A 129067-nucleotide genomic window follows, 5' to 3' on the forward strand; every position below is an offset into this window, starting at 1 on the left:
TGGGTTTCTCTCTTTTTTTTTTTCTTTTTTTTTTTTTTTTAAACATAAAACGAAAGTCAACAGTTTATTTAAATGGAGGAGATACTCAGACTCCCCAAATAAACTTAATTCAATTAACATCACTAGCAAAAATCAGTTAGAAACTGTACAAAAATAAAAAAGTTAACACATTTAATCCTGCAGGGATTTTGTAAGGACTGGAAGGCAGGCTTTAGGAGCAGCATTTGGGCATGGCTGGAGGCTTCTTTGGTTTGATCTAACACACATAAGAGATGTAACCTACTCCAGACAAAAATTTCAAAAACCCGCAGAGTTGAAGACAAGTAGAGGTCCGTATACAAACTGCAGGTGTGCCAGGGCTGTGCCCACCGTGGCTCCAGAGCGGGGCTGAGGCCGGGACAGGAGCGCCCGCCCCGCCCAAGCAGCGTCCGCTGGCATGGCAGAGCAAGGACACTTGAAGCATCACCAAGGAACAGCTTCCTCTCAAGTCTATGGTTTGGTTGTGTAACTCAGTTTACAGAACAGAGTTTTTAGGAACATTAGGCAAGAGAATGAGAAAAAAAGACCAACCCAACACTCTTCTTTAATGGAGTAAGGCAAACTGAGTTGTGCTCATAAAGGAAATCAGCGTTTCAACTTAACAAACAGTGAAATAAGCTACTTGGTTGTACCTTAATTTCTATGAAGTACCCCAAAAGAAAAACAAATCTGTAGTTAACCCCAGCAATACAGCTAAAAGTTACTAAATGTAACTACAAGGGAATGACATTTGTGAGATCAAGTGCTGATCAGCTTTAAGCAAACAGACCTATTCTGTGCCAGTGCATGTCACAGTGAGCTGCACTTTTGGTACAAAGAATCCCACAATTACAGAGAAACAATCTGCAGCAGTTCAGCACAGTGTGCTGAGGAGGTAGGTGCCCTAGAAACACTGTAGGTAGACTGATTATTCCAATCTTAAAAAACATAAAAACCATACAATCTGATTGACCACAGACTCTGTAACAGTTTTTTAATTAATGACACAAAACTCTGGTCCAGAAGGGTCTGGCATGAGCTCGGTTCAAAAGCACACCTTTAGTGTTTGTATAACACCCTTGAACTATGTTTTTAAGCAACAGCTACTAAGAGATAGACAAAAATGCATTGTGCATTATGCTGTATACAAAAAGGAGACAAAACTATCCTTTTCTCCCCCAAGCCATGGTGGGAAGTATTGCTGACCTTGTCCTTAAAATCCTGCAGGATTGTTTATGCATCAGTATATCATTATTACACTGGTAAGAAATTCTGTATAACATCTGCATATATCGAAGATTTCTTAAAAAATCTGATATGATTTTCGATCCGCATGACCAGTCACGTGACCTTCTTGAGGTTGATTAGCACCTTTTAATACATATATATATTTTTATATAATAGATCTTTTTAAAAAACTTCTAACAATGAGCTCATGCAGAAGCACGAGCGAGCTGGAACGAGATGACAGATAAAGATGGGGTTGGATGAGTTTTTTTCGCAGCAGAATGATTCAGTTTGTGCTCAGGTTCCCTATAAGGGCAAGAAAAAAAACCAACACAACTCTATCAGGTAGCCACTTGTTCAAATTTCCACTTGAAGACTAATTAATCTAAAAGTGTTCCCCAAGTTGAAACAAGACAATAGTATCATCCAAAATAGCCTCTGTATAAATATCTCATTTTTGCAGCTTCTGGTTGGCATCTCTTGGCTCCTGAAATTTCAGGCCCTCTGCTTAAAAATTAAGGCATCACAACTGAAAATGGTAATATTTGGACATTAATGCTGTGGATGATGGAATACCAAAAACCTTCTATAAGAATCTCCATAGAAATCAAGTGGCAGACCTAACCTCACATAAGGGATGAGCATAATTTTTCTTATCTGACTTTGAGACACTATTTAAAAACTTTTTCAGTAAATCCAATTTTTTTTTAAACAACTGAATTTTATCTATTTGATTTTTATATATCTATATATTTACAAACATTCATTATTCAGAGTTAATAGGAATTTCTGCTTACTGTGGTTTCCTCATGCAGATTAGGAAGGTCTTTTCTGTAACTGATGATCTGTGCTGCAACAGGCAGCAATGGGACTTCTGCAGGCACAGGGGGAAGGAGTAAGCTCCTGCCATTAACTGGCCTTGCAAATAGACCACACATACCTTTTACTAAATCCTATTTTTACAGCAGGAAAAAGTTCCAATTGGTTTTCTTTCTTCTACTGTGTGGAGGGGTATCAGAATTATTACACAGTACTTACAGCTGTCAAGCACTATTCCTGCAATAGATGAAAACATGTAACATTATGGCATGCTTGTCCTGGCTGTCTCATAACAGTCTTTTTTCTTCTATTGAACAAAAGTTAGCTTGATCCAACTATTCATGTCTTGATAAAAGTCAGTAAGTTCAGGATCAGGTGAAAGAACAAAAAAATAAATCACTTTAAAAAGAAAAAAAAAGGGTCCAAAACCCTGATGCAAGAGCAGCCTCAACAGGGTTTGCTAGAATGTCTGGAGTATACATTTTCTATTAATTTTATATATAAGTATATAATTATGTTATAGTCAAAGGCACAAAAATCTAAATATATTTTCTTCCTAATATGACTTCTGCTACTCACCAACCTCCTTTTGAGGACACAAATTTGAGTTACTCCTGATTTGAGTCATTAGAAAGGCAGAGTCTCATTATAAATGCATTCTCCTAACTACTCCTGACAGGCCTGGGCTGCCCATGATTCCCAGCACAGGATGGGGACACAAAGGGGTCCTGGACTGGATTGTGCCCTATCATTTATGCCACTTGATTCTGAAAATGCTGCCATGTTAACATCAGCTCTCACTGAACATAAGTTGCTTCTCTTCATCCCAAAAAACCATTCTGTATGCCAGCCTTGGTGTTCTGGCTGTCTGTGCTGCATCTGGAGATCCTGTACAGAGCTACATGGAATCTTCACTGTGAAAGTGAGATATTGTACACACAAAGTCATTAAGAATGTTCTGAAAATGAAATTAATTGTCTACTTCAATACCTGAATCTGATATGTTTCATTCCCTATCACACCCACTAATGCAAAAGCCATGAATTCTTTTTCGTTAAGCAAAGCATCCCTAACTGCAGTCCTTAAACTCTTCCTTCCATCCACAGTTACAGAAAGCCTTGATTGATACAATTCAATGTTAATGAAGTAGAAATTTAAATTTTCATAAAAAAACCTAAGGGTATATGCTGCAAAAAAATCTGCAGTGAATCAATATTAAAAAGGTATGGGATCTTTGTAGTAATGCAGTTTTCCCTCCCGTTGCCATGATGAGCTGAACCAACTAAGAAGCCTCAACATGGCAACGGAAATTATCATCATAAAATGGTACAGTAATAGAGATAGCTAGACCAAGAAGGGGCAGGGTCTCCTGGGAAGAGGTCTGCAGAGAGGTCCAGTGACTGGTCATGCGGCTCGGTGTCAGGAATAATGGTTGTATGCTGGAAGGGGGTGCCCAATGCCATTCTGGAAGTGATGATGCTGACGGTGGGCAAGGTACTCTGTGTAGCTCATCGTCATCTTCTCACTGCGGTACCTGGCAGAGAACAGAGAGGCCAATTCAGCAACTGTTACCAGGAAGCAGCAGAAATGCTGCACTGCTGGTTTGTTAAGTGAGAAGAGCTCTGTACTTCTGATGCTGGGAATAAGACTGACTTCAGCTGCACAAGGGAACTGCCACAATTGTCAGGGTCATTTCCTGAATCATATGACAAAACACAACATAACTGCTTATTAAAAAAATACTTTAAGCAAACAGAATTGTTAAAAATGGTTGCCTACTATGTTGGTTGAAGTAGAGGGAATAGAGAATGTCCTGTCTCTTCAGCCAACTCTACAAAAACCTAGTAGGAAAAACCATAAACAAGCACTACAGAATTTTAGGCTGTTTTCAAACAATCAGTATCAACTGTCTGCTAAATTCTGCTTTTAAAATTATCCCAGCTACATTGAATGTAGTTACATTCTTTTTAGACTAGAATCAGAGAGTATCTCCAGCTGGAAGGGTCCCATCAGGAAGACTGAGTCTAACTCCCTACTCCTAAAACTAAACCATATAGTTAAAAACATTGTTCAGACACCACCTGGCTTCCAAGAGGCTTGATGCCATGACCCTGGACAGCTTGTTTCATTGCCTGACTACCTTCTCAACAAAGAACACTTTCCTAATGTCTGTCTGAACTTCCCCTGAGGCAACTTCATTCCCTTTCCTCATGTTCTACAGCTGGTCATCTGAAAGAGGAGACAATCAGCTCCCTTCCACTGCCATGCAAAGGAACCTGTAAACCCCAATGAATCTTTCTCAGCCCTCTCCAAACTGAACAAAACATGTTACCTCAGCTGCTCCTTCTGAGTCTTGTGTTTGAGGCCTCTCACCATTTCTGATCACTTTCCTCTTGTCACATTCTATAGTATGAGGTACTCCTTATAAAGAGACACCTTTAATTTTACCAGGCATTTAAGTGAGACCAGCAGGCCTGTAATAACAAGGGTCTTCCTTCTTTCAAAAGGAACATTTGCCAGCTTCCACTCAATTGGGACCTCTCCTGACTCTCAAGTCAGTTGAAAAATAATGAAGAATGCTCCCAGAAGAACATTGCCAAGCTCTGTGTAACTAAAAGCAGAATGCAGGTCCTGAAAACACGTTCTGAAACCATCTGCATCAGTATTGTCTGACAATGAGGAATACAAGGAACCAGCAGCTGCCAGGCCTTGCTGAGAAAGCAGCAGTTCTCCTGGAATCCATGGGGATGGTACATGGTACCCAGCAAATGGAATTCCCACCCTATGGAAACACTGAGGGGCTCTGCAAGCACCAGTTGGCTGTGCAGAGCTGCTAACCCTCTGCATTCCAGATCCCTGGGACTGCTAGGAGTCCCTCAGTGCCACTACAGTTTAGCTCTCTTTTAAAACATGGCCACAACTGCTGGGTGTGAACCTGAAGGGAGTGACAGACTCATAATCACTATAAAGCTTTCTTCATACACAGGATGTTTACTTCAATTCAGAAGTCTTGAAAAAGAAGTTAAAAGCCCTTACTCACTCATCCAATAGATATTTTCATGTGTGACAATAAATTATTAAAATTAGCTTCTAAACCAGATTGTCTAATGCTGGAAAACAATTAGTATTTTAATAAGACTGTCTCTAATCTGCCAGCAGTATCTGAGATTTTAAGAAAGTAAAACAGGCAGTCATAAAACCCCTTTTTCTGAACATTAAAAAAATATTTCTCATTTAACTTATGAGACAATTCATTTTGGTAGCAGTTTCATTGTTGTGAACTTTCTTTCACTAAATATAAGGCTTCTTGTGCAATTTTTGGAGGGAGTGGTGATGAACTTCAGAACTTTTTTGTTTTGTGCTCCATGCCCTTGCTCCAAGCAAAATCATGCAGCAGGAAGAAAACAGATGCTATATAGAATTTTTGTTTTAATAGAAAAATATACTCCTTATTTGCTGAGGTATACAAAAATTACCTACAGCATTATCACTCTTGCCCTCAGCTATCTCCAGACACTCTTTTTGAATATTCTTTTTGAAAATAAGATACCAAGTGTACAGATGAAATACATTAAAGAGAGATTTGAGTTCTTCACTTGGAAATTCAGCTGGCTTCTACATCCTTCCTCCCTAATTTAACCTTCAGGATAAAATGTTTCCCTTACTTAGCTACTCCACAGCAATTAGGTTCTTATAAGAATCCAGAATTCCAAACACTCATTGAGACCCAAAATCATTATCGCCCTGAAGAAGATAAATGGTCAAAACTTCCATATAACCTAAAAAATCATTAAACATTTATACAGACCCCTCTCCTTTCACCACCATTATGGGCAGAGTATCTGCTGCAAATTCTGAAATACCCTTGGCTGCCACACACTAAGGACACCTTTCCAAGAACACTTTTTATTAAATTAGCAAAACCAAACTAAACTAGTATGAAATAAAATCCTAAATTCTTGTCACCACTTCTGGGAATACCCTGACATAGTTTCACTGGTAAACTGGCTGTTAAAGCAGTGCATGTCTCACACCTTAAGATTAGGGAAACTTGCACTCTTCAGGGCATAACCCAAAGCTTTCTCTGAGGATCCAGCAGATTAGGGATCTGAGTGGCCTCCACAGCAGTACAGCAGCAGCCCCACCACACACCATCTGCCCAAATAAATCTAACAAGAGCAAGTAATCCCTGTCCACAGGCCTGGACACCCACTCGAGCCAAAAAATCCTCGGTGAAAAGCCAGAGCTAAACCACTGCTGTGAACATGCAGAGTTATCAACCCAAATGTGCAGGTGCCCTGACATGTCCTGGTATTGAAGAGCTGCCTCTTGTTCCCACTTAGTGCCACTCATCTCTGTGCAAAGCTTCTCCTAAGTAGGTACTGCTCTTGTGGAAAGAAAGCAATCATGAATGATATACATCCAGGAGAGTTACCATCACCATCTGCAGGAGCACTTACCAGGAAGGAGCACCTCCCAGCAGTACAACAGGGCTATGTGCAGTATCCCAGTGCATACCTGGTTAGCTTTATTGTTTTCCTGAATTCATTAGTAATCGGAGCTTTGTAGCCTCCTTTCCTCAACAAGGAATCTATCGTTTGAATGTGGTCCCATCCTGTTGAATTTTACAGTAGCACAAATTAGTGAAAAATCAAACAATAGGAAGAGATGTTGCAAAAGCACAGTACAGTGTGTGATGCTGTTGAGAGTGCAAGGACTCTCCTGGCATTTGGGATAAACCAAAACATTCTTCCCTACTTCAGAGCAGCTGAAGGAAATACCACATTTAAAATTTCTTTACACACACAGCTCACTCTACAAACAACATATATTTTTCATCTCATAGTTGAAATATATTAAAAGTGAACCCATTCTACCCAAATGTCCTATCTACACTGGGTGTGTGATACAAAACTAATTTTTTCCAAAATATTCAGGTATGATAATGTATCACAGTCACTTTAGACATTATAGATGGTTATGACAATATGGAAAACTAAATTTCTGTATAACATTTAAAATAATTATTAATTGAATATATGCAGAGAACTTGCAATTAGACTCTTTCACAAATATCACTTCACTTTACAGAGATATGGCTGATTTTAGAACAACTATATATTATATGTGACTAGATAATGAAAGAAACAATGGATTAAAAATATAGATTAATTACTGCTCTCAAGAAAATCTTCATGCTATCCAAACCTCCTATTCATTTAAGAACTAGTATTTTAAATAGCTGTTAGACATGTTATTTCTTATAGATGCAGTAATTTAGTCACATTGTTACATTAAAAAAACCTGAAAAAACTACAGTCAATCTGGGCACATACAAAATACAAATGAGTAGTTCTGGAGACTTTAAAGAATCAGACTGCAATTCATGGTCTACTAAAACTTTTCATAAATTTAGACACATTCCCCCCCACAATTCCTGAATTCTAAAAAAAAGCCTGGAACGCTTCTAAACTTTTAGGAAACTATGTGGAAACAGAATTATCTATTTAAAAGAATTCTTAGTAAAGACATCAGCTGAACCCATTGTTGACAAACTTACATATAAAAGGTAAAAAAAAAAAAAAAAGGAACAGTAGCACAAACTGTAAAAGACTGATACAGACTGAGATACACTTGGAAATAAACATAGTGAGAGCTCAGACTCAGCTAAAGACTGTTCAACAAAATCTACTCTAGTTTTTTAAATGCACAAACTTAAGTCTGTGCCTCTATTAAAACAACATTATTTTGTACTTCCATATTGAAAATAATTTCCTTCCATCCATTAAAAACCCTGGGAAGTCAGTATTTGTAACAAGAATTGAGTACTAGAAGAAAGTACCTAACTGAAAAACAACTTGATCACCAGGAATTCAGGAATAAATCATGGTTAAGATAACTGCCCAGACATCCCAATGCTTAACAGGGCTTCTGCATCTCCCTTATATCCCAGCCCAGCAGCCACACAGAAATTGGCAGCTTTTAACAACTGTTAGCCTGGCTTACAGCACTGTACCACCCCTCCAAATTTATATTTTCCTATAGCTATGCTGCATTTATGACTAGCTTAAAAAACAGCTACATTTACTGAATCTGTCTAGGAGACTGACACAGGCATGTAACTGGCATTTTATATAAGAGTCTTCTTACAATGAAATACTGCTCCATCATCTGACATCAGTGCAAGGTCAAATATTGCATTTTGGATTTATAGGTATGTTTAAAGTCTTCACCAGATCATATGAAATAAAGTGCAATAATGACCTTGCTCCTTTGCAACCTCTGGTAAGTAGGTGGCCGTGCGCTTTGATCCTTTTTCGTTGATGAATTCTATTCTAATGCCATGTACACCCACCTGCAAGAGATTGGCAGCTTCATTAGTATACATTACCAGAGAAAAGATACAACAGCTTTCTGACATGGTAAAACCCAAAACATGAACCTTTCAGTGGTTAACAGCATTTCACATAGAGTTTCAGGAGGTGGCACTGCAGTAGGTGTCATCTTTTTGAGGTGTTCACTTACAGCCATGAAAGCTCAGCAGCAGCACAGGTACAGAGGATGTTCCTCTCCTCCCCACCACGGAGCTTCATTCCTGGGCTGGAGGAAATCCAGCTGAGAAGCTAAAGTTGTTCTGTCTCCTCTGACACTGTCACCATTGTTGTGGCTGATAAAATCACCTGGTCACCAGCTATAATCTGCAGGCAAAACAACTGCCAAATCTAATGAGGCTTCAATTAAGAGCATTAATTATGTTCAAAGCAGCAACTGAATGATCAAAGATTTGTCACACTATGGACTCAAGCCTGGAGCCTTCAAAATTTCTCCTCATTTATAAGGAAGAAACAGAATACTACAAAACTACCAGCCTCAAACTCCTGCTTCTGTGCTACTAAGAACTGTAAAGTAACAAAATGACAGCATGGAAACCAAGATTACTAATACGAAGGAGCTAGATGCAGATAAAAATCAAAATGCCAAAAATATTGGCAAAAAATTAACAAAGAGGCTGGACACCTTTCCATGGCATTATTAAAGCCTTCCTGTTTTCAGGTTACAGTAATTCTGTGGACAGTACCTGCACTGGATCAGGCCATAAAAGATATTCCATTGCCAGCAGGTTTTCAGCTGCTTTTGAATTCTGTGCACAAACTCAAAGCAATATTAGATGGACATTTTTATGCCCACATAACCAAGATGTTAATTTCCATTTGAATCCAAAGGTACCAACACTGCATTGTTTGGTGTGGCACATCCTTGTGGACACATATTTAATCAAAAATGCTGTAACAGTTTCTCCAGTGACAATTTACTTATTTTACCTACTTTAACTACAGGGTAGTCAAAAAACAAATAAGCAATACTGACAAGCTCACCACTTCTTCAATTAACATATTTTCTTATATTAAGACTTTTTATCTATGATATAAGCAGGGGAAATGGGAGGAACAGTCTCTTCTGGCTGGCCATGGCTACAACCATTTTCCCTATGAATCTAACATTGTTCGTAAATAGGAAAAATATAACTTTGTGACTAATGAATTTAATTCACTGCAACTTTTAACATGTTACTTCATTACCAAACACTCCTGAACCCCAACTTTCATTACACAGAAGCACATAATCACTAGAGATCAAATCTACATGCTCAGAAGATACAATTATGAGCCCAAAGGCCTGAAAGTAACATGAAATTGTATTAGAAGTTGAAAAAAGCCTACAGAGCTTATACCCAAACCAGTAAGTTTCTGCAGCTAGTGATTTTGTAACTATGTATTCAATACTAAGATTACATATTTCCAGGATTTGCACACCTTTAAATACTGCAGAATATGAGATTCTAAATGCTATACAAGTGTTTTGCATAATAGTGACAGGGTAATATTCATGAGCAACTACCCAGGAGCACTAGTGATGTATTTAGCATGATGCAATATTAAAGTTGCATCACTGCTCTGGATGTTTCCAATTAATCATTTTAATGGGCTTTCAGGCCCATGTCTGTAGAAAAAAGATATGTATGGCAAGGGAAAATTTCATAGCATCCCGTGGAGCATGAATTCAAACTGTGCAACTGATCAGGACAAACAGCATTTCATTGTTCAACTCCAGCTACTAGGCTTGAGTCAAATAAATGGAAGCCACACACAAGCAAAATAAAAACAATCCATACTAACACTGGCATAGGCACAGTTTGGAATTTATTTTGACTTCCTCAAGAGCCTAGTGTTCAACTGATGTGAACTTCTGTGAGATTTTACAAAACAGCCCTCTCCAAGATGGGAGATAAGGGCTGGGTCTGTGGAAGGCATTAATTGCCCTGTTGCCAGGACCAGCACACACTGTCCTACCCAGCCTCAGGTCTGCTTCTCAGACTAAAAATACTGATAGATTATAGGCAGCATTCTGTAGAATAACATCTGTCTGTGGTGCTCAGCAAAACAAACCAATCTTGTGCAGATGGACCTGGAGTTCTGTCTTGCCTATTACCATTTGTTAAGGAAACAACTCTCTACAGGTATCTTCTAGAGCTGAAAAGGGACCACACAACTGCTGCTTCAGCCTCCCACATGGATAAGAATCTACTTAAATTGTTGCTATTGGGAGAGGAAAGCAAGATAAGGAGAGAGACTTAGGCAAAAAACAATCACTGCCAATAGAAATATTTTTATGTGGTTATAGAGCATGAAATACTGTGTCTTATACAAGCAGTATGTGCAGATATAAACTTTCTGATCAGTTGTGTAAGTGGCCAGAGGTTACCTAAAATTAGATTCCATGACAATACTAATTAAATTAATAGACCTTACATTACATCTAAAGAGTGCATTAAACGACATTATTTTACTTCTGAAATTACTCTTACAAAACTTCAGACTTTGTTGTGCATTTAAATGCATTAATATTCATTTATACATACTATTTTTTAATTAATTCTTTATTCCCATACACCTTGGGATGAGAACAAGCCACATGAGAGCATGTCACATTTATTTTTTTGCCAAGTCATATGATACTTGCTGGATTACTGCCCACAATACCTCTCTTATATATCTAAGAAAAAATGGTTCCAAAGCCAAAGCAACTCTCCTAACTGACCGTTCGGCCCCAAGACTCCAAACACAGTTCATTAATTTGTTCCTCTTGGAATGACTCTTCAACCATACACAAGGAAGAAATTACATTATTCTTACTAGACTGTCCATGGGGAATTTGGATAAGCACCTAAACATCAGGCCCTGTTGACATTTATGTTTCTGTGCACTCCACTGTGCAGTAAATTATCATCCAATAATGTTTCTGTTCAGTTATATCTACTGCACTGAAATTTGCATGCAATCACCACTAATTAGTTTTAAGATTAATCAATTGTAAAACAGTTGTTGAGAAATACATTAAAGCAGGTAAGAAAGAGCCTATTACAGAGAATGCACATGGAATGCTCCAGAGCTGGAGCAGTGCAACACTCCCCTGGTGTCAGGAACAAGCATTCCTTATTTCCACTCACTTTGTGCCTTCTCCTGCACCCCAGACTCCATGCACAGCTCGTGCCCACATGCTAGTGGCACTGTGACACCCTGCTCTGGGTTAGGGACAGCCCTTCATTTGTCAGCTTGATCTCTGCAGCAACCTAGAAATGTTTTCCAACAAAAATGCTGGCCTAGAACTAGCACAGTATTCCTTATGCCACCACAGAACAGTAACTTTCCCCTCTGTTTACCTGACTAATCATGTGAGAACAGCTGTACACAAATGTTTCTGGAAATGGAAACCTTCATGTTAAGTGACTTTTGCTACTTTCTTAAAGCTTATCTCACTCCATATTAGCTGAATTCTACAGCTTTTTAGTTCCACATGTGCAGCAAATATGCTGGCTTCTTTCTTGCCATCTTTAGTAGTATCTAAATACTTCATATTGATTCAACAACAGATGCAAAAGACTCCTCATTTATGTCAAGCATAATCATTCATTTTCATACATGGAATCACTGAATATTGTCCAAAGAGAGTAACATATTAAGATCCAGACTTTCTTCTCAGTTCTACAGAATAGAAGCTGAGAGCCACTGGTGTCACTGCACTTGCAGGCAGGAAAGAACTTCCACAACTCTTAAATATACCCACTTTGTCAACAATGAAAACATGCCTTTCAGTCAACATTATTGGCTACAACTATTTAAGCTAATATTTAAACCAGTGCACACAGGCTAAAGGCCTTTTCTATCAAGACAGCATGTACAATTCTGCAGATTTTACTGAATGACAGCAACTTCGAGGCAAAGTTCTCTTTCAAGGTACTTTAAGGAAGGGCTACTGCTCAAGTCTAGCCAAAAGGTTCTTTGTTATAATTACATACAATTGCAATGCTTTAGGATCTTCTAGTAAAAAATGAGGAGAGGATCTGAATTAGCTGGTCTGAACTACTTTATGCAGGGAAAAAAATGATTGCTATCAACAGCACATGTGTTCAAAAATAAGTGGTCTTTATGACTTGTCTTGTAACTAGTCCTTTCCTATCTGATCTTTAATAAAAGAGTAGTAGTATCAACAAACAACTCCATATTTGAATTTTTCATGCTGTCCATTTCTTGAGGTGGAAAGGCTGTGCAACTCCAGCCCAGCAGAGTGGAGAGACCAGAGTGGTCTCTCATGGGTACTGTGAAGCAGAACTGGAGATGCAGGTCTTACAGTCCCAGTGCTCCTTTCAAAGCCCTACATCTGCTCAGCACTGCAATTCAGACAAAGTCACAGCTATGTAAGAATGCTAAGTTGTATTTTAGGAAACATCCTTGTGAACATGGCATTGACGTGGCCCTTAAAAGATTTATAAAAGGTGAAAATTCAGCCATTTGAGGACTAACAGTAGTGGGAACTAACAGCAGTGAATTCACACACATCTCCTGTTTACTTGATGGAAGTCTCTTCTGCAAAAGGATCTCACATTGTTTTTTAAAGTTGAAAAATTCATTTATTTAGTTTGGGAAGGTAATTCCTTAATGCCAGAAAACATCCACCACTCTGCTTCATGATAGAGAAGATGGTCCTGAGCAGTCTTCAAACAGCTTCACTCCTGACTTCAGACTCTAAGCCCTCAGAGCACTGAGCCGTCAGAATTGGCAATTTTGAAATATTGTGACCTGTGTCAGCAAATTGCTGACCTGGCTCCCATGAGATCATCAGCAGCACACCTACAAAAGCAAGGACTCCTAATTAGGCTGATGTTTTTTAGGATGATCTCAGCATGACAGGAGATAAATGATGCAGAATCACTCTTTACACCATACTCTAGACATCCTGGAATGTCTTTTTGCCATTAATACTGCATAACTGCAGCTCCCTTAAAAGACACATGGGTGACATAAACTATCTCACTACCAGGCACACACAGTGATGAATCATTCCTTTAAGGACTAACAATTACAACTTTTATAATCTCATATGTCACCCCCTCCCTCTGGGCCCTTTTGCATGGAAACCTAGTTTGTGATCACTTCTTAGAACTGTAGGAATTTACATTATCATTAGAAATAGAAGAGAGCAACTAAGCTACATAAGGCCTTTTAGATTTTTCACCCCTGCATTCTTCCCTTGTAAGTCAGGGCTTTCCAGTAAGAACAAATGTAAGAATCCATAAAATCAATCAGAATTGAGAAACACTAGAGTTCTGCATTACTTACTTCTGCATTGCTTACTTACACTGTTGTTACACTCTCACTAGTTCTGTAGCAAAATATAGAAAGGGCATAGAAAGTAAAAGCCTTATTTTTTCATACAATATTAGTTATGAATCAGCAGTCGCCCAAGGAACAAAGCTAAAACCATTCTTTCCAAGGAAAAGTGGACTTTTGAACTCAGACTTTGCTTTCAGCTTTTCCTTAGGGATGAATACTTGGGTCATCTTAGAAGTTTATTATTGAGACAAGAAAATAGCACCTTGTAATATTTATAGACTATGGCATACAAAGAGCTAAACGTTATTTCATTATGCACTTCACATTTTCTGAGTGTATTCACAGTCTGATTTTTAATAAATTATAATAAATGAAATTAAAAACATCACAGTAGTGGCTACCAGAAGCCAACCAAACAGAGGAAAAATATTCTACCATTTTGATTTTTAGCTTTAGTACCAATAGTCATTAGTTTGATTACTTGGAAACACTGTTTAAAGCATCAAATGGCTGAATGACAAGGCAGACTACTCTGTAAAAACTTCTTGTTGAGAATGCAGAGCAATTTTTGCTAAGATTTATTTTTGGTCTGACATTACATTAAAAAATTAGTATTTCTGATTATGGTGAAAATGTTCATAAACCTCAAAGAAAACCTGGATTCATCTCAATTCAGAATTACATATCAGAAGTTAAGAAGCCCTTGTTACTATGAGGTAAACAGTAATCACATCTTTGTCAGTTTTCAGATACTGTAAAAATTCATAATGCTGAGGTTACTGCTGATACCCTCCAGAGACAGCAGGACTTCTTACAGTTCTAGCAAGTGCAGTTTCTATTGAATATACATTTTTTAATGCGTAAATAAAACAGAAAGCCACTTTTTCTCTTAAGAAGTTCTAAATATTTAGTCAGGCTAAGTTATTATTAAAGGGAAACACTGTAGCTTTTGTGGTGTCTCTGGTATTATAACGTCTGCTATTCTATGCCAATTTCAAAATTTTTCTTATGTCCACTCAAAAATAGATTCAAAGAGAAATGAGGAATGTAACATCATGACTGAGATAAGGCATTCATCTTAAGTCCAGCACCTTGTTTTTTTGCAAGTGTCTAATGCCAAATAATTTGGGGAAAAGAACATTACAGACTAACACTTCCATCAGTGTCATACACACATCAGCATTTGTTTCCTAATCTTTTATGTTGCTGTTCCAAGATGATGCATGCAAGTTTCCTAGAACTTGGCAATTAGAACAGATTCAGTTCCATGCGTAAGCAGCATGATAGCAATGATTTACATGACCTCACTATATAAAGGCTTTGTGAGGTCTGTGCAGGACACTCACTCTGAAAGTAAACAAAGTTTGGGGGAAGATGAATGTCTCTAAAAGCCAAATGAAGCAGCTTCTTCTGGGATTGCAATTTTGCGCAGCGCTTGTTTCCAGAAGCATACATCAGACTGTTAACTTCCATACTGGAACATCCCTTCCCAGAACCAAAGGACTGACCTATCAGGTAGATACTGCAAATGAGGCCTCAGGATACTCTTGCTCAGAGACACCACCTTCCTTGATGGAGTCTTAGACATGAAGACAACTGTGCAGACCACTTGAGTGCCTTTGTGGGCAAAACCACAACTTTATTCCATTTGCATGGCTCAGACTGTTGAAGCGATGACAGTTCTAGCAAAAAGTGTCTTTTGAATCTAGGCACTAGAGTTCAAAACAGTGACAGGTATAATATATGCAAATCATTAAAGCAGTGTGACTTCAGCTATAGATGTTCATTTTCATGAAAAATATCTGACATTCTTACCTCCCAATCCATGTAGTCACACACATCTTCAAAGTTAGTGAGTAGAGACACTGAGCAGAAAAGCCGTGGCAGCTCATCCCTCGTCATTGGGGGGAAACGACTATCTTTAAGGGCACTGTTGGAGACAAAACAGAATTTCAAAGGATTTTTTTTTTTTAATTTCAAGGATCTAATCTGAAGAATATAAAGGATAAGAAAAAATCCTGCTGAAATTATGACCAGTTTGATAATCCAGTCACCAGTGTTACACTGATCAACATTCTCAATTTCTTCCTTAGACATTTGTTTTGGTTCTTGGCTGGCCAATCAGATGATGTTCTGAGGGTCATTCCTTCCTGAGCTGATTTTTCTATTGTGACAATCTTATTATTACAGCAGCAGAAAGCTTTTGATAAAGAGTTACAAAAGCAATAGCTCTTCCACTTGCAACTTGTAAACCCCTTTCAAAAAGGATTAAACTTCTCAGCACACTGTGGAGGGAGAAGTTCTATAGCCTGCAGTGATGGAACAATTGATACAGTAATCAAAGTGTAAAATTTAATTATTCAGTGGAAAAAAAAAATCCAAACAAGCAGAATATTCTCTAAAAAAGACTTAACAGTCATGCTTACTAGCAAAGGTGAATATAAAAAGGTGGAAACATCCAAGAGCTCTAGAGACCTACAAACCAACAGGACTTGAGCAGCTTCTGCAAAGCAGATGTCATGATTAGTAACAGGGAAGCTTGCAAACAGCTAATCCATGGATGACGTACCATTCTACAGACAAGCACACCTAGTGGGGTAAAATCCACACTGAGGGGAGCTACCTGTGCACAGGCCAGCACACCAGGAAACACACAGCAAGCAGTGCCATAAGAACATTTGTAAAAACCTACTTGCATAAGTTTGGTTAAGAACCCGTTAAATTGGCAAAGGGAAGGTTAAAGTGTGGGGGGGCATCTTAATCTTTTATTCTCTTAAGCTTTGAAATATAATGTGAATACAAACATGCTCATCTCCAACAAAAACAGAGCCACTAACTGAGCTTTTGAATGAGCAAAGAGAATTTAAGAGACTTACTGAAATACTACCAAGCTCTTCATGTCTCATTGTTTCATCTAACAATTAGACTGTTCTCAATAGTTTGACTTGGCCTGGAGCCAGTAGCTGCCCCTTAGCTGATATTATCACAGCCACGGCCATGGTGTTAGAATAATGGCTGCAGACTCCCCACAAGAATTCACCCTTTTTATACACAGACCACATAAGGACACATAAGAAAAAACCAAACCAAACCAAAAAACGGTGTAAAGTTTAACTAAATGAAAACATCATATATATAAATATGTATGAATAGTTTCCCATCAAGAATTAATACCATACACTGAAGAGATAAAACAGAACCTATGTTTTTCTGGGGTGGAGGGGAAGGCAAATTTTTTGTTGCAGATATTACAAAACACAATATAAAATTGAAATTCAGATTCCGAAATCCTTTTCTACACAGACGTGTGACGAACGGGGAGAAATCATTAAAGAGATTTAAAACGTAAGGCCTATGATAATTAACTAATGACTTCCAGTGAAGATGTATCTAAAGCAGGTAATGATGATGGGATTTTCCAGGCTAGCTATCAAACTGCTGGAACAAGGCATAGTTACCATCCTCTGCCCTCTGGTGTTCCAGAGCAACATCAGAGATAACTCCTATAGCCACAGCGTACCAACAACATCCCAAAATATTGACAACCTAATTCAGCTGTCAAATCTCCCCCCATGGTGGGAAAAATATATAAATACATGTATGTAAAGGGAGGACACTCAGAACACAGGGACAGCTCAAACCAAATGTCTATCCAGTTTTAAGTCTATCTAGTAGTAAGTCATTACCAACAGCAGTCAGCAAAATGAATGAATAAAAAGAACACCATCACAGCAAATGTCCAGGGTAACTTCCTAGAATAGTCTCCAGGAATCCAGTTATTTATAGCTTTGGTATTTTGAGTCAGAGATGGGATCACTGTACTTTAAAGCTCTTCTGAATTTTATTTTGTAAGTTCATGTATACACACAACATTTTCCACCCCTTTTTTAAAATAAAATATTATGCTTGGAAACCTTAATCCTCAAATACATTGATACTACAGGTTTGCTTATTTGCAGATGGCTCATTTCCCCAAGATCTCCTGCATCTCTGTCATATAATCAATGTGAACACTCTACTGAGAAGCACCCAGACAGACATGCATTATTTCATCAACAAACAACAAATTCAGTTATCTCTACAAATAATTGTATGCACAGATACTGCTAATATTACTTTAAATCTGTTTCTTGAAATTTATGCAACCATCCTACCAAGCAAAACACTTCCCATATTGCAAGAATTTAAAATGCTCAAAATGTTTTTTTCCCCCTTTTTTGCACAACTTGGTACCAGGAGTTTGCCTTTGAATTCCAATTCCTGTAGTTGCCAAAACCTACTGTAAATTTCAACTTTTTGAGGCAAAGGTTGTCTGTGTGCTGTGGATGTATGCCTGATCTCCACAAAGATACCAGTAGAAGTCTCTAGCAAATTCCCACTCACTGAAGATCTGCTGTACTGGCATTACTAGATGATAAACCATCTGTAATTTAACATTCTTCAAGCTGTGCAAAAACAAACTTCATCCCATGGTTGTGTAAGCCATGTCTCACAGAACTATAGAATATCTTAAGTTGAAAGGGACCCATCAGGATCATCAATTCCTGGCCCTGTGCAGGACACCTCAGCTCGGCTACCCCACTTAAACTCTGAGATAATAAATTGAAATGAGATGAGCAAATCATAATAAATTTAAATATTGATAAAAAGCTGAGATATGAAACCTTCAGGTGAACAGTGGGAGGAGGAAAGCTCACAAAGGTGTAAAAGCCTCAGGCACACAGAGGCAGCCAAATGGTACAGTTCCAGTGAAAGCAGTGCCATGCAGTAACCAGCACACACTGAGCAGCAAGCTCAGCTGACCTACTCCATTCTTCAGTAAGGACACTGGCACAGATACCTTGTCTTCATGTAACCACCTCACGAGAATTGAAATATTACCATCAAATGATAGAGCGATTTCAATTATAACTAACTCCTGCTGATCTGCCAGGTGCTATTCCATCTGTACAGCACACTGGAAAACCTCGACAGCTCCAAGGCTACAGACATTGGTGCATAAATCCTATCTCAAAACTCCTGCTGCTGGAGGTAAGTGAGAACACTGGCAGAATAGACCAGAGATTTGAGTAACAGCCTCTGACAGCATTGTGACTACTCTACACAGAGTATTTCTGTGATTTTATTCCTCCTTTTTCCTGTCTTCAGACCCTTTTGGTCTTTCAAAAGAGTTTTGCCCCTGTTGTTTCATAAGCAAAACCTATTTACCTGGAGAAATTTGTGTTCACAATCAGGAACTGGAATAAAACCTACTAAAGGGAAATACCAATAAGAGAGCATATAATGATTAGCTACACATGAAATACTGTCTCCTATCAAAATTCATGAAACAAAAATTGTATCAGGTGGCAGTTTTAGAAGAACTACCTTAAAATTTTATAACCTTTTCCTAATGAGTTTGGACATCACATTCTACTTCAAAAATCAAGATTTGTTTTATTGTGCCCTATATTAAAGTTAGAATATCAGTCATCTTCTCAGTCATTCAATGATTGCTACCATGGCCCAAACTCTACAGTAAGTTCCAGGTACCTTCGCAAAGCCTAAAAGCACACCAGCTTTGTAGAATCTCTTCACTGATGAACTGCTTTCATTTTTGCATTTCTCAATGCCTAGTTAGCAGAAGACATGGCATTAGAGATGCTTCTCTTCAGAACTCAGCCATTATCCTTGACTTTAAACTTCATCTCAGTGTAGTGAATAAATCATCATCTATGATTGTTCTGATGGTGCCAGTGGAACAAAGAGGATGGTGCCCAGTAGTTCCTCAATGGCAGCTTGCACTTTATACAAATCCCAGCTCTCAGTGCTTGATGGACTGGCATCACTCTCTGAAGGGTCAGCAGATGTCAACATTTAGTCATCAAGGATAAAAATCCTTGCATGAGCTTTTACTTTTGCCATTCCTGTTCTGGGAAGAAAGAGAAACAGTTTCTACAGGTAGCAGTTTAGCCCTTACCATACAATTCAAACACTCTACAAACATCCATGGATGGAAATTCAGACTGTGCCTCCCCTGACATGTCACTGCACTTGCCATGTGTTTTTTGTTAACCAACTCTCAGCAAGCAGAAAACACGACAAGGCAATGCTTTCTTTCCTTAAAAACTTGTCGCTGGTCTGAACTCAGAATAAAAAATCACCATGCAGCTGTGGGTCATCAACATTCTTAACTGGCACAGGAGAATTTGTATGTGTCTGCACTTAGAATTTGATTTTACAGTCTTATTCAATGCTGTACTTTTCTGTCAAATCTTCTGTTGGAAAAAGGAATGAAAATTGGTACATTGAATACCACATTTAAAAAATATTAACTCCACAATTTTTATGTTAAACTTAGAATTAAGGAAGGGTAAGTGGAAATAATCAGCAAAAGAAGTTGGAAAAATTAGGTGGAGTTCCAAACTACTTTTGAAGAAAAAGCCCAATAACTGCAAGTGCATTTCCTAGGCCATCTATTCTTTATTCCTTCATGCCCCAAAATAGATTCATATATTGCTGCTGACTCAATGGAAGCACATAGAACTGAAGAGTTGAAAAGAGGCAGTGCCAAGCAAGGGGAATTCTAGCTGGCCAATAAAATGGCATTAGTTTTTCCACACTGCATCTGCTCCATGTTAAAAGTGAAGCAAGTAAAGTCAGAATTGAATCCTGTTCAAGGAGAACTATTTTTAGATACTAAATGCATGCACACATAAGCAGGGCCTTTGTATTTAAATATTTATGCAGTCCTGGATGTCCCACTAAGATCAAATAATTGCTAGTTAGGAAAAAAGCCAAAACAAAGTGTTAATAAACTATCAGTTTTTCTTCAGCTGAGCCATACTATATGAATCTCAGCTTTTCTTCAAATTAAGTTCATTTAGCTATAGGAAATGTTTATCAGTAATTTCATTTGCCAAGGACCACTCCTCTTTGTATGCAGGATAGAGAAAAGCTTGCAAACACTTTAAAGACACTGAAGTATAAGAAAATTGTTTTAAGTATTTTGACAAACAACATACTGATTAAAAAAAATTATATTCCTTACATATTTGCATTCCTTAAGACTACATGTTGCTTTCTGTAAGAAACCACTAGAGAAGCTCATGGAACAACCTGAAACCACAGTATGTGCAAGTGAACCAAAATGAAATACATTTTGTTCTCCATCCATTAATTTCTGTAGGCAATAAAAATGCCTAAGAAAAGGATAAAAGTCTTTAAGAATCTAGGGCTCTTACACGTGATGTGGCAGACAGGTAACAAACAGTAGAACAAAACTGGGGAAATAAGAAATAGTAGTGGAGTTTAATTACTCTGTTTAGAATACCCTCAAAATCCTTGCAATTGAATTTAAAAGATCCTTTTAAAAAGTCTGATAGCATAGAAGCATCAAAAATAGTGAAGAAAGATTTTGAATGGCAGATGAATGGTGGCATTAAATGAATTAAATTCCTAGTATTTAACTCGTTATTTAACAACAAACACTAACACTGAAATTTCCCACTAAAGCTCTTTTTAGGGGATAGTCACATTTACAGACCTATACCAGACAGAGTTTAGATAAAACTGGATACAGTTCTGGATATTGCTGGAAATTACTTTGAAGGCTTCAACATGACATGGGAGCAGGAGATGCAAAAGATGCAGTCAAACACTGGGCATGATGTAAGTAATACCCACTTTTATAAAACTGTGAATGAGGCAGAGACATTATGTGACTCATGCAGTTTAGGAGGCTTACACAGTGAAACAGTGACAGAGTTGAGAACAGAATCCACGATCCCTGACTCCTAAAAATCATCTTTTTGTGACAGCCTCTTTTAGTCTACTCATCCTACCCTGTAGAAATGCAGCTCCCAAATAACCAAATGGAATTAATAAATTGAATCCAATTTAAAAATTAATTTTCCATTACTTTTTTAGTTCATTCCATTGTAATCAATTTTCTTTTAACCAGTTTCTGATACTGAGCACAGTTAAACCAAATCATAACTTTCTGGCATCTAAACAATTCTTCAAATATCATCAGTAGACATGTGAAATGTAGGGTAAATATCTTATTTACAAACTATTGCCCTCTTCTAATAAACAGTACCTTGGCACTTCTTTCAGATGGTAGGGAAGACTTAAATCCTACCATCTCTTCATCTAGCTCAGTAAGTGTAACCCCGAGATTCTGGAATTTTTTCACTGAGCAAACTAAGCTCAGTAGAATTACCTTTGAAGATGCATTTAACAAAGAAATGGCCTCAATGAACTCAGCCCAAAGTGCTCAGATATTGTATTTCAATTAATTCAAAACCTCCTTAAATTAATGAGAGCCAAATTCACTAGATTTAACAGTGAAGAAAAGACAACAGCAAGAGACACTTGGTGCCAGGGCTTCAGAATAGAAAAAAACAATATTTATTGTTAATTTGCTGGGTTACTGAGCAGTGAAGTTAGTTTAGATTTTTACTTTTTCATTCAGTAACTTCAAGAGGAAGAAATTAAGGAACACTTAAGCAGACCACCAGTGTTTTCCCAAAGAAAATCAACTCACATAGCTTGGTTTGGCAGAGACCAGAGAAAACTAACAGCTTCCAAGTCACAACATGCAATTTAATTTTTAAGCCAGAAAAGCAGACCAAAGTGCACTCTACTTCAGAAAGTAGAAATTATTATGAATACAATCCTCCTAGCTGTCACAGACAGCCCAACACAACCCACAGGTCAGCCTTTTACCAACTTTTATTTATAACCAGCAGAATTTTGTCAATTTAAATGGCAATTTCAAGGAGTAATTTAAATGCAACATCAAATCACTTGAATGCAAACAAAAAGCATTTATATATATATTGTTGTTCTTTTTTTTGGGTCAGACTGGAAAAATTTCCAGGAAACAAAATAACTGTGATGTGTTTTTCCTGAACCCTCCCTCACATTTAGGAGGCAGAAAGGGAAAGAACAACATTTATACTTCCTGCATATAATGTTGCTAAGTGGTAGTCACAGGATAAAAAAGAAATATACATTTGTTGTGCTGCACGGATGTACATCTTTGAAGTTCTCAGCTGATTTTATCAGCACTGTGCAGAAGGCAACAGCAAGAGTATTCCAGGTGGGACAAATAAAATAGTGATCTGGCAATTTGAGTCTTAAATCTATTTAATTATTTTTTTACTCCATGAAAGTGAAGTATGCCAGAAAGTCTCTTCTCTCAACCCGATTGAAATTAGACATGTAACTTAATAGGAAGAAGGAAAAACCTGCTACTCTATTTTAGACATTTATTTTAGCTTTGAAAAAATGCCACTCCTTCTAAGGCATGTCAGAGGACATATACAAATGAAGCATTTAGAAAAGCTCATCAGAAAAGGCAACCTATGTTGGCTGCATAAGACAAGTCCCTATTTTAGACAGCCAGTGGCTTCTAAAATAAGTTCTCTGTTTGTTCTCCTTATTTAATGGCTTCAACTATATGAAGAGTATTTTGATGTGCACACATGTATTGTGGAAACCATACTAGTATTGCTGGTAAGGTTCTGGGCCCTTATCTACATAAAACAGTCTATGAGTTGTTTAAATCAAAAGAAGCTTTTACAAAACATTTCTAGGAGTACTTAAAATTTCCAGACAAATCTTTATTTAATTTCTTATTCTGGCTACATGGTACAGATCATTCCAGAGCACACAGGAAGGACTGACAGCATGTGAGATGCTGCTCAGGGACTCTTAAGTCACTGTGAGTACCTGTTAAGACACAGAGCTAATGTGCACCTGCCCAGTCAGTGACCATGGGCTGAAACTCCTGGTGGTTTCACTACTGCTGCTTCTTCACTTGGGTCAGTCAGCCTTGCACACATAGCAGATGAAAACAAACTCCTCACAGACTCACCATTACAACATTTCTTTTAAGAAAAGAAAGCTCACAAGCATGAATCTCTAAAAGCCAACAGTCCCATAAATTCAGGGCTTTTTAGCAGAAAGAAACAAAGATGTTTCCAAGATCTTCCCATCACATAGGGCAGTGAGAGGGAGGGGCAGCTTGGAGCACACAACAGCCCAGAGTAAGCAGGTACTGTGTATTTGCCCAGGTACAGGTGGAGAGTTGCAACTGTTTGCTCCATCCACTCCATACTGCAGGAACTGAATCAAGGCAGTTTCTGACACCCACTGCCCCACAGCTGCCTGCACTGGGAATTGCTCAGCACAGACCCTGAACATCTTCTGACTGTAAGGGAACATCAGGTCAGCAGCTTTATACAGGAATTTCTTCATAGGGGGCAGCTTCTTTTCTGCCTCTTCCTGTATTGTCCCTCACTTGTCCCAGCATCATACATCCTGCTGGGATAAACAACAATGGAATTTAAAAACACGTGACAGCTTGTGTCAAACATTCAAGAAGCTGAAAGGTGTCAACTGCCACAGAAATGTCTTGGTTTGCCACATAAAACCTTAATCCACAGCACTTAAAACAACCTCCCAGCATAACACAGTAGGCTTGTCAGTGATTCAAAACGCTTGTTTAAAAACCGAGCAACAAAACTGACCAGGGTTTGGCGTGTAGGTTTTTGTTTGGTGAACACATGATACCAGACTAGTCAGAAAACTCTAACTGAGCTCCATGGACTAAATTTTAATGTCACTAAAACGCTTTCCAGCAGATGGCAAGGTTTAGATCATGAACAAAAATGAACTACTCAATTACACTCAGAACCACACAGCTTGAGTAACATTAACCACTCAAATCTCTAGCAACATAAAACAAGATCTCTAGAATTCTTTTCATCTCCACCACATCTCTCAATATCAACCTGAAATCATTATTTTACCCCAAAACAGATACTGAAGTCCAGGCAAAAATCTTTAAGGCCACATGATAGCTGAGTTCAACTTTCATTTAAGCAATTCACAAAATATTGTTCCCCCTCTAAAGTTGCATTCAAGAGATAATTTCATAAAAGAACAAATCAATCAGGTGGTTTTAATTTATTACAAACTTTGAAAAGACCTAATCTCAAGTACATTCAGAAAAACATTTCTAATGTGTCAGCAATATAGTTATATATGAATACAGGAAGATAATTTAAACATTTACATCTTCAAATTCTTGCAGCTTGCAAAAAAGAGGGTCTTTTTAAATTATGCCACTGAGATTCTAGAACAAAAGAGTGCTTCATTTTCTCAAAATTTCTTCTGTCATCAGAAGCACTGTATTTTTATATAAAAATATGATAGTCTAATTTTTATTGCTTAGTTTCAGTACTATTTGCCACAAACACTGAAACTGTTTTTCAATCAGGACTTTGAAATCACAGTGACGGACAAATTAAATACATATAAGCAGGTTAAATATAAGGAAAGTAAAAGGCATGGTAGATTATGCAGTAAATCAATTAAGAAGGACAAACATTGCAGAATCACAGAACAGTTCTGGAAGAGACCCTAAAGATCATTTAATTCCAACCCCCTGCTGTGGGCAGGGACACTTTCCACCAGGCCAGGTTGCTCAATCATATTTGCTTATGCAAGGTATTGCAGTAAATGGTTCATAGAAAAAGATTCAGACAAGAAAATATGCTGAAATATGAAGGTATTAGCAAATACAGACTGAGAAATGAAAGATGACAGAATCTAGTCTTGAAATTCTTCAACAAACACATAAACTGTGAATAACCCAAGGTCCACACTGCCTTACAGACTGGAATATGATAACTCAAAATAGAGAACACAGAATAGTATCCTGGCTTGTTCCCCAAGATGTGTTTCATCAATATCACAACTCAACTTGGATTATGTTCAAACCAACTGGTATTAACCTAAGCACAATGTCTTACACATTTTGTGAGGACACCTGCAGAGATGCAGATCTGAGCATTGTCAGTGTATAGGATAGCAAATGAGCTCATAGCATCTTACTAACTCTCAGTGTTTTTGTAAATACAGTGAAAGATAGGCACAAGATGAATCCCTTGTGGCACATCACATGTAACAAGACCTCAGGGAAAAAAATGGTCCCTCCTTACTTCATGAGACTTGGTTTCTAGGCACTTGTTCCTGCTATCATGAAACTATTCTAGAATGCAAGCATCAGAACTGCTGCATCAACAGAATTTAATTCCTATTTTAGGCAACAAAAAAGGCTGATTGTTTCTTCTGTTCATTTTGTACATGTGCAGGTTTTATTTTGTATACGAATCTCATTAACAGATCAAGCTATGATTGTTCATTACCTCTACAAATCTCCAAATAAAAAGTAAAGTACGTTTTAGGTACACAAACACATTCTATATATCTGGAAGCTTTGCTCCCTACATTTCCTTCCCTTTACCTTCCACACACAAAGAAGTTATCTGTAAGCCACCATCTTATTCTCCTTTTAGCAACTGTGCCACTTCTCTCTTGCTCATGAGAGGAGGTCACGATTTCATCCTTTCACTCCTTCCAGATTCCTGTCACAATTCTGTCTACTTGGAGTGGCACGTTCTGTACCACCTGCAACCTACTCACCTTACACTTGAAGTGCCTGGATGGGGCACTCACAAACCACTCTTATCTAAGGTCAAGATGCCCAAGCAACAGAACATTTGCAAACTCAGCTATACAGTACATTCAGTTCCAAGTCTGCCAGCTGTCACTCTGTGTATGTTTTTCATTCTAAACCAGGCTTTGAGTAGCAAATAGAAAGAGTTAAAGTGGAATGAAAAGGATGTTCTGAAATGAAGGAAAGGCAAAAGGTCCAGGTTAGGCTACATCTGTCCATAGCCTCAGAAACTATAAGTCAAGTATTGAAAGAATGCATCTAAATCAACAGCATTACAAATATTTGAAAAGTCTGCTTATGATTTAGGTACTTGAAATCACATAATCTTAGAGAAGCTTCAGGCCAAATTCTTCTACCTTTGAAGGTAGCAGAATTTTGCCATTCACTGCAGTAAAGCTTAAGCCAGCAAAGGACTGTTTTGTCCATGTGTCTGTTCAACTTTTAACTACCTGGGAACATCTTGCACTGCTACATATGTCTAACTAAGGGACTTGTATCAAGACTGACAGAAGCCCAACTATTCAATGCTAAATAAGGATACAGTGTGGACACACAAAAAAGTTGGTATAATCATAATCATACCATTAGAGATACAATTCAAAACATCTATCTGAAGTTATTAGTATTTAAATGGAAATAGATTTCACCACCTTTCTAAAAAGCGATTCACTAAATGTTTCACTTCCTGAATATCAGGAATGCTTTAGTCAAACACAGTCTTGTGAAATCATATGTAACAGTTCTTGGAAATATACATTTTTTTGGGAAAAAAAAAACAACCAACACAAATTGTAGACTTCCACAAACCTGAAGAGGGTTTTCTGAGCAACAAACCAGAAAGTCACCCTTTCAGTGACTGAAAAAGCTGAGCACACAAAGAGGGGTGGCTCTGGCAAATGAGGCTGCATGCAATGCAGAGACCTACACAGACAAAGCACAGCTGCTGCTCTTTGCAATGAGGGATTAGCAGTCTAGGTCAAAGGAAAAAAGCCTTTCTGTAGTTAAGCAAGCAAACTGCAGACTGCATCCTCAGCACAGATGAGAAAGGGCCAACTAACCAGCTTGCAAATTGTGCAGAAGCTTCTGGAACAGAAACAAAACCAGTGTTAATTTCTTGACAGAGCATGTAAAAATATTTCTGGTGAAATGCAGTGATGCCCTGCTGTAGAACTGAGGTCACAATGACCTCTCAACTACTTTAAAATTACATTTTTTCTTTCCCTTCTTTGTGTTCACTTATATAACCAGCCAAATGAATACATCACATGTGGGGCTTTAACAACAATACCTGGAAGTAACTGGCCTAGAGATAAAACAAGCAGCTCTTTTGACTCTAATTCAGTAAGAACTGAAGCTGTTAAATGCATAAACATATGCATGGAGAACATTTTTTCTTCCATAGAGACGTATCTCTTTCAACCTTTGTACAACTGAGTCATATTACATTTTGGCTTTACAGTGACATTCCAGTTAAATGGGATATAAGCCAATATTTGAAGAAAATAATTGTTTAACCTTTTATTACATACTAAATATATTTTTATTCTATATCATTCACTTTAGCAACATTAAATGAAAGAAATTAAGTGTCCTGAAGTAAGAACTACTGTTTGAATGTACCAGTGTGAATGCATTTCTAATCTGGCTTTTATTTATCAATAAAGCAGTGAGAATGTTACAATTAGGCTGGTGTGTAAAGTAGCAAATTAATTGCATGTTACAAGAAGTGCAACACCTATTTCAGTTTGTGGCATTATAGAAGTCATAGGATTACTTGAACCAGAACTACCAGAAAGTTGTACTGTTCAAAAAAAAAAACCCATGAGATTTTCTTCTTTTCCCCTGTAAAATCAAAACTAAGGGAATTCTAATGAACTGAAAAATACAGTAAAAAGAGTCACCTTTCCTTGCTAGTAAAAGTTTGCAAAACCTGATTTCATACACAGACTTAAACCCCAACTGTTAGTAATTGTCATGATCACAAAGGGCACTTTCACAGAAGCTGGGGTTGCAGAGATGGGAAGTTCACAGAAGCTGTGCCCAGGCTTAGCAGATCACTTCTTAACATCTGCACCAGATCCGCAGGCTCTTGTGGTAGTTATTTATATACTGTACTTCTCCAACCTGAGAGACTCCTTGCCTGACAACTGACCCTTTAATGTAAGTAATCTGCACTAAGAAATAAAGATTATACCACTGCACTGGAACAGTGAACCTAAATTTAAGCATGTGAGCTGACACTCTGTAGCCTACGTATTATATTTAAGACGCAGGCACATGTCACCATTCCCCCACAGAGAATATCCTTGCTTGAAGAACTGAGTGTTGCCAGTCCTATGGAAACTTGCACTGATGGCCAAAAAAAGCACTTCTCCACCATGATAAAAGGCTATTTTCCACATGTAAATTACAACTATATTTAGAAAAGTTCTAATTCAAAGTCTTGAAAACTCAAATAAAAGTAGGAATCTTTGAGATTATAGATTTTTTTTGGTTAAACAACAAATACTCCTAAGTAATGGTTTATCTACATACTTTCACAGCAGTAGATGCTTTGTGAACTGCATCAACACAATTATTTACAGAGCTAAAAAAAAAACCAATTAAAGTACATTCAGTTTGTTTCTAAAATAAAGGCTACCACAAATATGCACTCATTTTAGAGTGCTATCAGTCCATACATTTTTCTAAGGAGTACAGCTGAAAATGGCAGAATCTGAAAAATTCATCTGCAATTCAAAGAGAAGGGACAAACCTGCAGTGCCTCTGTTTCTAATACTATATTTTAAAATTCATGTTAGAAAAGGAAAACCTGGTTATCTTCAGGTAGGTATATATTCCCCCCTACAAGGAACTGGAATAAAACTCCAGTAATTTGTAAACAATGAAGTTCAAGAAGTCTTTCAAGACTTTCTGCATGTTGTTTCTTCCTCCCCACTCCAGGTAACTTGATCACAAATACACACATGATACGAGTTGAAACAGTGCAGAGTGATTGGGCCTCTAAAACTTTAGGACTACCTCAGAAGTATGCTTAACTTCAGAAGTCTTCAGACATTCTTCAGCATTTATATGGCTGCTTGTGTTCCAGCAGTGGATAGGCTATTTCTTCTTCTTCTTCCAAGAGCTTTTCCACCATCTTAACTGCACAGCTCTTGTAAAGGACATAACTTCTCCCTTCCTGGTGTCAACAGGAACAAATTTTAGAAACAGGTTATCTGTCAGTACTATTTTAAAATATCAGAAAACACTGCTAATGTTTACAAGAGGATTGTAACTCTCATTATTCTGATCTATGGAAAATGGTAAAAAAACAATTTCAAAAGCTTCAACACCTTTGTGTCTAAGTGAACAGGGATAACAAGGGCTTTTGGAGCCCAGTTCCCCACACTGTTTGTGCTATTTCATCTTTATAGTCTTAAAATGAAGCATCAGAAAACACTTAAATGGAAAAGGTGCTCACAGACTGAAAACTTTAATTGAGACTCCTTTCCCACAGTGCCACCCACACAAAGCTCCATAGTTTAAACTTTTTAACAGCTTGTAAGCAAGAGACAACTCTTTTTCCTGTGACCTTGCTCAATCTTTGTCAATTGGTATTAAAACATCAAATTTCAGTAAAAATCAGTTCCTTGAGCCAAAGTGTATTTCTATTGGACAAGGTATCTAATACACCACAGCTGCACCTCAATTGCCAGACTCTTACTTGAGGTGTCTCATATTTAGTGCATGTAAGCACTGGCCAGTCTGTGCAGTGGGATGTTTTACTCAAAAGAAAGTTCTGGAAAATATCCCTTGCTCTTTATTAAAAATTAACACCTACTGCTAAGCTGAGAACAGCCAGAGAGAAAAACTCTCACCCAGAAGCAGGTAACTTCTATGCCAACTTTTTCCATTCTGTCACGTGCCCAAATAGACAAATCCTTTCTTTACAACTTAGGACACACTTCACCTATGCCTCTGTCTGCTGTGAGCACAGTCCTATCTTGTATTCTGCAGCACTAGCTCATAGCCCACCACATTGCTGCAGCACTTCTGAAATCAGTAAGTCACCAAAAGTCTCAAAAGAAAGCAAATGTCATTATAAAGCATTTTTAGGCAACATTTTGATGATGTTTCCCTTAAGACTATCTATATAAAGAGATTAAAAAGTCGACTAAAACCCATCGAAGTACCAACACTAGTAACCTGTACTAGGTAAAGGAAAAGTAGGTTATGGAAATACAGAGCTTTGTTATGAAAGCCAGAATGGCCAGTTCCCCTGCCTCAACCCCCCCAAACACTTCTGTCAATATCCAAACACAAATATCTGACTTAGAACCAAACTAAGGTTTCAACTCAACCACAACTCTGTTTGAATTTACATGCACCATTTTGTTCATATAATAGGAGACTATGTGGGAATAAGATGAAATGCAAGGTCACCATGAGAAAAACAGGAGTCACAAAGGATATGGGCTCCTCCCTGAAACCCATCTGGAAAGTCTGAGTAACAGCTGCATAGCACCAGTTCAATTGAATTTCAGCAACATCTGATTTATTCCAAATACCACAAGTTACATCGACTAATGAAAGTTATCTTGCTTGAGCATGTTTTTTTCTAAGCATGCATTTTTTATCAGAAGTTCATTTTTAAATGTCTTTTAAATAAGATTGAGTATTTCAAATTTGGCCATTTCCTTAGTTACACCAAATTCTACTGTGATATGAAACTTATGACAGTAAGTTTAAGTCTCAGTAAAACTTCCTCTAAACTTTATTGAGCCATTTTATACAGATACAGCAATTTTGTGGTAATTTTTAATTATAAAATTTATTTTTTCTTGGTTTTCAGGTACCTTTCATAAACAGTCAACTCCCAGAGTAAGATTACTCTACAAAACACAGTCATGCATTCTCCTGTGCCAAAGCATTCATATTCTATAATTCAGTTTCCCCAGCAAAATAGTAAAATGGTTCTCAATATTTGACAACCCTGGATCTATTGAAAAAGCTTTGGGTGAGCATCATTATGCTCTCCTCTTTTCATAAAGATAATAATCTAAGGACTGTCCTTTCATTTGTGGCATTTTCCTTTGCTTTCTTTCAAGAAGTGTTGCTAAGGAAACAGACTCTCATCTACCATTAGGTCCAAGGGTCTAGCAAGGTTTTTCTCAGGAATAACAGAGTAACAATTACAAAACCGGGAGTTTTTTGATTGTAAAAATTCTGACTTTTTTTTTTCTTTATTTAAAAACAAACATTCTCAACACATGTAAATACATGCAAAAAACATGTATTCCCTAGGGCATGCTCCTCTCTTCTAACAATAAGATTTTCCTTCCCAACAAAATAAGTAGTGTCTAACCAAATAACTGAAACAAAAATTTGGTTGGGCTTTTTTTTTTTTTTTTCCACTTAAAGAGCAATTATGGTATTTAGCTTTGCCCTTTGAGAGAAGGCAGCAAACAGTTCTGTTAAGCAACAGTTCCCTGAAGTAACGACCTGGCACTGTGTGCACAAAATCATTACAGATCTATTTATTGAACTGACTCACATAGAATAACTATGCCAGGCTCAATACATTCAGAATTATATACTTCACTTGGACTTTCTGTTATTGTGGGTTTACACCACAAACCATTTTACTAATGAACATATATTCCACTAGAACAGACCCTAGGATTTACCTAAATTAAAAGTGCTTGTTATTTGTAAAGTCAGTGTCTACAAGCAGAGTCACAGCAACTATAGCTTTCATTGACTTGGATAAAATTTAGAAACATGAACAGCCCCAAGTTTCAGTAAAGTCACATCTATATACTGATGATACAGCAGGCAAAGCCATGAGCCTGTACAAAACACATTAAAATAATTTTGCCTTAGTTTCAATAGCAGAAATCAGTAAATACTTAAAAATCACACTGTTAATACCTTAATTTGACATTTTAACAAAAGCATTTTTGATAGCAAAAAAGGAATTCTAAGATACAGTATTATTAGTACCCCTGGAGGGCAACACCATCATAAATATATACATATCTATATATATATCTTCTAATTTGTAAAGTGAAGTTGAGTGCTGAACTGCCTCAATATACTTCAGCCCAATTCTGACTCAGAACACGTATATGCTATATATTATAAGCTATATGTTTGGTTTTTTTTTTTTTTTGCTAAGGAGTTTTAGAGATATGAAATTGCTACAAAGTGATGAGAAAAAATCCCTCTCTCTGCTGCTGCCTAGCTGTCACAGTGTGACTTGGGTTTGTCAATTTTATAATTTCTTTTAGAGACAGGATTTAGGAGGAGACATAAGGCAGGCTTAAAACTTAAAAGGTTATAAGAAGAAATTTATTAATAACACAGAAGAATTCAGAATAAGATTCCTAGATTGTTCCCTACTCCCCCTTTCCTTCATTCCACATTTCTTAACAACAACATCCAGAAAACACTTCAGTCAGTTAACTACTTAAATAATCATTTCAGTTCACTTTAGAGAGACAAGTCCCTTTCTTGGTTTAGGCTTAGGGGATGTCTTCACCTTCACAATTTGCACCCGCCCGGGAAATAACTGCCAACTATTCATTTTCTTTCATTTTCACAGTCCTTCCAGAGCTGTGCTATGGGTTATGTTACACACTTAGGGTACCACTTTTAAAGGCAGACTGCTGAAAGACAAAATTCTCTTCATCTCTTTTTCTATTAAATGTCTCTGTTCATATTCCAGTCCCAAAACAGAGAGCCCCATTTCCTTAAAGCAAAAAGGTCTTCTTTTCAATCTCCCCAAGTATATTTCACAGTTTAAAGGAATTTTAGTGTAGTCACAGTCTCCTTATAGCCCACAAAAAAGGCTTTCAGCTACTCATCAGTTGCATCTTTTCCATCCCCTCCCATCAGGAACTTTATCTTCATTCCACTGACTTCTGTAGACGCCATGCTTTATTACTTCTCATTCAGGGGAGCTCAGGAGATTGAGAATCTTATGCAGGCATTAAAAGGGTTAGAGTTGCATCCAGGATGTGAAGAAGCTGGGCCAGGTCATTGCTGGAAAAACTCTGTGCCATGTGGATCATCTGGGGCCTCTCTTCTCTGAACGAGGGGGGGGAAGGGAGAGCCTTTGGTGGCTCCCTCATCCCTCTGCATGGCCGCACCACACGGAGACAGGAGCCGAGCTGAGCCGAGCCGAGCTGAGCCGAGCCGAGCTGAGCCGAGCCGAGCTGAGCCGAGCCGAGCTGAGCCGAGCCGAGCCGAGCCGAGCCGAGCTGAGCCGAGCTGGGGGACACCAGGGCCAGGGCAGGGGCCGGGGCCATGCAGCCAGGGCTGGGCCCAGCCAGAGCCACCTCACCCCCAGAGAGGCTGGAACCGAAAGAGAGCAGCCCACCCCCCACCAATGTGATTTATGAAAACAAAACAACTCTCTCATTTGCCATCTGGGATGCCAACCACCAAACCAGCCTCCGACTGTCCCCACATCCCACAGGGAAGCTCCCAGAGGGGGAACAGCCCCTCCACTCCACCCGGCAGCTCTGCTCCCCACCCTCCCATGTGGAACCAGCACAATAGCAGGTGAGCAGAACCTGCCTTACACTGGGCACTGGGTGATGTCCATATCATGGCAACATTATCAACTACCAGCCCAAGGTCGGTAGAGCAGAACAGCAGTCCAGCAACATCCTTGAGCTTCAGCATCCTTGAACTCTCCGTAGGCCAGGGAGCCCCCATCCTGGTCTGAGCAAAAAGCACTCAGTACACCCTCTAAAGTGTCAGTTTGGTACACCACCTCCTACCTCCCCAGGAATGTAGGATGCTCTGAAATCACTCCTACAGAACCCTGTAACTCAGTAAGGGAATATGATGGTGTAACTGTGTTGCTTACACTGGAGATGTTTAGCATTGAGAAGAAGAGGCTCAGGGGAGACCTTACTGCTCTCTACCTGCAAGGAGGCTGTAGCCAGGTAGGGTCAGCCTCTTCTTCCAAACAGCAAGTGACAGGACAAGAAAAAACTGCCTCAAGTTGTACCAGGCATCATTTAGACTGGCTATTAGGAAACATTTTTTCACCAAAAGGGTTGTCAAGCATTGAAACAGGCTGCCCAAACAAGTGGCAAAGTCCCCAGCCCAAGAGGGATTTAGAAGCCATATGGATGTGGCACTTGGAGATGTACTGGAGTGGTGGGCTTGTTGGAGTGCTGAGTTAATGATTGGACTTGATGACCTTAAAGCTGTTTTCCAATGTAAACGATTCTGTGATTCAATGTGAAAGATGAGTATCTGCAGAGTCCCAGCTGCCTGTAGTCTTACTGGTTCCACAAGCTTTAACAGCATGTAGGACATTTTTATTCTTAAAACTTAGTGGACTTTATAGGTTGAACCACCTAAAAATTTTACCCTTCATGACTGCAACTTGCTATTAAGTGGAAGGTAGGAGTTCCATATTCCAGAGGGTTATTGCCACTGGCTTCTCACATGCACTCTGGTACACAGTGGTTGTCTGTCCACTCAACTGGACACAGAACCATGTTATCACATATGGCCCTAACCACCTCTTCTCACTTGGAGATTTGTGCCCTCTACCTGAATAAGGCAACCCTGAGAACTCAGAGGCAAGCAGCAAGCACCTGCTTTTCACAGACACATACAAATGGAAAGGAAGCTTTCTGTCTTTAAAACCAGTATTATATAGAGAAGAACAGCATAACCCTGGTGAGTTCAGGCTGTCATGAACCTACACTGCTCTCTGCAGAGTTTAATTTCAAGTGTGATAATGTAAGCTTCATTTCACTATCAGGTGTTTTGCCACTGATGGCCATCAGCGTATTAACAGAATTTTTAAAAGCCAACTTGCAGCAGTGGTCTACTATAAATCAAAGCCAAGAGCAAGACAGCCTGCAAAGTATTATCAGTGGCAACACAGAAGCAACAGTGTGCTCTGAAATATCACATGAAATGTTATTTGCACAAATTAATTAAACCTATGACTTCTGTCAATAGTGAAGGCCACAACAACTGTCAAAAACAACGTATTACCCCCAACTCTGCAGTTCAAAAAAACTGCAGTCAGATGAATGAGTATTCTTTGCCCTGGATCAATGGTAATGACTACCTACACCCATACCAACACTGCTTGCTGGTAAAGGTTTTGGGAAGTTAGCACTGACTTACGGGACTGATTACAGGGTTAGAGTAGCAAACTTAACTAAACACATGAAGGAGTTTGTCCTGTCTGTACAAATACTTGCCACTAGTCTCTATCAAATAACACCAGCATCAATTTTACTGATATCAGTAATTTAATATTTTTCAGTTTTACCCTTTAAAAGTTAGCTTGACATACTGCTGTCTTACAGCTGAATGCTAAACTTTGGAACAGGAGGAAAGGGTTAGTGCTTTTGACAGAGAGAAGGCAGTATTGCACCAACAAGGACTAAGACTTTTGAAATTGCTGACAAGGACAGAGCAGTACTTGATGCCAGCAGCAGCCAAATCCTCATATGGAATGCACGCCCAAATTCAGTTATGAAAAAGTATGGAAATGAAAGGTTTCATTTCCTTCTATCTTGTGCTTCTCATCCCAAGCTTCTCTTTGTTTCCTTTTCTTGATCAGCCACATCTAGGCTAAGTTTCTGACAGCAGTCCTATTTCCCTCAGGTGGAATGGTAAGTAGGACACACAACAAAAAGACTGATTACATCATATAGTCAGTTGAGACAGTTCTATGCTAGCTAAAGTAAGGTGGGTTAAACCTAGTTTTCAGCCATTAGGTTAATACAGTTAAGCCTTGGAGTCTGCCAATTTTTCTTTCAACTTTCCTCTGGGACAGCAGACTGCCTGTTCTCCACTCTTTTCCTCCTCAGATACATATTCTAGCCTTGATGGGCTAAACCAACATGGAGTTAAAAATCTATGCACTATACTTCTATATCCAATAGGCATAAAATATTATTCAAATTCCACAAAACAATTAGAAAGAACTGAAACCATTTTGTTCAGTATCTCAAATGTATAAAAGCAGGAATTTAAAACTTCAGTGCCAAAACCTAAGTCTTACTACTGTACAAAATACATGAAAAAGTAATTTATCAACCTGTTATAAAATTCTCTGGTAACCTGCTTCCAAGTTCTGAGTATTTTCTTGAAGGAGCTGTAAAACATAAGGTAATTTTCATAATCTGGAATGGTTTATTTTTATGAATTCAGATGGGATAGTCAATTTAACACATTCAGTCTGAAGGATTATTTTGCCCATTGTAAAATTTTGTCATTCTAAAATGCAATATTGAACTGTAGAACATTTGGACATGGTTTACCTCCCAGTAAAATCAAACAGAAATCACTAAGTCTGAATCTCTCTCTCCATAAAGTTCTGCAGAAGATTTTAATAATACACATCCTTTCCCCTGGGTTTCACTGATATAACTGCTAAGAAAGATTAATTCAACATGTAGATTTTGTAAGGAATGCTGTAACAGCTTTTTTAACTATGGGTATTCTCATCCCTCCTCAGAACTTAGGCAGATGCATCCAATTAATGATGAATCATTCCACATAACTTTCCTGTTTAGAACATACTGGCAATATCCACACAACAACCTACAGAGCTCAAAATGGGCACATATCACCACCATTTTTGGTTACAGACCTGAAAAAGTGTAGAGTGGGGGTGTCCCAAGAAATTGTTGATTCCAGACTCCTAGATGAACTATCATTGTGCTGCTTCAAAGGAACTATACTAACATATGCAGATAGATGTGTATGCTACATATTGGATATGATATACAGCCAGAGAACACCACTAGAAATAACAAAATTTATTTACTGTGATCCTAACGACTATTCAGCATATTTGCAATAAAATTATGTGTGAAGGGAATTGTGGATATTTTGATTGCTAAGCACCAGGACATTTAAAAACAGCTGTTCTTTTGTATCATTTTACTTATAGAAGGGAACACCTTTTTTGTACCTTCTGATATGAACTCTATATTTCAGTGATCATATTTGAAGTTTGGTTGTTATTTAAAAAAAAGAAAGCAACCTGGAAACATTTTAGGTACCATAGGCATAAAAAAGATTTACCATAAAAGGTATCTAAATCCAATATTCACTAAATGTTGTATTTTATTTCAAAGCAACTTATGTGCTATGAAAAATTTCTTTTTTAAAAAAAATAGGTTGGTATGTAGTGCCATTTTCCTTATCCTGGAAATTACTGATCTATCCTCTGAATAGCCTAGGATAAACTTCCACAGCATGTAGGCATACCATAAATACTGCACTGAAGTTGTTTCAGTTCCCTTTAATTTTCATCACTTTCATGTATTTTGACTTCTGCTTTCAGAGTTAGAATGCAGCGACAGGAATCATATAACCAGTTTTAAAACTATTTAAGAGTACAGTCCTGTCTGATTTCTGAGAACAGAAAAATCTACAAGGAACAAAAACTATTTTCTTGAGCCTTATTCCTAGCCCCAGGGGGAAATTTTCTGTACAAGCTCACTGTTCTTGATCATGCACTGTAAAGCATACACCTACATGAAACACTCTCCAGCACAGGGGAAAAGTTGTTTTTCATTCAGTCTGGCTCACTAATGGTTAAGATTTTAAGCCTTTTAACCCTCAACAAAGAAACTGCTTTGAATTTTATTAAAAGGCTCTTCTCACTGACCATTTTGAATGCTGAGGCATTAAAGGACACAAGCAGAAACATTCCAGAGTGCATAATAAATAAATTTAACACAATAAGGGTAACTAGGTCTTTCAGAGGTTTGTAAGTGCTCCAGGAGATGAGCAGTTATCTTCTTTAAGCTCAGCAGAAAAGCATGAAATGAACTTCAGGTTGCAATTAACTAGGGAGACATGTCAAAAAGAACATCTCCATTCTAATACTATTTAATGTCAGGATGGACAAGGCATTTTAACAGCAAACAGGAATATCCTGTAATGGACAAAAGCCTCAAATCTAAAGTGATCTGGAAGCACTAATTATTTTAAGTGATGACAATTTTAGAGGTCTACACATGCCAGAATGCAGGTTCTATTTTAAAGCACAATAAAGTCTATTGTAACTGAGATGAACAAAATTCCATTGATTCTTTAGAGAATAAACTTAAGAAAACTCTTAGAAAAACAAGTAGAAGCTTGCTACTAGCTCTAGTGATAAACTTATTAGTTTTCACTCTATGCAAAGGAAATGGAACAATATTAAGGTGAATGAATTTAGGTGTAGATCGGAACATGAAGATTATGCCATCAGGGAGTGAAGGATTATCATCACTTACCTCCCTCATCCAGAAGCTTCCCACTCAGGGGCTGGGATGTATCTGAAGAGTAACATGTAATGGAAATTTGTAGCATTAAATTAACTGCAGCTGTTTGGAAGCACCTGATGGAGAAGAGGTGAGAATACCTGCTGTTTTAGAAGTGTGAATAGGATAATCCCCAAATCTGACTTTCTGGTCTTCTGGCCTGAGATTAACTACTAAGGTTAAACTTTGTCTGAACATGGAAAAATACTAATAATCAGTTACAATAAGCTACTGGAGAGTAGTTTACAGACCAATAAAATAAGAATAGGCTCAACTTATGTTTTTTAACTGCAAGCATGGCCTCGTGACATCAGTAGTCAAATATCCAGGCGATACTCTTAGCATCAAAAGCAGACACAGATTTTCACTGACTCATACAGTGACACAGTCAAAAAACCCAAAACAAACCAAAGTACACCTATCAACTCCTCAACAGACTAGTTAAACATGTAAGTCAAAGCTACAGAAAACAAATTCTTACCTAGTAAGTGTGTACTCCCTGAGTCCTGAATGCAGGTTCATGGCGGAAAAAGTACCTATGCATCCACGCAATCGTTTATCTCGACCAATCTTCCACGTTACAAACAGTGGGCTGTGTTAGGGAGGAAAAGACAGAAGTGATCACAGGAGCAATTTTGACAGTGTGAAATTTCAGCAACAGGGCTCTTCCATTTCAGCAACAGGGGTCAATCTCTAAAATAACTCTATCTGAACAGGCCATAGCAGTGAGAAATGTCCTTTGCAATTCTTTTGACTGTTCTAGAAACATTGTTTGTGTGACATAATAGAAAATAAGATTACTGGAATAGTTTAGGGACAGAATGAAAATGCTTGGTAACAGATCTGATATGCTCACTGTACCTTACTGTTACCCATTAAGCGTCTCCTGTAAATGGGAAAAGTCTCACCTCAGAGATCTGTATGTAAGGAACCTTGATGGAAGGGACAAATACCCCTGTCACACTAGCCACCCCCTCCTGAACACAAATAATTTGGTTGCTAATACTGCTGGCTAGAAACAGAAATCCTTGGAAGACAAAAAAAATTTAGGAATGCCCTCTAAATTTAAAGAGCTACCAGAGGAAAGGATATTTTCTCCATTACTCCCATTTAAAAACATCAAAAATTACCAGAAGCAGAGCAAAATCTCTAAGTTGAACACATGACCATGACAGTTACAAAGAAATACTAATAACAAACCAATTCACACACTAAATTAATCAGAAAGAGGAGAACTGTAAGGCTCTTGGGGACCAAACCTTTTCCTGCAGTTCTAATGAATGGCATTAATATACAAGAGAAAACTAAAAAAAAAACAACCTAAAAAATGAAGAGAAAACTATACTAACTTGAATTTCTCAAGGGAGTGCACATGGCATGCGGATACCAATCCTAACAAAGATTTCTAATACTGAGACAAACAGGGGTGTTTTGAGAAGAAACACATGCAATAGTTACTCTTTTTCTAGAAAGGTGACAAAGTGAATTACATGGATCAGAGTGCATTGCAGTACATGAACAGATCAGTCACTGCACAACCGCACTGTGTAGCAGAGATGGGTGTGACTGTACTGGGGTGCCGTACATAGGGATGGCTGCACTTTGGGACTCCCAAGGAACAGCCTGTATCTCTTTTCTCCTTCCACACCATTCACTTTATGTGGTGTGGCACAAGATGCCTGTCCTGTGATGGCAGAAAAGGATATGGCTCTGTCTGCAGCACTTACACAGCAGCATTCGGTCCTCTCCTAACTTGCTAAAACCTGTTATCTATCACCTGCTGGTACAGCAATTTCCTCCTTATTTGACTAAGCTGGACAATTTCCCTTCTTTCAATGATGATGAATAAAAGAGGAAGCTGAAGTCATAGTTTTCTTTTGTATTTCCTTTTATTTATTTTTTACTGCCACCCCCTCACCCTTTTTAAAAAAGTTTAGTAAGTACTGAAAAGCATAAAGCCAGAAGGACCCATTACCAAACATTTAATAAAATGTGGGCTATTGCACTATTTTCCATTCAGATCAACAAGTGGCATTTTACTAGATTTTCAAGAAAGGTATTCTAGTCACCCTTAATGGTACCAACAAAATTATTAGATCGCAATGGCACCGAAATCAGTCTCTCCCCTTGAACAGAAATAATCATGAGTAAGACTCTAAATGGACTTCAGGATTATTCTCTTGACCTTTATCTTTGGATTATGAGATTTATTATCTGTAATAGTGGGGGACTGTAATTCAGGGAAACATATACCTATTTATTTTCCTATCAAAACTGAATTCCTTCTAAGATGCATCATTACTGCAACTTTAAAAGGACAAGAGAGGACCAGAGAATGAATGTCAAATAATACTGAAACGTGCATACACTTTTTGAAGGTCCTTGTCAATGCATACCAAGACAAAATGTAAAAATTACATACATATATATTTTTGTACTAGGAGTATGAACATACTGTTCAGACTGAGTTGAATAAATGAACCACTGGTAGCCATTATTACCATACAACACATAGTCTGACTAAAGATGTTTTTGCAATCTTTCAACTTCTGCATTGCTCCCCAGAAGCCACTAAACATATGAGGATGTCCACAAAGGAAACCTAAGCTTACTGTACAGAATGACTCAATTACCATCACAGATGTCTTCAAAGTGTAATATGGACCACAGGCTCAAAACAGTCACTGACCCAAGAGGATTCTAACTCTTAAAATTCAAGAAACAAGGCTGAAAGAGACCTTCACAGCTCCCTGTATTATAAGGAATACCTACATAACTCTGTTCATAAATGATCCACGTTCTACTATCAGAAGTAGAAATAATGGTTACAAAATCCCCAAAATAAAAAATTTGAATGTTGCCTTAAAACCTTGCTGAAGTTCAGACCTCTGGAAAAATTCCAATTTCCTGCCAAAATGTTTTCGGAGCTTCTACCTAGCTACTCTTGTGCCAACATTGTCCTTTAGTTTAAATAGTTCTTTCCCTTCCTGGTTATTATTCCCCAAAGTATTTACAGAAATAATTCACATTAATTCAGACTTTACTCTGCTGAGTGGGATGTGCTCATTCAGTTTCCTCTCAAAGGGGAACTTTACATTCTGACCATGACATCTCTTTTCTACAGTTTTTTTCCAGTTTAAATTTGCCTTCTTGAACATCTGTGTTTAGAACCACAGACAGAATTACAGAGGAAGGTCTTGCACCTGGATGGAATTGATGCTTCTATCTCTGAACTAGGAATACTGACTGCTACTTTTACAGCCTAACATGAAGTCTCCAGAGAGCATGTCTAATCTTACACTGAACAAAGACCATGGAAAACCTGCTCACAGAAGCTACACAAGTTATGGAGAGAAAATAGTATTTTTCTTTCTAGTGATGTTATTTTGCTTTTTATTGGCACCCCTGCCTTCAGCTGCCAGCCTATCTTCCTCAACCCTGCAATTCTTTTCTTGTGTTCTAAAATAAACTTACTATCTGACGTAACTGCAAATTTAAAGCTCAAGTCTTAAACTCCACAGATATTGATGTCAAAAGCAGCTAAGTAAATTGGTTCATTTTCAACTTGAAAAAAATATTTCATCTGTTACCTGTTTCTCTTAAAATAAAAACAAGCAGTTTTTTGAGCAACATGTTGTTAAACCTAAAAATCTTTAGTAAGAAGCAGGAAAGATGGCAGATGCTTGGATTCCCTGCTATTCAATGACGTATAGCAAGGATATGCATGACATCCTGGAGATTAGTCATCTTTTTGTCTAAGGAAGCTTGAAGCCATGTATCCCACAAAAATCAAAGAACCTACTGGGTGGAGTACCCTCACCTTTTTGCTTAGTTCCCTCTTGATGTAGTCAGAAACCTGCAGATGTTGTTTGTTAGTTTTAAAAGAAACATTCACAAAATCAGACTTTGTGCTTCCCAGGGAGCTGCTCTAATAATCAGCTTCAAACAGTTCTGTTACTCAGTTTAGGAGGAAGCATAAAAGCAAAAAAGCTTCAAGCTTGGGAGTGAGTATCCTGAACCACTGGACTCAGAAATTTATTTGTTCAGCTTCTCTATGTGGTGCAGAAGCCTCTAACATATGGTGCTGACAGTGTTAACAGGAGTTTTGCAAAGCACCACCAAGTATCAGTAGCTGAAAGATGGTGGAAGATGTTTCAAACCATAAAGGAACAGAAGAAGAGGCCAAATCCAGACCCTCTGTAGCACCTGTAAACATGGCAATCATTCTTCTTTAGTAAGAGTCTACATTTTGATTTGAGAGCCAGACACTGAAAAAGTATTTCTGTTGAAAACTAATTACAGGTGCCACAACAAATTCACAAGCAACCTGAAGACCATAAACTCATCATCCAGACATTGCATAACTTGCTATTTATCAAAAAGTGTTGCCCAGCTCCAATCTAAATAGCAGGAACTGTTTCAGATATTTGCTATAGAGGTTGTCAGGCACTACTCCATGAAAATTAGCTGACTGTGTATAGTTTTTTTCTTTCAGTTGCAAAACTGAATTAAAGAGACCGCTGCAACATAATGAGTTTAAACTGATTTTACTTCCGTATATACAACTGCAGTCATCAAAAGGGGCACATGTACACAGTCTCTCTGTCTCCTTGTCAGATTCTAAAATACATCCAACACCCTGAAGACCAACCTTAAAAGCAAGCCAGAAAATGTGTGGCTGAAGCCCAGGTGCTTGGGTCACTTGATCAGTGCTGCCTATGTCACACTCCAACTACTATTATACCCTTCTCATTAATGAAAAAACTAGGACAGCCCTGTACTTCCCATGAGCATTAATCTATCACAGCTCCTGGAGAACTGCTACAATCCCTATGCAAGTTGTAATGTATAAACCTATCTAAACACTGAAAGCAAGCATCAGAATAGTCTCTGATACATCATGCTTAAAAAGTAAGCTTAGGGCACAGCCAAAATCGCCTAAACCAATTACTCACCTGTTGCTATATATTACTGAAAATATTTTGACTGAAAGCAGAAGTCTGCAAGCTATTTTAGCAATCAGCTACCACAGTTAAGAGTCATCATGTCAGTAATTTACACTGACATCATGCAGAATGCACTGTTAAAAATATCTTCTTTTGATAGACTGCAGCACTGGATACAAGCTGACTTACCAAAAAGGTAAAGGGATTCTTTAAATTTGGGTGTGGGAGATAAAGCAAGAACCATGAATAAATTGGTCCTGTCCTGGTATGACCAGTATGAAAAATTTAGCTTTCTTGTTGTGGATATGGAGAAAAAGAAGCGGGGAGAGGTGAGAAGAATAGGGGAAAGAGAGTGTTACAGTTGAAGAATATTTCTTTACTTTTATAAAAGATGAGTGAGAAATGTTTGTTTCATTTGAAGACTTCAAAGTAATAAAAAACTTGGAGGACTTTGAAGTGAAAAAGATTGAACTTGATGAACTTGTAGGTAAAATGATATTTAGATAGACATTTTAATTATAGTTATTTAACCTTTTATAACCAGAGAAGGTAAGAAAGCCTCTACAGCCCTCATGTTACTTGACACCCAGAGCTGTAGGATCTGACATGTTGAAAAGCTGCACTCATCCCTCTGTAAGACCAGTGTACTTCCACTTCAGCTCTGAGGACCTCCAAGCTCTCACATGCCCAGGAAGCACTTGGAAAAAGCAAAGCGGCACTGCCAGTGTTTTCCTTTCTGCTTTACACAAATGAGCTTGCTCCCCAGTTCCAGAAATTTTAAGATTCACATTCTTTTACAAGAAGCTTACTCTGTCTTATTTGTGATCATGCTACACCTTCTAATAACACTAAACCTTCACCTATATACTGTTTCCAATCATACTGTTTCCAAACAGAAGCACCTGGAGGAAAAGGAATTCAGGGAATTCACTGGAACAGTCTGCTGCAACCCCCTCACAGGTGCAGTGCCAGCCCTGTCTGGAAGCACAGAGAGGAGCCTCCCTCCTATAACTCACACACTCAACTCTGGCACTCTCCAGGCTGGGGCCACTTCCAGCTGTCACAATGCCATGAGCTAACTCTCATTACTCAATATGAGAATACAGCTCAGGAGTGACAGAGACAGCACACAACACCGCTCCCTCCAATAGCTTTATCAAGCATACCTGCACAGACTTCTGAGGTATGCTGGATGCATCTGGTTTGTGATGAAAGGGTAAATTTGGTGGACCTGGTCAATAATCACAAAAACTTCTGGTGTCTTCCTCAAACAGTCATCATAATACAAGCACACAATGGGTGAAGGAGAATTTAGCTCACCAGACATATTCCAGAAAAACTCTGGTAAGACACAAAGTCAAGACAGGAGTTCATGAATCTTCAAAGGAGAATAAAAGAGATCAGCAATAGCCTTCCACCCACATTTATAATGACATAATTTGGTAAATGTAGAAAATTAATACATACAGTTTTCTGGAAGCTGAGAGAAGCAACAAAACGAAGAAGCCAGTAGCTTCTCACAAGAGCCCAAAGTTCCTTCCTCATAGGAAAATGCATAAGTGCATAAAGACTGTTAATCACAACAATATATCCACTTGGAAAAAATCAAAGAAGGCAGACAGAAAAAGTGCAACACAAAACCAATCAATTTGCAACATATGAATATAAATGAGTATAAAGGGAAAACCTCCACTCTCTTCATAAAATGATTTAAGAGAAGAAAGAGAAAGACAAGGAACTTGTTTGGCAGCTACTTAACTCAGAGACTTAGGGAAACATCTGGCAACAGAAGATGCTAAGAAACCCATGCTGTAAGATGTTCAATTGAAGGAAGTCCTAATGGTAAGAAACATGAATGTTGGGATTGTTTGCCTTGGAAGATATACAGTTGCCATCACCAGTTTATTCTCCAAAAGCAGGCCACTCTCAGGAATGCTGTAAATATATTTGATTCCATCCTTTACCAAGAGAAAAGATCAAAGGGTCTCCTGATGTTCACTGCAGACTCCTCTTCGGATTTAGAATGATGCAATATAAGAGAACAAAGTGACAACTCACACATGAATCTATGTGTGAAACTGTGGGAGAGAACTGTCATTACAAACCCCATAGTCAAAAAAAAAAATCTGAAAACCCACATTCATATCATACTTCTGTTTCCTTCTGTGTAGCAGTGTTGCAGAATTGAGAAAGAGAGATATGTAATATTGAGCATATTTTAAAGATCAGGAAATATTATTTATTATTTCAAAGAATAGAAGACTGAGTAGCTTCACTGAAGTTCAAGGTGCTCTTTAACTTTTTCTGAATCCAGAATAGAAACCAGTTTTTTCATCTCAAGTCCAAAAAACATTCTAAAGTAAAAATTTAAGAAGCCCACACATTATATTTTTCCTTTTCTGAAAGTCAATATAAAGAGTCTTTTGGGCTAGTTGCAAACAAAAAGTCGGGTTTTTTTCACAACAGTGCCACTTAACACATATTTTGACACTAGCGGTTAACAGGGCAATTTGCTTGACTAGTTTTACACAATCAAAAAATGAATTTGCTATGAGTAAGGTCTCAAACCTCTTCCCCTGCTGTGTGCCCAAAGAAGAACCCTCAACTTTCTAGGACAATGACCTCATCCAGCAAAATCCATGAAGACTGGAGCATGTCAAGCATAGATTTCCCTAAACAGAAGGAGAATTATTCCCTGATAACATTCTTTTGCCATGTGGGAAACATGCTGAGCTTCTCCAAGTCTGCATTGCACTACTCTTTCAACACATGCAATCAATGAAGAAGGTTCATTACTGCCAATGCATGGTGATAAAGGACAATCACAACCTACCAGCTTCAGAAGTCAGAAGAAAGAACTGCAACATCTTAAACTACTATACAATTACTGAAAAGGTTATCAGTTACTTCAAGGATACAGCATATTCTTTCAGTCATTCTCAGGACTAAATGAGCAACTCTTCCAACTATTGTATTTCAGAAATCGACATTTAGAGACTGACTTCTTTAGGCATATATACCATTTAGTATATTTGGTGATTTTCCTGAAATGATCACGTGTCCTAGAGCGATCAGCCTCAAACCTGAGCTGCTAGGTGTGAATTTGTTAGCAACTTCTGGTTATCTAAGCAGCTAATCTTAAGGAAGGTCAGAAAGCAGCTACTATTTTAAGAATATCTAGTTTAAACAAGAGTATAATCAGGCTTAAAAATAAAAGGACTGCTGCCTGGGAGGTCGTTTTCTAAAGTGAACCAACAACACCTTAACTAAGGTCACATTAAAACTTAATTTCAAAAAAGGACACAAATCCACAAATACAGCCAGACTATGTGTCTGCTCATTCAGCTGCAGCATCAGAGCTGCTATTCTTGTACACTTATTACACGAGCTCAGCAATATGGGCAGCATTCCAGGTAAGAGAGGGTGCAAGGAACAATTTATAAGAGGATGACAGGAAATGTTAGGTATGCTCAGGCTGAATAGTCAGTCAGACATGACCAACAAAACACCAAAACAAATGAAAAAAGTAATTATTTTGCAACTTCTCCTTTTAACTCTCACAAGACAATACCTCAAATTCATAGAACAAATTGACTTTCTATGACATATGTTCCTAAGTTTGCTGTTCACTTTGCTAAAATAAACATTTACATGCAAAACCCAATCGCCTCAGAAATCACACATGTTGGTTATGTATAACTTTTGTTATGTATACTGTGTACATAATATATATAGTTATGTTGGTTATGTATAGCCATTGCTAAAAAAAAGTCTGAATATCTACAGTTCCACAGAGTGTACTTTCAAGAAACAATGTTTAAAAGCATGACATTCTCCATAGTGGCATTCCTCAGGGCAGTACAGTCACTTAAGTCAGGGAATTTAAGTCTGCAGTCCTACAGGTCAAAATGCACCTGGAAGTTCCTCAGGATGGCATCTACCTTATAGGTGAATTAATTATTCACTTCACTGCTCAGAATTACTGATGAATCTTTAGGTCTATATGACTTGTTTTAAGGTAAGACACTTGAATTGTGCTCTAAAATGGAATGCTTATCTTCCATGAATTCCCAACATTATAACTTCAACTGGGTAAAAACTGTGTTTGTTCAAGGGACTAATGTGTCACACAGCTGAGTATGCACACATAGGACACACTAGTTCATCAGCTCAGACTGCTTCAAATTACAACACTACAACAATGTTCCAACCACAGCTCTTGTCTACCACAAACTCCAAGATCATCAAGCTGTTTTATACCTGATCAGTAGGTATCAGGCTTATATATCTGAACAGATGCTAAATCATTAACTGAAGTAATCCAGAATTGAGTATCTTTAGAGCCTCAAAGCCTAGGGCTGTATTTTAGTCACTAAAGCCATTTGTTTCTCCAAGAATTTAAGATCAAGTTAAAGTAAGTATCCAACAGAGATCCTCTGCAGTTAGGCCAGAAGAGATACATATAGATATGGCTATGTTATTTGAGAAGACATTTTTAAAATTAGGAAGCAAACAAATCAAGCCTTAAAAATATTTCTAACTCATACAGCTGTGAAGAAAGCTTTCCAAGTATGACCCAAGTATTAGTCAATGCAGTATCACAAGGTTATTCCAGCTCCCTGGCTGCTGATCTTAGCAACAGTAATGTTAGCATAGCCTTTATGTTTACTATTTCTTGTCAGAATCATCCATGCAACAGGGAAGCCATTAGTCATTTCAAATTGAAAATACTCTTTGCCATGATGAAGAACAGTGGCATGAAGCCGGCACCCACACAAAACAGGGAGGACATGATTAGATGAGAGGAATCAAAAAGCAAGGAGAATAAAATGGAAAATTTAATGCTCTCCTCAAAAGACTACAGAAGTGAAGGAACTGTGGGGAAAGAGAAGAGCTTTTCACCTTCTGAATGTCGAGCAGAACATGTCTCTTAGTTTTAAATAACAAAAACTAACAATGTAGAATAGAACTACCAGAATGGAACAAGGGGTTACAGCTTCTTTACAGCACAGCACTTGTGATGCTAAGGTGCCTCACCAGGGTATAATCACAGTTCTTTCTGGGACCATGATCCTTTGCTCTTCCATATTTACCTCCGACTAGTCAGGTTTAGACTTCGATCTTGTAAACTTCTGCTAATCCTATCCAAGTCCTGACCAGCAAGGTAAACATGCAGAAATCTGCTCCTCAAAACCAACCAACCATCTCTATTTCAACACCAAAAAATTTAAATACAATAACTAATCAGCATTGCTTTTCAAAAAGGCTTATTGTTCCATACATATTCTTTTCATTAAACACAACTACAAACCTCTCAGCACATGCCTAGATCAATCCAGCTTGAAGACAAACATCCCCTGACTATTTCCAGGTGAACATGTTTATCTGAGCAGTGTGGTGCCATATGTGGGAGGGCAGATAGGATGGCTCTGCACTTGGCAGAGATGATTCTGGCTCTTATTAGGCACTAGATCAAAAATTGCTGAACTGAACACTGTTTTGTAACAAAGCCATAAACATGTAACAGTCCTCTGATTAACATTATTACCCTCACACAATTTAAGATGTAACAAGCAAGCTATTACAGAACAAGCATTTACTCCTGCCTCCATCACACTCTGAACTCATTACATTTCAAAATTCATCCTTCTGCTCATTGTGCTCCTCTTTGTACTCCATGTGTTTTTAGGCATTCCTTCTCTTCCCTCGCTCCTTTTATTTCCTCTTCCATTTCTGTCGTCTCTCACCTTTTTCATACTTAAACCTCCCTTTGCAACCAGTTTTTAAAAAAGGGGGGAAGAAATAATATAATACTCAAGTTATTGCGTTCCATGTGCGCATTACAAGTCAGGGAGAAAGTCCTCAGCCCTCATTAAATAAGTCTCTATTTGTTTCATAAATTCTGTAACATTAATTTTCACTAAAACTTCTGGAGCATTCAGCATGTGCCCCAAATATTAGCAAAAAAGTTATGAGAAAGTAGGGTTTGAATTTTGAAATGTAGACTTGAAGGTTCTTTGGAACTTTTCTTATCAAAGTAATGCTTAATCTTTCAAGGCAGTACACATGCTTATTAAACACATCCAGGGTAAGGACTGTAACTCCAGATAAAACTCTGCAGTCATGTCAAAAGCACTCAAGAAGAAGTGTCATTGTGTTCTAGGCTATTAAGGCACCATAATCTGCAATATTCAATAAAATTATGTAGCAATATATACACACATTATAGAACTCTTCATATTTATGCTCTGACCTACTTAAGCAATTCTCTTTCCTCAATTGCACAATTATGAACCAGAGCAGAAAAATCAGACTTCATGAAGTTAACAAATCAATTCAGTGTCATTACAAATTATTAACATTATTACTTCAGAATCTGCAATCACCTGATTATGACTTTCTATGGGATACTTTTAAATCTTCTGAAGAAATATACTTTTGTTTCCTTGATACCTTTATTAGTAGTCACCCATTATACCTTTTTAATCAAATCAAACTAACTTCAGATTATACACTGAAACTACTGGTTTGTTAACAAAAACTGTTTACAAAGCAAAGCTGCTACTTCCACCTTTCTCATTCCCCAGAAGACATTACACTATTTTATGTTCCTATAGGTAGTTCTTGATAGAAACACCAGGAAAATGCTTATCAAGAAACTCTGGGTACATTTGAAGTTTTTCAAGGTAGATAGGTTCCAGCCAAATTCACCTCCCCACCCAAATTTCAAAGAAAGTGAGCAACTTCAAACCACAGCAGCTCTCATATCTAAAAATGTGCTCAAACACATGTACCCATTAACAAACTAACAAGTCTTCAAGTTAACAAGGACTGGCACTACTCACCCACCCAAAGCAATGCTATGGAGCCTCCTCTCCAGAAGAACCAAGTAGTCCTGAACTAGAGATAGTCATGTCAAAGAAAATAATTTTAAAGGAGCAAAATAGTCAGCCTAATAACAGAACTGGACATTTTGTAAGTCAAAGTTGAAGAAATTTCTGGACCATCAAAGATCTCAGGTATAATTTGCAACCACTCTAGGTACAGACTGCAAATGAGACAAAATATTTTCCTTTCAGTAGTAATTTTCACAGTTAATGCTTTGAAAGGCTTCAGCAGAAAACTTCTCTAAAATTCCATTAATGTATTCAAACCCACATGTTTTAAGAACATCACATGCAACATGTTTAAGAAAGCTGTGTAAGATTCCCAGAACTTCTAACCCATAGCAGACCAGAAGACAGTGTTAAAGAAAGCAGGTAAAAATAGCCCCAGCTTCTATATTTTTATTTCCTTAGAAGTCACTAGCAAGAATTCAGCAAATATTATTTTTGAGGCACTGGTATGTTTCCCCTTCTATCACTAGCAGAATGACACAGGCATTAAATTAGTTTTGAAATTTAACAGAGAAAAAGTATTCTCCAAGCACTAAAAGTCTGGAAGCTGTGTGGCACAATATTATTTCCATTCTTTTAAAACACAAAAGATTCCATGCTCACAAGTAGTCACTGAGTATTTATTACAAACCAGGAGCAACTGAACAGAGTTCAGACAGCACCTTAAAAAACACTCCTACCTTTAGAGTCTACACAGACTACCTTAAAAGAGAGTCTATTTTCATTGCCAGTGAATATACTGATTAGACTTGTCAGTTTTACCCCAAATTGCCAGTGACCACTGGATTTCCATAAACTATTTTGTTGTGCTGAAACATTACTTGAAGCAGTTACTCAAGCCATCAGTGAAAAATCATGAGCTGCAGTTAACTAAAGGTTACACAATTTTTTTAAATAGAGGTATAAATGGGATTCTCCTACTATGGGCGAACCATAACTTCTGTTTTAATGAATTTCAGCTAACTGTGAGACACACTGCTCATACAAAATCCTAGATCAGTGAGTAGAAGCAGGCAATGCAATGTATGCAATTTGTTCTGGAAAATTACTTTCTTAATTAAGTTCAGACACTTTATACATACAAGACACTAGGCATAGTCATAAAGGCATCCATTTGGACCTTTAAAATACTTTCTGTTAGTTGCCAAAGGCATGATGCATGCTGAGACAGAAGCATCTAAGGGCACAACATAAACAGATGAACAAACAATTTATGCCAATAACTTAGAATTTGCCAAGCCTGTGAGAAATTAACACACAGGAGTTTTCCACTTAACTGGAACTTGGTTCAAAGAATTGAGAAATATTTCAAGAAATCTAAGAGAAATATTGAAACTACACAGGATTTTTTATAGCAATAGTATGCTACAAAACTTATATGCCAAGATGTCAGTTGACAGGAAAGACTGCAGTTTAGCCAAACATTCAAAATTATTCCTTTAAAAATCATTGTTCCTTCTCATTTTAAATTACATATTTTAAAGCGTAAAAGTAGTTTGCAAGAGACTTGAAACATGAGGAAGCACACAACAAGAAGATACATTAGCATTTACTTTCAGATTTTTAAAATTTATTTTCAAAACATTTAACTTTGAAAATTTAGTAAACATTCAGTTATTTTGGAAGTGGTTTCAAGAAGCTCCTTTGGTAGGAGGAGCCAAAAAAATAAGCCTCAGAAGAATCTGAGTTTGCCCTCTAATTCAGACTTCATTAACTCCACATCTGGAATAAATTAATTACTATTAAATCAATGCATTCTAGATTGCACTGCTTTTATAGAATTTAGCCATGTAATTTAAACAATGAGATGACACTTTAAAGATAGTCTAAATACAGGGCTGGAATTAGAGCCAAGTGGAATTTATATTTTTGATAAAGACATAATAAAAGTCAACACTTTTAAGATGACAATGATTCAAAATCAGTTCTCACTGGTTTAAAGTCTATGGAAACTGGATGCTTTTAAGGAAGACAGACATCTTTCAGTCAGCACAGGTACAGACCACAGGATATCATGCCTTCAGATGAACTGGATGATCTCTCATTGTCTTTGCACCCCTTAAATCACTAATGACTGCATCAAGGGTTGAGTAACAGTGAAGTCCAGAGTTGTTGCTGAAATAAATAGAAACTCACTTTAACCTCCCATCCCCAGATAGCCTCCTCTCTTGTTCTGCAACGAACATGAGACAGGGGGACTGATCTAGTTAAAAATATCTCTCTCCTTTTTGCCACTTTAACACATAACAAGTTTCTCTCCTCTTGTTTCACTGTGCAGAGGCATGTACACGGATGTCAGCTTAAAAAGAGGAGACAAAAGGGGCAGTAAAAAAGGGCAAGGAGATGACATTTGTATCTCATACGAAGAAACACATGCAGTATAGCTTAAACAACAGGGAACAGCAGTAAGATTATTAAAGAGAGGTAATTACTTTCATGAGGACAGACTATACTGCTGGAAAAAGCAGGTGAGCTTTCAGATATATTACTTTAAGCAGATTATGCAACACATAAAAAAGAACAAAACTCGTCATGAAGTAAACATAACCATGCTAACCTTGAAGAACACACTTAGCACTCAGGCACCAGAAAAGCATGTTAGCAATAAGCCAGATGACTGGTCACTGATGCACTTGGAAGAGGAATGCACTGCAGTTAGTGAAATGATGCAGCAATACACAGAGCCAGTACTGAGGGTACAATCCTAAGCAGGCAACAGACACGACTTAATTACTTTCAGACATGCAAGATAACAGAGCATCATTTTCTGAGCAAGTATACTCGTTAGTACATGCTATCATCAGCCATACAATTAGACAACCCAATAAACACAAACACACCACCAGCTCTAATACAGGAAATTACTGGAGGATATAGAAGCGAATACAGAAGCATCTTTACCATCTTTCCTTGCTGCTATATTCTTCCAGCAGAATCTTCCACTGGCCATCCCTGAGACACTAATAAAGCAGATCCTCACTGGGCACATCGGTTCTTTCACAGACTTTTACCAAACACAAGTTCACACAGGTAAAGAGATGCTGCCTGCAATTTTGCTTCCCAAAAAGGCATTATTTTTGTGTTTGAAGACTGACAATTTCAGGGTTATGCCTTTATAATGAGGGAACAAATCTAAAGTTTTAAAAAGCCCACTACCTCATATGAACATCACTGCAGTTTGATAGTAGATAACAAGCAACACCATTGAAGAAGGCTCTAATGTTGCCTACTTTTTTCCTCTTCCATGCTTCATCATGTCTTTTGCCATCTCTAGCATTCATGTGGACTTAGGATGGATCAGAGCTGATCTCTGGAACAATCCACTCCTCTGCTTCCTGTTAACATAGGAATCCTCCTTGGAGTGGACAGACTTAGGACTAGGAAGAAGCAAGTGTGTTTATCAGATGACTTAACATACAGCTTGCTGTATTTGTGACATCTGACAACTGGCTGACACAGCACCCTGCAGACAGAAAGGAGCAATCTCACTTCTACACTGAACACTGACTACAAGGTGATTCAGAAAAAAACCAAAAAGCAACCCCAAACCAAACCAAAACAATAAAAACCCCCAAAAAACCAACCAACCAAAAAAGCCCAACAACAAAAAAAACCAACCAAGCAAAAAAACCCCAACCAAACAACCCAGTAGTGTATGGAATCACAGGATGGATTCCCTGAAAGTAAACTCAGACAGAATGGACAGAAGCATTACATTGAGGATTTCCATGGTTTTACTTTCTCAAGTGGTGCCAGATTGACATGAGAGGCTGACAATGGAAGTCAGAGATACAGACAGCAAGGATTTAGGCATGATGGAAACAGGAAGAACTTGTTAGGCACGCACATTAGTCATGCCCAGAGTCAGCCAGACTGGCACGCTAATAAGAGTTTTGGAACTTACAAACACTTCTACACTACTGCTAGAAATTTCATAATACATGGGAAGCTCAAATACGTGGCCTCACCTGACACCTTCAAAGGATCTCCAAGACACGGTGGAAGGAAGACAAACCAAAACAGGGTAATTCTGAGAGCCTGCCAGCTTACTCAGCAAATCCAATGGGAGCAACAAACAACAAGCAGGTGGGGAATGGCACTGTCTGTGAAGGTTATATAAATATTTAATGGCATAAAATATCACAGGAAAGGAGAAGCCAAAAGAACTAAACTTCAACTATAGTAGAAGTCATACAATCAAGTAATAAACATGCATGATCAACTACACTACCAGTTCTATTACAGTTTCAACTTTAAGAAAGGTAATAACAACGGACAACTGAAATCTCCCGGCATAAAGTGAACCAGATTTTATTTTTTTTTCCCCCCAAATAATGACTTCTATCTTGAAAATTAGTGCTAAGATAGGACCTATGTGAAAATATCCAATTTTTGGCTTAGTTTTGAGCAGTACACAAGACCTAGTTAAAGGACAGGAAAGCTGCTCTGTAACTGTGCCTGCAATTATATTTCAACATCACAGCTGAATACAGTGTGACAAAAAACTATTGGCACATGGGTAATTAATGTTAAGTGAACACTGTAAAAAAAACCCAAAACATTAGCAATCCTCTCAAACCTACTTCCCCTCAAAAACAACCCAAACAAACCAACCCAAAAGCACACAACCCTAAAAAGAGGGGGGAAAAAATAATAATAAAAAAAAAAAAAACAAAAACAGACAAAATTCTGTATTAAGAGAACCAGTAAAACTCCTCACAGTTGGAAGAAAACAAAAACAGTCAAAGGAATACATCAGCCCCTGCAATAAAAGTCGATATACTGCATGATTAAATGGGGAAGTTAGGAAATCTGAGAAGTCAGCTTTTTAAAAACAGAAAGTTTGCTTAATGAGAAGACATTAGAATATACATGGTAGATCAAAAGTAAACAGGAAATAGAACTTAACATGTCAGGGTAGCACCTTGCAAAGTTACTTAACTACACCAAAAGCAGGAAACCATCTAGAAAAACCACTGGGAACTCTTTCAGACCAAAATGAGAAAAGGATGGAGGACTGACAATACCAGTGGAGAGAAGTTCAGTAGAACACTATTCCCAGTATTTACCAGTGAAGCAACTGGGGAGACAGTCACCCCCATCTTCATAGTATATAGGAGTATATAGAGGGATGAGGTCAATTTGAATTAAGTACAGGGGAAGTATTTGGCTGAACAGACAATCCAGACACAGTTCACCAGGGCCAGCACAGGTCTTCCACAGGAGAGTTCCAAACCTGATACTAAGGAACTGCTGGGTAGTTCCAGGTTGTCAGTGTAACTCTAGAGATACTAAAGACTCCAAAGGAACTGACACAACAGAAAAGCAAACGCAATTTCTATCCCTGCAAAGTAGCAGCAGATCACTGAGCACAGACAACCAGCCTACTGGAAACATATACACAGCTTCTCTGAGAGAAAATCCTCCCAAGGACACAACACATCCCCCCACCAGCTGGTGCCAACTCTGAATTTGGGGACCCAGCTGTTGGATCCACAGAGTTACTGGGCTGAACACCCCATTGTCTTGTGGAAGCAATTCATCAGGACTATTGCAAAAAAAAAAAAAAAAAAAAAAAAAAAAAAAAAAAAATCCCTCTTTAGCCTTATATTCTAGCCTGTAAGCTTTGCTCCAATGACTGAGGAATTAGATGTAAGGCAAACAATTGGCAATACTGTTAACAGCAGAATCACAAAAGGAAATCTGGTATGTGATTCCTTTTTCTTCCACAGTTTCTGGATGTACTTGCAGACACTAATCTACCTCCTCAATGTGCCAAAAGCTGGCAAAAATCATTGAGGTGAGTTGACAAAAAAAAAAAAAAAAATCCCTTCAATGTAATCTTTAGCACTGCTGGCTACAGCAGCAGGCTTAGTCTCAACCAGGGGAGCAATTACCATCTCAGAGCAAAGACAAATTCAGGTTAAAACAACTTATTAAAACAACAGTTCTTGTCAGCCTAAAATTAATACTGGCTGGTTACAAGGGTCCCATCTTTCCCTAGACCACATGGGAAGATGCATCCCTAAATGACATTTAGCATGCTAAAAAATTCAGAAAAAAAAAAAAAGTCTTAAAACTCAGCAAAGAAACAACCTGACAAAAAGCAGCAGAGTATCTGCTGCTGAGTTATCAAGCAGAAACAGCACTGCCAGCATACACTGATGAATGCAAGTAGTTCAAGGGAAGGGTGTGGGGCACATGTATGAGGATGTTTTGTTTGCCCTGGACATGGAGTCTCATCCAAAGCCTGCATTTAACTCACATTACTTCCCTGAACCAGAAAACTACAGTCAGAGCATTAATTATGTCTGCAATATTCTTGGTATGCGAGTGAAGTCAGATTGGGAAATTGCACTCCCGTTCTATATTGTCACTCAAGTGGCTCACAGGACACAAATACACTGCATGAGATAGTCAGCTATTCAACACTAACAAGACTAAAGAAAAACAAAATTCTGAAAGGCCCAGAAATAATTTCAAAGACACTACAATGTTTCCACAACAAGCTTAAACACTTCTTTCTAAAATTAAATATTCTCCCGAACACCACATGAGATGCAGTCTCTCATAACCACGTAGAGATCCCTTCAGTGAGATCCCTTCAAATGTTAAAACTGAATTTCAAAAATCATCCTATCAGACTGAAAACTCTGGAAAATAACCAGAGTGCATTTAAATTTTGACATATCAAAATCTGTGTGTGCATGTTTTGTTCACTAGATATTTTATGAATGCAAAAAAGCTAATGACATTTTCAAAATTAACCTTGAAAATGACATTTCCAAAGCTAACAGAAAATACAACTACACTGCACACCAGTGAAGTATATACATAGCCTTTCAAAAGTATTATTTCAGGAGTTCTCTGAAAATATTGTATCTAACAACTATGCCACAAAAATGTGTGTAGTATTTAATTTAGTCTAAATTTTCTAGTTTTGTTGAAGACAGAAGACCAAAGTTGAAGACCAAAAAGCCCTCAACCAACTCACCACCTATGAGCAGACCCCATACAACCATGATTCAATCATGGAATTAGCTAAGATTAGGTAAAATAAAACACCTGCAGATCAAATCATTGATCTAAAGGTGAATATTATTTTGTTGTTATTAAATCTGTACATTGGCTAATCAATCAACTATCTAAACATCAAACCACTGGAGATTTATCTTTACTCCAAAAAACCTAAACATTCAACCATTCAACTGCCTCTTTTTTTTTTTACATCAACACAGGTAAGGGTATAGCTTTTAAAGGTCTATGAAAAACACTACAAATCCCTTGAAAACAACAGAGAGGTCCAAATTGCTCCTTTTTGGATTTCTCACTGCAATGCTTAAGGGTGCCAGATCTCCTACTTTCACCTCTTCCAAGGCAGAATAATTCCATTATTGTGGCATCTTGCTCCCAGACCTGACTTCAGGCTGCAACCTCAGATCTGAAAGCTGGAGGTTGGCACCAATTTTTCTTTCAGTAACCTGGAAAACAAAGGTGGGCCTACACTGTGATTAGCAAGGTTTACTGAAAACTAAAGCATGGATTTAGGCATTTGACTTTGCTCAGATATAGCCAGTGGCACAGCATCCACCTCAGGAACAGCACTCACCATGGTGAGTGGCATGTGTGGTGGCACATCTGATCATCATTTCCAGTTGGAGCTCCATAGAGGCTACCACTCCCTCAACTGCATCCAAGCCTAACACAGATAGCAGTGGGCATGCTTCAGCTGATGGGGGAAACCTCAACTGAGATGAGGAGGAACAGAAGGATGACCATATAAAAACACTGATAAACAATCATGTTACCAGCTCTAGAAGCAATAATCACCTACTATAACACTTGATTGTTGTTTTGGTTTAAAAAATAAATAAACAATGCCACGCAACCCACCAAATCACAGCTTTGCTTTAAAAGTCCTTCACATACAACAATTTCAAAATTATCAACTTGAAGTTTTCTGATATTTCAACATAAATGTGGAAACCCCAACTTTCCCTGACACCTCAGGGTAAGCCTGTCTCTTCAGCTCCCTGTTACTCCCTTTCATAGAAACCGTGCTCCTACACTGCTCCATTTCTTTGCTATCATTAAATGCTGTTCAAATAAAAATCCACTTTATTAGGTGGCTGAAGTCAAGCAGTATCACTACTCCAAAGTATGCTTAACATACTTTGTCTGCCATTTGAATCCTTTGAGTTTTATTTTGGCAACCATTCTTATTAAGAGCAAAAGATACTGTCTTCAGAAAACCAATACCCCATTCCCTGTCCAACATGAACAATAGCAGAGTTATGGTTCAGTTCCAATCCAGTGAAAAATTATTTATACACATAACATTCTACAAATTCATTACCTCCACAGAGCCCTGTTATTGACCAATGTTTGCTTCTATTCATCTCCACTTCAAGAAAGTCATAAATCTTACTCAAACCAAAAGCAGGCTGGAAAGAAAGGCAAAAGCTTCTCTGTCAAAGCAAAACAATTTATTAGAGAATAACCCCCACTAAGTAAGTTAGTAATCCTGCTAGACCCAACCAGGTCAGAGAGCACCAGTTTGGGCATCTCTGAACTCACAGTGAAACAATTAATCTGCTCAAAAATAAGTTCTATCAGAAACTGCCTAAAGACAGTTCATCTAACAGTGCTTAGAGATAATAAAATTAATCTATCATCACTATTCACCATAAACAATCTTTTTTATACAAGAAAAGCATCAGTGACACAGTTTGAAACTGACTTATCCCCATATTTAGATACAGAATTTACAGCACTTAACTTCATGTCAGAAGTATCAGTGGATCATTACTAACTACCATGGCTGCACATGAAGACATGAACAACTTGGCAATGATCACCAGAGTCAGTTAAATAAAAAAAATGCACAAGAGGAATTTTCAGGCAAGAAATAAAGACAATGAGATGATATGGAGAAGACAAGCTTTGTCACATCATCATGGCAAAATTACTGTCTTCATTCTTGAAAACTTCATCATCAGAACATTTCTCAATCTAAAACATATTCCCAAAGCAGAAACAAGCAAGGACCAGGATTACTGCCATCTATCAGTCCCCTTCCAAGGGGAACCCACGAGAAGGTAAAGCACCACACTGATGCCTAAAGCCCAATGAACTCAGAAGGACCTTTTAAACCATCAAATCTAGTAAGCTAACTACTAAAGGCAATGTGTCATATATATCTTATCATAAAGTAATCAAGATCTGTCTAAACCATTTGGATTGCTTTCCCCCACTAATCCTATTAGTGGTTACAATAAAGCCACGTTGCTCCAGAAAGTAGAAACCTTACACTCTAAATCTAAAACTAATTCACAGTCTTTTAATATCCTTTTGTTCTTCTAGCAGTACTGGTATCTACTTTAAAGAGTTAATTTGTGTCCCTTTGTCATTCTCTTCCTATACACACATACATACGCACACACCAAAAGAAAGGAAAAAAAAAATATATATATAGAGAGAGAGACCAGTATACATACATACCTCCCCTCGACGAAATTTTGTACTTTTTAGTCATTGTTCTGGCCCTCTAAAGCAGCCCAGCCCTTCTCGTCTTCCTTTACAAGCTGATTTCACACTTTCTAGCACTCTGGCTGCCCTGCTTTTCAAACACAAGATGTCTTTCTCCTGAGAGCAGCCAAACCATAAACTTTCACAAGTAAGCTCTCAGTCACTCAATTTTAAAACTGTGTAAGTACTTTTCTATTCTTATTTATAATTACTCTTTAAAATAGCCATTTGTCCTTTATGTATCTATAGCATAATGAAAGCCAAGAAATCTGGTCAACTGATAATACCAGAAAACCATTAAGGAGAGAAACGAACTCCTAACATACAGAAACAGTTTTTATGTCCTCCTGAAGTACATGGCATTGTTCTAAAAAACACTGCTTTTCATTCAGTTTCTAACAGTATAGCCTCTGAAGTATTTCAACCATTCCTGCAAAACATTCTCATCTTCCTTTAAACTTCACCTCAGTAAAACTTCATTTATAATCTACTCAATGCTAGTGGGGTGGATGGGGTGTTAGGGAGAATTACTGCTAAAAGATATCACTTCGGGCTCCTTTTCTTTCTGTTCATCTTCACTTCCAACACTCAGTAAATCAAGAGATCTTGTCTCTCTAAAAAACAACCCTTCAAAACACCAGTGCAGTGATTCATTCTTAAGTCCCACTTGCCTCCTCTAACAACTTGCATACAGAGAAGTCGGACAGAACCTGCAAAGCCCCAGAAACACTCAGAGGTCCAACAGCCGTTCAGTGTTTTTATGTAAATTGTCTCTTTCTTCTTTTGACTAACCCAATCACTTAAAAACAAGTTGTGGCTTTATCAGTGGAACCATCTGAACATTACTGATCTTTCTACAATGGCCTCTTCCAATAAATTTCTGGCATCTCCAACCCACTAAAATTTAGTGCCAAGAGAGACACCACTCTGGACTGGCTTAGTTTTCCCCTTCAGAGCAATTTCTATTAAGCATTCCATATAAAATGACAAACAAGAAAGTGTATTATGCTTATGTTGCCTAACTATTGGATGTATATCTGCCATTCATACATTTATATGACCAGTGGTCAGACAAAGAGTAGTATCTATCTCACATTGTAGCAGCAGAGTGTTCATCATGTTCCTCTACCTTCATCTACCCTGTCTAGTTAACTATTTCAGCTCAGGACAAGGAGGAATCTGTTACTGCTGAGCATCTCAACACATTTGAAAATGAAGAAAGCATACTTAAATTAGCAGGATAGCAAAGGGTAGTATGTTGCCTTTGAGTAGATTATTCTAAGACATTTACATTTACATTTCACATGCGAACAAACTTAACACCTTGAAATCCTCAAAAATGGGGAAAAAATAAAAAAAAGGGGGGGGGGGAATAAGTAGCTGGCACCAAACAACCTGAAGCATAGATTTCATATTCTCCCGAAAAGTGGCACTGCTGGGACCTACTTTATGCAGTGGCTTAAATTTTCTACCTTAAAAGCTCAAACTGTCCAAGCACAGAAAACTGCAATAATTCATCCTTGAGGTGAAAAGAGATCACAGTGGTTAAGTGTACACAGGAATACTTGTTTCACTTGAACCTTTTTCCTGTGAATTAAAAAAAACATAATTTGTGTTCCATTTATCCTTCTTTATAACACTTTAATGCTTGGGTATATCCAGGATTCCTTAAAGATGAACAGCCCTAATCTTCATACAGTCTCTCAACTTTTAGTCCAAGTATTTTAGAGGAATTCAGGTACTATGGTGAGAAATATTCCATGTGAGATTTCTGCCTCTTCTCTACCTGATAATTTTTCAATTTTAGTTGAATGGAATCAGACTCAAAATCCTGCTCCTATTTCTTAAAGGAAGAATGACCCTCATTACTACAACTTCACATTCTATCACTATCTTATTAAGGATCAGTTTTAATACTGCATTACCATTTAGGTCTTCAGAGTTTGGACAACTGCTTATACAACACTGAACCAAAAGAACTTGCCTTCTATTGGTTGATTTGCAGTTTTTCATTTGTGTCAGTGGCTTGCTGGAGTTTTGTGCCCCTCATGCTTAAGAGATACTTCAACTGCAATTAGTCACCTCCCTTCAGGCACTGCAGCACTCTTTGAAGAGGGCTTCTTTCCTCACTACACCTTTTCTGTGGGTTTTTCAAGGATCCCCTCAACCTCCAGCACCCTCTCTGCAGAAATCCTACTTGGAGAAGGTTGGTGCAGCACTTTCTTTGCATACTTAATGTGGCAGTCAAAGTATTAAGGACTACAAAAATATGTTTTTTCTACCTCATAAAGGTCGTTACAAGGGACCTCTGACTAGCACATCATCTTTCCCAAAAGTCAATCTTTCAGCAAGTTTATTTATACAGAAAAGAACAGCCTTGCAAACTTGCCATTCCCTGGCAGCTGAACTTACCCCTCTGTGCTCACTTACTGCATAAGGAAAACAGAGTGACACCCAACCCTTATATTCTCACAGTCACCTAGAAAAAGGGGCTGGAAGCAACCAGATTTACTTAGCTGGCCCACATTGCTGTCCACCAGTGAAGAATCGCATGCTTTTTTCTACCTTAATACACCTAAACTTCATGAATTCTTTAGCTCACCCATAGAATTCTTCACTCAGAATCTCTGTACAAAGCACCTCATAAAAGTGTTTTAATTTTCAGAAAAGTTAAAGCAGAAGCAATACCGATGCTAAAGATAAAAACTTATTACAAGGATCCTTCTCTTCCTCTCTCTTCTCTCTCAAGCAAGTACCACTCAGTAAAGCAGAGGGCCTCACAGATGCTAGAACCCACAGTGTGCCAACAAAGCCTGGAGAGGAGACATCTTTGGTGGCAGAGGGGCAAAAGATAAACTATAGGAGTAACTCTATGGTACATATATAACAATCACTGCAGCCCTAGGTTCAACTTCACCAAAGGTGCCACAGATTTCAAGCTAATGGAAAGAAAAGCATAAAGTGAGATTTTTCTATACCATTAAGGACTGTGAGAACTCCATCTTTATAACATACAAGTGCTTTGGGAAGACATACAGATCTCTATATGGCTGCTGTACCAGTGACCTTGCCACAACTCTGCTGAGCTGCTCTACATTCCCTAAGATATCATTCTTGTGAAATTAGCACTTTAGTAATCCTGGCTGCAAGTATTTAGTGCAGCAAAGCAATATCCACGTACTCACAATAAGCACTGCCTTCCAGGAAGTTATCAAAGCCCAGTCAGACTACAAAAACTTCAGGCATATCTTGTAAGGCAGGGACACAGACATGCAGTCTGTTAGGGGACACAAATGAAAAAAAAAAAAGAAAAGATCTCAGCAAATATGTTTCTGACCAATGGAACAGGAAGGTATTCCACTTCAGAAATGAAGCTCTTTACATTGATTCCTTCAGGCCAACACACCAGTCATGAAAATGAGTGGCTTTTTAGAAGGTCATACAAGTAACCAAGGAACAATACTGACTGTTTATAGTGCTGGACTGATAAACTGCCCAGCTTTTGGTCAGCATGTAACACAGTACTATCACACAGTGAGGAAGTCCAGCACTAGGACCAACTCATCAGCCATATCCCACCTGAGAGCTATTGTACTCCCAGCATGCTTTGTTATCAAGGACATGTTTTTAACAGTTTGTCAATTAACCACAGTAGAGCTGCCCCATCTTGTTATTTAAATGCAAACTTTGCAATGCTAAGCTGAGTACCAACCTTAATGACCCACTCTTTAGCAGCATTAAAAAAAAAAAAAAAAAAAAAAGTCAAGCATTTTCATAATGCTTTGCTAATGAGGGTCAGGACCTGACTTGACTTGTTTTGGCCTACAGCCTAGCAACAGTTTCTGTATTGGCCGAACTCTGATGAGTCTACTATTATTTTTAAATAATTTACATGTTTCCTGCCTTCCGTGGAGACTCTTGCCACAAACCATGAGTATATGGTATGTATCAAACAACTAACTTCTACTTCTGAAGACAATAATGTCATGTTACAGAAAACCCACACTTAACTGTAAACAGATAATGCAAAACCAGACAGCTTTGCATACTGAGCTTGCTCCATTAATTATGGCATGAGTTTTGAGAGAACCAAAAACTAAGGACTATGTTTCATTCATTGACTGATCACAGTCTAGATCTGTAAGCTAAGCAAAATGAATTAGCCCAGGATTCCAAACTTTTATTTTCTGGTTCTCTTAATTGTCAGAGACAAAAAAGTGCCAACATTAAATTTCTCTTGTTTTAGTGTTCCATGCTAGATAACATTACTATTATATTTAACTCACAACTGAAGAGAAGGCAGAGCTGCATACTCTTTCAGTAGTTCCAAATAAAATATTTGCATTCTCAATAATTTAACATCTCAACAATTTCTAGCAAATAAATATTGAAGTTAGATGTATGTCTGAAGTAAACCAAATCTAGACAGAAAATATATTTTTCTGACAGAAAGTTTAAATGTCAAAAATAATGATAAAATTTGAATTACCATGAAAATCTTTAGAAGGAACATAAGGCACGAAATAGAATAAAGAAAATATGACAAACAGTATGAAGGCAAATAAACCAAAGGAGGCAATAAAAATGAATGACCAGACTGATGGCACAAGGAGAGGTAGCTGCAGACTCCTGTTCACCCTACAAGGAGTATGAGAACAATTAACTTCCAAAGAACTAGCACTACAGAGAATCAGACTACTTACTACAACTTTGTGGTAACTGCTTTTAGCTGAAGAAACAAAACCAGCATCTATCCATAAGACTGTCAATTATTTGATTTCCTGTACAATAGAAACTACCTCATCTGCACTTAAGAACAGCTCACTAAAGTGAACTTATGAAGGATAAAGTCCTCAAATTACAGATAACCTAATTTGGAGTTTATCATAGCATTATTTTCTCAGTTCACCTATCATATCAGAGGATGACCCTACTGGCAAAGGCAGCTTCTTTCTGAAGCCATGCAACCTTATCTCTTCCCCTTTGCTGCACCAAGATGCATTCATCAGATCTGCTTTCAAATATGCTGGAAATTCCCTGCTGAGCACTGCCAATGCCAGTCAACATACACATTCTCTACTGCACTATATTTTCAAAGCATCTACCACAGAATGCCACTCTGAAAGAAGCAGCACTTCATATTCCAACATTTAACATTCAACAGTAAAGACCAATACACCCTGTTAATTCAGAAGAAAATATTGAACCTTATACAAATCCACGTGATATGCACATGAAACCCAGAATGAAGTCAGACAGACACACAGATATGAAAGAACCTTCTCTGTGTGTTTTCTTGTTGATCTTTGGCCATGACCAAGCAATCATTATTGTGTAATACTGGAGGGTAACAATAAATACAAATTATTAAAGTCTGACAAAAAACTGTGTAAGTCTCCACTGCCATACAACCAAGCCCTGCAGAAAAAACCCAAAATTTCATATTCCTGGCATCAAGAGCAGTAATGACAATAGGTACAGCTCAACTCTGCATAGGGATTGCAGAGAAAACACTGCTGGGGTTTTTAAGACAATATGAAATACTAAGTTGCCAGACAAAGTTTCAAAGAAAAGCTTGTAAAGAAGCGTATACCAAAGCAAGCAAGTAATTAACAGCAATGTTCCAACACTACAGTAAATTGTAGAGACTAAAGCAGGAGGTCGGGTTGCAGGCAAGAAACAAGAAATTGAGAAAAGCATAAAATCCTATCAACAGCAATCCATAACATTTTTATTCATGTGTATGTGTGAGCATATGTACACACCTATAGACAAGTCTCATCTCTCTGAAATGCCTTAAGAGAAAGCATTGGACAGTTAACACTGCAGGAAAAAGTCAGCTTTGGGGCTGTACAGGAAGATTTTAAACTATCTGAATCTAAATTACCAGCAATTCCCCACCATTACCAACACTTTATGAAGACACAGTAACTAAGAAAGACTTCTGGATATCCAGTAACCCTCAAATAGTTTCTTTACTACAAGGTTAACTTATACTCACTTTGAGCAGAATCACAACTTTCCTTGAGTGAGAAAATTAACGGGCACAAGACTATCTCTGTACTTTTAAGCTGTAATTGAACTGAAATGTTTCCAAACTTAACTAACAAAATATTAAGGTAGTAGAGTACTGTTACCCCATACCCTTACAGATTATGTAAATTAACAGATCTTAGACTTGAAAACACAATGAAATACAAAAGTCAGGCACATCAACATGGCCGCAGATCTGCATCTCTGTCCTGTAGCCAAACAGATGCTGCAAAATATCACAAGTCATCAACGAAAAAAGGAACAGATCAATTTCTGAACTGAGTCTTTAGCTCAAAACTGGCTATCACTTGGATAATATTTTAATCCAGAGATCTTCAATCACAGAAGATAGTCAAGCCATACAGATAAATCTAGCAAAGAACATGGTAGCTAGCAACACTTCCACATGTGCACAGGGCTGTCAGCTTCCCAAAAGCATCAGAACCAGCACAGGTACAGAGGTCAGCCACAGGCAGCACCTAATGCCCCTGGCACAGATGAGGAAGATGTGAGCTAGCCTGCATCTAGGCATTTGAATACAATTTTGAAAGAGCTGTTCAGACAGATGGGAAACACTGCACAGGCCCCATCACTCATTCCAGCTGCAAACTTGTGTTCTTGGTTACCACGTACCAGATGACAGGGGCAGAACAAATTATTTCCCTTACACATTGTATCAAGTACAGGTGGTCACCACTAAAATAATCCTGCTCACTAGCAGGAAACCTTCAAGAAGGGACTACAAAAATCAAACAACTGTCAAAAGAGTTAACATGATGGACTGCCAGAAAATCTTCTCCATAAAGATGGTGATATTAAAATTAAGTAAGCAAGATGAAGAGCTTGAAGCAGACACTGTGCAGGAGAAAAACTCAGAAAAGTGATTTCTATGTGCCAAGGGAAATCATTACAGTGAGCAGAGATGTGAGATTCAAAGAAAAAAGTCCTCCTCATTCCCCACAGCACAGCTTCAACTGAACTTCTTTTCACACACTTACTCTCCCTCTCTTGTCACAACCTTATTGCACTTCCACTCAAACACTTTCCTACTAGAAGCAAAACAGCAGAGAGCAGCAGTGTGAACCTTGAGCCCTTTCACACTAGTAGACACTTCCTTTCCACTTCCACAATGAAAGGCTGGACATAGCATTGTTTCCACTAATCATGATGGCCCATCTTGTGTATTGCACAAGACCAAACCAGAAAAGCAATAAAGGGATAGGAGTTACTTGTCAGAAAGGCAAAAAACACAAGAAAAAAAGGCACTCAGTTTTCCTTCTCCATAAATGAGTGGGCTAAAATGCTTCTACGACTCTCCCTGCATCCCCTTACAATTCATTTCTAAGGACACTTCTAAAAAAACTGCTTTTAAACAAGTTCAGTGTCCTGTAACTTACTCATCAAACTGAGTCTCAAAAACACAGCTTAAATTACACTTTGTCCAAGAGGCAATTTCATCTGGGTCAGCAATTTTCAAATTTGATATCAGTGTTCACACAACTAGGGTAATTTCTACGTGCCTTCTGCACCTGCAGTTTGAGAGCCACCACACTGGTGGAAGCAACACACAGGCTCTGTAGGACATACCCTGCAAAGAAGGTAAAGGGTGGCTTAGAGAGCAAACCAAAGTGAAGTGATACTAAAGGTATGAGAAAGTTCTTCAATTAAGAGTCACAGAATAAAATGTCAGCAGATCCATGGAACCCACAGGAAGAGATGAAGTCCATGGCTGGAAACACTCGCTCAGCCTATTCTCAACAAAATACTGCGGTAGAGATTCAGTGTCTTCCAGCTGACTTCTTTTAACTCCATGAGTCACCACCCTCTCCAGCCCAACACCTCCCAAGCAAGACATCCTATTCTCTGTGATGTAGGAACTCAAGATAGGAAAATGCCAACTATTTCATCCATGTACAGGCTGCCCCAGAGTTCAAAACCTACACCCTTTCAAAACAAGCTTTTCGACTCACTCCTACTCGACTCACTGCCTTGAATTTGCTGCCCTGACACTGTACTCATCTTGGCATCAGAAAGTCAGAAAAATCCAGAGGTGTCAAAAGCAGGTTTTGTTCTAAGACAATATACCAGATCTGTTCTAAAGACAACATGCCAGAACCCCTTGTCCAAGTGATTCAGCCACCTGCTTTTCTTTGATCATGCCCAGTTTCATTGTTCAAAGACCTGCAAGAAATATGAGTCATGTTTATGTGATGATATCTGACCACAGGTCTTTCATCCTCCCTGTAATTAAAGTAACTTTAAAAAATAATTATATAATTTACATACAAACACTTATTTTAGGCTACTTCTCTTAGACCAAATATTTCAGTCTGTGGACGAAGCCTCCAAATGAACTCGAAGCAGAAATCTGGAATACACATTCACTGAAACACACTACTTCTCAGGGTTTTTTTTTGCTGTACAGGATGAAGCCCAGCTTCAAAGTCAACATCTTATCTTTGTGAGTTACCCAGTTATTGATAAGACTGCCTGCAAATATTGTGAATGCTAGAAATCATGTTACCTCTGAACACTTAACAGGAGCAATTTGTTCACCAAGCTAAAATTCTATGTGTAATACTGAACAACTGCACAAACATAATCAGCTCACAAGGCTGCTGAAAGCAGCAGTTCTGCCATCTGTCTGCTTATTCCCACCTCATACTTGTGCAGACTTCACTTTGTGAAGCCATGCAATGATCCAGAGAGAACCAAACTCTGTCAACAATCAGTGAAAAATAAAAAATTATTGTTAGATCATCTCCTGATCTATACAACTATCCATGCTGGCACAAGCATGGAATAAACAGAAATTACATCATTTTAATGATGTGCCACTTCCTAAAATCTAGAAGTTCAGAAGTTGATGCAGGAACTTTTCACCAGGTGTAGCAACTAAATCTGAAGAATAATTAAAATAATTCTGCCTAGCTTGCAATTGTGTTGTTGTTAAAGTAAGAAGTGGGAGGAAAAAAGTGATCTACTGCTTAGTAAGAGGAATCAAAGTGCTTACTGGAAAATATATCAGTGCTGAGATCTTCACCCCGCCTCAGTTTCCTCCACTAATAAAAGACAGTAGAACTAAACTGTTCAACAAAACATTCTGTAATACATATAAAAACCATAACACCAAGGTAATATTGTTACAGAGACACAGACAGAATTCAACTCTTAGGGCAATGAATGAGTGAAACAGCACAAAGTTGATGTTGCAACCTATAGTGGTCTGGCATGGAGAACAGACACAGGACAATGCACAGCAAAATGGCTACTCAGAGCAGCAGCTGGTATCTACAAAAGGACAGACATGGATTTGCAGAAGACCTGGGTAAAGAAACTCACAGTGGAGTCTCACTGCCCTCCTTTCATTATTGGTACTCTGATGAAATCACATAGGAGTTATGAAGAGCATATAGGGAAGACTTGCTGGGGTGGCAGGTTAAGTAGGAATCCACAGAACTGGGTTGTCATGACAGCAGCTGAAAGTATGCAAGAGATGTATAGATCCTGGGTGTTAGAACAGCAAGGACTACAAACAAGATAATTATTACATTACATTTTCAAACACCAAGAAGCATACACTACATCTCATTAATGAAACACAGACTACTCAATAACTGTTTGGATTGGTGAAGGTTCACAAGGGTCCAGGACATACACAAAAAAATTGTATTCAGTAAGTACTGAGAAACCATAGGCTCTCACAAACTTCATAGTAATGCAATATACATAAGAGGAAAAAAGTGACATGCACTCTGGTGGACCAACACGGTGGAGTCTCAGCCGGAGCTTGGAAACTCACCACATGAGCTCCATTCCATTTAAAAGCAAAGTAAACCAGTGGAAACTCAATTTCAACCCCTTACATTAAGTCAGAGAGAAGTTACTCCCTGAAGTGTGTGAGCCCTCTCTGCAGCAGCATGCCCGGCTTCCCGGCACAGGCAGGCTGCAGGTGCTGACATGCCGGGCAACAACGTCCTGGCGGGTCACTTCCAAAGCAGTGGGACACAGGGGTCAGGACAAACACGAACAGGAGTGGCCAGGGATGGGAATAAAACAGGCCCTCTGTGGACACTCTTGCAAGGAAGCTTGGGAGGCCAGAGAAAGGATGGGAGTAGCAGGTGTTTATGTGATGTTCAAAACTCTGGGAATTTGATGTGGTGGATTACTCAGGGACACGGGATGTCTAACACTGAGTGATTTTCAGAAGTCATTACAAAGCAAGGACTCTGCACGATATGAGACTAAATCAGCGTTACAAGTGCCTGGCAGAGGGAATGTACAGGTACACCAGTGTTCACAAATCAGGTACTCGCGTGACAGGGCTCTTACACTGGATACTCACCATCCAACACTGGAGAAGGAGAGGGCCGCACTCATGCGGAACACATGGACAGCAAGAGGCTGCCTAGTGAAGGGGTCCCAAGTAAGGACTCCTGGTGAAACGAGAGGGGAGCGGGCTATTCGGGCGTTGCTGAATACAAGCCCAAGAGCGGGGAGAGGGCACTGCTCACGTAGCACAGCGGCCGCAGGTAGCCGCGGAACCCGGGGAGCGAAGCCCGCCACAAAGGCGGGCGCTCGGAGCAGGGCGCTATCACGGGTGTGAGGGATCACGGAGGAGATGCCACCAGCAAGCCCCTGGCACGATGGGCCAAGAAGGGCCGGGGAGCGGTCACCGAGCCGGCGGGCGGCGCGGCGCTCCCCGGGCGAGCCCGGCGCGGGAGGGCAGCTCGGCTCCCGGGGAGCGGGGGCGCCCGCGGGCCGGGCCCGGGGACAAGTGTGGGGCCAGGCGAGGACAGCGGCCGGGCGGCGGTAGCGGGGAAGGTGCCGGGCGGGAGGCGGCAGGGAGGGAGGGAGGGAGGGAGGGGGCCCGGCCAGGGGGGAGCCGGACGGGACGAGCGCGCACGAGGCGCCCATGCGGGCGGTCGCGGCGATACTCACTATGGGTCGTTGGTGAAGCGGGGGCTCCGCGGGGGCTGGTATCCATACAGGTGGCAGTAAAGCACATCGAAGCAGAAGCAGCACATCTCGGCCGACACCACCATCTTCCTGCAGCCGGGCCCGCCGGAGCCGGGGGAGGCGAGCAGCGAGGTCGCCGGCGCGGAGAGGCCGGCGGGGCCCCCGCCACAGCTGGGCGGCAGCGGCGGGGACAGGGCGCAGCCGGCGGCGCCCCCCGCCAGCCCCCCGAGGCCGTTCAGGCGGGAGGCCCCCGGCGGGGGCAGCGCCCCCGGCTCGCCTCCCGCCGCCGCCGCCCCGCCGCAGTGGGAGCCGCCGCCGCCGCCACCCGGGCCGGCCGAACCCGAGGGAGGGGAGCTGGAGAGTTTCTGCTTCTTCACCCCGCAGCAACCCGCCGCCATCTTGGAGCCGTCTCCCCCCACGCAGCGCTTCCGACCCATGGCGGGGGGGCCGGCCGGCCGGCCGGGGGACGTGCGGCGGCCTGCTCCGCCTCCTGCCGCGCCCGCTTCGCCTGCACGGGGAGGGGGCGGGAAAGGGAAGGATGAATGAGGTGCGAGAGGAGGATCAGCGGGGTGGGAGGTTAAGACAAGACAGAGAGAGCTGCGTTAGAGCCACCCGGTGAGCGGCCCCGGCGGCCAGGGCCGGGCCTGAGGGGGCAGCGTGGCCCGCAGGTATGGCGGCCTTTCCCCTCCCCTAGAAAGGCCGAGCCGCCCCTCTCGCTTTCCCCCCGCGCTTTATCTCCTCCTTCTGCCAGGGAAGCGGAGCAACTCCACCTCGCGTGCAAAAAAAAACCAAAAAAACCAAACCAAAACAAAAAACCCCCCACAAATCCGAGCTCTGCAGGCGCCGTACGGCAGGAGCAAAGCCCTTGAGATGGTTAAAAACACCCCTCTAAATAATTCAAGTGACCTGAAATCCCACCTTCTGTGTTGGAGCCGCCAGGCTGGGAGCCTAGAGAGAGTGCTTGGATGCGGCTATTAAGCATGCAATCGTGACGGCTAAAAGCCACGGGCTTTAAATATATATATATATATGTATCTTTTTTAGATTACAGCTTTAGCAATTAGTTCACAAGCAGTAAGTAGCAGCTCGGAGCGTAGGCCCGCAGCTTCAGAGCCAGCAGCCATGACCTGGTGAGACCACGGCCCTGGGTGCTGGCAGCCTGGGAGGCACCTCTAGGGAAGGGAAGTTAGAGGAAAAAGGATACGAGTTCCTACTGCTCTCCAGAAACCAAAAATTAAGCTTATTGAGGAGGGGAAATGTGTTTTATATTACTGTTCTATGTTAGCCTCACATATAGATATATCTGAATGGATGGAGAGACTTGCAAACAGCCATAAAGTGCTTCAAAATCTGTATGTATATTTAGAAAATAACACTTCACCCCTCAGTGTTATGCAGCCATCTCTGGCATGGGATGTAACAGCTGTTTAACACAGAATAGCAACACTTCAGTATCAAGGAGGACAAGAGGGTAAGGACTGCCATACAGAGTTAAAATAATATCACAAGTTCAGAGAAACAGCCATTACACAAGCTGAAATGCAGTATACGGAAAGATTTCAGTCTCAAACTGCTTAGAGACTCAGGTTTACATTTCTTGGTGGAAATGGTTTCTCCAACACCCTCATTATAATAATTTTGGCTGCATCTTAAATGATGGACTTGAAGAGAAAATCCCCAATTACTAGATCTCTAATACTAATGGGTTAGAAGGTCCTTTGGCAGTTTCTGTCCAAATACTGGCCTAAACTCCTTTTGTTTTGACTGTGAATCATAGGCAGAAGTAAAACAGCTTCAGGCAATAATAGCAAACAGAAAGGAGAATTAGATCGTGTGAAGCAGTCTTTTCCACTTTTAGATTAGTATTTGTGTTTGGAGCTGGTGAATACTTGAGAAGGGAACCCAATTAGTGTCCCAAACAACTTTCAACTTTCAAAACAAAGACAGTGTTTTCCACTTAGGGATTCATTTGTTTAAAATCAGTTAGCAGTGACACCTTCTGTCGCTTTTGGGAAAATAGTTTCTTCAGGTATTGAATCCTGTCTTTTTTTCTCATTTTTTAACATCCTGTATTATTCAACACCAATATTTATGAAAATACTCAGTAACTGCAAAAGCTTATGATACAGAAAGAAATAATAATTGTTCACTCCACTGGAACAGGTATTTGGAAGGTTCGTTGTAAGACTCAGCTAGGACTGATATCCTTATGAAATATCAAGACTGTGAATAGTGAATTATCAAGATAATGAACAGTGATAGCTTCTTGATTAAATATTGTATTGCAATGGTCCCTGAATCAAAGGGTAAACTAAGCATATTACTTAACCATTAGAAACACCTTACTTTTTCCACTTCTGCTGATGTTCTCTTCTGTATTTGTCTATAGCTGTGCTCCTATTTTACCTCAGTGCATGTAATGCATACCAAATCTCTAAAGACAACAACAAATATACAAACACAACTGTGGAAACTAGTGGAATCGGGAAGATATAACTGTATTATCAAATATCTTGAAGTGGAGAAAACTGCAGACTCACAAAATGTTCTTCATAGCTCAGTGGAAATTTTCCATTTCTATTTGAAGGGGCATTTATTCTTTGGATCATATGGTTTTGGTTAACTGCAACGTGTTTCATTGGATCTTTGCTTCAATTAAGTATTAAGGACTTTTACATTCCTTACTACAAGGAACTCCGAATGTGTTCAGTTCCTTAAAGTACTTCTATACTTTGCCATCTTTGTGGCAAGTGGAATCTTTCCTGTTGGTTGATGATGGTGCTGTGCCTTATATGTGGTCAAATGCCTCAAGTGAACTCCAGATGAAAAACAAGCTCTTTAGCAGTATCAACAGAATCAGAATGGTTGTGCAATTAGGTCAATGCAATTTAGGAGTGATGGAGCTCCTAACTATGACTTCAGCTGTTTAGCACTATTGTTCATCTCATGTTCTAAAGCCCCAGTGATTTCAGAGAAGTCACTTGTTACAAGTAACAGATTAAAATTAATGTTTTAATTAAAAAAACACAACTCATTATTCTTGAAAAAAGCTGTAAATTATTATAAGAAACACAGGAATTTTTTGCAGAAAGATGTTTTTCAGTGATCTGAATCTGCTCTGAAGAATTGCCCTTTTTAAACAAAATAATCAGAATGATTAGTATCTGAGGGAAATTATATCCTAACAGACATGATCTAATTCCTTTTGAATCTGAGGTAAAATTTGTACTGACTGTAGTAGAAGTCAGATTGTTGTCAAATGGGATCATTTATGCTTTCCCATTATGTTTCCTACAATCTAATTAGAAGACAAATCAACCACAATAAGGAAGCAATGAGCCGAACTTTGGCTCCATCAGTAAGCAGGAGTGCTATAATTCTTGCCTTATTAGTATCAATTCTTTTAATAGGCACTGGAACAGGTGAGGGATTTAAAAGGATACTTTAAATAGCACATATAGGCTGTTTGGCCCCATGTGCACTTCTTCAGGAGTAGTAATGTTGATTTAAGCAGCTCTACCTCAGCTAATTGTTCTCTTTCCTGCTCCACCCATTCTTTTGTGCTCATGCAGTTGTTTGTGCAGATGTGAGGCAGAAGATCAAGTTTAAAAACGCTCTTTTCTCTCAATTACTTTTCAGCCAGATCAGTTCTCCAGTCTGGTTTATCTGAGGGCTGCACAAAAATCTGTGTTGGCCTCTTGGAGTAGCTACACAAAATTGAGAATTAATGGCCTTGGGCAAATTAAATAGTGCTGGTGAAAAATTAGAAGACTCAGCCTAAAGCAGCATTTCACGTATTTATGGAAGAAATGTCAGAAATCACAGAAACATTTGAATTTTAAATAATAGATGAAGAAAACCAGTCAAGGAAAGATGAAGGGTCTTAAATGGGAAGGAAATTCATTTTTGCTTGGGACTGTAGGAAAGTCAGAGCCAGGCAATGAGGAAAGGGAAACAGAAAGTCTTCTTTTCAAAATACAGAATATTCGACTTTCTGGGAACTGAAGGAAAGATTATACTACAAATAATTCTGTAAAAAAAATTAAAACCTCTTCAAAATATTAATTATGTAAACAGCTAGCATATATATGAAGTTGTTAGTTACTATTCTAGAGAAAAGTCTGTACATATATCTTCAAAATTCAAAGGTTAAATTCTATCTGTCTTCCCATCATAATGAGTTTTTTTGCATGGGCCTGCCATAAAGCTGGAAGATTTACATGCTGAAAATTCCTTTGATCTGAGAAGTTTCCACCTATTTTAGAGTCTCTTGGCAACTCTTCCCTTGCTCTGCAGCCTACAAGGCATCAAAGGTGTAGCTGGAAAGAAAGTGGGTTTGGTTGTATTACTTTCTCACATTATTCCCAAACTGGTCTATCACACTCTTGAGGCTCATGTGAGTTTTCCTCAGTATATTCTGCTTAGACAGAGTATTTACTGTTCTTCACCTACTTCTTTACTCTGTGTCTCAGCTGTCCCCAGGAGAAATTAGATGCAACCCTGAATCTAGGCCAGAAAGTGTGCACAAAATCTCACAAAGTTAATGAAAGTTAACTTGCACATGTCTGAGAACAGCAATTGTTCCTACCAGTTAGAGGCCATATCCTGCTATTGTTCCATATATCAAACTCTTATTGAAGTTTCTTTTAAAAATCTTGTAGAAAAAATCATCTCCAGATGTGATAACAGCCAGCAGATAAAAGGTTCTCACATGTTATTTTACTGGAATCCTGGTCCTATGTCATATTTTGGGCTAATAATTGGTAATAATTTTACCATACTGTGAATCCAATCTGTATTATTTTAAAATTTGCTTTGTTTTACAGACATTTTTCACTCCAATGTGAATTTAGAGTTTGGTTCTGTTAAACCATTTGGGCTTGCACTGCAAAACTGAGCATTAGTTTGGGCATGAAAAAGCACAGCAAAACAAACAAACAAACAAACAAACACACACCTCACTAAATAAACCCTCTGAAACAAATAAACCAGAAAATCACCATGCATTCTTAAATGTTATTTGTCAAAGTAAATAATCCAGGACTGAATAATTTCTAAACCAGAGATAAAAGTATTGTGTGTCAAGGGAGTCAGAAAAATTACTTAATTAAAAACCTAACGTTCAAAGCACTCATAATAAATGGAAGGTGAGACTAGTAGTAGCTTTTTAATGGAATTCTTTTCAACTCATTCTATGATCTGCAATGTTCCTCAAGTATTATGTAAATGCCATAACCTATCCTTTTTCAATGTATTTTTCCATTGTACAGTGATAAAAAGAGATGTAGTTTACATAGCTGTATTCTCAATATGAATTCACTATAGCTTCACTGAGGTCAGTAGAGCTACAGTGATTTATGCTGGCTGATAAATTAATAATAAGCCTTAGTATATATTTTTTGACACAGCTGTTTGTAGTTTGTCTCCTTCACAAAATGTTTGCCACTGCTGTGGAGAACCTTGTGTATTAATAGCATTTCTCAATTCTGAAGAGTCAGAACTTTAAGAGTTTTAAGTTAATTAGAGCAATATTGGTGTCTTTTTCTCCAGTGCAGTTATACAGACACCACTAATGAACCTCAGCAATAGTGAAATAGGACACAACAACTGAGGTATATTAGGAAAAAAATGGAATTGTTAATTTCCAAGTGTATGAGTGGATTAGAAAGATAAAATGCATAGTGATGTTTTGCTAGGAATTAAAATCTGATCAGGACACCACAATTACAAGCCTGCTCATTCCTAAGAGTTGCACTAAATCTTTTGCCATCCCAAGGGCCCAGTATTTGATTTTATATCTCATGAAAAAATACCAAAATGAAACTTTCATATAAATTTAGTTAATGAAAGGAGCAGCAATTTCAGAAAAGACATGAATGTTAACAATACCAATTGATTATTAACGATGTTAATTGATGAGGATGGCAGAAATGCTCCCATGTAAGGAAGCCAACAGACATAAATTCTGATCTTCCTTTTGATATGAGTCTGTGTTGCCCTTATTTTTTTCAAGTATTATATACTTTTCTTGTGAAATGATTTGGTTTCTTCTGGCTGCTGCTTTTGCTATCTTTTTGCACATGTTATCTAGGTTTTGGTGTTAAGGAATTCCACCTCCATTCCTCTAATGTCCAGTTCTTAGCTCAGGGTCATGCTCCCTCACTCCGGTATTTTACACTGTTCAGATAGCATCTCTCAGTTATTTCAGAGAAATGAGATATATTGTTCTTTTCTCCAGAGACTGAATAACTTTTTTCTTTGACCTTTGTGAGCAGTGAAAGCTCAGCGAATCCTTCTGCTGCCCTTTACCATTGTCAGTTCTATAAAATAATCTGTGAATTTTAAGATTCGCCAAGGACTACTTCCACTGTTCCAGGTGGAAACATTTAGTCACTTGATATTGGATGGGTTTAGTTTCTCCTAATGTAATATTTTTGCTATTGTTTCGAAAGTGTTCATTAGTAGACTGTTGCAGCTTCTAAAAATATGCAAGCAGGGCACTCAAGTATTTTTCCATATTTGGTATTGTAATACATTGCTATTTATCAACTGTATTGCTTTTGCTTTCTCCCGAGAACTATCAGCATTCCTTATACTCAATGCCTAGATTACTTACCCTTATATCTTCAGGTGCTTCTGATCTGTACATGTCACCCTGAATGATGTGTTGATCCTCCTGTCTGTGACTGGTTTGATGAAATCACCACTTATGTCACTTTTTTGCACTTCTCTCTTATTCTTTGCAAAGTAAAAGCTGACAAAAGCCAGTGTTCTGCCATAAAGGTGCTGGTCCTTCAGCACTATGAACTGCTAAAACCACTCAATACATTGTCTTAAAAGAGATGATATAAATTGAATTTTGTTTAAGAGCAGCTGTAACCCTCTGTGGCAAAAAGCCAGCAAGGCTCCAGAAAAGCCCTTGTCATTGCTGTTGTTCCCTTTCCTCACTGATACTTCATCAGGGCAGCCCCAGTGTGGTTGATGCTCAGCCTCACCCTTACCCCTGTCTGCTTTCACATATTCGGTCCTGGAAATTCTCCTTTTCTTTCATGTAGGTAGGAAAAGCCAAACAACTCATGTGCACCAAATCCTAACTCTCTTATCTTTGTGGCTTTAGAGGGGACTAGCAATCCTGAACCCCAGCTCCTGCAAGTTTCTGAATAAAATTTGATCTGTTGAAACTGCTAGAATTTGGGGCCTCACTTATTAATATTACATTTTCATTAGTTTTATGCTTCCTTTCTGTAGAATTCATTTTCCCCAACATATTTTCTCATTTCTTTCTATTGCAAAAGTCAGTTGTCCTTTCAGATGCATATAAATCAAATTACTCCATTGTGGTGAATAGAATTTCACTGTTACAGAATGATGAGTTCAAACCCAGGCCTTTTAAACTGGTAGGTCCCCTTGTATGAATAATTTTTCAGTTTCTAGATCTCCTGAACTGTCCTTTCCTTTCAAGGAAAGTGATATTTTTATAAATCATTATCCACCCCCACAAAACTTTATGTCTTTCCATTTTTGTTATGTCCCACATTTGTATTCTCACTTTAGGGAAGGCCCTTTGGGCTGCCTGCTGGTGATGACAATTTCTGTCATAGTTGTGTATGTATAAAATAAACACATTACATTAATTGTGAATAAAAAGTGGTGAATAAACATGCAAATTTAAAGAGTCTTACCTCTCTTGTGCACTCTTCCTTTCATTCACTAATTGTAATACGCTTTTTTCACGTTGTCCATATAACTCCATATGCCATTACAGCAAGTAAAAGTGGACCTTTTGTTTTTAATGTGATCATTATTTAAATAAAGTAAAACATATTTTAGAAGATTAAAATAAGTACTATTTCTTCAACTATGAAAGAAGTCATAGCATTCAGGAAGCACTGTTGGTTATTATGTTTCCTGCTAACCATTATAAAAGGTGAAGTTCCAGTTTTTAACATCTGAAAATATCTGTGATCATAAAGACTTGTATCTGAGCTTTGATTTGCATGTTTGCATGTTTTTTTCCTCAGTGGTTTCTTCTTCATGGTTAATATTCTAATAATCTACTGACTGCCAGAGATTGCACAATAATAACATATTTTTTTTATTTAAATACCATTCATATGATTTGAGGAAATTATTATTTCCATTCTTAATACTAAAAGCATATCCTTGTGACTTCAAATGAAAATAAAAAGAACACCTCTCCTTGTGTATTTTAGAGTAAATCTGTAAGTATTTTGATATAAATTCTGGGTTTATTACCATCTTCCTTTAAACTTCATCTCAATAATAATTCATTTGTTTTGATTAGCATTTCTAAACAGCATTTCAAGAAGTATCCCTGTGACACAGTTGTGTAGAATCCTAGCACATTATGTCAGATCTAATGCACTGAAATATTTCAAGGTTATCCATTCATGGGGTAGGTCCTTCCAGCTAATGCTCAGTTTAGATCAGGGATATAGAAGAAATTTGAAAATAATTTATTAACAAATCCTATGTGTTTGGCTCTTTTTAAAAAAAGGTCACTTAAGAATTTGGATTCTCTGTTTTTCTATTGGCTACTTTGGGGTTGTTTTCACAGGTCAAAGTCCAGGTGTCCAATGTCATCACATTCAGATTCTACCATGACCTGTGAGTCTCTCACCAATAAATCTTCTGTTGCAGTAGAACAGCCTGAAAACTGTTGAGAAATACTGAAATATGTCTTTCATTGAACTATCATTATACAATATATATTGGATATGGCTTGTCTTGTTATGTTAAATCCATGTAGTTCAAGCATGTATGCTTATAGTATAATACATCTACTTTTAAAAATACTATATTCTTATAATCTCATTCATTGCATTTTGAATGGAAGACTCACAGCTTATCAAATCTACTCCTGTTTCTACAGGTATTCTTACTCTAAAACTAGTTCTCTATCTAGTTAAATCTGAACTGAAAGTTATCAAAGAAAAATATTGCATTTGCCCTTTGGTGAACAATTACCAAGCATTACATGTTCAGAGTAAAAAATGGATAACATTTTATTTAATGAGTCCACTAACTAATAGTGAATTAGAATAGAACTCCCATGGGAACACATTTGACATTCATATGAGTAACAGATGAATTCATTATGATCCCCTACTTATAAAATAAATGGCAAATGAATTCATAATTATTAAGTATTTAAAAGTAACATTCCTCCAAAAGATAAAACTCTGCATTAAGTATCCAGCTGTAGTTCAGCAGCAGGGCTTTAAAAAACCTGAGATGAAGTGGTACCACAAATGGTCATTTGCCACATTGTTGAACTACTTGGTTGCCAAAATAATGAAGATTTGAAAGCTAGTTAATGCCTTTGAATTAATTCTGAAAGTTTGAGATTAATCTTGCTTCCAAAGAAGAATGGAGATTAGATACATGGTGCATGAAAGGATTATGGTGGGTCTATGTATAAAGAGGAGGATTACAGCACATATGGCTACTGACATGTACTCATGTTTTAACGTGCCTGTGGGCATCTCATTTGAAATACGTATTGAAGTTGAATTTTGTTGGTTTTTTGTTGTTGTTGTTGCTGATAGATATGTGGTTTGATATATGACAAATACCATTCAGGACAGTTATTTTGCTGGAAGTGACATTCTCAAATACTTGCCAGACTGTCACATTAGCATACAGCTCACAGGCAGGCAGGAAACAGCTCTTCCATGAATGGAACCCCTGCCCTGTGATGACACTAATAGCACAGGGTCCCAAAGGTTGCCTTGTCTGCCAGGCAGAGGGAAGTAAAAGATGCTGAGAACAAAGTCAAGAGAACAGCATAGAGAACTTGCAGAGAAGGAGAAGGGGGATAAATAAAATCCTTTTCTTTGTACTATCTGCACCAAGGGATGAGAACTAGACTAAGTTAAGACTGTTCTAAGTGCTGTCAGCACCAAAGAAATGCAAAATTCTCGTGTCCCCAAATCTTACATCATATAAATAACATTGATGGAGTGAAGAAGATAGTTATCTTCTATATAAGTACTGAGCCCTTGGATAGCCCTCCCTGGTTATCCAAGGAGCAGAGAAATAATGCCATATGAGATATATTATTGTTATTACGGTGCCTTTTCCTAATATAGAGGTAAGGAGATATAAAATCTGCATGTGTACATGCAGATTTTAAAGTAACATTGCTCCCACATTTTTCCAAGCTCTCTTCTCCGTAGCAACAGCCAAGACTCTTAACACAGTTGTGTTGCCATTGACTGTGTAGTCACACTGATCAGGACGGGAAAAAAGCCACATCAGATTTGCTCATATTTTATTTCACTCAGAAATCTGAAGATGCAGTCTGCCACCAGGTGGACTCCATGAAAGACCTAGGCTGTGAGCTTGAGAAAAAGTGCTATAAAACCAAAAAGGGGAGAGCAGGGAGGAGGTAGAGAGGGAGGGGGTGTCAGAATTGTGGAGAGTGAAGGACATGCTGCACAGTTGTGAAAATGGTCACAAACACTAGAAATATATTAACTGAATCATAATTCTGTTAAATAATCATACACTTTCCTAGTCCAATTATTTAGTTGTTACTACTAGGGAAAAATTGATCAAAGTACCAAAAAAGCCATTTGTACTCTACTATGCTTGTAGAAAAATGTGGACAATTATTTGAGAAACTGCTAAATGAAGATAAAATTATGTCTTTCTGCTTTGGAACAAGAATTACCAGATGAGCTTTAGAAATTGCATAGCTGCCAATGGAAGAATATGATTTATGCACTACTGAATTACATTGCTTTTAATTTGAAAAGTCTTGGTGCTGTCTGATTTAACTTCTGATTTGATCTGTGTGGATAGAGTTTGGATGTATGTCCAGACAATAACACTGAGCTGATGCTTCAGAGGGAGGTGAGAAATACTCAACCTAAATTCAACAGATAAAATCTGAACGAGTGTCAGAGAAGCTGATTGTGCTTCAAGGAAACTGACTCCTTCTTGAGCCTTGTGAATTACTGGATGAAGAATGTGGTTTGATTACAGCTATTGCCTTAATGCAGACCTTCAGTTCTTATGGGCCTCATGAGGACAATGCAGGAAATTTGTTCTGTGATGTATGAAGTGAGGGGTATGAACTCCTGTATTCATATATTCACATAGTGCATAATTCTACATTTCAAGGAGTTGTGAGATAATTAAGGAGATAAGCCATGCTTGCTAATTATGCTACATATAACTTTTTTTCCTTGAAAGATAAATCCAATCCAAGATTTGTTTGAGGGATTTTTGTTTGGTGGGTTTGTTCTGGCTTTTTTCCAAACTGATATATTTTAAGTCTATTACTTATAAAGCTTTCAAAGTTTCTATTTTAAAACATTTAACATCTGTCAGAAAGATAGTTATTTGTTTAAACATCCTTTAATATTATAATGTATATTATAATATATATTATATATAATATATTATATATATTATATATAATATATATATATATTATATATATATTATATATTATATATATTGTCAATATTTGAGGTAACCATTATTATAAACAAGAGCACAATAAGAGAAATGCTGTGCTAGTTCTCCAAATGATGACAAGGGAAAGTGTATGTGCTTTTTATTTATAAAAATCAGATGGCCTTATCTACTGTAGCCACTTTAAGGTTAAGACATCAGAAGAAAGTTTCCTTTCAAAATGTTGGATAAATCATGCAAGTCAGTATCACATCATGACTTCTCCAATCATATGCTCCCTCACATGGCCACTGTTGGTCATCATCCAACATCAGTGTGAAAAAATTGTCATGATATACCTTATTAGGTAGGTTTCTGTTCATTCCCAACACATTAGATTGCACATAAGTTATTCTAATGTTCGCTTGTAGTTTGCTAGGTGTAACAGGGTGTTGCATCAGCTTTCTGTGGAAAAGGAGAATTAACTCCACAAAGTTTGTAGAAAGCTGTAAATTAAATTCTTCTTTCAACATCAGAGAACTGTGGTCACTAGGATTCCTTTTGGAAAATGAGGAAAGGAAAAATGGTAGAAAGAATTAGTACTTGGAATGGATGAATCCTGACTTAGAGAATCAGAGGAACAGCCATCTCTGAGAAAAAAAGGCAAATCCATACAAGATTGTTTTAAAAAAGAAACAGGTACGGTTGTGAGGATATATTAATAATTTATAAATATTGAAGTCTAGGCTTCAGATTGTACTTATTATAAGACAGGTTTTAATCTGAATCACCTGTTTGTGATATGGTATCTTGCAGCAGATAGCAAAACATGCTTGTTCTAAATCTTATTAAACAATAATTATAGCAAGTAAATTGGCAGTGGTTGAAATACTAATAACACACTGCATTTCAAATCAAATTGCATTTGTCTACTGCTGAAATGTTCTGACAGTATTGTACCCAAATTAGGTGTAATTGCTTGTAATTTATTCACCAGAAGGTTTGATAGTATTAGCTTTGTGGAGGAGATTTGTGTGGAGATTAAGAAATAGTTATCTTTCTTGCAAACTGCTGTGCAAATTTCATCTGCTTTATAAGATGTCATTCTCTCATAGGAATGATACGAGATTCTTCTCATAACAGAAAATGAGATAACCAAATATAGGACTTATATGAATTTTAGGATTTTAATTGACAGAACCTTATTTATATGTATTGTTTCTGTTCCCCTTTCAAGTAATGTTGCCGTGAACATTTATGCCTAGAAAGGAATAATGCTTGTGAGTGTAATATCTACATACTGTATGTTTAGCATAAAACATGTAAAGAATTTTAAAATTTCTTTTTAATTTTGCATTACCCTATGCAGTGCTTTTTGCTGCTCTGATTCAAAATGTCAAGAATTCAGAGACAGATTTATTACAAAAACATATATATCCACTGCATCCCTACTCTGTATTAAATAGTGCACAATCACTTCTTAGCTCTTATGAAGAAGTGCTGATTGAAATTTTATAGAGATTGAAGTATGTGAGTAGCTCTAAACTATTCCTTTTAGCTACTATTTTGATAATTACCTTTTTTTATAATATATCTCACTAATCCTCAATTTTACTTGTTTCAAAGGATGGGGGGGGGGTTGTCTCTTAAAATGTGGTATTTCGACTTAGAAAAATTAAAGAAGGAAAAGGATAAAAAGCTGCACATCATAAAGTTCAAGCTGCTTGCTGGCCTCTGGATGGAACTCCTTCCTTGTTCTCAACATTGTCCTTTTTCAGTTCTAGGAAATGTACAATACACTGCTTGTAGCCACAACAGAAAAGATATGGAGAATCCATTAGTTTCTTTCCCTCCGTAATTTAGGAGTTGCATTCACTAGATTATTAAAATTCAGCTAGATACATAATTACATTTATTAATATTCAAATTCATTTTCATTTCTTATTTATGACCTTGCACATCACTGCTTGTTCGCCAGTGGTACAGAAAAATGTTATTTAATATTAGTTTATAATGAATTTGTTCTTGCTAGCAAGCACTGGAAATGTGGTGTGAAGTTTTAATTTCAAACACTGCATGAGAATTTGTTTAATCAAACTTTTTACTTATTTTCCTTTCCTATACATGAAAATTAAATGCAGAGATTTAATGTTTTAGATCATGTACTTACAGGCAACTGCATACATATATCTACAGGTTAAAAACTCAGTAGATGTGCTGCTTTTTTCAGAGAAAAAAAAATCCTGAGGAAATAGACATTTCTCTTCCAGAGATAATGTCACAGTTGTGGGAGTTTGCTTTGTTTTCCTAATGGTATTCTGCAGGAATACTTGGTTGGAGTTCTATGCAAGGATTTCGGAAACCAATGGAAAGGACAAGCACTTTGGACTGAGATCTCAGACATGGGAGAATATATTCACTTCTGTGTCAGACTCAGACCAAAAAAAAAGGGAAGGAGAAGAGTCCCGAGTGTCCATAGTTCAAATAACCTGCTCTCAGCACAGATTAGAGATGTTTAGAGGCAGTTTGTGACTGAAGAATTTTTCCCTCATCAGTATGCCAGGAGCTGAATGGAGTGGTAAATGCCGGAGCCAAACCAAACAGTCTCCAGAATTTCCGTGGCAATCTGCAGGTGAAGTCTGGTTTGCCCTGTCCAGCACTCCGAGGGGCTCCGTGGTGCCTGTCTGAGCAGAGCAAGGCCCGGCAGCGTGGCCGGGGAAGCCCAAGGGCTCGCAAGGGCGCAGCTCCGCCTGCTGCTAGGCTGCCTTTACTTCCAAGCACGGATCAGTGCTGCATGGCTGCGCCTATGCAGGCTTTGCTGCGTCATTTGTAGTTGACTGGAGAGATAAAAATAATCCCTGACATGAATCAACTTCATTCTGACTCAGGATATAATTTAAATACCTTCTGCTGGTTGTTCTTCCCTCTTTATAAAAGCGGCAAGTTCGCTTTCCAGCCTTCACAGCCTTAATTCTAGAAAACATTTCACCCGGGACTGCCATAATGATGGTAGGGCTATTGCTGCATGAGGATACAGAGGGAATATCAGCTAGTGACACAGTGGTGGGAAATGGAAAGGTATTTTAGAAAGTCTCTCGAGTATTTCCTTTCCCTAGATCTAGGGCCAAAATATTACTTGAATTTATGAATAGAGGTGGACAAAAATTTTGAAGGATTTTTGAATTCTTAGAATAACAGAGGTTTGAAAGGACTGGGACCATTCTTGAGATTAGGTTGAACTAAAATAGCTTCAACTTAAATAAATATCAAACATTTTCTTAGTTTTAAAAGGAAATATCTTAGCATGCTGAAAATGAAATTTTCGTCTTTTGAAACAGAAATACCATTTTCCACCTCCAAGTTAATATAAATTGAAAAGTAAAATATGTGTGTTTTTCAAAAAGTCACAAAGCATTTTGTTTTTAATTTGATGTTACATTTCAGATTTACCCCAAATGGAAGTTACTGGGTTTTTATTTTGTAAAAAAAAGAAAAGCATTGTGTGCATTCTATATGAACTGAGATTTGTTCTTCCTTCTTTCTGACATTTTAGTTTTGTTATTGAACCAGAAGAAACTTCACTTGCTCGATTCTATTTATGAAATCTTCACAAGACATTGTTGTGGGAGGTTTCAGGTGATCTGTGTGTTTTCAGGTGACTGTTAAAGGGTAGAGCTCCTTCCTGTACTGTATCAGTGCTGGACCTTGAGCCTTGCTGCATGCTCTGCCTGTGCTGTACTCTGTTTTTTGGACAAAAATACAATGGGTAGGTATCTGTGATTTCAGCAGGCTGTTCATGAAAAGCAGGATCTCTTAATTCTAATGTGATGGTGGGATACCTGCATGAGGTAACATTAGCTCAGCATACACTGAGTAAAAGAGACCTGGTTGCAGATCTTTCCCTTCTACTTTGTGTTCCTATTCTTTTCTTTCCTGTTCCTTGTTCTTTTGTCAGCCATCAGTTCATTTCAAATATATATGATGTTCAAAATTTTCATCTAAAGTTACAGAGCAGGTGATGAGAACTCCAGATACCATATCAGACTCCCATGTTCTCAGGCTGCTCTGGGAAATTCAAAGACAGGGTCTTCTGGTCCGTGGCTCTTCTCCTGTTGATCCTATATGGCTGACTTGGGTGAATGCTTAGGGATTTCAGAAGCTGTTTTGCTCAATAATCATTGTCACTCTAACAGTGTCAACCTCTGGAAGCTCAGAAAGCTGCTGCAGTCTCCAAGAAAGGCTTATAAGACCTTTCCTAGGAGAAGTAAAACAGGTGATGAAATCAAGATTACTATGTGTGTCCATTTACAACATCACTTGAGCATGTAAATGACTACAGATTGGGTATAGGATTCCAATCTCTTATAGGTAGTATTTGGGTGTTGTTTGGTTTTTGTTTTGTTTGTAATGTCTTTCAAGGAAAAGTTACTGGGGTTGGTCTAGTAGCTAAAATCTTCTGCATGGAGATGACATAATGGACAGTGAAAAACTTACCAAGAAATTCTGTGGTTAAAACAGCTAATAAGAATTTGCAATATGAAGAGACGGAAGTGAGCAAAAAAGAGAGAGAAAGGGAGTGCTGTCAGTGCAGTTTTACAAGGGGACAAGCCTTGATTCAGAAAAATACGGAGAGAGATCCTGATTTTTAGCATTACCAAATGTGTAATATTTCAATATACTCTGTTTGATCCTGGAAATGCTTTATGCCTATGAATTTCTAATTTTAAATGTTCTGATTTTTTTTATTATTATTATTATCAAGGAGAGGGGCTTTTATAGTTTCTCTTCAAAGTGATTTTTTAAATACGCTTGAGCATCTCTATTGTCAGCACATATTTTCAGTATCTTTTCAGATTTTTAGCAGTTTTTGTATAGGTATGTGGGCTCCCTTCCCCCCTCCTTTCCTCCCCTCCCAATTTTACTGCTACTGCAGGCATCCAGCAGAGAGAGAAGCTGGAAAGGACAGATTTACATATGTTGACTGCCTGTGCTGACTTTTCAATACAAAATATCATGGTTATTGTACTGCCATCAAAGTAAGAGTCTTAGCCTGGAAGGGATGTTTCATTGACACTGAACTGAAAACATAGGCACAGTGTAATGGATCCTAAAATTGGCTGGACTGTTTATGGATGCCTGTGTTCAGTATCCATATAAAAATCCCTGTGCCCAGCATAAGCAGACTAATGAGTGAAGCCTTTTCTTAGTAGTATAGTCTTTAAGACAAGTTCTAGCAGTCAAGCAGAAAATCAGAAAAATGGTACATTCAAGCTACTTGTCTTTGTCCAGGGCTTTGGTAATATTTTGAATTGAATGATCCAACAGGTGAAGAGGTTTATTCCTCACAAATGCCTTGACACACTCTAGTGGCAGAAGTTCCCAGTGCCATTCAGACAATGGAGCCCAGTTAATTTATTTCCATTTTGATGTGAAGCAGTAGTCACTCTGGATGAAAATTTAGTTAATCAATATTGAAAGTAACCTGGCAGCTCAGAAACTGCTGTTCAAGTCCTGTGCTTTTGTAAAACTTATATTTCTTTTTTATATTTTAGTATATAAAATACTGGGGCAGGAATTTTGCTTGCTTAACTTTTGTACAGAGTTTTGAGCAACACACCCTGACCTGAGTCATTGATGCATGGCCATGATGTTTATGCAATATGTGGAAGTCAATAAACAGCACCTGTCCACAAGTTGTTGACACTTATCCTTTACTAGTAATGGATACAGATCATGGGACGTCATATTTTAACCAATAGTAGATCAATAACCACATTAAAAAATTATTTATAGAGATAAGCTTTAAAACCAGGGGTTTTGCTGATTTGACTTATCATAAATCATTCACTGTTTTGTCTTCTGAGAAGACATAATGGACTACTTGGCTACCTCAGTTCTCTCTTCATTTGTACTTCAGGGCTGTGCTGTGGTAAATTCCCTCTGGTAATACCATATATAATTTAATTATATACTTTACCATCACAGTCCAACCTATGGTGAAATGTTTTCTCCAGAATCAAGAATTTTCTGTGTCAATACTTTTGGGTTAGCTGTGGGGTAGTACTGATCCTCTGGCTTCATTGCTGACACCATTTGAGCTGCAGAAGGATGGAGTATCTCTCTGTGTTTTACTGCAATTTATACACTAACATGACCCAAGTATTTAATTTAGAACAACTCAAAGTCCATTCCTCAGCAAGACTTGCTGTTTTGAAACTCTCAAATAGCTATGTCACAGTGAAAACAAAAATTCCCATTTTCCACAAAAGAAGAAAGTAGAAGCAATTCCTTCTGGCTTAATGCTTGGATTTATTATGGTTCCTTAAACTATACAATCAGATTACATGTATTTACATGTATCTGCTTGTTTATTATTTCTCCTTATTCTATATTTCAATGATTTCTTCTAGTCTTTCCTCCTTGAGTTACTTTTTAGTTATCTGGACATGAAAGAGCCACATTGATATTTCAGATGGCTCTTGCTGCTGTGCCTCTGAAGTTTGTTAATTTTTTCTTAATAAATTTTCTCTTTATATGAGAAAATTACTCCAGTAAAAGTAAATCTAAATGTAGACCCTTATATAAAAATATGCCTTTCGCCAACTCTCTCTGGAGATTCTTGCTTTGGATTTAAAAGTGAGTACTTTTTAAGCTGGTGCAACTTAATCATAAATATTGGGAAGATGCTGACTAAAAATTAGAGTGGAGTGAACAACTAAATCTCTCATTGAAGTCGAAAGGAATACTGCCAATTTACATTGGGAATGAATTAGACCTTGGGTTTTTTGCATCCTCGTTTGACCTGTTATCCTAAAATAGCATTGTCAGAGTAGATCTATGATAAATTTGTAGTTGTGTCATAATAATTATGTCATTATTAGTGGTTAGATCAGCTTTAGAGTTTTGGGTTTTTTTATTCTTTGTCCTGTTGCCAAGTTCCATGAGGACACAAGCTATGAATTAGATTGGAGTTCTGAATTCTTTTTTACTTGTTGAATGGACAAGGTACTTCCAAGACCAGGAAGTTGTGGATGCATTTGTCTACATGCAAACATATCAACATACATTTGAGCAATACATTATTATCACTGTTCTATAGTGATGTAATTAGCAATGGGATGGCATTTACCATTCTCTGATAGCTGGGCTATCAGGAGATCCATGTTCCTGGTTAGCAGAGCTGAAGGAGTCTAACTTTTTTTTCAGTGTATGCCTTGTGTGTCCCAGTATTATAAGTACTCCTTTATATTAAGGTCCATTTTTGATCTCTACCCTAATTCAAGCAAAGAATTAACCAAGTCATAAGGAAAAATAAGACAACAATGGATTAGTGAGTATCCAACAGCACCACCCTGAAAGATACAATTGCTTGTATCTAATGAGGCATCAATTGTTCACTGGATGTCTGGGCTTTGCACTGAATGTAAGGCTGCAGCATCAACTGCAGTCAGTGGTGAACTTTTCAACTTTTGATAATTAATGTTCTTGCTTTGTCCATCTTTGCATTTTAAAGTAATGTCCGATGAATCTGTAATTCAGTTTTTCCATCTAGGTTAGGCTTCTGTTGCAAACAAATGAACATTTGAGTATTGCATGTCAATGCCTTAAAAGTCCCCTCTGGGGCTGCCTTGATGGGAGGGGTTTTTTCTCTCGTTAAGACATAAAGGGTTAGACTTGCAGCAGAGAAGTTATCTTCTAGAGAAAATTTGATTCATTTCAATGGACAATAAGCAAAAAAAAATTAACTTTTAATTTTGAAATTAAAATTTAAAATTAACTTTTTAATTTTAATAATTTTTACTTTTAAAATTAAGTGTATGACTAATTTGATTAGCTTTGGGCAAGTCATCTCAAAATGGAGGATTTATATCTTCTGGTGGAGTCAAATGAATATGACTCTCTTGCACTCAGAGCCAGTTTAAATTAATACAGGTATTCACTGCCATTGTAATAGTGGAGACTGGTTGACAGATTCTTCTATCTATTATGCCCAGACCGTATTTTGCAGTGCAGATTTTACTAAATATGTAACAATTTATTTCTTTGTATGGTGCAAAATTAGGCTTCCTTCTTTCCTCCCTCTCCTCTGGACAGTAAAAAGCATCAGATAAAGGTATTTTGGGCTGTGAGGTGACCAGCTGTGTTATGTGGCTGTGGTTCCAGTAATTTAGTTCAAGAGATTTTAATTTGGAAGTGTGAAATAGTTATTTCTGTTTATTTAAACACTTTGGTGGCCTTTATGGAAGAGGTAGTTTATGTTAAAATTCAGGAAATATAATATAAATTAAATATATTATAAAAGTGCAGAAGAGAAGCCAGTATATTTCAATTGAAAAATTCTGTGAAGTGACTCATTTATTTGCCCCATGACTCTGCCAAGTCACTAGACAGACAAATGCATTATGCAGATAGAGAACTGGAGACAGAGGTTATGTGATGCCCAAGGCCATGCAGTGAACCAAAGCTGAGCCAGGCTGAAGTTCCCGTTTTACTCTGGCTTTTAATAACACCAGCACAAACTACATTAAAGAACTAAAACTGGGGTCCCTGTGATGTCAGCATGCTCTGCAAGTCTGGGATATTGTTTGTTTCTATCTAACTCTAAAATGGTGAAATTATTAGACATAAATATGACTAGATCAATATCTTATCTGAAGGCTTTCTCATACTTAGGGATAGTAATCTCTTTCCTTCTTCCTGACTGAGACCTTATGTTTTTTCTTTGCCAATCCTAAAAATTATTTTTTTGTCTTCAAATTTTGAGTACTGACAGGTTAATAGTGACAGGTGTCATAACATAAAATATTTAGGGGTAAATGTGAGCCACTGTTAATGAGAGTCAAATTTTAATTGCACTTGCTGTCCTTGTTAAAAGTAGTATTTACATTTAGTAGACCATTCCTGCATTAATATATTATATTCTTTGATTTTGTATATTTTATCTAGCTTTAGATAAAGTTGGTGACTTCAGTAACTAACAGGACATGGCAGAGGAAAAGATGTTGCATAATCAGTTGCATAAGTTGGAGTTAGAAGCTGGTGTATATCATTGATATCTGTCAGTGATTTGCCTTAGTGACCTAGACTTGGACTTTCAAATATAAATATAACTTCTAGGTGCCTTTGCTAGTGATTCTATTTCTTATGATTGCTAGCTTGATCATTATATCTATTATAACAAAAGTCAGTCAAAATCAGCAAGATTATAGAAATATCCACGAGAACTGACTAAAGAGGGTTGACAATTTGATGGAGACAGCTAAGGAATCTATTGCAACTATATTTAATTGAAGCCAATATCTAGAAAGACCAAAAGGTGGTATCAGGGATTACATTTAACTTGCAGCCTACAAAGCATTATCATGGAAATTCATGTAACAATGACAATAGCCAAGTCAACTTGTTTTTTGAGCAATAGAGGAAAAACTTAATATGGAAGTAACTTTTTGGTTCTTATTTGCACTTTAAATACATCCAAAATACCCTAATCTATGCATTCTCCTAACAGATTTCCAAGATTCTTCAGAATATCAAGAACCAAGATTGCTCTATTAATTTTATATAACTTGGAGTGCTAGTTTTATCTGTGTGTCTAAAAGAGGCTGATGTTACTGCATTTGTTGTCTTAATACTTGTACAGAGAGAGAAGCAATGTCAAAAGGACCAACATTACTAAAGTAAGTTGTAGCACTATTCATCACACCCAGAAACTGATTTGTATCTCACTTAAATTAACATGTATGACAGTGATCTAGAAGCAGTCCTGGAGCAATTATGATGTTGCAGCTACTTGCAAAAACAGATACTGCTTTTGGTAATTGCTCATTCTTCCTCATAAAAACCTGATAATTAGGTTTCTTGCTCCTATCTCACTGTTTCACTGTATTCTCCGAATTCTAATTGCTATGTTTGATTTTTATCTGTTTATTCTTGGGCCAACATTGTCTTAAATAATTAATTTCTGTGATGGTATTTTTACCAATAGCCTCACGGTTATGATACACATTGATCTTTCTGTATTGGGAGTCGCCAAAACTATATAAAGTTTTAAAAAGGGACTGACCCATAATTATTGGACGCCATCAGTGCTGTACTGTCTCTAATATCTCTATCTTTAGTGGTTTACTCTAATATGGTTTTGTCTTTTTCTCAGCTGTTTTACACTCGGAGTGTTCAGTGGAACTTTTGTCTGCCTGTCTCCTTGCACAGTCCTCCAGAATGTCTGTTACCTCTCCATTCCTCTGTCCTTCCATCCTGCTGCCCAGGCCCTGTAGCCCTTACTACCTGGTGCTTCTCTAACTATTATCAGCCTGGGGTTTAGGTTGAAATGAGATCCAGGAGTGGGGCAAGGCCTACTGCAGCTGTGAGATGATGTGGGAAGAAATGGAGATGGGAAGACCCAAGAGAAACAGGCTGCAGAGCATTTTCATCCTGCTGTTGCCATTTGGGAGAGGGCTGGGGAGTGCTGGTGCTGCCAGGACCCAACAGCTGTAGAGAAGACAATGCCCAGCTGCTTGCACTCATCAAGCAGGTGCCTCCTGCCTCCTCACCCACCAGTCTGCAGCCTGCAGGTCTCAGCTGCCCCCTTCTTTGCTTATTCCTGACTCCATTAAGACCCTAATTTCCTATTAAATTTTCTCTCATTTCTGCAATTCTGTTTTATTCCTCCTCTAAATTGCTGCTGCCTCCCAACATACACCAGCACACCACTAATTTGTTAGTTTTTTGTTGCAGAGCCCTGCTCTGTATGACTATTAAAATTCAGATGCAGTCCTTGAAAGAATTTTTACTATTCACTTTTTGTTGATGATTCCTCTTTTAACACAGGCCTTCAATGGGTTTAATAGAATTAATCTGATGCAAAATGACAGCCAGGAAAAATAAAACTGTCCCTTCAATTTTAATGAAGGGCTTTGCTATCTGATCAGGTTGTTGCAGTGTAGTAAGTTACTGCATGTCAATGGAGCCCTTGAAACTACAGGTGCTTTTAGTCTAGCCAATTGCAGGGTAGTTACAGTTACAGTAGTAGAATTAACCTTTTTTAAACTGATTTTTAATCTAAAATTGTGAAGTGTAAACTTAAGGAAACCAAGTAAGCTGAATGGAATATAACTGGCCGATTACCATGTCTGTGTTCATGCACAGAAGTTATTCAGCTTTAGTGTGTCTGAGGATGTCACTAAAATTAGAGGTACCCAGTTCTATGATAGTCTGAGGAATAATCAAATTTTTGACTCATGTTCTGACTCAAGAACAAGTTTTATTTTACATCAGCATGGGTTCCACTTTATTGCCATTATTGATATCCATTAGCGCTTTTTATATTGTGGTTATTTATATTCTGATCTTTATCATCAAGTATGAGTTATAGAATGCTGCTGCTGAATTATAAATTAGTTCATTTATAGAGTCAATTAATCTTTAGTATCTTGTGTGTGGCTGGTTTAGTATAAATGCACACCAAAAAAATGAGTGTATTAACATGATATGAGTATATGCTCAGTTGGGAAGGCTTCTAATCTCTGTAGTCCAAACTCTTCCTCTAACAAAGATAAAGTTTTCAATTTCCAGAGAGCTCCTGTATGCAACAATTTGTTTTGAAAAGAAACAGTTGTATGTCATCTGTTTTTTCCTTATTCAGATTATTTTTTTCCTGCACATCTTGTGACAACATGCATTGTCTTTATAATAATAATTTTTATCAGTGACACAATTTAGGACAAGATTTTCTAAAATGAGCCCAAACAGGCACCGCTTGAATTGTTGTCTGTAAAGGTATAATCCCTGTATTGGGTTTATCTCACTGAATTCCCAAAACACTCAATTCTGCACAGACCTGTCCTGTTGGTAAAACTTCCTTCACCTGATTTCTGTTTGTGCTGACAGCAACACTGTTGTTTTGAGAGAGAAATGCACGATCTAGCTTTACATGTGTTTGAAGAGCACATTGTAGTAGAAATGAGTGCTTTGCTGACTTGTACTAAAACACATCCATCTTTCTTTCTGGAGTCTCTGTGTTGAGTCTCAAGATTTCAAGCAATCTAAGTACTAACATTTGGGATTGGGTATAAAACTGAATTGAGGATTAATGGATTAATGACTATTTATAATTCAGCTAATTTAGTATCAGTGATTTCAGTGAAACTGAGGCAGACTCACCAGCTGGATGAGAGACCCAGGCTCAGGTATCAGCCTTATGTTCAAGGCAGTATTGACAATATCATAGAAATAACCTCAAAATTGTTAAGAGACTTTCAGAAATAAAAATACCACCTTCAGAACCTGATCCTAAATCTACTAAATCTAAAGTACTTTAATAAATGTTCACCATTCTTGTAGAGAGATTACTTGCTTCATTTCTGTGAGCAAATAAATTAACTGGATGATAAATTCTAGTAATTTTTAGTACAGCTCTGTCTGCTGCATTGGTTTTATGTTGCCAATCCCTTTGTAATATTAGTGTACTGCTCTGTGGCAGCCTCAAGGTACTAAAGCAGAGGCAGAACACAAGACAGGAAGGCAATGTATACAACTGTAAATCAGCAGGAGTGGGGCTTTTTTATAACATTTCCATCTACTGTACATAAAAACATTCCCAGATTTGAATAATTTTCTGAGCTAAGTAACCAAATTAACAATATAAACTTCAATAGGAAAGATCAGGCAATAAAATATCCACAGTTTCAATGAGGATTGGAAATTACAGATGTCCAAAAGGTAGTAAAATGTAAAGAAATATCCCCAACCCCTGGAACTGATCCAAATTAGTGTCAGTAATTTCTAAAATACACAAAGAGATGGTGAGTATAAATGTGTTACTTACAAGTGCTGAGGATTTTAGGGAATGAAAATGGAGACCGAGAGCTGGAGACTGCCTGCCATGCCAGCAATGTTGATTTGGAAGCAATGGACACAAATAAACGTTCAGCAAAGCTTAAAAAGCTGCAATGTAAGGCTAGCCAAAAGTGTCCATGTCCTTACCATGCTGTAGCTGGCAGGCAATCCGTGTCTGGGAGCCTTCAGTCCCTCTAACCAGGCACCAGTGATTTTGTTTGCAAGAAAGATTGTCCTTTAAGTGATGAGTGCAGGAAAACAGAGAAATAAAGATAAATGAGCAAATTGTACAAGGCAAATAGCTGCAGGTCTTTAGCATGCTCCCTGTGTTTTCCTAAGCTGCATCTGCAGTAGAGAAAATATCCCAAAAATAGCTCAGGCTGCCAATGACTTGCTGAAACCTGAGAAAGAATTGCTGAATTTAAAGATCTGGCTTGCTGTGGGTGTATGATTAAAGTGAGAAATTTCTGCCAGGAAGAATATAGGATGAAACCACATGCTTAAGGAGTAACTTGTGAGTTCACTGATACCAGAACATGAGTTGACCTCTGATTTCCCCTTCCTCCACACAATGCCAGTTAACCCTTAAGAGTTCAGAGTGGAAGAAAGTTCTTCAATAACAGAGAAAAGGAAATATTATCCAAAAGAAACTTCTTTCATAATGTAGTGACAGTATTTCATAGCAGTGCCCTATTTCAAATTTTAAAAAAATTCCAAAGCAGTCAGGGAAGCTGATGTTTTACAGATCTCTGACTTCTGGAAAGCTCAGTCTGGTGTAGGGTATAAGCTAAATACTCACTTTAAACTGTTTGTGATCCCACACAGTGAAAGGGATTTCAGACAAATTTTTGAGGGATGGAGGAAGGAAGGAAGGAAGGAAGGAAGGAAGGAAGGAAGGAAGGAAGGAAGGAAGGAAGGAAGGAAGGAAGGAAGGAAGGAAGGAAGGAAGGAAGGAAGGAAGGAAGGAAGGAAGGAAGGAAGGAGGAAGGAAGGAGGAAGGAAGGAAGGAAGGAAGGAAGGAAGGAAGGAAGGAAGGAAGGAAGGAAGGAAGGAAGGAAGGAAGGAAGGAAGGAAGGAAGGAAGGAAGGAAGGAAGGAAGGAAGGAAGGAAGGAAGGAAGGAAGGAAGGAAGGAAGGAAGGAAGGAAGGAAGGAAGGAAGGAAGGAAGGAAGGAAGGAAGGAAGGAAGGAAGGAAGGAAGGAAGGAAGGAAGGAAGGAAGGAAGGAAGGAAGGAAGGAAGGAAGGAAGGAAGGAAGGAAGGAAGGAAGGAAGGAAGGAAGGAAGGAAGGAAGGAAGGAAGGAAGGAAGGAAGGAAGGAAGGAAGGAAGGAAGGAAGGAAGGAAGGAAGGAAGGAAGGAAGGAAGGAAGGAAGGGAAGGAAGGAAGGAAGGAAGGAAGGAAGGAAGGAAAGGAAGGAAGGAAGGAAGGAAGGAAGGAAGGAAGGAAGGAAGGAAGGAAGGAAGGAAGGAAGGAAGGAAGGAAGGAAGGAAGGGGAAGGAAGGAAGGAAGGAAGGAAGGAAGGAAGGAAGGAAGGAAGGAAGGAAGGAGGAAAGGAAGGAAGGAAGGAAGGAAGGAAGGACAGTACAGGAAGGATAGGAAGCAGGACAAGGACAGGAAGGACGGAAGGACGGAAGGAAGGAAGGAACAGGAAGGAAGGAAGGAAGGAAGGAAGGAAGGAAGGAAGGAAGGAAGGAAGGAAGGAAGGAAGGAGCCCCCCCCCCCCCCCGGAAAGGAAGGAAGGAAGGCAATGGAAGGAAGGAAGCGAAAGGAATGGAACGGAAGGAAGGTACGGACAGGAGGAGGAAGGAAGGAAGGAAGGAAGGTAAGGAAGGAAGGAAGGAAGAAGGAAAGGAAGGAAGGAAGGATAAGGAAGGACAGGAAGGATAGGACAGGAAGGAAGGGGAAGGAAGGAAGGAAGGAAGGAAGGAAGGAAGGAAGGAAGGAAGGAAGGAAGGAAGGAAGGACAGGAAGGAAGGAAGGAAGGAAGGAAGGAAGGAAGGAAGGAAGGAAGGAGGAAGGAAGGAAGGAAGGAAGGAAGGAAGGAAGGAAGGAAGGAAGGAAGGAAATGGAAGGAGGAGGAAAGGAAGAGGAAAGGAACGGAAGTGAAGGAAAAGGAAAGGAAGGAAGGAAGGAAAGGAGGAAGAGAAAAGGAAGGAAGGACAAAGAAGGAAAGAGGAAAGGAAGGAAGAGAAGGAAAGGAAAAGGAAAAGGAAGGAAGGAAGAGAAGGAGAAGAGAAAGAGAAAAGGAGAAGGAATAGGAGGATAGAGAAGAAGAGAGAAAAGGAAAGGAAGAGAAGAGAAGAGAAGGAGACGGAATAGGAAGGAAGGAAGGAGAAGGAAGGAAGGAAGAGGAAGGAAGGAAGGAAGGAAGGAAGGAAGGAAAACACGATATTTAGGAACTTTTCTGCAAACAGTGGCTTAAGGACAAAATGACAAGATTTGCCAGTGTTTGGTACAGTCTTGGAGGAGACACTGGCATCTCTATATGGTGCCCAGAACAAATTACAGTAGCTACTCCAGGTTGTTCTGATCTGTAAGTGCTCCCTGTGGATCCCTTGTGCTTGTACAGGTCACTATAGCATAGCCCAGTCCTCAGCTTTCTCCCTGGCACTTTTTAATGATACTTCCTTTATTTAGAAGAGAACAAGAAGCAGTTGGAGGAAAGCATGGTACATTGTTTGACATCAGTTAAGTTTCCCAAGCAATGTCAAAAGTAATCCTCAGTAACCTATTTAGACCAGTATTAAAGCTTCCAGAGCATGGACTAGGAAGCTAGTCCCCAGCTTTCTTTGTACTGACACTGGAAAGGGAAAATGTTTCAGTGCTCTGACTGGGTTAGATTCAAGCCACATGGGACTTGATTATGAGAAGTTTCTTTGGAAAGCAATTCTGCATCTGAGAAAAGAGCTGAATACCACCATTAATTCAGGATGTGCTTTTGGTTTAACATCAGTTTTTTGATGCGGGCAAAAGAAAAGGAGTCATAGAGAGAACAAAATATTTACTGTGCTTCAAACATAAGGGCATGTAATCACTTAACAATTATGGTAGAACTGTATACTTGATGCAACAAAGCTGTACTTGAGAGCTTGATCTTGAAGATGCTATGAATACATGAATATATTTCATATATACTGGTAGCTGTAGTTTCAAACTTATAATGACATTCTCTGTCACTGTAGAGACAGACATTTGTTTCTCCATGCATAGTAGACACCTTTATTGTTCACAGCTCACATTTCTATGATTTTCTAAAAATATTGTATTTAATTCTAATTGGTTAGTAACTTTTTGCTAGTCAGTTCATTAGTTAGTAGTTGCTAGTGTATGTGCTTGTAAAGACTTTCTTCTCTAAAAGATATTTACATTCTTGTCTCCTGGGAAGAAGCTGTTTCATGATTATGAGCCCCTCTTCTCACAGATGTGAGTTGGCTCCTACAGAACAGGCTGATAGGCTGATTCTTATAGACACCTGTCAGGACTGCTATTAGCTGTATCCAGCCAAAACAGTAGGCCTGAGCCAGGATTTTACAAGGCTTTTGTATTGTAAGGTTTAGCCCATATGCAACAATTTCCCCTTTTTTGTTTTTTATGCCAAGGATTTGTGTATCCTGATGTTAAAAGAGTTTGCACCTGTAAGGCCATTATCTTATTAAGACTATTACTGGTCATCTGCCAGATGGAATACAGATAATAATCAATAAAAATCTATTGTAAAAATACAATCTTGTCACTGACAAAGAGACTTGCAGTATAGGAGAACAAAAGGATAATGTTCAAGGTCTCCTAGGAGGTGGAAACAAACGGTTGCTTTTTAAAGTTCATATGGCTGGAGTTCAGGGGATGTGCTTTCTAGGCAGGAGCGAGTCCATTTAGCTGGAAGTGTTGACTTTGACATTACTGAATGTCTTTCTGGAAGTATGGAACAGGGAATAAGCTGAAGAAGGTTAGTAGGAACACTACACCATGATGGTAGGTGCAGTAGAACATAAGGCCTCTGTTTGCAGGTTGCTTCTGTAAGCCTTCAGACACAGCCATGTTCTGGCAGTCCTACTTCTGTTCCTGCCTTGGCCATGAGGGCTGAATGATGATTAGGTCATTTTTCTTCTCTCTGGGCCTCATTTTCTTGGAGGTGATCCATGTTTGTCCAGGTGAGTGGCAGGTAACCACTTTTGACCTGTTGGCAATAAAACACATGCCTTCCTTCTCCCTAGGCTAGTAGTTCAGCTAAGCCTTGCCTTTGCACACTCAGTTGGGAGTGTTTCTGTAGAAGCTTTCAGAAATTGGTTCTGCACATGCAAATCTTCAGAGCAGCATCCCTATGCAGGGAATCAAATTTGATGATCTGCTTTCAAAATTTCTCATGTAAATATTGCATTCTTTAAATGTTCTTGAGGAGCCATATTACTCCTTTCTTTGTTTTTTCAACAACATGCATGTCTCTCATTATGAACATGAAGGCAACATAGAAGCAAAACAATACATGTAGTAAAACAATAAACTTACACTAAACAGAAATAAATCAAGTAATGCACATAATTAGTAGCACATGAGTGATAGGATGTGGATTTAGAACAATACATCATCAATTCCCTATATATGTGCCATCACCCAGAGTCTGCAGCAGCTGGCCTCAGCTGGCAAGCCTCGTTTCACAGCGAGGACCTGGAGAACCTTCCTAGCTAAGGTGTCCAAGTTCATTTCAAAAGTCAGTCCAGCTGTTATAAGTCCAAATCAGAAAATCAAAGTGAGCTGAGTATTGTTTTGGTGCAGAAACCACCCGAGCCTGTTGGTATGCTTCCCGACCAGGTAAGACCAGGGCTTGGCCAGAGCCCAGGTCTTAACTGGAAGGGTCTTCCTAATATGTCTTAGAAACAAGGCTCTCAGCAATAGCAGTTAGAAAAGTTTCTTAAAATGATACATGTCTTGCAGGTAGCTACACAAAGGTATGTTAAATTTTGTAAAGCAGCTGGGTTTGTCATTTATCCTTAGCTAGATAATCGATGGCACCATGAGCAAACTGCAAATAACTAATGTACATGTGTAACCTTAAATAATATCTTATGAATAATGCCTGTTATAAAACACCAGCGCATTTATGTTATGAGATTAACACATCAGCAGTGACTGTCTTAAAAATTTGAGATAATGTTTTCCTAAACATTTATGCATATATGACATTAAAGTAAAAGTGAAAAAGAAAGCACTAAATAGCTTATAACTAATAACAGACATAATCTGTAATTATTACTCATTCTTATGTGTTACCTATAGAAGATAAAACAGCAGTTTGTTATAAATGATTATGTTAATTAACCAGTACCAAGTATTTCTACCTATAGAATCTTCAATGAAATCAACGATCTAATAAACTGTATCTTCTTATATCTTTACCAATGTTTCAAGCAAGGATCTTTGCAATGCAACTCTGTGATAGGGGAATATTTTTGAATAGAGACTCAGCTCATACAGTATTGTAAAAGAACTAAATGTTTGCTCAGCATGCAAGAGAGCTTTCACAAATCCAGAGGATCACTGTGTCAGTCATAGGTCTTCATAATGCAAAAGAAAATTATCAGATGGATACCGGACACCAGATGGGGAGAGAATATTTGGCTGTCTAATGGGCACATGCACTCTGCTTAGGATTGGAAGTGTGAAGTTCTGCTTGAAGCAAAAATGATTGTGGTATGTAAGGAATGCAGATGTTTATCTACATATCATTGCCACTGGGCCTTCTCACAGCTCTCCTAATAACAGCAGAAAGAGCTTTTGGGCTTTTCCAAAACAAGTCTGACCTTCACATTGTTCCCCACGTCAATGTGCTCTGTACAAAAAAAAAGATACATGAAAAAGTAGCTTCAGCATAATATGGATGTTAGGAAATTACTGAAGCACTTTATTTCATAGTTGAAGATTGGGGTAGAAAGATTCATTTGGAGGCACTGCAATTCACTCACAGATTGTTCACTATATGCCACTAACTCCTGTGCTGCTTCTGAGATCTCCCAGCATTTTATCAGGTGCTGGCAATTGGTTCTGGAAGCACAGACAGAGAAAATGGCTATTTTCTGCAGCTAGATTAAAATGAAGAAGCTGCAATATTTTAAATACTTTACTAGTTACTTTTCTGTGCACAGAAATGCCAGCACCCACCTGGGATGTTTGGGAATGAAGGAAATGTGGTACATATCCACAAATGAAATGGGAGCAAATCATAAACCACCATTAAGCAGCGGTCCAGTTATGGACTATGTGGGTGACCAGTACTTTCAGATTAATCTGCCTTTCTGAAGAGTTATTAATCTCAGTAACAATATCATCAGGAATTCCAAATCCATGAAATCCACATTCATACTCCAAATTGCAGATGACACCAAGCTGAGTGATATGGTTGACACAGCTATGGGATGGGATGCTATCCAGAGGGACATGGACAAGCTAGAGAAGTGACCCATGGAAATCTCATGAGAAAGTCCTAGTGCTGCACCTGGGTCAGGATAACCCCTGGTATCAATCCAGGCTGGGGGATGAACAGATGCAGAGCAGCCCTGCCCAGAAGGATGTGGGGTGCTGCTGGGTGAGAGGCTGGTGTCCAAGTTATGAGCCAACCACAGGCACTCACAGTGCAGAAAGCCAAACGTGTCCTGAGCTGCATCCAGAGCCCTGTGGGCAGCAGGGAATGGAGGAGATTCTGCCCAGCTCTGCTGAGACCCAACCTGTAGTGCTGCATCCAGCTCTGGGGTCCCCAGCACACAGAGGACATGTTGCAGCCTCAGTGTCTCTTTAGACTTGAGATCACCTCAGGAGGACATAAAGATGATCTGGAATTTGGGTTTCTTCCTTTGGCCACCAAGGAGAGACTGGAGGAGGCTGTTCTCAGAGGTTTCAAGGTTGTTTATTGTTTTCTATCTTAAAAGTTCTTTGTCCACCTAACAGCGATCTGTTCAGCCAGACATCCAGGGCGGAATCTGCCTGGCAGAGGCAGGTCTTATCTTTTATACTCTAAATTCCGTATTTAATATTTACAATTTTTTTCCAATATACTACAACTTTATAACATTGTCCAGCTTTGTCCCCATCAAAGGATGCCAAGGTGGCAGTCCAACATGGATGGCAAACTTCTTTTGCCATTTCACGGAATGGCTAAAGGCTTTCCATTAACATCCATCTGGGAATAACATTCACTCGCGAGATGTTTCCCTCTCCGGCATCTTGGACAATGTTCTGATGCCTTATTAGCTTTCACTGGTTAGGGACAATTCTTTTTAAAAGGTCCAAATCCCCCATGATTGTAGCACTGTCCTTCAGAGGATTTGTTCTTGTTTTTAAGATTCACAAGAACTTTTTCAAAGTTTTCACTTTGTGCTTGAAGAACTTTTTCCATCCGTTCTTCTACTATCGAGTCTATATGCTGAGGCATTCCCACCTTGTTCAAGCTTCAATCTCTGCCAAGGAGGGCTGGCCAGGGATGGCACTGGTAATTCTTTTGCATTCTTGGTTGGCATTCACAAATGCAAGGCTTTTTAATACACGTGGTTTGGCTGCTTCGTCAGTGACTTGTCTGTCCACACCCTGTGTAAGTCTGTCCGTAAATGCAGAAAAGGGTTCTGAAGCACCTTGTCTTATATCTGTATAAATAGTGTCTTGCACACCTGCTGGTGCAATTTGTAAAATTGCTTTGCACGCTGCTTCTTTGATGTCTGTCAGCACCTCTCTTGGAAGCCTGGCCTGCTGCACTGGAACCTTGTTTGGAGGATCACCTGCCAGATCTGCCAAGGTGAGGGCTGCATGTGGTCCCCCTTGGTATCTAGTTCTGAGCTCTTGTAAAGCTCTTCTCCATCTGCTATCTCAGATGAGTGCCTGTGTGTCTGTAAGAATCAATGACACAAGAGATCTTATATCATATGGAGTTAAATAATTTATATTAAAAATCCCTTTTAAAAATTGTTTAAAATATGAAGATCCCAATTCATTGTCTCTAATTGCCTTAATTAGGTCCTTTACTGATTCATGGATCAGTCTTTTCCATCTCGGGTTTTGCTCTTGTGTATCATAATTCACAGGCATGGCTATATCACCATTTCCAATCGCAGGGCATTCTCTGTCTCTTGTTAAGTTCATTCTTGTATTTGCCCAGTTGATTAATGTTGGCTGTACTTCCATAGGGATCTGTCTGTAGAAAGGAGTCATCTGCTGAGGCTGTGTCCAGGCTGTAGCTTCATTTTTTTTTTGCATCACTGGCACTTGCACCCCTTGTTGCATTGTTCTTGGTTCTAGTCGGGGAATTAGCATTTATGACTTAGGAGTAATTTGAGGAATTTGTGGAAAATCCGTTTTCCTCTGGGGATGAGACTTCTGAGCCATTCCCATTTGTTGTAGAAAAGCCTGAAAAACATCTTTTGGAATCTTAACCATTGAGCCTTGACTCTCACCAGCACCTGCTGTCCATGCTGGAATTCCCTCTGATGCTGTAATAAATAACTTATCATCCCGTTGCTTTTCAGGAGTTTGAGTCTTCTTTTCAAAGCGCGTTCGTTTTTTTAAATGAAATAGGAAGAAAGTCTTGTAATGCTAAAGTTTCGCCACGAGCTGGTGCTGCTGCCTTAGCGTGGAACTGTGCAGTTTGTGTCGCTGCTGTGGCAGCTGGTCTGGTTGCGGTGCCTGGGCACATCCCTGGGGGTGCGGCCACTCCTTTCTCAGCCGCATCTCCTTCCGCCCTGGCCCCTGTGGCTCCCTTGCTATGGTCATTGCTTTTGCTGTCACTCAGTTCTGAACTAGAATCGCTGTCATCTGAGCTAAATTTTGTTTTCTGCCATGCCTCCTCTGACGCCCCTGTACGTTCGAGCCCCCTCTCTTCTGGGTCTGGGGATGCCCGCGCGCCTGTCCGCTGTGCCCGCGCATGCCCACTGTGTTTTGGGCATAGCACACGCGCTGTTTGCTGTTTGTGGGTCGCGCTGCCTCATGGCTCTCCCGCCGGGCTTTCCCGTGCCCCTCGCACCCGGGCGCCGCCGCCGCCGCCGCTACAAGCGATGTTGCCGCTGTGCCCCCGCTGCCCGGGACCACCCCAGCCGCTGGCTCCATGCTCTGGCACCGAGAACCTCCCCGGCTGCTGCCTTCGGGGCTGCTGTGCTTCAGGCCGGGTCCCGCTCTGTGTCGCGGTTGGGGCTAGGGTCCCGGTACCCACCGCCCCGCTCCCCGTGGTTTGTGGCCAGAAGTGATGCAGCCGGTTCTATCTCGCTCGTTCCAATCCCTGCCGCGGATCCAGCTACTCTGCTGACTCCCGTGGCTCCGCGACCGGAGTTTTGCTTCCCTCAACCATTTCAGAAGTAATCGGTATTGTTTCCACTGTTCCTTCCCCCTCCCCTGTCCCCCCACAGTTCCGGGAGTTGACTGTAACGCCCCCCCTAACTTGTGGTGACGAGGTTGTAAAGGGACTGAAAAACCAAAAATCTAAATAATCAAAATCGCTTGGAGAGACTTATAACTTTGGAGTCATCACCCAAGGTAATTCGGCATCCTTAGGTGATTCTGAGGACCCTGAGATCTCAGAGGATGCTTCTGAGCTTTCCTGCTGACGGCAGGACTTCTGTTGAGCCACCTGCTCTTGGCTAGGCAGCTGTTCCCCAGTCCCTGAAGGGCCTTCTATTGCCTTTAAAGGACTGGATAAAGCTACACTTTCGGGAGACAAAGCTTCTAGCATTATCCTAGCTGCAGTTAGAAGATCCTTTGCTCCCTTATCTCTTAGAGATGCAGATTGATATAAATCACAATTAATTTCTTGCCAGAACCCTGGCTAAGATAGCACATTTATTTCTTCCTGTGGGTAATGAAGCCTCACCCACACAAGTAAATCTCTAAGTTCTTTCTCTGTGAAAGAAGCTGGATGAGTAGAAGCTAAATTCTTTAAGGTGGCTAAAAGAGTGAATTGTTCCTGGCTAAGTGCTCTGCCCATGGTGTTTCTGAAATCTCAACTGTCTTACCCAAAAGCAGTATGTCCAAAATCAATTTGGAGGTTCCTGAGACCGACCAGCAGTTCACAGGAGCGAGGATTCCCGGGCACCTCCTCTCTGATTCGCATCTGGATACCAGCTTTTCTTGGCAGAAAGTAAAAAATTCTTCTCTGCAGTCTTCTTCACCAGTGTGCCTCTTCTTGGGCTTGGTCTCCTGGGTCCAGGGGCTGTACCTGCCTTTGCAGGCTATAGCCACACCCTAGGACACCAAATGTCGCAGCCTGTGGTGTCTCTTTAGACTTGAGATCATCTCAGGAGGACATAAAGGTGGTCTGGAATTTGGGTTTCTTCCTTTAGCCACCAAGGAGAGACTGGAGGAGGCTGTTCTCAGAGGTTTCAAGGTTGTTTATTGTTTTCTATCTTAAAAGTTCTTTGTCCACCTAACAGCGATCTGTTCAGACATCCAGGGCGGAATCTGCCTGGCAGAGGCAGGTCTTATCTTTTATACTCTAAATTACGTATTTAATATTTACAATTTTTTTCCAATACACTATAACTTTATAACATTGTCCAGCTTTGTCCCCATCCAATCAAAGGATGCCAAGGTGGCAGTCCAACATGGATGGCATGAAGAAGAAGGAGGAAGAAGCATACCATGCCCCAAATCCTCCATCTTAGCTAAAACCTTCTAATAGAAACATTCCTAAAAATCTATCTTTACTACATTCTAACAGTCTAATTTATACTCTACTTGTTTTTGTGACTTGTATTTCTTTCCTTAATGTGGGTAAATTTTTTCCAGGGGCATAAATCCAGCCCCTGAGGCTTTGGGGTCCCATTCCAGGGTCTTTGAGAGCCTGGCCAGGGGGGTCTCAAGGCCTCCAGGGAAGCCAGAGGAACACTCTGGACTCCCACAGACATGTTGATTCAATTAAACTGTTGAATTGAATTCAGAAGGGGACATCGAAGATGATCAGAGAAATGGAACACCTGTCCTATGAGGAAAGGCTGAGAGAATTGGGACTCTTCAGCCTGAAGGAGAGGCCTTGGAGTGACCAAATTGTGGCCTTCCAGTGCCTGAAGGGAATCTATAGGAAAGATGGAGAGAGACTATTTGCAAGGGCCTGGAGTGACAGGATAAGGGGGAATGGCTTCAAACTGAAAGGAAGTAGGATTAGATATTAGGTAAAAAATCTTCCCTGTGAGGGTAGTGAGGCACTGTAACAGGTTGCCCAGAGAAGCTGCAGATGCCCCATCCCTGGAAATGTTCAAGACCAGGCTGGATAGGGCCTGAATAACCTGGTGTAGTGAAAGGTGTTCCTGCCTATGGCAGGGGGATTGAAATGAGATGGTCTTTAAGGTCATTCCCAATCCAAACCATTGTATGATTCCAAGATTTCCTATGTTGCAGTTGTATCCAGAAATGTTTGAGTAGAATTTAAAAATGTTCTAATCCTGAATTATATCAGCCTATCAGTCTATCAAAGAAATAGCTGCTTTCTCCTGTTTCTTACCCCTCAAGTGGCTGCAGCAAAGAGTATTTGTCAGGTTTCTCTGGAGCTTTTCTTCTTTAATATTCAGTCTGCACAGCCTCCACATTAAAAGGTTACCAACCTTGGCTTTTACTTATACAACTAATACTGAGTTTATGTTGTCATCCCACTTCAGTTTGCTGATCAGCCTTATGTGACATCCCTAGCTGTTATGCTATAGAATAGCATAAAATGTCAAGATGTTCTTATTAAGAATAGTGGCCCGACTTTAGCTATGCAAATGCATTTTTAGTCCCTTGTAAGAGACTAGATTTCTATATAGCAGTTTCCACAGAAACTATGGGAGACTCACTGGTCCTGCAAATAAGGTGTCTCATTAGTGTGGTTACATATGGATGCATAGGCACATAATTACAGCTGAAGATTGAAAAAAGAGTTAATATTGGAGTTACTACTAGGTATTTCCCCTCTTGTCCCTCTGTGTCATATCATGTGTTGCTTTAGTACGTGTGTTACCCAGCCAGCTTCAGGCCTGAGTGGCTTCCCTGCTGAACCAGGTCAGAAGTTAATTGTCCTTTGACAGTGAATCACTGATGAATTTTAAACAGAATCCAAGACTCTGGACTGCTCTCATCTGTCAGCTGAAGGTCATACTGTTTGTGTATGTGTATGGAGGCTAGTTTTGCCTTGATATTGCATAGATACCTCACATGCTTTTTTTTTTTCTTTCTTTTTTTTGAAGGAGCTTCTTTCAACATGGATCCTTCCCATGAGCCACATGTTTTCACAGACTGCCCCAGTGTGATCCTTCCCAAGGGATGCATTCCTTCAAGAACAGACTACTCCCACATGGGTTTCCCATGAGGTCATAAGTCTTGCCAGCAAACCTGCTCCAGTGTACGTTTCTCTTCTCACACATCTACAGGTCCTAAAGTCCTCCACAGGAGCCAGTCCTAATACAGAAGCTTCTGAGGCTGCTGCAATTCTTGACAGGATTGAGGATTGTCCCCTTCTCTGTCTATTTCTTTTTGAGGGCCAGGTAATCTACACTGGTGGAGTGGGAAAATCAAAGGATAGCAAGCATCCATAGAGTGAATGACTGCATATAGACCATCACTCAAGACAGAAAGGGAAATGTTTTACTGTAGTATATGTTAAGATACAAAAATTCCCTGCTTAACCTTCTACCTTCAGATCCATTTAGACTCTTAGAGCTGAGTGGAGCTCACAGCATGAGGTACATTGCACCCCTTGACACTGGATGGGCAGCACATATGATGGGGCAAGATGTGAATATTCACCTGTGGATATGGAGAAGTGCCAGGCATTGTCCTGTCTGGAGCATTTGGGCATATCCTTATACATAGGCTGAACAAGCCTGTGGGTTTCTGACTTGAAGGACTTCCTGGGCCTCAGTAGGTAACACACTTTTGGTACTGGGTTTTGCTGCTGCCTGTAGGGAAAGGAGTGTGTAGCACCTGGCTTATCCAGCAGCACTCTTCTTCTGTACTGACCTGCTTCCCAACCAGGAAACCTACACATTGGCCCAGTGGACCATCTCTCTCTTTCTCTCTCTCTCTCCCTCTATCTCTCTCTCTCAGCTTTGGAGGTAGACAGTCAGAGCTGCTGTTTGGGGAAAGGGAATTCACTGCTGCCAGAGCCCAGCCCAGAGCTGCTTCCTCTGCCTTGGGGTGAGCCTCTGCTTGTGAGAGCAGCCACTGTACCTTATGGACACCTACCTCACTAAAGGAGGAGCCTATCACCATCTGCTCAGGTGCCCTTCCTTAGCGGGCACCTGTCTTTCAAACCAAGACACTATGGTAAATATTAGCAGAACGATTTTGATGTTCATGATTTCCTCCTTGGCAGTATTCCTAGCAAATTTGGTACCTGAGTTCCTAAAAGGCTCACTTATGGATATAATTACCAGTTTGTAGGGGGCTCACAGGATGTCCAGAATAGTCAGTTCTCAAGGGAAAGCCATGGGAACAGTTGGAGCCTTGCTCAGAGTGGGAGAGATCTATTCTGTGAAAGTAATGGAAAACTTAATATTCTCTTTTGGCGCTGAGGTACTTGATGTATTTTTATTCTTTTCTGTTTACAGTTTAAGAGCCCTTTTCTGATTTTTAGACATATACTTTTTCCTTCTCTCTCCTGTGAGGTCCTCCTAGGAGGAGATCCTCTCCTATGTGGATAGAATTCTGCTGAAACCCTTCCCTGTAAAACCACAGACAAATGCAGATTAAAGGTATGTGCTTTTGCAAGAGCATTCACTCTGTTGCTCTCTGGATTAGGATTGCTGTGGTTTATGTCTGTGCAGCTGCTTTCTAATTAAAACCCAAATCTGCCCCAGCTTTAATACCAGTCAACTATAGTGAAGCCATTAACCCTCTCTGTTACTCTCCCCCCTTTGTCCTATAGGCACATGGAAGGCTGAGTAGTTTGAGAAATGAAAACCCAAAAGCACAGTTTTGAGCATAAACTCAGTACCTCCGAAGAAGAAAGGACATGGAAGCCAGGTCTCTCCCTGTTCCCTCAAGTTTAATAAAATTCTGTCTTTTAAGATAATTTAGTACACATTCAAAGCTGAGCTGCAGTCCTTTATTCTGCTACCCAAAGACTTTCTACATTATTATGTCTGCTCTGAATCCATTTAGTTTCTTAAAACTCCTGACAGCCCCTTCTGGGAAGCAGTTGCTTTTGTTGAGTAAAGCAGGTTACCCTGTCATCCATCCACCCAAAGGATTCCCAGTATCAAGGGAAGGAATCCTTGATAATTTCACACTTGCTCTGTGTTTCTTCATCTGTACACCAGGAGAACCCTGTGGTCTGGCCCTAGAGACTTTGGCCTTTGCTCACAGCTAGTTTGTAGAATTCAGGAGGCCATGTCATCGAGTAGGGATGTTTGTATGATTCTCCTAAATGACAGAGAAGAGAAATGAGTGATGGAAGTTTTCTCTCGTTTCCTTGGGACTGAGCAATAAAATAGGGAATCTGTAATATGAATTTTAAAAAACAAATACCACCAAAACCCCAGAAGAACTATGGAAAATGTGGCCTCTCCTTGGGACTGAGAAATAAAATAGGGAATCTGTAATATGAATTAAAAAAAAACAAAACAACACAATACCACCAAAACCCTAGAAGAGCTTTGGAAAATTTGGCCTCTCTGCCTCCTTGTGCACTGTTTAGGCTTTCTAAACTGAATCAGACTAAGTTCATGGCTGGTCTTGATAACTTCTGACACTTCTTCCAAATGAACTATTCAGATCCTGGGTGGAGTAACACTAATGGTGATGTAACAGACCTGAGGTCAATGCATCTCCTCCCAGTGTGTGGTCTGTGAATAATATGTGGGTCTGTGGGTCCCAGAGGCAGTGATCTCTTTGTGAAAGAATTTAACAAAAAGAGTAGCTGTATCACAGTTAATACACCCATTTCCTCAAAGAATCCATCCACTAAAAAGGAGGAAAAAACATGCTTTTTCAATGTGTCTTTTTCTGCAAAATATACTGAAGTCAATGTAAGATGCAGGTGGCTGATGGTTTCTGAAGTCAGGTTTCTATTTTGATGCCTTCAAAAGGATTTCATTGTAGCGTGTGAGCTGTGATTATCACACACTATAATAGGGTGTATTGAACAATCTTTCTCTCTAAACATACTGATCATATTTGAATTTGAAGAGTCAAAAGAAGTTTCAATGAAGAATGCAAAAACACACCTGCTACATTGGCGAGGGAACCCAGACAGGAAAGGGCTTACTTGTGGATAAATCCACAGATCTTAGGAGAATGGCCACTTGTGTCTCATGAACAGGAAATCTTGCATGACCAGGTTTTGTGCAATTTTTATTATATAGCACCCTTTGAGAATTTGCTAATACCAGACTGCAAACATGGGGATGTCTTCCCCCAGGTACAAACATTTAGAGGAATGTGAGTCAGTGATGAATAAAATGAATAAAAAGCATTGCAGTGTTTTTCTTTTCCTATTTTAGCTAACAACCAGATCAGCCTTCATTTGGGCTTGTATTTATTTGAAGGAAGAAAAGTTCCTAGAAATATGTGATGCTTTAGCTAGATAAGTTCATTGTAAGTGTTGCTAGTATTTTTTTTTTTTGTCTATTGAAGGTATTTTTGAAGATGTTTTCCAAGTCATGTTTTCAGTTTTCAAAGGCTTATTTTTGCTCTTGGTTCAAGTCTTGCCTCTTTATTGCTGATTGTCAAATTGTATATCAAATCTCTCATCCAGTGTTTATTCACAGACTGGCTTTGCATCAAAAATGACCCCTTTATTTGCTCATGACACACCTTACTTATGCAAGAATAGCATATCATTTTCCTAATTAACAGCTGCATTTTAATTGCATGTTCTGGGAATAACCATCAACTTTTGAAATACAGTCTGCTCAGCCTTCAGTGTATGAATGCAATCACCACTCTTTGGTCACAAAACCCCAAATTTGCCCCACTCTGCCACACTGATGCCGGGAGCTGCTTTCCTCAGCTGGGGGACCCTGCAATCCCCTGCCTGGACGACCTCCCACCTCCACCTCCATGCATCCTGTTGGAACACTGGGACCTATATTGCCCCCAAGATCTGTGAGCAGCGTCTCTCTTCCACCCTTCTTATCTGGGACACAGCCCCCCTCACCCCCAACGCCCCTGTGGCTGTTTGGGATCACCACAACTGCCCCTGTGGCTGTTTGGGATCACCACATCTGCCCCTGTGGCTGTGTGGGATCACCACAACTGCCCCTGTGGCTGTGTGGGATCACCACATCTGCCCCTGTGGCTGTGTGGGATCACCACATCTGCCCCTGTGGCTGTGTGGGATCACCACAACTGCCCCTGTGGCTGTGTGGGATCACCACAACTGCCCCTGTGGCTGTGCAGGATCACCACATCTGCCCCGGTGGCTGTTTGGGATCACCACATCTGCCCCTGCCCACTGGGAGCCGGCTGGCACTGCCTGCCAGCTGGGACAGTAACTGCTCCAGAGGGGAAAGGTGTCCACAGCTGAAAGAACTGTTACCAGGCTCCTGTTCCATTTTATTGCTAATTTTCTAGCTGTTATTGCTTTTTTACTTATATATATATGTATATACCACTAAAGAACTGTTATTCCTACTCCTATATCTCTTCCTGAGAGCTCATGATTCCAAAATTATAATAATCTGGGGCGGGGGGTGGCACCAATAGGGAAACCTGCAGCAGAACAAGCTGGGATAGGACGGCAAACACAAGATGTACTGTGCTGTAGTACTTTGGCTCAGGAAAAAGCTGCTCTGTTTATGTCCTGAGGCAGCTGAGAGACCTTGGCTAAGGGCAAGGGCCAAACCAGCCCCAAACCAGCAGCAGTATGCTAGAATCCTTCCTTTCTTGATCTGCACAGCACAAGCATGTCACAAAAATAAAATGACTTGCTTGAGACACTGCAGAAAAAGAGCGAGAGCGTTGAGCACTGACTTTGCTGAGTCAAATGAGTGCTCATGCTGCAAACCACAATGCTGCTTCCTAGGCCTTCCATCAGCTCATTACATAATGTTAGTTAGTAGCAATGACTGTTTTAATCTAATCAGACCCAATGGACCTTAGACTGCTTTGGGGAGGAGGGATACATTACATGGGAATTACAGGATGCTAGCGTTGTCCAAGAACATTTTAAGTTTAATGTATTTGATATTGTGCAGAAATAAAAAGACTGCAGGTGGCTGCTCTCTCTACTTCACCTCTTGACTTTTGGACTGTGCTGCTACAGAGGACTTTCAAACACTCCTATAATGGGACATCAGACTATGGAAAGCTGCCCAGACACAACTTGTGTCCTACTGGGAGGAGAAGAAATGTCCACCTTCATGTTCAGCTTCTCTGTGCTATTTCATTCTAGCCAACAGAAATGGAAAAGAAAGAAACAAAAGAACTACACTTTCAGTAAAAGCTCCTAGTTAGCTTGTTAGAACAAAGGGCTTTGAGCAATATTAGTAACAAGCAGTAAGCAACTGATTGACTGTCAGAAAAAACATTTACAATTGTGGAAATGCATTACTGTTTATTAGATGAATTTTTAACTGACCTACCGAAAAATGCACCGTTTATGCATTAGGTTTTGTTTTCTTTTAGTAATGCCAAAGGAGAGGGACTGAGAAAAACTGGTTTGCATTGCCTTTTAGAAAATTATTCTCATCAATTTTGTGTGCTTTTATCATAATTGTAGGGATAATTTTAAGTTTTAATGAAAACTTCTCATATTAGACTAATGCTGTCTAGACATTAATTTTCTTAAATAGTTTCCAGAAAGGTTTCTTTAATCGCTAGTAAACTTGGACAGCAGACAAATGAAATGGATGAAAAATATGTATTTAGAGCATGGCATGTAAGAAAGGGATCTCAGTGCAACAGCCTGTCACCAAGATATTTGCTTTTGAAATAGCCTTTTTTTTTTTTTAGCAAATGCTTAACTTGCTGTAAAATGTACTACTAGTGAAAAGCTTCAAAGCAAAACATTCTTTCCTCCCACTTTTGGTTATTGGATAAAGATGGTATTCTTAACATAATCATATGGTTGAGCTCATTATGTAAAATAGCTTTTTAGCAATTAATATTTGAATAAATGCCTTCTCTAAAGTGAAACCGTAATGGATCTTTGTTACACTATCAGATTTCCTAAAAAAAACTGTTTAGCTGAACTTCTTCTGCATGAACAAAACGATAAAAAACAAGTGTGAAAAAAGTAACATTTTAGGGCTCTTTTGCTGTGGACTATCAGACGCTTTGCTGGTACTCAGGCAGACTTCTCTGTAATTCCCAATCTTTTATTTTGAAGTATTTTAACATAACTAGTGCATTTTCACTGTGATCATAAGTTTCATTTTTATTTTTAAGAAGTTGAAAGAGTGGTACTTTTGCATGGATTCGCAACAAGCTTTGATGAGTTCCAGAAAAGTGTCTGTTAAACAAACATACAAGGAATTAAAAGAACTTGTTATCTTTAACAAGAGCTTGATTTGAGATAATAAAAAATTCCTTGCTAATTTACTGAAGTTAGCAGCTATAATCAACAACATTTGATCTTCTGCTGGAGCTTTTGCCCCTTTCTCCCCCTCAAAATATTTCTGGAGAGAGTCCAAATAATTTCCTTTAATAGGGATTAAAACTTTAAAGGAGTGTTGCTTTATAGTGACCCTTTTTGGCAGTTTATCAGAACACTTATGCAGCTGGTAAATGTTGCTACAAAATTCTGTGCAGGGATGACTATTTTTCCTTAAAAAATATCTCCTTTCCCCTCCCTGCCATGGGCAGCACATTGTTTATGGCAACACTGACAAAATAAAGAATAAAATTGAGTTACATGAACACGAAGGTTTTGGCTCTATGGGAATAGCTCCAAAAATGTCTTGTGCAATGCATATGAAATGAATTCATTATTCTAGAACTTCAAAATAGTTCTATCCAAATAGACATGACCTGCTTTCTTAAAAATAATTATGTTCCATTTACAGTTCTGAGAAATTGTCTATGTTTTTAATGTGAATTAGGACTGACATTCACATGGGTCTCACACAAAGGCTATTGAAGTGTTGTGCTGCATTTGTAGAGATGTTTTTCTTGTTGACTCATTTTGATTTTTCTGTGCTTTTCACCAAGTCCTATTGTTGGAATCAGTGTTTTACTGAGGAATTGATTGTATATCTGTTGTTGCTTTGTTGTTTTTTTAGAAGTCTCTCAATCACCTCTGTACTTCTTTAAGTTCCAGTCCCTGCCAGGTACTACCCTGGTGTATGGGAGTGAACACTAGTACAGCCCCAGATGGACAGGGTAGACAGATAGCCCATATAATCCATCCTATGTTGCTTTTATAAGTCTATAAAAATGCAATAAAGAAAGGAGTCTCATTAGGTAGTGGCAGGGGGCTGATTGATTTGCAGGCCACACTCAGTTTATAGCTGCCTTCTGTGTGAAATCCACTGTAGAGTGTGAATTTACTCTGTTTGCCGTGGCTTGTTTAGTTAGACTTAATTTTCTTCTGGTAATTTTGAGCATTATTCATGTTTTTGTTTTCACACCTATGAATGGACCCACTCTCAATATACTCTGAAGAAATAAAACCCCTTAGGCCAGAGGTCAAGAGAAAAGTTGAGTGAAATGCTCCAATCAAGTGTGAGTTATCTGGAAGGCAGAAGCTGTTTAGCAGAAAGGGAAACTTAATGTCAAAGTTCTCATTTCAACTTGTGTATTTTTCTGCATTGCAGCAAATACCACCTCCAAATACTATGAGAGGCTAAAAGAAAAAGACTTTGTACATAATCTCAATGCAAATCATTTTTCCTTTTGTTGTGGGAGTCTTTCCAGAGGAGAGTTTTTTCCTGTAAAAAGAAAAAGGTAAGAGCATGGGATTTTAAAATTAGAGTTCATTTTAAGTCTCTCAGTGGGGCTGGGAGAGGTGGCTGTAGCAGTGATGAAGTTTTTTTCAAACCAGGCCTGTTTTTCTCAGCACTGTCAAAGGCTTCTGCAAGTGGATTCAGGGGGAGAGGCAAATGGGATGTCCATATTCAGTGTATTTTTTGGGAATCCCACCTAAATAAATTACAACAAATTCCTAAATGTGAACTGTTGATCCAATCTTATTGAACTATTGATGTGTTTATTCACTTATTTAATATTTCAGTAAATCAAATTAACCTTTTTTCAACTGTCCTGTCCCTGTGTCCTGTCCTTATGTCTTGTGCCTGTAAGTTCTGGTGATTGTTATTAGGCATTAAAGGTTTTCCTTTTATAATTTTTTAAATTGTTATCTCTAAGTTTTGTTATAGAGTCATAGAATGGGTTGGGTTGGAAGGGGCCTTAAAGATGATTTAGATCCAACCCCTTTGTCATGGATATTACCAGTTTTAGCAGATATTACGAATTCATAGTAAGAATAGTTTACAACATATGTAATAATTTGAGGAAAAGACTAGTCTTAAATTAAAAATACTTTATAAATTCAGCTAGTAGAAATTATTTCGAAGTGTTTAGAATTAATAAAATTCATTAAAAAATCTACCAAATGTGTCTGTCATTTGGATAGCTGGAATTTCTCACCATTTACATCCAGATTTTTATTTTTTTTTCTTTCTAATGTCTGTCTAATAGCTAGTCTTTAACCTTAAGAGATTAAAGTAAGAAAATGAGCAAACTTAAAAATAGGTAACTCTTCTTCCAATAATGACTTGCTAGATTGTATCATCATAACAAAACAGATCTAAGTTTTGAGTTCAGTCAAAGAATTCCAGATACCATTGTAAAACCTTGCACAATGTTTGAAATTATTGAAGTCCATTGGGAAATTCTATTTTTAGGCTTTTTAGTTCAATCTCTATTGTTGTTGTTGTTGTTGTTGTTGTTGTTGTTACTGTTACTATTGCTGTTGGTTTTGTCTTTCTTCTCCCACTTTCTTTTTATTCAAACAAATATACAAGTGACTCCCATGTGATGCAGTGAACAATACAACTCATCCCTGCTCTTTGATACTACCTTTGCTACTTTGATACTCTTTGGGTATCACCCCCACAGAGCACATTCTTCAAAGCCATTGCCTGGGTGTGAGGACCCAGTTTCTGTTAATTTTAATGGGAACTAGGCATTCATCCCCTAAGGCAGCTTTGAAAAATCTCCACCAGATTCTTTATGGGTCTTCTTGGGGACAACAAAATATTTGCCTGGTTATATAGCCACATTTCTGTTTAAATTCTGTTGGGTCCTCTAAATGACACAGTTTCAAAGGGATTAGTGGATTATAATTTTTGCAGGCAAGGAAAAATGATACGTTGTTTTTTGAATTGTGCTTTGTAACAAATCAGTTTATAACCTGTTCTTTTATGGAGAACACTGGCAACATTCTTCAGAAAACTGATTTCTTTCAATCCTTCTCTGAATGATCTATTTAGAACATGTGTCACCTTAAATATGCAGGCTTTTAAAACAAAATTGCTGAGTTAGTGGGAGGGAAGAGGAGAATTACCTTATCCAACAGAACCAAAAAGCAGCAAATGCAAACCCAAACCCGTTTTCCATTCATTGACACACATCAGCCAGCAGCAGTCTGGATTCCCTTTCTGAAGCACTGCTACCCTATCTAAAAAGATTTGGGGAAATAACAAGAGCAAAGCTCAACTCTTATGTCAGGCAGATACTTAGAAGGATTGGCTCTGCAAATATTTCCTTTGAAAAAAGTAAGAAGTTTGCCATTGATATAAACAGAAGTGTTCTTTGCTAGAGCAACATGGATGGCTGCTAAATTGTGTTTAAATTGTCTGTGTTTAATTTATGTTCTGTGCTATCTGCCTTGTATATATCCGTTAATTATGTTTGTGTCAGTTGTGTTTCTTTAAATGCATTATAAATTTCTATTTCCCTCTTAAACCAGTCTCAAAGAGGGCATCCGTACTGCAAACTGGTATTAGTGATGTGACACTTTGGTTCTTTTTTGTTGTGAAATGAGTTTTAATTTTCTTAACATAAGCCAGGCATGGTATATAAACATCTATTCCCCCCACCTCCCCCCCAGAGAGGCTTTTGTTTGACTCCTTACTGGCAAAACTTTTGAATTTCTCCCCTTGATTGACTTGATTATGATCTTACAAGCATATATCCTTCATTCTGGTGAATTCCTGGTAGGGATCCTTAAAGGAGTTTACAAGCTGCAATGCTAGATTAAACAGAATAATTAAATTATCCTTGCAAAAGCTGCTACTATTGAAAATAGGAAGTTGCTTATTAGTGCGCAGATTTATTTATTTATTTATTTATTTATTTATTCTTTGGTTGTGTAGTTTTAGATACCAGGCAAAGATTATTTTTTTCAAGAACAGGTGATCTGAGATTTCTGCCAGGTGGCTGAAACCATAACCAGAATCCAGTTTGAAAGTGTGGGACAAACCCCCTGTAAGCATTGTTCTGGCTTCCTCTGCTCTGGTACATTGCTGGGATGCAGTGGATCTAACCATGCTTGATGGAGGTCTTCTCCTCACTTAGGAGGAAATTGTTGGTAGAATCTCACAACTAGATTCAACTACAGCAGCTAGTCCAACAGTCAATAAGTGAACTGTGTAGCCACCATCTTAACAACTCTTAAAAATAAATTTGGCCAGAAAGGCTCCTTCTTGGAGTATATGGATGGCAGGCAATGCTTCAATCTTGCACTACTCAACATGCTCCATCAGAAGAGGCTGGAAGAGACAGTGGGAGATATATTGAAAACTTTGGCATATGGTTGGCTTCTTAGCAATTGGTTCTTGCAGGTCATTGCTTCCCAGAGTCCATTTGTCTGTAAGCATTACACACAAGAGAGCAGCTTCCACTGCCTTACTTCTCCCCATTTTATATGGTACATTTGGTCTGGAGTGTTCCTTGGATCAGCTGGGGTCAGCTGCCCCAGCCCTGTCTCCTCCCAGCTCCTTGTGCACCCCCAGCCTCTTCCTGGTGTGGAACAGAAAAGGTCTTGACTGTGTGTCAGCACTGCTCAGCAATAAGGAAAACATCCCTGAATTATCAACATTGTTTCCAGCAGAAATCCAAACCAAGCTTCATACCAGCTACAGTGGAGAAAATTAACTGTACCCCAGCCAAAACCAGTGCAGTAAGAAAAGAGAACTAAGTGGAGAAAAGTAGGATGAATGTAATATTTCTCAAAAACATATTTTTCTTTTTTTCCTTTTTATTGTCAGAAAACTACAGTTGGGGATTTTTCAGAAATTCAGACAGATGGACGAATTAAAAGAAAACTGGAAGGGTGAGCAGGAGAACAGAAGTGTAACTTTCCTGAAAACAGGCATAAATTAAGGAATGGAGATCTACATGTATAAATTCTTATATAAACAAGAAAAATAGAAATAGTACAGAAATGCAAATATAGGAAAGCACGAATTCCTCAGTGCAGAAGAGCTCTCCCTCCTACACTTTAAGAGCTTCAAGGACCTCAGCTGCCAATTGTCATTGGAGCTGGCTGAAAATCGTCCAAATTTCATGAAAACTATCATGACCTTTTTTCCTGACTTGACAAATAAAAGGATGTTTTTTCAGGGTGTGGAGAACTGTTATTTTCTGTAGTGAAAGCAAGTTTATTTTTTAAACTCTTTTAATGGCAGTTGTTTCTATTTTGGTAGATCTGTGTATGGAAACTGATGCCGGAATGCTAACACTGCATTCTTCCAGAAATCAGCTCAGATTTTCTTCTTTCTTGCTGTCACATTTTAAAAATGATTAGGGGTTTAAATACTGATTTTCTTATTCACATAAGTTTCTGATCTATTTTTAACACTCTGGACTCCTGTGTGTGGTCTCCTGCCACACTGGTTTTGAAGACAGCTGGCAGAAGAGATTTTGTTTTTTACCAGTTTTGAATTTACTGCTGTTGTCTTGAGGATTCTCTTGCTGACTTTTGCTGTGTGTTGAGGCAAACCCACACTACAGAGAACTGGGATTGTTCTTCCTACCAAAAGGTGATTAATTCTATAATTGGTTCCAAATGAAAATCTAATAACATATCTAATACAGAGCTGTATGTATCTAATATCTACGAATTTATCTAATACAGATCTGTATTTTCAGATGCCAGGATTAAGAAATGATTGCGAATTACATAAAAATAACTTCAGTGGGAGAACTCTTCCATTAGCCAAAATTTTTGGAAATTTGCAAGCCTGAGAAATGGATGACATGAGAAAATATTTCTCTGTGCATTTTCTGTGAGGTTCTGGTGTTCACAGAGCTCTATAGTTAATTTTTGGACCCCCCAGATGAAATCCAATGATCCAGACAGATTCTGGGATTTGCATTTTTGGAGTGAGACCATGATGAAGTTTAAGATGCCTTGTTTGTTTTTTTTTCAGCTGTGTATCATGTGCTGGATATCATCTGTTCAACAATAGCTGTGAAAGCTAGGGCTTGGCCCAGTATAGCTCTTGTGGTATGGCTGGCAGATATCTGCCCTTCTCTTCAAGGCATCATGCCATTACTATGCCATATATATTGGCTTCTATGAACAGTTTAGGGAATAGTTTTTTTTTTGTTGTGTGGCTGTGAATATTTCATAGTCCACTCTAATGGCTGTGGTGGAGGAAGTATGTTTGGAAATCAGGTTTATGGTACAGAGGAACTGTGCCAAACATGGGAGCTAAGACCAAGATTTCATGAAAGCAAGCAACTAAATGCTGCACAGGAAACTGCTCAAGAATTTGTGAAGTAAATCAACCATACCTGTGCAAGGCAAGAGACAAGACAAGACTTTGTGGTAGTTTCTTTATCTTTTCTTTTCCATTGCAAAGCCTTGCCTCATGTTTGCAATCTACAGAACTGTAGAAATTTTGCTCTCTTTCTTCTCACCATCTCCTATCGAGTGAATGTTCATGTCTCAAAGGGCAGATTTGAGGAAAGTAGGCTAACCATGCACAAACATCCAGCCCTCTAAAACCACAGGTGCATTGTAGGAGTCTCACTCATCATTTTGCCTCATTTTATTTCTGCTTTTATTTTTCAGGCTTTTTAACAGCAGGCCTTGCCAAAGGGATACCAGAAAAAACCTCACACTGTTCTTCTAGAGCCTTTGGCATTTCTGAGTTGGTGGTCAAAACTAATTGAATTTGTGGAAGGAGAAAATATTGAGGAAAAATGCAGATTAGGTAAGTGAAAACCTTCAGGGACTGGACTAGAATATGGATGAAGCAAGTAAGATCTGGGAACAGTCAGCTCTGGAATGGCTTTGACTTTTTTAATGAGTGGGAATTGAAAAATGCCTATTTATTATCACCTTGTTTAATGATGTAACTTGTTAACAATATAACAGTCACCTTGAGACACTTTCCTGAACAGCAGGACACACTTATGTGACTGGTGCCTCTCCACTGGACAGTGTAACACCCCATTTTCTTCCTTCAGCAATGCTCATTGTTTTTGACACAAGTTTATTCAAAAAGACCATCCATCACCATCACCTTTTCACTGATATGATCAACTGCATAAATAAGATGTTGGAGAAGGAATGCACAGTGCAGAGGGGCAGAAGAACTGAAAAGCAAGGAGAAATCATAAACCCAGGGAAAATGATAAGAGCTGTTAGCAGGAGTGATAGGGCAGGGAATGGGGGTGAATGATATGGGGCTGAGGCCACTGGGCAGCACAACAGGCAGATGGCTGAGTGCAGAACAAGAACACAGATTCAGGAGTAATCTGTACTGAATAGGAGAAATATCAAATCCATCCATAGTGAATGTGAAATAGAATTAGTTGTGGTGGTGACATGGGGATTCTGTAGTGCTACAGCTTCTGCTAAATCACATGGATTAAATGTATACTCCACAGGGCTGCCTTCAAGTACAGTAGTCCCCCTATTCTCCCCAGTAAAATTTGCCTCTCATATAAGTTTACAGGTTTTTAGAATATCTTGAAGTCTTTCTTGTTAGATTTATCACAAACATTTTGGTCTATTTTGATAAGAAGGTTCCTGTTTAATTGAAAAAATGAGTGTTTAAATAAAAAGTCAACATAAAAATTACATGAATGTCCACCATGGTACTGGATGACTCCTGCAGTTTTCTTCACCCCATCCCTGATCTCAGTGGGGCAGGTGAGCTGAAACTTTCAGATGTAACATGGACAGGTGCACCTGTAGTGTGCCACCTCTGTGAGAGCAGGTTCTGTGTGATGGGCAGTGTGATGGTGGAGACTTACAGAGGAAAGTAGGATCAGAAAGTACTTGGACTTCAGCTCTTGCAGGGTACCACAGAGATCCTCTGCTGTTGTAATACACTGACTGTTGGTTTTCTTCTGTGCTTCCAGATTTTACATGGAAAGCTTTTATAAGTTGCAGAGTGTTTAGCTTTTAAACCAAGATACGTCATAATTATTATTGTGCCTTATTCTGTACAACTCTCTAGGATTCTTAGACTGTCTTTATCCATACATGTGGGTAGACTCAGAGTGTTTACTTGTTTACCACTTATCTGATTCCTGGGACCCACTAAAATAGGGTGTATTTCAAAACAGTCAGCTTCTGTTGGGCAAAGGAGAAATTAATGATAAATCCTTCGAAAAGTGAAAGCTTTAACCCTTTGGTCCTTTCAAACCCAGCTCACATTGGGGCTAACCTCCCTTCCAGAGAAAGATAATGAACCTTCATTTCTGTTCTGCATCCTTAATTTCAAGTGTGGGTTCTCTGCACAGTTCCTGTTGGGGTCAATTATCTGGGGGGTCAGTCACCTAACAGGAGAGATCCCTGAGAGTACAGACTATTGCTTAATTGTTGCTGTGGAATCCTTGGGCCATGTGCACTTCTGGGGCTCATTTACAATTGTGACACATCCAGTGTGCCCTGCACCAGGAGCCCTGTGAACTGGGCAGAAAGTAGAAAATGGCAGTGCTGTTCCTGGCCAAAAGCTCATTAAGATAGACATCTCCTGCTAGGGAACATCACACAAATGACACAGACAGCTCACTCCAAATGAGAAACATTCTTTTGTTCTGTCTTACTAGGGCTTTCAGATAAAAATAATTTGAGGTCAGCTGTGATATGAAGGGAACAGGTTTAAAATAGCTCTCAGGGGCAGCAAATGCTTAATGATCAGATCTTTCATTGCTCCTGGAACATTTAAGGAAACTCAGCCAGCTAAAATTCTTGTTGATTACTTTAACAGAGGCCCTTAGTTCATATTATCATGCAGAATAATGCAGCCAATGCAAGCAAATCCTTAGCTATATACATAATTAAAATGTTAGGCTGTGACAAAACAGACAGTATTGGCACAGACAGCACCTAATTACTTCATAAAGAAGTTCTGTAACTACCTTAAGCTTGGTTTTGCCCTATTTTATTTATTATTTTGGAAAAATAAGTTTTTTTAGGATAGTAGAAGATGATGTGTTTCCAGTGAGGAATTAATGAGATTTTATAATGGAGAAAAAAGATCTAAGCATATTCAAAGTAGGTAGCTTACAAGGCAGAATTAAAGGTGAAAAAAAAAAGAGCACCAAATCTGTTTTAACTTACTTTAAAGTTCATTTTGAAGGGGTTATGTCAAATTTTCTCATTTCCTCCCCAAGTCTGGCATCTCTCATGCAGCAGTGAAATCTTCAAATTGAAGAGTTTATGAGGCACCTGAAATTCTGTCAGAAAGAAAAATCCTTTGATCTACAAAATATTTTATTTGAATGCACTTTCAACTTACTGGACTACCTGTTTTAAGTCAAAAGCTTATTGTCAGACATGACATCATTCTGAGCTATCCTAAGCCTAATAGCCAACTTTCTCTTGGGATTCTCTCTCAGATGGCATTTACTGACAATAACAGTTTTGCTGTTGGCAGGCCCAGACTGACTTTTCAATAGCTTTTGTAGAAATGGGCCAGGATCCTTTGTGATTTCCCAGGCAGCAGAAATGGAATTTTACAGTTTCTCCAAGCAAGGTCATCGATGTTCTTAGGAAGCAGATTTTGGATCTTCTGTTTTTTGGGTCACAAAATCTTGTTTTACCAGATTTTTTTCACAGTGGAATAGGTGTCCCTGGCTCTGGGACTAGAGGAAAGCTGAGAGAGGTGACACAATAGTCAGGCTATTTTGGAATCAGTCTATAGTTTCTCACTGGGTTTTTTTTTTTTTGGTTAATATATGTTAGGCAACATTTTATAGAACAGTAGCAGTGCCTTTAAGGCTGATGGAGGCAGCCCCAAAAGAGATGCTGGGGTTCACCTTGACTACTTTCCAGATACTAGACCACAGCAATCTTTTTTTACAAGCAAGGTCTTTGAAAGTGATTTCTGAGATGGAAATAAAAGCTAGTCAGCTGGGTTCAGCCCACTGCCTTGAAGTAGAATTCAAAGTGACAACTGCACTACTGTCTTTACTAATCCTCTGGACTAAGCAGTCCCCTGTGAACCTCTGTTTGGAAATCTATTAATATTTCACAAGTTGCTCAGCAGGAGTAGCAATTAATGATTTGCAATGTCTCTGAAAACTGCAATTTAAAATGAGAAGATGAGAAAAGTCTTTCTCCTTACACTTATAACAGACAATGTCATATTTTTCCTAATTTTTTGTGCCTTCTGTCCAGATTGAAATGCTCATTCCTTTATTGGATCAGATGTCTCTCTAATATGCAAACAGACTGATTTGCACAGAATTTGATCAAATAATTTCCTTTGAAATCCTACTTGATCTATCTTTTCCTACTGAATTCCACAAACACCTTCAGGGACTATTATATAGATGTATGGAGAAATATTATTTTAAGGCTACAGTGGTAGGCAGTGAGTTTCTACTATATTTGAGCTGTGTAATCTAAGAATTGGAACCCCCATTTGCCTGTTAGTCAATTCTTGGCTTTAAAAGTCTCCACAGATATATTTTGCTGGAGCTTTATTCTAGAGGTACTGTTCTAGCAGAAGCTCCTTTCAATATTTTAATCATAGCAAAAAAAAAAAAAGAGTCTCTTAAGAAATGCACTGCTTGGTAGAGAGGCCAGGAAAAAGACCTGCAGTTTGCAATGTTCAGTATTCAAATGCAGTTTTGCAGCTGCCAAGAGTTTCTCTAGGGTTTGCTGAACTACTTGCTTGAAACATGTATTTCCTAGACACTCAATGCATTAATATGAGCTGCAATCATTGTGAACACAGTGGTTATGATAGTTTTGTCTTCATGTCATGATGTGATCTCATCATGTACATCATTTAAATGAGATAAATAATTCCCACCACATGCAGACTATAAAGACATTGGGAGCTTGTTATATGGTGATGTCATAGAAAGAGCCCAGTCTCTTCAGCAGGGACTCATCAGTGCAAAGGTCTCCAAAAGATGTCTGACTTTGAAGTAAGAAGAAAAATTAGGGTGGGAAAATCTGGTGTAAGTTCTTTCCATGGGCTTATTATCAATAAGAATATTTCAGTTGCTTATGATTGCAAACAAACAAACAGGAGTCTGCAGGGCAAATTAATAAAAAAACCTGCTTTTTAAAAGTTTTGTTAGTGAAAACAATCCATAATTTATAAACTGAGTCTTTCAAACAAAACAACAGCAGAAGTTTAATTTCTATAATTCTGACACATTTGCTGAAACTCAAAATTACTTTTTTTTTCCCCTTTTTAAAAAAAAATTGACTTTGTTATCGTAATTTGCATAGTGTGAAGTGAGTGAGAAGGGCTACTGGTAGGATTTGGTTGCGTAATTTTGCACCTGATTTGCATTAATATAAATGGTGAAGTTAAATTTAATGGATAATCAGTTCTGATTGCAAACTTCCTGTAATGTTTTCTAATGTTGTCATTGGACAATTTTTGAAAGGATGCCACTGCCTGGCTAGATCTAAAACCAAAGATTTTGTAAGACTTAGCTTATGTGGATTTATAACATGCACTCAAAGCAAGGAAATATTTTCTAATAGCATAGAATTTGATATTGATATAGAATTGATAGAAACATGATCTCAGATATGAAAATTCAGCTTTCTGGGACATATCATCACTTGGAGTAGTACACATGTCTCTAAAAATGTTTTGTTTTTTTTTGTTAACTAAATAACCACATTTAGTTTTTTTCCAGGAAGACCTTTGTGAAGATTAGTTGGTGACTGTTATTTATTAGGTTATGGATAGCTATGCAGCCATGACTATAAATACTCCTACACAATGTCTTTTTATTTCACTAAGGAAAAAGCTGGCTCAAGAGCTCACTTTTCTTGTTTGATGCTTCTACAACACTTCCCATTCCACCCTAAATACTCAAAGAAAAGTTTGAGTAGAAACTATTACAGTCTCTATTGAACTGCAGCTGCCACAAACTGTGTATTTAACAGTATAAAAGCTGGCCATGTGTGGGAGTCCAGGGTATTCCTCTGGCTTCCCTGGAGGCCTTGAGACCCCCCTGGCCAGGCTCTCAAAGACTCTGGAATGGGACCCCAAAGCCTCAGGGGCTGGATTTATGCCCCTGGAAAAATTTACCAACATTAAGGGAAGAAATACAAGCCACAAAAATAAGTAGAGTATAAATTAGACTGTTAGAATGTAGTAAAGATAGATTTTTAGGAATGTTTATATTAGAGGGTTTTAGCTAAGATGGAGGATTTGGGGCATGGTATGCTTCTTCCTCCTTCTTCTTCATGCCATCCATGTTGGACTGCCACCTTGGCATCCTTTGATTGGATGGGGACAAAGCTGTACAGTGCAACAAAATTGTAGTGTACCGGAAAATAATTGTAAATATTATGATTTAGAGTATAAAAGTATGAGTATAAAAGATAAGACCTGCCTCTGCCCTGGATGTCTGGCTGAACAGATCGCTGTTAGGTGGACAAAGAACTTTTAAGATAGAAAACAATAAACAGCCTTGAAACCTCTGAGAACAGCCTCCTCCAGTCTCTCCTTGGTGGCCAAAGGAAGAAACCTGAATTTGAGACCACCTTTATGTCCTCCTGAGGTGATCTCAAGTCTAAGGAGACACCACAGGCTGTGACAGCCATGCTGCCCAGCACTTTAGAAAAGGAAATGAAGGTAAGTGCCATGTTAATGTCAAGCTTGATGTATTAACTGCAAAGTCTGGCTCTTTCCTTTTAGAGATGTGGAACAAAAATACCCCAGTTCATACATCTTAAGCATCACTAGACTTGTATTTATACCTCTATTTATACCTCTATAGTTAGAACTCAAATTCATTGTCTCATCCTAGCTGTTGGCAGAGGAGAGAACTGAGATGGGGAGAAACAGGCTGGAGCTGTTCTGTCTAGAGAACATGAAGTGACTGGGAATCTGTGAGAAGTATAAAATGTACCTTTGGCACATGTGAATTTCTAGTGCATACTACAGTGGGTTTAATGCCAGTTCAGTATGTATCAGTATGACCCCTTTTAAAACAGATTGAGATTTTTGCTGTTTCAATCAGTGGGAATATGATACAGTTTTAATTTATTGTAGCCTTAACATAGCTGATTTTGTGATGGTGTGAAACAAAGTAGAGAGAAAGAGGAAATGTAAGGAGAGAGATTTGATCTTGGTGGAGAGATAACTTGCTATAATTTGCTATGAGTGCTATTTGCAGTATTTAGCTACTTTACTCTTAGTGTGATGTACTGTCTTTGTTTCTTGAGCTGAGGTCACTTGAGGACAGAGTGGGAGATTTTACTTTAAGTAGTAGTGTAATCAAACTCACTGCATTTACTGAATGGACTATCATCCAGTGTGTCTACATTAAAAACTGTTTTGCAGAGTTAAGTTCAATTATTTGTTTTTACTTTGGATGCTTTGCATTCTTGCTCACGGTTGGGTTGGTGTTATGTGAGAAGGGAGGGTTGTAGGTTCATACTCACATACTCATGTAGCAGACATACTTTATCCAAAAAGTAAAACAGTCCAAAACCCCAGATCAAAAGATGAAACCATTTTTTAAACCTCAAACAAAAGCAATAAATGGAAATAAGGATTAACTTTGTCAATTTTCACCCCTCCCTCAATAAATCACCAAAATCTTGGCTTTTATCTTAGATGGGTAACACAATAGGCACTAAAACACACCAACATTACGCAAATGCTTCATGTGCTATCAATTATTTTGAAGGAGTCATCATCTGAATTGTGAAATGCTTTGACCTTTTCTAAATGAAGAGTGTAGGAAGAGGAGAGTGTTAGACTGACAGAGCAGTGAATAGAACTCTTATCTCCATACCCACCCCCTCCTGACCTACAGAGTCATGTGGAGGCAGAGATGATCCTTGTTACGTGAGAAATGGATAGGAAAGAAGTGAGAAATAAAATCTAGCATGCTGCTAAAAAGCATTTGGATCTTATGAAATCAAGAGAATCCAGTCAATGGGGATTGTATTCAGCTGTGCAACCCTGACTGTTAATGACTTTAACAGTCTTTAGCTAATAGGAAGGTGAATGCCCCTGATAGTTAGGAGAGCAGAGCAGGCCCATGTGCCTAGTCTGTTCCCATGGAAAGAATTCTCCAAGCAGTTTGTTGCTAAAATTAAAAGATGGCCAAAATGAATATACAGAGTGGGATGAAATAACAGAAATCAATTTCATTAGACATTTCCAGAGATATTATGGATTTCAAATACAATGTACTTACTGATTCAAGTGATTTACTTTGAGCACTCATCTTTGCCAAGACTGATATTCTCCATTTTAGTTACACTGCTGCCCATGTGTGTTACATTTTTTTCCTTATGTTTCTGAAAACTATCTCATTTTTAGGCATCAGCACAGATTGATTCCATCAACATTTCCCAATTATTTTGAGCTTCAGAATATGTATTGCTCAGTAAGCACTAAGTCCTGTACTGTTTTCTCAGTTGGCAATGCTTGATTTCTTCTTAAGTTAGTTTCTATATACGGATGTCAATGCTTTGATTTTCAAAATTAATCTTGCTGGGTAGGTGAAAGCTGAATTAAATTGGGTATTTTCTAGTCTGACTCTTCCATATCTCAGCAGGCAGTGATGCACTGCACCCAGCTGGGCACATGGCTTCAGGCTTTCTCTGAGGTGGCAGCAGCAGCACTGCAAACGGGGAACTGAAACCAAGCATCTTGAACAAACAGCACCCTATGCAAACCATCTTATTTTATTATCAACTTCTGAGTTTAATTATTTATCAAACCAGACCAAAGTGATACAACAAGTCCATAAATAAGTACTGTAACAAACATACATCTCATGATGAGAATGCAAAACACGACACTGTGTATTTTGTTGACTTTAGTGACCAGAAACCAGAAATACGCAACATTGCATTTTACTAAATAATGCTTATGATTGTTTTCTGCTTTTCTTAAGAAGTGTTTATTATAAAATAAATACGCAGTCTGGATTCCACCAGTCCTGTCACAAATCCAAAAAACAGGTTGCCTTCCTCATAAAAAAAAAAAAAAAAAATTACAAATATCATACACGTTCCACTTAGTCTTTTTCCACCAGCTACTGCTACAAACAGACCATGCCTGTTAGGTGAGAAATCAATGGCTGGTCTTCTCACCAGAACACTACAGTTCCTCAGAACCTCTTCCTAAAGATTTATAATAAAATTTTACAGTCCTGCAGCACATTTCAACCCAGTAGATGCCACGTGCAATCAGTGCTTCTTATGCCAAACTGCTTCTTCTACAATTATACTGCAGCTCTAGTGCAGTGAGGTCTTAGGGCCTTTGTTTAGATATGCTCACCCCTTTCCAACAAACACCAGGACAATACTTATGGAAGCTACAGTCCCCTGGAAAGGTGGCAGCACAGCTCACTTAATTCTCCTTTAAATGAACAGTGGGGGAGGATTTCCCTTAGCCAGGTGTTCCTGCATTTCAAATTGCTGCACTTCCAAATAGTCTGCATGCCCAAATCTTATCTTCTCTCTGTCCAGGCCTAGGGACAGCAGGGTGGTCCTGAGATCACCCTGTATGTTTTCTCCTAATTCCTTTCAGCCTTTCCTTCACCTTCACGTCTCACTTGCTCCTC

General features: G+C 38.8%; 1 protein-coding gene across 3 annotated transcripts; it reads right to left on the reverse strand.

Annotated features, from left to right (window-relative positions):
* Window positions 1-449: 449 nt before the first annotated feature.
* Window positions 450-95519, reverse strand: AMMECR1 (AMMECR nuclear protein 1). Of its 3 annotated transcripts, none has more exons than XM_079318611.1 (7): window positions 95302-95519; window positions 70879-71404; window positions 39016-39126; window positions 15552-15666; window positions 8329-8419; window positions 6583-6679; window positions 450-3598 (listed from the first exon to the last, which is right to left on the reverse strand). In XM_079318611.1, the coding sequence occupies exons 1-7, from the start codon at window positions 95471-95473 to the stop codon at window positions 3484-3486; spliced, it is 1227 nt and encodes a 408-aa protein (XP_079174737.1). In that variant the 5' UTR covers window positions 95474-95519; the 3' UTR covers window positions 450-3483. The 3 variants fall into 3 exon arrangements, with proteins under 3 accessions (XP_079174737.1, XP_079174739.1, XP_079174738.1); XM_079318613.1 differs by lacking the exon at window positions 95302-95519 and adding an exon at window positions 36314-36370 and having other exon boundaries at window positions 70879-71624; XM_079318612.1 differs by lacking the exons at window positions 39016-39126; window positions 95302-95519 and having other exon boundaries at window positions 70879-71394.
* Between the last annotated feature and the right edge of the window lie 33548 nt (window positions 95520-129067).

This window comes from Erithacus rubecula, assembly GCF_903797595.1.
Source record: "Erithacus rubecula genome assembly, chromosome: 15".
NCBI classification, from domain to species: domain Eukaryota; kingdom Metazoa; phylum Chordata; class Aves; order Passeriformes; family Muscicapidae; genus Erithacus; species Erithacus rubecula.

What these genes read in the sequence shown, in the direction of transcription:
- AMMECR1 (XM_079318611.1), bottom strand. Translation starts at nt 95,473, where the DNA reads ATGCTAAAGACCTGCAGCTATTTGCCTTGTACAATTTGCTCATTTATC. An exon ending in CGCTTCACCAACGACCCATA is followed by an intron (nt 39,127 to 70,878) that starts GTGAGTATCGCC and finishes TCCCTAACACAG; the next exon opens with CCCACTGTTTGTAACGTGGA. An exon ending in AGGGAGTACACACTTACTAG is followed by an intron (nt 15,667 to 39,015) that starts GTAAGAATTTGT and finishes TGTCTCCAACAG; the next exon opens with TGCCCTTAAAGATAGTCGTT.